Here is a 144,179-nt window from a genome sequence, read left to right on the forward strand (position 1 = left end):
CAATGAAGCTGGTGGCCTTATCTGTTTCGGACTGGACATGAGCTGAATTCATGTGAGTAGATGCAAGTGGCATGGCCACATCAATGGGGCATAGTGGCTGGAATCCCAAACCCACCTGAAAAGGGCTATGGCCAGTGGAGCTGTGAAGAGCTCGGTTGTAGCTGTGCTGAACGTAGGGGAGGCTCTCGTCCCATGTGCGTGGATGCTTTGAGTTATACATGCGCAGAATGTGCACAATCATCCTATTGACAACCTCTGTCTGGCCATCAGTTTGAGGATGGAAGGCTGTGGACTTCGTGAGTTTGGTGTCCAGCATTGACCAGAGACTGGACCAAAAGGTGCTGAGAAACCGACTGTCCCGATCTGAGATGATAGACTGTGGGATCCCAAAGTGCACCCACACTCGTTCAAAGAAGAGTTTAGCAGTGGCTTCTGCTGTGATATTCTTCTTGCAGGCCATCATAATGGCCATCTTTGAGAACCTGTCGACGACCACAAAAACACAGTCATTTCCATGCTTAGTGGAAGGAAGGCCTGACATGTAATCCATGGAGATGGATTCCCAAGGTCGACTAGGGGTAGGCAACGGGGTATAGAGGCCTTGCTTCTTAATGGTCGGTTTGGCAATGGCACAGGCAGTACATGATCGGATGTACTTCCCAACATCCTGTCGAAGATTCGGCCAATAGAAATAGTTTTGCAGTACTGCCACTGTTTTCTCGACCCCGAAATGCCCAGCAGCCCGACTGTAGTGTGCTTCCCAAATCATCTTGGCACGCTCGCTTGAAGGAACACAAGGTGACCGAGGTGGCATAATAGGGCATCCTGGAGGTGAAAATCTGCAACCTGCCGACCCTCCAAGAGTGTCTGGTATGTGTGGCCGAATTCTGGGTCGCTTTTGTAGAGAAGTGGCCAATCAGAAGTCTCGTGCCCGCAAGAGTTGAGCACGGTGGTTAGCGCCATGATCGGTGGTCGACTGAGGCAATCTGCAACATTATTGGTGCTGCCCTTTTTATACTTGATATTCAAGTGAAACTGTTGCAGGTATGTAGACCACTTCTGATGGCGATCATTCTGCAATTTCCCTTGGGTCTGTATGAACTGCAGAGGTCGGTGGTCTGTGTGGATGACCGTTTCCTTCCCCAAAATGTAATGCTTCCATTGTCGGCAGGCCTGTACAATGGAATACATCTCTTTATCATAAGTGGGGTACTTCCGGACTGTGTCTGAAAGTGTTTCACTGTGATATGCCACTGGATGTCCATGTTGAGTAAGGACTGCCCCAATAGCATAGTCAGAGGCATCTGTCTCGACCTCAAATGGTTGTTGTAAATCTGGTAACGCGAGCACTGGTGCCGTGCAGAGGCGATCCTTCAACTCCCTGAATGCCTTTTGTTGAGATTCAGACCAAAAGAATTTTGCTTTCGCCCCGCCCTTGGTGACTTGACTCAAGGGCCAAGAAATATGAGAAAATCCCAACACAAACCTGCGGTAGAAGTTGGCAAGACCTAGAAAGCTGCGGAGCTCTGTTAGAGTGGTTGGAGAGGGCCAATCCCGAATGACTTGGACCTTGGCTGGATCGACATGCACCCCCTGTTCATCAATGATGTATCCCAGATACTGAACCTCGGTCATGCCAAAAGTGCATTTCTCCAAATTGGCACATAGCTTGTGTTGCCGCAGTGTTTGGAGAACCTGTCGGATGTGGTGGAGGTGCTCTTCCCAACTCTGGCTGAAGATCAGAATGTCATCCAAGTATACTACTACAAAGGAGTTGGTGAATGGCCGCAAGATGTCATCCATTAGCCTCATAAAGGTTGCAGGAGCATTCGTCAATCCGAAAGGCATGACCAACCATTCGAAGAGGCCCTCCTTGGATTTGAAGGCAGTCTTCCACACATCTGAGGGTTCAATTGGTACCTGGTGATATCCTGACTTCAGATCGATCTTGCTGAAATATTTCGCCCCCTTTAGTTGGTCTAGGAGGTCATCAATCCGCGGGATCGGGTACCTATTACGGACAGTGATCTTGTTCAGCGCCCGATAGTCAATACAGAGTCTCCACGTCCCATCCTTCTTCTGTACCAACACTATCGGGCTCCCACAGGGCGAAGAACTCGGACGGATGTGACCTTTCTGCAGGAGCTCCTGAATCTGTCTCTTGATTTCATTGTTCTCCAGAACGGAGCGCCGATAAATTGGTCCATTGGGTAGCGGCGCACCTGGGGTCAGATCGATGGAGTGCTTGACTTGACAGTGCAGAGGAACCCCTGCCGGGGAGGTGAAGATGTCTTCGTACTCCTCCACAATCTTGTCCATCTGTAGCTGCCGTGCAGAGGGACCCCGTTTGGAGGCCGCGGCCACTGTCTTCTTCTTCCCTTGAGGGCGTATCATCAGGAAAACAAATTTCCTGGTTTTGGAAATGATCTTACTGCATTGTTTTGCAGTAATCAAAGAGATGGCGGCAGGTGGTGCTACCTCTGGTATCCTGAACAACTTATTTCCCAATGTAATAATAACAGCACGGGGCCTTGATTCATACACAGCATGTCGCTTCCACAAGTATGGTTGTCCTAGTAATACATCACAAACTTCAAGGGGAGCAATGTCACACAATACCTCATCCGTGAAGGGCTTGATGTTGTATGGAAGGCGACACTGCTGGCTCACGCGAAGATCTCGCCCTTGGTGAAGCCACCCAATGGTGTATGGTTGTGGATGTGCTGTGGTCGGTAAGCCCAACCGCTTCACGACCTCTGCCGAAATGAGGTTCTTTTGACTCCCGCTATCAACAATGAACTGTATCGGGGAGCCCTTTACCCACATCTGGGAGTGGAAGAGACGCTCCTCCTCCTCTGGATCTTCGGGTTCATTTTTCTGGATCTTTGCGGTAGCAACAGTGGCGCTGGGATCCGCATCAATGATCTGCTTCCCTTTTTCATACCCCTTATCGGGTTCTGACTCAGAGTCGGAACATGCATCTGATTCTGAAACCTTTAGCTCAGCCACCAGTGACTGCTTGGCCCGACACTCACTTGTGTTGTGAGTGGAGCTCTTATGGAACTCGCACCATTTTCCAGTGTCCTTTCTCGGCTTCGCGGCGTTGCTCTTTGCTTGCAGCTTCGACTGGTTGTCTTGGGCTGTCCCGCCTTGGCTTTGTCCTTTGTTCTGTGGTTTAGGGGCACCTTTCCCCTGCTTTGGATTCGCAGATCCAAAGTCTCGCTTCTTTTGTTTAAACTTCTGCTCGACCTTGACGGCATACCGGTATGCTGCGCCGAGCGAGGGGATGTTTAAGAACTGTATTTCTTCCTGGATGTACTTGTGCAGGCAGCCACGGTATTTGAGTATCAAATGTTGCTCCGAATCCTTGATACCCAACTTTGTGCGAAGGGTATGGAAAAGATTGGTGAACTCCGGCACGTCTTGGTCCCTTCCCTGCCGCAGCGTGGTCCACTTTATGTATTCATCCTCATAGCTTCCGACAGGGTAGTACTGCTCCTTGATGGCATCCCGGAACGAATCCCAGGTGGGTGCGGCTGAAAATAGTGAGCCAGTACTTTCATCCTTCTGCTCGCAGTAGGTTTCCCACCAGTCCTTGACGTGGGGGGCTGCTTTGAGAAGAGCAAAAACAATCTTTTCCCGACTCGAAAATTCATGAACAGAAAAATAACCCTCTAGCAGATTTAACCATTTATCTACGGCATCGACGTCTATCTGACCCTCGAATATGGGGATTTCAAAATTAACTTGTACCTTAAAGGGTGTGGCGTTTCCAGAGGAGCTACTGGAAGCCGATGCGCCGCTTCTGGGTAGCCGCTGAAGGATCTGCGCAAAGCTGTCCATCATCGCGTTCCGTTGTCGCTCGAGCGCTTCTTCGAGCAAGATTTTGATGGGATCTCCTGCCCCCTCGTCTTTCTTCTCGTCCGCCATGGGAGGCCGTCGGGATTTGCGAGGCTGGTCTTGCAAAGGTTCAACCAGTTCAAGCCCTAACTCCTTATATCCCGACCTTGTTGGGGACATGCAAAGAAAAACAGAGAAAAAGCAGACCGCTCTGATACCACTGATCCGGATTTAAACAGGAACGCAACAAATTACAGAGATAACCATATACACAAAGATGCAGCGGAAATAATACTTCATTTCATTAATGGAAAATACTTAAATATGCTTACAAACAGAAATGGCAATAAACTAGCTAGGGCGATGGTAGCTTATCTCTGAGAAGAGATGTGATGGCTACATGCCTCTGAACTGTGTTACAATGAGGCTCGAAGGCCTATTTATTGTTGAGAAACAATGGACAACCGTTAACATTCCAAAACCTAACCCTAGGAGATGAAACGCCAAACTGTGGGCCCCGTTTGGGTAAATTGGTACATCAACTTCCCGGGGTCGTAACTTTGGCATACGATCTCCGTTTGACGCGCACAATAGCTCGTTAGAAAGATCTATCCGAGCACTACCACTTTGGGAAGGGCAGCATAGGTCCATGGACCCATGATGCCCCCAGATTTCCCAAAAACCGTCGTTTAGGGCCTCAAAACGGCTCCGGAAGTTCAGGACCCGAAAAACTGTTAAAAATAGTAAGTTGTGCTACAATTAAGGAAACTGAAAATGCTGAGAAAGACAATGGTGGGGGTCCAGGTGGACTTGGCAGGTGGCCACCAATATCCACCTGGATCAGAAGTATAATTGATTTATTATTCAAACTAAGTATTTAACCATTTATAAGCATAAATTAAGAAAACAATGTTTTCTTAATGAACAAAATATAAACAGACTATCACAGAGATCTAGTGCAATTAACTCTCAAAGAGGAATTTACAGTAATAGATAGTTTTGTAAATTTATCTCTTATTTAAATTACAACTTCACAAAGGATCCAAAATGAAATTGAAATTCAATTAAATTTTAAATTTGATAACTGCAAAAGACATGATTTATATGAAGAATACATAATAAATAAACAAGATGAAGTACAACTCACTGAGAGACAGACCATATGAGGCAAATCCAGAATCTTTTATTATCTCAAAAATGCTCCAGCTTAGTACAAATCTGCTTTAGAACTTGTTCAGGGGTCCAACCCTGAATACTTCAACATAATGAAGTATTTAAACAAAATTTACAAAAATATTACAATTAATGCCTGAGTGACACGACATTCTATTATTAACATAGAACTAACAGAAAAGAAATAATTCGATCAAAAGGAATGCATATGTTGAAGTGATCTAAATGTCTGGCCCTGCTTTTAAGGAGAACAGTTGTTGAGTGGCCACTATTCGGGTGCTACGCTGGTGAAGCTGACCTATATTTTTATTCTTGGAATTCGCACAACTTATCCCACCGCTCTTCTTCTGGAATAGTAATCTTTGTCACCTTGTGGTAGATCTCGTCTACCTTAGTATACCGAGCAAAAGTAGGTTTTACTGCAAAAAAGTGTTTTATCTCGTGTTGGATAAAACTTATATTATTGATAGCTCCGTAAAAAGCTCTCCCTGTCATACAACCTTTGATGTTGGAAGACTTAGCTGTATCCTTGGAAATGTCTTGAAACTTCTTCATGTAGTCTGATGTTGCCTTGTGAAGTAGTGGAGGTAGTGGGAGAGTGTGGTCTTATCACCCACTCATGAGGAAACAAGTGGCTCATTAGTGGTGATAATGTTCTCTTACTTTGAGTCCTTTGCTAAGGCTTGGTTTGGAACTAAGCTTGGCCTTCTTCCTATACATAATCTTGAATCCTTCACTGAAAATTTCAGCCCTTGAAGGGGACTCTTCTTCTCTGGTTCTCTTAGATGTTTTCTCCTACATGGTAGGAGTTTGTACTGTAGAGGATGATACCAGCTACTCTTCTACCTCTTGTAGGGTATTCTCAACCCATTATAGCTGGTTTTTATACTTCTCTGTCTCTGGTGTAGCTGTGTGAAAATAAGGAGTAGATTTGGTTTCTACTCTCAATTTGGAAATGATTTGCATTTCCTTTAGTAGCTTGTTTGCTTCTTCCCCTGCTACTCTTGTGTTGCAAATGAAAGGCCCAATCTGTGTTTTGATTTTGAACTGGAACTTCTTTTTGGCAGCTACAAAGTGGATTTCATCCATATTTAGCATCTTCCTTATGTACTATAGAGAAAAAACCTCATTGGGAGGAATTTAGGAAGCAACACCTTTCTAATTTCCTCATTGATCCTCAGTTCTATCCTGTTGCTGAGGAGACTGATTGCTGGATGCACAAACATCTCTATGAATTGTTTATATGTATATTCCTTCTGTTCCTTCATTACCAGAGTAGTCCAAAAGATGACTGACTGTTGGTTTCCTTTTTCATCTAGCTTTTGTAAAGCAAGGTTGATGTTGTCTCCCTGAAAGTATAAGAACATATAAACTAACATAGAGGAATACTTGAATACCTCCTCAGTTGGGAATTTGATAAGTTGCTGATGAATTGAATCTGCAAGAAATTGGTTGAAGTTAAACATGATGGAGGGCTTAGAAGTAGCAGAGAAAATGGACAGAAATCCTATGATGGCCTCATCTACTCATTGATATGAATAGTAGCCAAGGAGCTAGGAGACAACTGTGATGATTTGTTTGGCTCTGTCATGGAAAATAGAGGAGGGATAGGGAGGATTTTTCTTTGGCAATGGGGCATCTTCTGTCAAGAAAAGTTCCAAGGTTTTGGCCCTTTTGGCAAAGTCCAGTTTCTGGTATAACTCAACAAGTGCTTCATAGGAAAAGGGGGTAGAATTATCTACTGTGGGGGCTTGCATCATCTGGTCTATGGCTTGAGGAGTGATAGCAAACATAATTTCTCGAGTAGGGGTAATGATGGCCTTTTGGCTTGGCAAATAAGATGCATGTCACTTCCTAACAAATTATGGGGTGTTGTGGGTACAAGGAAAAATATAGTGGGGTAAATTGGACTCCCACAGCTAAATGTCATCGGATTTGTCAATGTATTTGTCCTCGAGCCAACGATACATCTCAAAGAGGTCAAATTCGCAAAGAGTTTCATGGATTTTAAGGTCTCTATCAACCAAAGGGATGTGGTGAAAATCAATGGGAGGATAGATCAGAGGATTGACAGGTTCCTTTAGTCCCTTATCCTTTGGAGACATCTTTGGATAAAGCTAAGGACAGGAATGAAAATTGGACTTGAGGTTTCAATACACAGAGAGGAGTCAAGTTTTGGGGGCAAGAACATATGCAATAGGTTGAAAACAAGTAAGCATACAATGTCGCTGGCTGGTGAAAACGTCAGAGTTTAGCCCAACGAACCTGTAACAAAGCAATATAGTGACAGTGAATGAATTCAGTAACTTGTTAACAAGTGAAAGGAAGGTTTATAATAGTATGGTTTTTTCGTTGAAGGTGGTGCGAGTCCATTGGATTAATGACTAAACCATTTACTTCTTAACGACTTAATTGTGGAGGGAGCAGATGTAATTGGTGGAGTTAATGGGTGAATGACGTGGTAGAGGATGAATGGCGGGAGCACAATTGTTAGGAGAGTGTCATCGGGAGTGAGGGAAACAACTTTTCGGGGGGGGGGGAGTGGTTAGCAATTTGGCTCGAGGGGGGTCCGAAAAGCCATAATGTTGACACGTAGGGGTGGGCACAGTTTGGAATACCGCCCATTTCAGAGCCCCCCTCCCCCCCGATGGTAAGGTTCAAATGGTGGGGGGGGGGGGGGGCACGAAATGCTATGGGGGCAGTTAGATCTTGGGAGATGGGCATAGATGAAGTGAGAGGTGGCAGAGAGTTAACATGGCGTGACGGGACACTCATCGGGGCTAGCGAGAATTATTTTACCATAGTTGGGAATATTTGTGATGTATGAGAGGGGTGTTAAAACTTAGGAATAAGTGGGTGGAGGGTAGTATGAGCGGAGGTGTGATTTTGGGATTTAAAACTTAGGAATAGGGATTAATACGAAATTAATTGATATATAAAACCTTAGAGCAAAACCTTTACTCCTTTGCCTTTTCTTTTGCTCATGAAAATAACATTTGATATTTGACTTGTGGCACATTTTGACTAGCAGCTTCTGCATTTATAAAAATATGAAATGAAGCCATTCTTTTCTTTTTGCTTCCCTAACATTTTATTTCTCTTTCACCTTCTTTGTTTAGGGCAGCTAACACCTAACATTTTATTGATATGGATGCCTATAAAACGTTAAATTAGCCGAACATTTTAACTTTTCTTTCTTTTGCATCCATATCCTAACTTAACATTTTTTTTTTGGCTAATATACTATCTTCTCAAAACCAAATAATGTTACAATGCAGTGTAAGTCAATAGGCTCAGTGAAAAGGCCCCTCATCCAACTTATCTCGCTCCATACTTAAAGTGAGTTGGCCATGAACATGTCAGTGAAGCAAGCAAACACGAGTAGAGATAACCGTACGCCCTGTAGTTCTTGGTCTTGCTTCTATTCCAATGATGATTATACAGTAATCCGATCTTATACCATGGATTCGAATCGCTCCTGATGGTTCTGGCCTACCTATAGATATTCGATTGTCGCCTTAGATATAAAGTATAGAGTCAACATAGTCTAATATTTTGCTATGGATCGGTGTGGTTTTGGAATAGGGAACTTCAAGCTACACAAACTTAATGAATCATCGAGCTCGTGTTGCTGCCTTCCTATAGGTAGGTGGCCCAATTCACCAGGGAATAGGTGAACTAGATTGTGGTGAAGGTGGGTGAAGTCCATGAACGAATAGGTCATAGGACTTCCATGGAGCGATGTTCTGTGCAATTGTTGATTTTATTGGGTGGCTCACCTATTGAATCGGGTTGCATTGTATCGTAATAATTCTTTTGCTTTCATTTCCACCCCAATTCCAGCTAGTGGGAGGTGACCTGAGATCTTTAAACTTTCCATTAAACATAGAAACGTAATGATCAAAGATCATTGTGATCGTTGGGTGTCGGAACTGGTGTCTTGTTGGTTGTTTTCAATTTGAATGCTATGCAATAATATTAGGCACAAAAATAAGATTTGAAATGTGTTAGAACATGGAAGTTGGAGCTACATTAATGCCACGATTGATAACATAGATTTTTTTAAATGTGTGGATGTTAAATCGTTTCAAAGCAAGGAAACAAAGCACAAGAACTTCATGAAGCTATGTGGAACTGAAGAATTAAAGTGTGAAGTGTGAAACCTATTGCAACAAAGGATAAGATCGCAAGAACTAATTGATGAATGAAAAATTGAGTTTGATATTTATCTGCTGGCAATCACCTTCCCTTTGCATGCGAGTCAATTTAGAATTGACCCTTGTTGAGGGCTGCACTATAATTTCGGGAGAAGGAAATCTTATGCCACCTATTCGTAGTTTGAATCAACTACGAGGTAATAAGGATAAATTGTTGATCTATGGTTTGCATAAAATTTGGGACATCTACTAACTGAGAATCATCGTTTCCTTCGTTGGAGATGTGGGAGAAGACTTCGCACAGGGAAGGCTCCACTAGTAATATTAATTAGAGATTCATTCGCGTTTAGGCCTCCTCCCCACCCCACCATTGTCTACGTAAAGGACCTGCAACCACGTTAGTTGTGGCATCCTTGAATAGAGCAATAGTATAACAATGCCAGTGTCAGCGCACTTATCGACAAAATGACCGCTCACAAAACTAGCCTTTTTTTGATTTTAAAATTATTTATAGGCACTTACAAAAACCAAAAATAAAACACCCTCCACTAGGAGAATTAGATCCCATTAGAGCTCACTTAGCCAATTGAAAATTAAAAATAAAATTTCCAAAAAAGTAGAAAAATATTATTGAATTTACAGGAAAATAGGAATATTAAACATTTTCTTGAAAATTTGGTTAAAATTGCAAAAAACTCGGCAAAATATTGGGAAATCAACGCACTTTGACGTGAGGCGATTGCTATAGTCCCTCGTGAGGCAGGGACTAATAACTCTCCCGACTACTAATTAATAATGATAAGTTTTAGTAAATTTAAAGTAAAAAAAAAGTTAGGAAAAAACAAATTGACATGAAATTTATGTTATTTTAAATTATTTTTTAAAAAAATATTACGAGTCTTATTGTTCCTATCTTTAAAAGTGGGGATACAAAAATTCCCTCTAACTATAGGGCCATTAGATTATCCACATTTTAGCCAAACTGTATGGATTGATTATGGAAAAGAAGATAAAGGGAAGGTTAGTTTTAGGAGATATCATTCAACTATTGACCATCTCGTTACTCTTTGGATCATTGCCGAGGAATGCTGCAATATTAAAACTAATATATTTTGTTGCTTTGTTGACTTTAGAAAAGCTTTCGACATAGTTCCTTGGGATAAGCTATGACAGAGACTTGAAGAGATAATGGTTCCTCTTGAATTGAGGGTTGCAATGACTAGGCTATGCAAGAATGTTATTGCCAAGCTTAAGACCACCAAGGGTTGGTCTGAAGAAATTAAATGCAATATTAGAGTTAAGTAAGGGTGTTCCCTATCCCCTACCCTTTTTGGCATTTACATTGATAAGGAATAAGAGTGTTTGGAAGTTGTAGGATGTGATGGCCCCAAGCTTGCTGGTATGTTTATTACTCTTCTCCTTTATGTTAACAATATTGTTCTTCTAGCCATAAGTCATGATAATCTTGAAAAACAACTTAGAATCCTCCATGATCACTACTCCAAGATGGGCATGACGTTAATATTGACAAGACTAAAGTCATGATAATTAAATTCAAAACAGTCAACTATGATAATTTCATTTATGATAACAATTCATTGGAGAAAGTTTCTTCATATGTATTAACATTCATCATAAGCTCAACTGGAATTATAACATTGAGAAAGAGGATAATAGGAAGTTGGAAAGCTTATTATGAGCTTGAAAACAATTGTAAGTTGAAAAATATTTGGTTATGGAGTAAAAAAAGTTCCTCTTTGACACTCTCGCCACCCCTGTTATTTTATATGGATATGAGGTTTAGGGTTGCAGTGTATCTAAAGAATCGTAGAGGAAGATCGAGCTAATCCAAAAACAATTTATAACCTACAACCTCAAGATTAAAGGAAATACTCCCTACCCTTTCTTCTTGATTGAAGCTAACCTTTCCCCCCATTGAAAGCATTGCTATGTTTAGGTACCAGATGTATAAGAAGAAGCTTTACAACATGGAAGCCAAGAGGTTCCCCAAATTACTTCTAACTCTAGCCAAAACCCCCACCTTCAGCTCAAGCGAGGTTGGCATAAGAATGCCTAGTCTTGACTTGACCATTCAGGGATAAAGTTGGAGATCATCTTGGAAAATAAGGATAATATTAAAGATACTATTACTTCCAAATTTAATGATAAGTTGTGGGATGATAAGGAGTTGGAGGGAAAGATGAAGCTAAGGTGTTATAAGGAGGTTATCAACCTCAATCTTGCTAACCAAAATTATCTTTCCGTCTTGATCAATGCTGAGAAGAAAATGAGCATTGTGAAGATAAGGACTAATTCTCATGAGCTTCGAAGTGAAACTGGGCGTTGGTCGATTCCCAGAACACCTTGGGATGAAAGAGTATGTCACCTTTGCGATACTAAGAGGGTTGAAGATGAAAAACACTTTCTCTTGGATTAACCAACTATTACCCATATCCGTTCTCATTTCCAAAACCTTTGCCACATTACCAACCTTCTTGACTTGTTAAGTAAAAAAACTATAATGATGTAGGAATGCTTCTCTCCCTTCTTTTTTATGATAGAAATAAAATATTAAAGAATCTCAATTAATTTCTCACATTTTCAAGATCTGATAAATCATATTAATCTTAATGAACCATAATCACCATTAGCATCATTATTAATAAAATAAAATCAAATTTATAATAAACATTTAAAAAAAAAAATGTTAATAATTATATTTCTTAAAAAATTCCTAATTATAAATTTCATAAGAATTTTAAACTCAACCATTTTAACATTTATATAATTAAATTTCCATGATTATAATTTTTTTTAATTGTATTGTAAAATTAAATACCTTTTCCTCTAAGAAATAAAGTTGTGAAGAACTACATGCCCTTTCTTTATTTCACCATGTTAAATCATAATACATATCATTATTTGATATGTATTTTATTTTATTTTATGCCATAGAATATTAAAAGAATGAAAATAAAAAATGATTGTTCATAATATTAATTAGTCACATTATTTTTTTTACTTGAAAGCTATTGTTTTCCCAAATTTATATATTTTAGGAAAACATTTAAGTAATTTCTTTCACTTCGATGATACTCAATTTAAATCTTCTTAAAAGCCACCAAAATAATATATTCGTCAAAAATTAAATATCTTCTATTTAAAAAAAATCAAATTCAATTAAAAAAGACAACCATACATCTTTCACCCATCTATACTAAACCTAATTATAATTTAAATATCAATATATAATAAAATAAAATAAATATAATTCGCCAAATTTATATAATTAATATACATAATTTACATTAAATTAAATTGTTCGAAAAATCTTTATTAAATCCTCCATTTTAACATTTTAAAAATTTATAAAAATTCATAAACCACTAACTTCATAAACGCCCTCATAATTTTCACCTACTATGAAAAACAGTGACCAACGAACACCATCTTTATTAAGAAAAAGACAACATAAATATGTCATTAAATTTCTCATCCGCCACCGTGAATGTCTCCATTCTCATATTAACATGACGATGACCAGATCGAGAGGCCAGTTCATAGGTTTGACCAGGAAAGCACAGTGCTCAACTTTTTTGTTTTTGGCTTAAAAAGTCCATTTTCCCTTCCTTTTAGCTCGAGACTTTTTGATACAAACAAATTTTGTACCAACGGAAATTGTCCACGTGGTAACAGCATGGGACACCCCTTTTTCTCGAATTGGGATCCACTCTATTCAGATGAACATTATTTAATTTGCCCTGTAATAATAATTATTATTATTCCTCCTCCCTATGCCCACTAACTCCATTTTTCAACGACTTCAGAGCGGCCGACTACGGTATCAAAAACAATTGCTCACTGGCCCGAGAAAATCGCAAGCTCAGCCGTCCCGAGTTGAGTCGAGGTCGCAGGTTCGAATTCCGCATTACGAATCCGGGTAAATTGTGTTTTTTTTTTGGTCGTCTGATTATCCGCCGTCTCTGTAATAGAATGAAAGTTGTCGGGACCAAAATTGTGTGCTTACAGTGCCAAGAAATCGAGTTTTATAGGGAAACTGCCAGGCCTTACAATATTTGTAACTCGTGTTCAGTGCGGAAGAAGTGGCAATGATTTTCCCAATACAGAAGTGTAGAATGATAGGTCGCGTTTAAATGCAAAGAACATCAAACCGGGCTTTAAATTTTGAGGTTTTGTCGCTCGACATTTACAGCAGTGGATCGAATTGTGTTTTTTATATGAATTTCTGCAAATTGAGCTGTGGATAGCTGTGGATAAGTTTCGCGTGGTTCTAGTTTGAAAACGAGCATTGACTCGGGCTCTAGAGTTTGAGGTATTGTGGATTAGGGTTCACCGCAGTGGATCGGATTGTCTATTATTTATGATGTTCTGCGTATTGAGCTGTAGATAGCGGTGAACAGGTCTCATGAGCTGTCGTTGTGTAAAGAACAGTGCGTCGAGCTCTAGAATTTGAGGCTTAGTGTATTAGGGTTTGAAGCAGTGGATCAGATTCCGTTTCTTTATGAATTTCTGCAAATTGAGTCGGGGATACCAGTGAAAAATTCATGTGAGCTGCCTTAGTGTAATTACAGGGAATCGGGCTCTAGACTTCGAGGTTTTGTCGATTAGGGTTTGAAATAGTGGATTGCATTCCGTATTCTACACTATGTTGTTCGAATTGAGCTATGGATAGCTGTGAACAGGTCTTGTGAGCTGCGGTGAATGAGGGATGGGGTGTATATTTGCCAAGCAGCCGGCTCCAGCCCCCGTGGAAGATCCTGCAAGCCCTAAGGAAAGGCCTGTTCAGATTACATCTGGAAGAAGGTCAAATGCTTCTGTCCAGAAGCTCGAGAATGTTCAAGTCTCCAATGGAGTTGGAGAGGGGAAAGAGGTAGCCAAGGTGAGGAGTAAACGCAATGCTGATCTTGCCGCAGATGTGGCAGAGCCGGCACGGGAGAGGCGGAGGGAGAAGCCCAATCCCAGGCTGAGCAATCCTCCCAAGCACGTACATGGAGAGCAAGTTGCTGCGGGATGGCCCGCCTGGCTTTCAGCTGTTGCTGGAGAAGCTATCAAAGGGTGGATTCCACGCCGTGCAGACACCTTCGAGAAGCTTGATAAAGTAAGTGATAATAGTAATTATAGATTATATTGTTTGCATAATTGTTTAGGTTTGGACTCTGCAGTTGTCTATGAAAGCTGCTCCATATTTTTGTTTCTTCCATTAGTCTTGCGCAAGAGAACCTTGTGGTAAATGCAGTTTCATATATCTCGCATTTACTCAGGTCGAGTTTATGGGTTCTTTTTATGCCTCATGACACAGAAAGTGTGAATATCCGATTCAATTTATTAAGAACAGGGCATGGTAAACTCATACATGAACACTTAAACAACTTGAGATTTCCATGATAATATATGTGTAACCAGATTTCCTTCCTGCTTTTTAGTCCGCACAATATATTCTCGTTATTTGCTTAAATGCAAATATTGCTATTAAGTTACTATCAGCAATTGTAATGAATTTCTGCTACATCTTCCGAAAAGTCTGGCTTCCAATTACAAAACTAGTTTGAGTTTGCTATTTAAATTTTGTATTAAATTGGATTCCGAAACTTGTTAAACAATATCTGCAAATTCCCTGATTTATTATTCAAATATCCCCATGGTCTTAAGATAAATCAATGAAATGGTCTCACTAGGAGTTATTCTATTGTTAAGCAGCAAAGGCGGAACATGAAGTGTAACTGTCTGTTGAATATCTCGCTGCTTGCAACTATGTTGACATAGGGGAATGAGGGAGAAGTTTCCTGTCACATCCTTTACAGATGTTATGTCAAGAAAAGGGAAATGTATGTTTATAACCATCTTCCCATCATCGCGATGAAGCCCTTGGAAGGATTCCTTCTCACTTATTCCAAGCCCTATCATTCCAAAATCTATCTTTCATCCATCAGCTCTATATATATTTTATTCCCATACTCCTAAAATTGTGAGATCTACCCAGAAAGTTTTTGATTTGCAACTGAATCTGATACCTATCTTACTTACAGAAAATTAGTAATGGTTTAGAATGAAGATGGAGACTGTATCCTCACAAAGGGAGTACTATCTGAGAAAGAAAGTGATCTTAACAAAGGGGATGATACTGACTTGAATGTTTTGTAATCGCGACCATTGACAGACCACTGGTTAAGGTAATTGTAAAAAACACTAGTTATCAATTGGTTCATAAATGGTATTACCGACCTTTTTAAATTTGTTTGGAAGATCCCATGTCTTATATTCTATGATGGAATTACCTTGTCGTTCATATACCATCACACAGTGGAAACTGTTAAATTAATTAATATGTTTCCATAGTATTTAATAGAACTGAAAAGCCTAAATGTGGTAAGAGATAATAGTTATTCATTGCTGGGATTTAATAATTTTTCCTCTAATTGTTATAATCATATTGGTAACTGTGATTTGCTTTTAATCCTTTAATAAACAAATTAATACATTTTTAAACATTTAAGCAATCCTGCCTGAACTGTTTACTGGTGGTATTCTTTTGCAAAGGTGATGTTTTATTTGTATTTGAGGTGGATGCATTTTGATTGTTTTAATATTGTGAATTATATGTCATCTTAATTCTAGCAATGACTTAAGATCTCAAATCTTGTGTTTACTTTACAAACTTCATTTTATGTTTTAAGCATTTTTATTGCCATAGTGGCAATCATATTTTTTGTTGTTGTTTGAAAAATGTAGAATGCAATTTGACAATGATATCATGTTGTTTTAGGCTTGATGGGAAATAATACTGTTCCATGACCCAAAAGAATATAAAGTAATGTTAAGATTGAGCTAACATGTGAAAGTTCCTTGCAACAAAACATTTTCAGCAAGCAATAAAGGATTAAGTAATTTGGCTGTATATGTAGAATGAAATTTTGAACTCAGTTTCATGTGGGTTGGCCATCACACATTGCACTATAAAACTTAATAATGGAGTAACGTTCTTGTTGATTGGTTTATTGCCTGTGTTTGGAACTTTGTAAAATGTTTGTTACCGGTATTTATGTAAATAACCTGTCGTTGTTGTTAGTTTTACCATAACCTTCTTATCTTTTGAATGTTAATTACATGATGATTTTGGTTTGCTTCTGATTGTTGAGGGTGTTATCATTGTGCTGAATATTTTGGCCTGTTAGGTTGTATCCAAGCAATGAACGTAGCAACATCATTGTGCTTGTGTTTGCTAGCTCTGAATAGAATCTAGGAAACGCTTGAAAAATATTGAAGCATTTATATCATGTATTTACTTTTGGCATAAAAGGCAACCTGTTTCATTCATTTTCATATTGATTTTATTGATTAAAGTGAGTGGAAGGTTTCTTTCTTCAGACTAGTTCCACTAATCTTATACAGTTTATTGATTTAAGCAGCAGAATGTGTAATGTTATACATCCTGGAAGTAGACTATGATCACAGGTTGCGATAACAGTGAAATATATGTGGAATTTGTCAGCACCCAAAGTGGTCCCTTCTTTTGAAGGGCCCCAAGTGGACAGCAAGCAATGCTGTCGCTGCCACCAACACCACTCTTCTCTCTTTGGAACTAGTGCGTGATAACTCCAAGGGGGCAGCCCTATTTAAAGCAAAAATCCATTAAAATCATCAATAAGACACTTCAAATGTACATTAGAAACTTGCTGCAATCTGCATTAAAACTTATATCCCTGCACAAACAAGCCTAAATTTCAGATTTGAAAGAAGATACTCGAAATCAGAAATTGAACTTCACAAATCTGTGACGATTTCCTCTTTCATCTGCAAAAAACTTGCAGATTGGCAACGTCTATGCTGTAGAACCACAAATAATTAATTCAAAATAGCAAACACATTATTTTTTTTAAACATATTATTAATTGGTGCTGTAATCAGATGGGCATGGGATATGGAAGAGAGAAGAATACTAGCAAGGCAACAAACAAATCATACTAGTAAAAACATTCAAAATGGGATCTTTAAGCAAAGCGAGCTACCAAAAGATATATTTATGATAACCAAGATGCTCAAAGTAGTTGCCAAAAAAGGATGTACTTTCTTGATTAATCATGTGTGCAATAAGTGCATAAGTTTAAAGAACTATTGATTGACATCACAATTTTTCAAGAATCTAAGGTGGCCTGGAGATCAATATTAAGAATTCTTATCTTGTCACACCACTTGAATATACAGTCCATAGAAGTAATATGCAAGAGACAACCAATACGAGAGCTTGAATGTAATTCAAAGAACTCAATATTAAAGTAGAAGAATAAGAATGGGAGAAGAAAAGTAGAAGGATGGAAGACTTATGACAGCAATGAACAATTCCTTTGCCTTCTCTTCTTGTACTTGAGGTATGGCTTATTTGTGACATGCTTCCTATATAAAACCCTGCTTAAAATCTCATACCATACAAGGCTTACATAAGAGATAAACATGCACATAAATCATCCTGAAATAACCAAAGGAGGTGTCTTATTTGGAAGTTGGGTAGTCTAATCCTCACCCAAGCATGCACAAACTGTCACATGCAGAATTTCTAGTTTGGCCTCATATGGAGTGCCCTACCTTTGTATACTTATATGAATGGATAAGACTCAAAATGAGTCTGTGCATGGATTTGTCATCCAAAGACTGCCCATAATAACCTCAAGCAAGGTACCATCTTCCTGCTGAAAAAAAGGTGAATAAAAAATGGATAATGACGAGACATGAGTGTACTCCTAATGCTGTAAATACACTTTAATCCCAAGCAGAAAGCAACCATACTAATCCATTCTTCATCCAATTGCATTATGTTGATATGCAACGCTATCTCCTTCTAGAATCTTAATGGACAAACTTACAAAGTGACTGTTGTTTAATATAGCCACATCTATAAATAGAACCTGCTAAAATAAAAAGTCCCCAAAATGACCTCATACAAACAATGTTGAGACATTCCTCAAAAAACAGGGTATATGCACAGAGGTCAAACATCTTAAGGCAAACCCCTCACACACACAGATCAAAGATCAGTACACCAGTTTTTAAGTGGTTAAAATCCTCAAAGAGGGAAAAACAGTCCATGGCCCTGGCCTACATGACCACTTGAAGCAATTTATTAATGTGAAAAGAAAATAGATCACAAGAACATCTCTCAACAATTGATCATCAGCAAATGATGCTCTTTAAATAGAGAACATTTGTCATTAAAAAACTTTAACAAATAACATCAACCGTGAAATGAAACAGGGCATCATGAACAAAGAGTTGTAATATGCAATCGACACTTCAGACTTTAACTGTGCTGTAATGTTTATGAAATGGGCCATAGTTAAGACGTAATTCTAAGTTATCAAATATCAATTCTAAACTGAAAAAGACAGATAACTATAGTATCTACTAAGCTTTCTTAAGCCTCTTGCCATGGGCAATTTCTAATTTCTTATCATTTGGTCTAGTAGCAACAAGAATCTCTCTGGGAGCAAGAGGAATTGTTCTGTAAGTGTGCTCCACTCAGAAGTGAGCTTTTGTGAGTGGCAGCGTGAGAGGGGGTGTGGGGGTTAGCAGAAATTTTATTATATAGTAATTATTGCATAATAATTCACATTTTATAGCAAGTACAAAAATTACTATGTCTGTTTAGAGGCCTGAAAATTTTGCATGTCCCTCAAGGATTTTGAAGTATTGCCAAGTTCTTGAAACTCATTATACGTGATTCCTTGAAATAACTTCAGTGTCCTTCAGGAATAAAAGATCCAATGCTAGTATTGTGAGACTTAGCGGGTGATTATTCTAAATTCCTTGTTTTTTTTAACATAACCAAAAGGAAATTTTATTAAATTTAGTATTTACAAATGAATGGACAATGCCTCAGCTATGTACCCATGAGGGTAATTTAGCTTGCTTCTTCTGAGTGAGCTTCACAATTCATGCTTCCAAAACTCCTTTGATTTTTGACTCTAAGCCTACGCTCTTTTACATTTTTTTTTTGGTTTTTAATTTTAATCTTTTGTTTTTGGCCTTTTAAAGAAGTTTTGCTGCTGAAGAGATGCTGTCTTTGGTTTTATTGGAGTGTAGGTTTCCTTGCTCATCTTCAGAAGAGTTCTAGATTATGTTGAATTATGTGCTTGGGCCTTTCTTTTCTTCTATTGTTGAATTTGATGCCTTTCGCTTGGCCTTCAGAAATGGTTGCTCTTCCTTTCCTTCGTTCTGGTCTTGTCCTTGATTTTCTTCACTGTCTTCTTCAATAGTCGATTCCTTGTTAATATATGATAATGGTTAATTCAATTCTTCTGACTTCCTTTAACTAGCATATTTTCATTCTTCTCCTTCTCTCCTTTTGATGTCCTTCCTGTCCTTGACACTGTTTGGAATGCATAAATCATGGCCATGCTTGTGGCAAAGTCTGCAACAGAAGGTTACACGACCGTTTATGGCACAGTCTGCAAAAGTTCATGTTTTTATAGTTGAGGACTCCAGATGATTCCATCTGATTTTATGGTTAGCACTTATGAAAGCTCCTTTCGGATATTCATTTCCACGCAGAAACTGCCTCAAGAAACCACACTATAATCTGAAATAAAGCTACAAGTCTCGAGATGAATTTCTTCAGGTGATTAACTATACTTTGAAGGGGCTTCTTTGCCCGAGAGAAACTGGGAGATACAGAAACCTCACCTGAACTGGAATTCCTTTGCATTCATCAGTTACAGGATTGAACTTCGGGTGTCAGGTTTTTAGGCATGGAATTGTGTGTATCCAGTACCAGGGTCCTTCCTGGAGGATTGCTGACCTGCAGATACAAATGAAACCTATGGTGCAAAACTTGCATTTTACATTGTCTGTAACTAGATTGAAAATGAAGCTTATGGTGCAAAAATTACATTTTACATTTTCTGTAACCAGATTACACCAACTTTCCCCATCCCATTAATGAGAGCAGATGTTAATGTTTCAGATATGTGTGTGGTATGGTAAAACTTGTACTGAGCATTTTGAGGATTTGACTGCGGCCACACAGTGTGACTCGTGAGTCAAAGGACAGTGGAACTGACTTTGTAAGTTGTCAAGTAAATAATTAATAACTAAGAATGAGAGGGCGTAAAGGGGTGTAATGAATAATTGGATGACTGGTAAGAAGTGTCTGACTGATGTCAAGCATAAGTAGAATGAGAGGAACATATGGAGAAGTTCATACTGATAGGCAAGGTATTGTGGAGGTGTAGTGAATGAGAGCAGGCAAGGTATTGTGGAGGTGTAGTGAATGAGAGCAGGCAAGGTATTGTGGAGGTGTAGTGAATGAGAGCAGATGTTATTGCAACAGATATGTTTGTATTCAGGGGTTTCTGCATTGCATTATATTAGATATCATTTTTTGAGATTCAACTGTGTTAAGTAGGTCATTCATCTATGACCATTTCCATGAGAGGTAGTGAGCATCACCTGATGCAATGAGTGCTAAGTGGACTATTCAAAAATCATGAGAGTTTAGTCATTTATGACTACCTCTCATGGAAATGGTCATAGATGAATGACTTACTTAGCACAGTTGAATCCCAAAAAAATGATATCTAATATAATGCACTGTGAAAACCCCTCAATACTTAGATCTGTTTGTAGTATGATAAAATTTGTACTGGGAAGTGTAAGTATTTGACTGCAGACACACACAGTGGGTCAAGGGATAGTGGAACCAACTTTGTAAGCTGTCAAGTAAATATTAGTATTTAAGAACGGAACGCTGTAATAGGATGTAATAAATAATCGTGACATACAGGAGAAAGTTGTCTTGTGGTAAATTCTAGATAAAGGATGTTATAAGTAGCATGGATTAAAGGCTAGTGTTCCACCTGTCAGCATCAAAAGCTAAATAAAGTCTCTTATGTAGTGACATTGTGACAGGTGAAGGCTTTTGCTGGACTGGATGCTGCAACTAATTAATGCAATTAAATATCCTATGCAAAATTTGTACGGTTGCATGCCTATTCTGTTATTTTATGTGTGATACAATTATTATGCTAGTGTGTGCTAATTTATTGACTGGTGTTCTAAACTTGGTTAGCCAGCATGCTAGCCAATCTGCAAACTAATATAAAGACTTGCTGTTAGCTGAATTTTTATATCTTTTCAAAAGAACAAAATATGAAGAAGTTTTGCAAGTCCTGTAAAGTTGGAAGAAATAAGTGTAATGAATATTAAGGTTGACAATCTTCAAAACTACACTCATTTCAAGAGGTTCTGATAAAGGCTAATGAGATCCCATCACGCCTTTTGTTCTTGTTGGAAGTGCTTTCAGAAACACACCTCTAGGGTCTGGAATACATAAACCGGACTTCCTTTGGTGTAGGTGGCCAGGCCTCTGGGGTATTTATTCTGCTAAAGGCACCCAGGACTTGCACCCAGCCCCCTCCATGTTATACTTGCCATTCACGTTTGGCTGACCACAATAAGAATGGAGCCTAAGTGGATGGCTTAACAATCCATTAATTTCACAGTGAATCAAGGTCCAACAATCTGTTAATCTGACCAGTGAACCAACGCTCTTAAGTTTAGGTATGTTCTATGCTTAGAGCAATTTATTTCAATTTTCACAGTTAACTCAATATCTTTTCCAGATTAGCAATCACATCAGCATTAAAGTAAACTGCAGATAGAACATAAACATAAATCACAGAAAACAAGCCAAGACAAGAGGACACAAGATGTGGCGCTAGCCAGGGACAAACCCCAATGTGGGGAAACCCTTGATCAATTCTTCTTTTATGTTCTTCAATAGTTCAACAGAGAGAGAGATCGTACATTTACAACAGAAGTCAACACTTCGACTTATCTAGATAAGAGCATAGATCATCTTTAAGAAGATGATATATGAGATCAGTTGAAGACATGTTACTTCAACTGATTCTCCAAGGTGATTCCTTCACCTATCATTTTGCTGCATCCCATCATCATGCTGCACCTCACTGTGCTGCACCCATCATCACAATGCTGGACCTCATGACCATGCTGTGCGCATCATACTGCTGCACCTTATGCTGCACTATTGTCCCATGTGTCATAAACATGTTGTCATACAACATGTCTCATGTGCTTGCAGCATCATGTTTGCCATTGCTATCCATGCTGTCCATGCTTGCTGCTGATCCATGTACCTTTGCTGCCATGTCACAGTTGTCCCATGTATCTATACGGCACTATGTACTTTGCTGTCCCATGCATCTATACAACACTATGTACCTTGCTGTCCTATTTACTTTGTTGCACTAGTTAGCAGCTGTCCCACTTGTGCCACTGCTGCACAATTGTCATAGCTGTCCTATGTCATTGGGCTGTCCCATCAAAGTTGCCGTCCCAACATGCTGCTGTCCCATTGTCCTATTTGATAGTGACATTGCAGCTCCTATGTGGTAGCATCCAATATCTCTGTACTGCTGTTCATGGACAGAATTTGATCACTGGTTAGGGCACCCTCCTGTAACCTACAACAGTCCAATGATCAGCCCATAACTCACCTTGAATTATGTGGCCTCCCTTTCTTTACAAGGTTGGTGACCTCGCTGGTTGAGGAGACACCTACAACTCCATGTAGAGGGCTGTTTTGACCATCAAAACAATACTTACAGGCCTGCGGCTTTCACACAGACCTTGCTGCCTCTTCAAGTGGTCACAAGGGTGACCTTAACGTCCCTTTATGAGCTGCTGCCTTCTAACCTAACTCCTAGGCCCTCCTAACAGCAATTCAGTCCTCCAAAAGACCCATGACTTTGCTGAGGCTAGGACCTATTAGGGCAGCGTATATCCTTATCTTGACTGCGGCTAGGTTACACTTGAGATAGCGTAGTGTTAGGGCTGCCTTCCATTTGCGTCTAGGGCTGCTAGGGCTGCCTTCTATCTGTGTCTATGGAAGCCTCTTTTCTTCCAACGTCTAGGGCTTCCACTCCTGAATTTCTCTTCCACTAAAACCCATGACAAGTGGAGAGAAATCAAGATAGAAGTGTGTGTGAGAAATGACGCTCAAGTTATCTATTTTTATACTAAAACGTTGAGCACATGTGGGGTTTATTTGGTTGCTGGCCGACCTTGACGAATTGTCTTATAACACAAATTAATTCATAACTCCATGAATACTTATTGGAATCGGATGATTTTTAGATCAATCCGACACCTCTCGATGAGAGGGATCCAAGAAAAATATCAGCTACCATAAATGAGATGACCCACATGGAGACTTGGAGTTTGACCCTAGTTGTCAATTTTGACAAAGGCTCAACAATCCTTTAATGTCAATAGTGAACCAAGACCTTATTGGCATTCTCATGCCTATTAGAGTTGAATTCAGTTCTTCATTTCATGTCTTTGATTTCCTTTAGCACAGATATAAATTTTCTTTCAGATATTGAAAGTTTGAAACAAAAGAGCATAAAATATGACCCCATTTACTTTTCAGGGACACTATAGTATCTAGCAGTACAAGAAAACTTGTTTTTACCAGGTCCATGGAAAGCATTTAAAGTGACATTGGAGCATTCTTGTGATAACAGAACATGTGATGTCAAGCCTTTTTCCAAACATTTTGGGTAGTGCATGGAATCCCCCCCTTAGGTGTAGATAATTTAAGAAGATCCATCCTACAAAAGTTGAAATGGCCAGAGCATGGTTACTTTCAGTTGTCGTTTTGGACTTTTTGGAATTTTGGACAGTTTGATAGTGTAAATCTGTTATTTTTTAATTAGAAGTTTATAATCAAAGGCCAGGAGGCTTCCCTTATTATTTATGGATATTGATGCTTTCTGTTCAAGTTATGTGCTTCTATGGTGCATTAAATCTTCTGTATGTTGATATGATTCTTACTATTTTGGTTCAAGCTTTAGCTTTTGTATTAGTTTTGTTAGAGATTATTAATTTATTATCACACACATTTAGCAGCTGATGCAACATTTCTTGAGATTTTAAAGATCATGCTTACTTTCAGATTGGACAAGGGACGTATAGCAATGTGTACAAAGCACGAGATATTGCTACTGGAAAAATTGTTGCCCTAAAGAAGGTTCGCTTTGACAATTTAGAGCCTGAAAGTGTGAAGTTTATGGCAAGGGAAATTTTGGTATTGCGACGTCTTGATCATCCAAATGTAGTGAAGTTGGAAGGGTTGGTAACCTCAAGAATGTCTTGCAGTTTGTACCTTGTATTTGAATACATGGAACATGATCTCGCAGGTCTTGCAGCGTGTCCTGGAATTGATTTCACTGAACCACAGGTATCTGACTGCTCTCTCTTTTTCCCTCTGGTTCTCTTGGATTTTGTTTTTAAGATGCCAGATGAACAAGAAGAACATCACAAAACTTGCCACACTTATGTCTACATAATTGCTAGTGTCATGTGGGGCTTGCCCAACTAGTAGCCAACAAGAATTGCTGTGCTGATAAAATAATGTTTGCTGAATGAATTCTAGAGGACTGGTTAGTACTTTTGTCTAGGACACCAAGTGCTCGGTATATTCTAGTGGGTAGGTGTAATCTCTATTTGTTTCAGTCTGTGTGTGTGCATGTGTAATTTCCACTGATGTGGTCAATGTAAGATGTAACTACTAGAATATTCCTCTACTACAGCAACTTAAGTATAAAATACATGTAGGTGTCCTACCTTTATTTAAGGCCACCCTCGTTCAGAAATTGTACAAGTTGGTTTTCTAGTGTTTAAACTTGATAACATCTCTACATGTTTCTCATGGTAGCCATCTTTGGAAAAAAGGAACAATGATGGATCCAATCTTTGTTTTTTTATTTATTGAAAAGAATGTCATATTTTTACAGAAAAATATTTACATCAGCAAATAAAAAAGCAGAGGGGTATGTACAATGGAACTTGCGTCCACTTCCTCAGTGCTACGAAAGCAGAAATAAAATTGGATTAAGCTATTGCATCTAGGGATTTAACATCTTTAATCAGCAAAGAACCTTTGGCCAACAATTGCATATGTACTTCATCCTGCCACATGGTACAAGAAGTGGTGAAAGAACTGACCTTATCATTGAAAACTGATTTACAACAGTTCTTCCAGATGGTATACAGAGTAGAGATTGTGAGGCAATGCTAAACCCCAATGAAAGAGTTATGAACCAAATATCTGCAATTACTGAATAGGGCCACTGGTCAATGGATCCTTCCCTAAAGAATCCATTTGGTGTACTCCCAACCATTCTTTGCAAATTGACATTCCCAGAAAATTTGCTTCACTATCTTAAAGCATTGGTAAACAGGATAAAACATTTAGATAGCCCACCCTTTGCCAACCTGACATTGGAGGGGAGCCCATAATAAATAATCAACCCTGTAAAAATCTACAGCTTATGAATAAACCAAACACTATGAAGTGGACTATCCTAGCTGTCCTCCCACTTGATGGAAACCGAACATGCATTGAGGATAGGGGCTTGGGCATGACGTTGATGCAAATTTGAATACCACTTTGGGAATCATATTGTTACGAGTGGCTTCCAAAGCTCCATCCACAAGCTTGCCGAATGGACATGGCATTGCAACATTCATTTTGTATACATTCTCCTGAGGTATGACCCAACAAGTTTTGTAATAATTGGTTGGTTTGAAGGGAGAAAAACATGTTGGTGCACTAGACCATGTGAATCCTTCTTGGAATGAGTCATTGAGTTCTAGAGGTCCTACCAAAAGAAGACACCCTTCATACTCAAGCAATAGGCCTAGAAACATAGAAGCTTTGCAATACAAGAACTTGGCAAGCTCTAGTTCCAAATAGGGTGTCCTGCAGAATCCCAACTCTCTTGTTTTGAATTTTTGAGCCATAGTGAATTGAGTTAGGAATTCTTCTCCTCAACCATTGTCGTCTCAAGGTTGTTAGGTTTTGGTAGCTTGGTCAGGGGTTCTAGTGTCTATTGGTGTCTATAAAGCTAGGGAAGATAGAGGGATAATTATCTCTAAGACCCAGAAAAAGTTTCTAAGGAAAATGCCTTAATCAGATTAATTAGTCAATTGTTAAATATTTTCCCAAGTTCAGCTTAGGAAAAGTGCTTAATTAAATCAGATTAATTCAGACAAATCAATTTTGCTCTAGTGACTTTTAGAAAAATCATGAGAGGGGGTCAAAATTATCCTAGTTGTCGATTGGAGTTAGATTGTGGTCGTTGATTTGTTAATGAGAGATTATAAAGAGCAAGTTGATAGGGCTTTGGAGATCACTTAGAGACAATGAATTGCAGTGATAGCAAGGGCGCAGTGGAGGACACCAACAACGGGGTTTCAACAGAGAGATTGACGAGAGAATTTCTGTCGAAATTCTCCACAAATCCAATATTCCTCCCAAGAGGAGAAGGAAGGCCAAATTATTCTGCAAGAGGGAGGCCGATTCAATTAGTGCGCATTGCAATTTAACCAGTGCAAGTTGCAGAGGCCACAATTCAAATTCCAGCACCGAAGATAGCTAGTGGCTTTAGAGTGTTGCTGGAGGTAGTGTATTTGTCGGAACAAATTTCCGGAGGTTGACTTTTTTTCTAAAGCAGGTTGTTGTTCCTCAAGGAATTAACCCCCTATTAAATAGGGAAATTCCCAACTAGAATTGCGTAATCCATGTAGGCCCCTTCTCTAACTGCATGCACCACCTGTACAACTTGGATAATTATACAACAGATAGTACATTGCCCTTGAACTCCAATCTCAACTCGATAACTCGAATTTCATGCATGCATGAGTTAATTAAGGCTGATTGATCAGATAACTGGTTGAACATTGAAGTTTCACCCCATTGCTATACCTCCTACTAGTTTCTCCAACAGTTGGAACTAGTTTAACTGACCTTAACTTAATTTAACTGAATTAAATTGTTACAACTGAAATTAAGTCAATCTACGCTCCTAACATTTAGGAATCACTTTAAACAACTCAAGTTAAGCCGTAAACTCGAATTAACTAAGCTAATTGACTGATAACAACTCAATTAACTCATTCAAGTTGTTTTGTGATGTGGAATTTCAATTTTTCCCTAATTTAATTCAAGAGAAAATTAAATTAGGAATTTATTGTTGCATTTTCAACACTCCCTCTTAACAAGAAAGGGATTATTTTCTACCCCAATCTTGCCTCTATGGAACTCAAATTTGCATCTTGACAATGCCTTTGTCAACATATCTGCATCCTGTTCCTCTGCAGGAGTGTACTCCAACAACATGATTCTCCTCTGCACACAATCTCATAGATGGTGATACTGAATGTCGATATACTTGGACTGATCATGAAAAACTGGATTCTCAGAGAGTTTGATACAACTTTGGTTGTCACAGTAAATCACTGTAGGATCCATCATCTGACCAAATAACCCAACAAGGATCTTTCTCATCCAGATAACCTCACATGTTGCTTGGCTAGCAACCATGTACTCTGCCTCTGCTGAGTTGAGTGCAATAGATCGCTGCTTCCTATTGTACCAAGAAATTGCCACTGACCCAACACTAAAAATTGCTCATGATGTGCTCCTCCTGTCTGATGGACTATGCTCCCAATTTGCCGTCCAATCTGCATCTGTGAAGCCTGGTAGCTTCACTCCCTTTGTGCGCATGGATCAAAGACCAAACTGAGTGGTGCCTCTGAGGTATCTCAACACATGCTTTGCTGCCTTCCTATACAGTTTGGTTAGCTTAACCATAGCTTGATTAAGCTAGTTAACTACATAACACATGTTCGGTCGTGTGCTCACCAAATACATAAGTGAACCCACAAGCTGCCTATAAATGGTAGCCTCCACTACTTCACCTGAAGTAAAATCTTCCTTCCTCCAATTCCCTACTAGAGGAGTCTCCATGGGTTTGCTGCTCTCCATGTGGAACTTCTTCAATATCTTGTTGGCATACTTGCCTTGAGAGACAAACAGTTCCCCATATCCTTGCCATACTTCCATACCGAGGAAATAATGCATGAGCCCCAGGTCCTTCATCTCAAATTCTCTTGCAAAATCCTCTTTGCAAGACTTGATCAACTTCTCATCACTGGTTAAAATTAAATCATCGACATATAATACTATAATCAATAATTTACCTTCAACAACAATATGGTAAAGGTTTGCATCTGCTTCACTTTTGGTGAAGCTCGACCCAGTGAGATAACTGTCGATTCTGGTGCACTAAGCACGAGGTGCTTGAGTCAATCCATACAATGTTTGCTTGAGTCGGTACACATGCGACTCTCTGTCGAAGGTCTCAAATCCTTCTGGTTGCTCAATGTACACCTCCTCCTCAATCACTCCATTGAGGAATGTTGTCTTCACATCCATCTGATGTATCTTCCATCCCATCTACGTTGCAAGAGCTAGAATTGATTTGATTGAAGAGTACCTTGCAACTAGAGCAAAGGTCTCCTCATAGTCAATTCCCTCCATCCGAGAGAACCCCTTGGCTACAAATATGGCCTTGTGTTTCTCGATGCTTCCATTTGCTGCTTGCTTCACCTTGTAGATCCATCTGGAACCCATTACTGACTTGTCCTCTAGTCTTAGTACCAATTCCCAAACACTTTTTCTGATAATGGAGTCACACTCCTCTACCATGGTATCAACCCATACTGGTTTATGCATTGCTTCCTCGAATGAGGATGGTTCAGTCTTTGCAAGCTCACTCATTAGAGCCATGTAACCAGTGTATCGATCTAGTGACCTCCTCTGTTTGCGATGTGATGTGGATGCTCCCACATTCTCTCTAACATCATGCAATAATCTGTTAGCTTCTCTGGTGCGCTTCCTTCCATCTCTGGATGTCTCTGCTTGAGTGGAAGTCTCCATTCTCTCTACCTCTACTTGTGGCTGCTCTACAACTTGATGAGGTTCCTCCTTTGGAGCCAAAAGCTTCTGCTCTGAATGCAACTGAAGCCCCCTCTCAAGGGAACACCTCATTGCCTTCTTCTCATCAAACTTCACATCTCTTCTAACAACTTTCATCCTGAGGGATGGCAAGTACACATGATAGTTTTGAGGTGTATTAGTGTACCCCACAAATATGCCCAACTCAACTGTAGGCTCTAGTTTTTACTTTGCATCCTTGGAAATATGACAATAAACTAATGATCCAAAGATCCTAAAGTGTGACACATCTAGTTTCTTCCCTTAAAAAGCTTCCTCTGGTGTACTCATGCTAATAATCCTGTGAGGACTCATGTTCTGCAAATAAACAATTGTGTTGCATGCTTCATCCCACAAGTGCAACAATAGGCTCTGATCATGCAACATGGCCTATGCGGCTCTCGCAATACTTTTGTTCTTCTTCTTAACCACCCCATTTTGGTGTGGTTTATGAGGAGTTGTCAACTCCCGTCGAATGCCTTCTTTTGCATAGAAGTTCTTAAATTAATTCGACACATATTCTCCATCGTTGTCGCTCCTAAGAGCCTCCACTTTGCTACCAATCTCTTTCTCAACAATTACTTTAAATTCAACAAATTTGGAGAATGTCTGGTCTTTCTTCTGCATGAAGAAGATCCAAAACTTCCGTGAGAAATCATCTAGAAATATCACATTTGTGGTGTTCTGCCTTATCTCTTCTTGCACCAAGTCGGACCACAGTCACTCCTAATTTGGTAGCTTCTCCCTCCCATTTACTGAATCATGGTAGCTGTGCCAACTCTTGGGAAGGCCTATAAGTGTTAGGCTTACGAGATCATCTTCAACAACTATAATACCAACACTCCCAAGTTCATCTCGACATTGGGTGAACCTGCTTAGGTACTGTGGTATTGTGTTGGCCTTCTCCATCTCGATATTCCGAAGCTTGTCCGTTAGTGTCGACTTCTTGTGGTCATTATTGTTCTGAAACAATTCTATCAAGGCTTGCCACATTACATATGAGGTATCCTTTCGATGGAGATTCAAGACAATATGATCTCGAACTCCTTCTAGTATGGTCCTCCTCGCCTTTGCCACACATTTCTTCCACTTCGCCAGATCTTGAGCATCAGTTGTTGGACGCTTAGGATATCATTGTCTATGAATTCCTTCGGCCTGTTATCTTTCAACACTGCCTCCATCCTATCCTTCCAAGCAATATAATTCGAGCTACCCTCAGGGGCATATTCGAGTTTCAATCCATAGAACGACATCCTGCTGGATCTGAAGAATGATACTACAAATTAGATTCACCTACAAAGACAATCTGAAATTCTTCTCTTCTATTGTGATTCTTGCTTTGATACCATGTATAAATTCCTTGTAGATTCAAACTTCTTATGTAATTTGCTAAAACAAAAGACTTGAATCTAATATACTCATCAACAAAAACAATTAAATGATTGAGAAATCACACCATAAACATGAGACAAGATTCAATCACATATGTTCAAAGATTTATCTAAGGGGAAAGCAACCGCTCAAAACCCCTTCTTATCTGTATTGCATTAGTAAGAAAATAGAGAAGAAATACAATGACTGCGCAAGCCCGAGCAACCTTTGCACTAGTATAATCTATCTCACTGTTTCCTAGACAAGCTCTCGTTAATACTTAACCAAATCCAAGCATGCCCAAGTCCCTATTTCCTTGCCTTGTTTGTCAAGGAATTAGCCCCCTAGTAATTAGGGAAATTCCCAATTAGAATTGCGTAATCCCTGTAGGCCCCTTCTTTGACTGCATGCACCACATGTACAACTTGGATAATTATACAACTGATAGTACACTACCCTTGAACTCCAATATCAACTAGGTAACTCGAATTTCATGCATGCATGAGTTAAGTAAGGTCGATGGATCAATTAATTGGTTGAACACTGAAGTTGCACCCCATTGCTAGACCTCTTATTAGTTTCTCCAACAGTGGGAACTAGTTTAACTAACCTTAACTCAATTTAACTGAATTAAATTGTTACAAATGAAATTAACTCAAGCTAGGCTCTTAAAATTTAGGAATCACTCTACACAACTCAAGTTAAGCCCTCAACTGGAATTAACTAAGCTAATTGAGTGATAAAAACTCAATTTACTCATTTAAGTTGTCTTGTGATGTGGAATTTCGATTTTATCCTAATTTAATTCCAAGGAAAATTAAATCAGGAATTTCTTGTTGCATTTTCAACACTTTTCTCAAGAAAAGTATTAAGGATGTAATGCATATAGAAGTAAATTACTAGTTTAAGCACTATGTAGCTATCCAAAACAAGGTAAAGGAGATGGAAGATAAGGTCAAGCAAAAGAGAGATAGAACCCCTAACATATAGGTAGATAAGGGAATTTAGCATCTCATACATGATACCAACTTCTCTGAGAGTCGTGAATCGGAGTACATCAAAATTGTGGATTTCTATCGGCATATAAAGGAAATTGCTACACGTGGCATCACGAACAAATATAAGGAAGGGTGTCAACATAGTATAGTCATAAAAAGGATTAACCAATACAAATTCAAGTATGATGCCATTTTCAATGACATCTTCACAAAATAGGAGGTTAATGAAGAGGAACTAGGGGATTCTTACCAACTAATTATGCCAAGAATCTAGTGGTAGCAAACCAAACTAAGGAAACATGAGGCACCTTGGGCATTCCCATTGAGGTGGACTGAAACTAGGAGGACTAGCTCCCAATCCTCATGGTGCACTTGCATGTCCTAGTTTTTGTTGAATTGCCTAGGTTATAACCTCCTTCGACATAGATTAAGAATTAATATTGACATTTTCAATTTTTGTTTAGAATAAAACATAGGTCCACTAGATAGGCTTCTGGATAGAGCAACAAGTTTACTCATAGATAGAAAAACACATGATATATATTTTTAGAATTCCTAGTGCCACATTCTCCTATAGACAACCTAATAATTGACAATATGTATCTTTCTTATGAATGGAAATATATACCAAACCAATTTACATAAAGATAGTAAGTCTAAAACAACAAAAATAGAAATAAAAATAAAAATTACCTGATATAAAATGTTTAAATCATAATTCTAAAAAGTTTGAAATTAAAAAAAATAAATAAAAATACTGATTTTGATAAATTCTTTTGGATTAATCACATCATGAGTTTTTGGTCGACGTTTCAACCATCTAATGTGGTTCATCCTCAGGACAAAGGTGAAAAAAATCAATCAGTTAGAATGTTTAAAGGTGAAAAAAATCAATCAGTTAGAATGTTTAAATAGTAAGGATGCATCTGTTCTAGAGTTAGCCATTAAAAAATTAGTTGAATGAATTTATTATTATTTTGTTATGTTTTATACTTCTAATTAAAATAATATTGAATTCAAATTAGTTAGATTAATTTAATAGTAATATAATAAGAATTGAATATTTGTAAATATATAATTAAAAATAAGTTTAATATGGTTACTATTAAAAATGAATAATATTCAACAATTATATTTAAATATTATCATATTAAAATATTGGATAATATTTTAATAGGGAGGTCAAAGAGGATATATATCGCAATATAAAAGTAAAAATAATCAATTATTAATTATTATATTTATTTATAAAAAATAAAAAATAAAAATTTACGAAAAGAGGGCGAGGATCCAACTTCTACTTAACTTCCAACCATTGTCCCTGTTAAGATTAATAGCATGCTTTTCAATTTCAATGGCTTCTCGAAACTTCCTATGATAGATCATGGAAGTGATCAATCATGGCAATGGCCCGAGAATCCTCGATGCAGACATGGTGATTGGATTTCACTGCATGTTCAACTAAAGCTGAGGAATGAGAGCGGTTGTGCTTAATATTTGCTGCATGTTCTTGGATTCTCTGGTTAATGGAGTGACCAGTTTCCTCAATGTAGGGAATCTCACAAGAACATGGGATGGAGTAGACCCCTTTCATGTCTTTAGGGTTTACAAGGTCTTTGACAGATCTAAGAGAATTTCTAATGGTATTAAGGGGTTTGAAGGTAGCAGAAACTTTGTTCTTTTTGAGAATATGAGAAATCTTATCGGTGGTCCCTTGAATAAAAGGAAATTGAACATTGGAGATTGTATCGTCACGAGAAGGTTTAATCCTTGATTCTTTACTAGCCCTTAGAAAAGCTTTGAGGCCTTGTTTCCTGCTATAGCCGTTATTTTCAAAAACTTTTAGAAGATGAGATTTTTCCTCTTCTAAGTGATTCTCATCAGAAATTCTTAGAGCACGGGTCACAGGGGTGTTGATAGCCCTGAGTTTTTGTGTTGGAAAATATGAGAACTGGCATGAAGATACTGTTCCGTGTGCGTTTTTTTGCGAAAAACTCAGTGAGAGACAAAACCATCATTCATTCTATAAAGGAGAATACCAAGAAATGGGAGACATCCATCTACCTCGATTTCCATCATGAATATGATGGAGTCAGATTGGGAATTAAGATTGTTAAGAAACAAATTTAATTTTTCACGACCATGGGGCCACACGACGCAAGTATCGTCGACAAACCTCTTCCATCGCTTGGGGCGGAGTTGAGCAGAGGCTAAAGCTTTGTTCTCAAAATTTTCCATGAATAAGTTGGCAACTATAGGAGAAAGAGGAGAACCCATCGCAACCCCATAAGTCTATTTATCAGTGTTCCACGGGGACGCGTCCCCTAGGGTCGGGTGCGCGCACCCCACGCACCCGGGACGGGGGGACGTCTGGGGAAACGTTTCCCCACGTCCCCCTTTTTGGGAGACGCAGGGAGACGCAAGGGGGGGTGTTTCCCTAGTGTGGGGGATGCAACTCCCCAAAAGGGGGACACCCCCCTCAAAATGGGCTATGCGTCCCCCCTTAAATTTGCTTGTAAACTATGATTTATGACAGGGAAAACGTAGTATTTGGCCATATTTCCCTACTAATGATATGCTATTCATGGTAATGTTAAATTCTTAAAGTAAAAGTGACATTCTCCTTTATCTTTCATTTTCATTCTTTTACTTAAATTTTTAACATTACCATGAAATGACTCAGAATGTTTGAGAGTGGTTCTGACCTCATTGGATTTCATATGGAGAAAGTAGAATTTTAGATCTCACTCAAAATCCAGTAGACTTAACAGTTTTTTAGGAATTCAGGATTCGATGGAGTGCAATGTTTTCATTGCATTTTGTCATGTACAAGGGTATGGAATTGGTATTTAATCAAGAACACCAAGCCCTCTGTGTACTTTAGAGTGACTTTTAGGCTCATCACTCCATTGTTTTTGAGTTTTAATTATATCAATTTACTATTCCATTCTTTAGATCAATTTTTCAGGAATTCAGGATTCGATGGAGTGCAATGTTTCCATTGCATTTTGTCATGTACAAGGGTATGGAATTAGTATTTAATCAAGAGCATCAAGCCCTCTGTGTACTTTAGAGTGACTTTTAGACTCATCACTCCATTGTTTTTGAGTTTTAGTTATATCAATTTACTATTCCAGTCTTTAGATTTCAGTATCTATTATAGTCTATTTTGCTTAGTACTAATTAGATTCTAGAATGATAAATGATGAATTTTAATTTTAAATCAATTTAGAATCTAGAATGATGAATGATGAATTTAATTTTTAAATCAATGTAGATTCAAGAATGGTGAATAATGAATACTGAATATGGATAAGAGTATTTCATTATTGAATCTCATGGTTTATGGATGAATCATGTATGTATGAGTAAGGATGATGAGTATGGATCAATGTATTTCATTATTTAATTCAATTATGTATGTATCATTCTATTTATGCTTTCATTATTGAATATGAATTTGAAATATATATATTAAAAAGGAAAAAAAATTATATACCCTAACGTCCCCTCGTCCCCGCTAAATTTCCCTAAAATTTGAGGGTACAATTGTGCGTCTCCCCGCACCCGGGTCTCCCCGTCCCGGAGACTTGGTGGAACATTGCTATTCATAGAACTCACCCTGGAAGTTGAAAAAGGTGGAGGTAAGGCATAAACCAACCAATTTGGATGTGTCCTCATCAATAATACGATTAATGACATCGATGGCTTCTTGAATAGGGATATTAGTATAAAGGGAAACAACGTCAAAGCTTACTAACAGATCCCTAGGCTCTAGCCTTATATCCTTTAACTCTTTAACAAAGGAAGCAGAGTCTTTAACAAAGGAATTGGTGCAACCAACAAGAGGTTTGAGTTTTTGAGCTAGGAATTTAGCAAGAAGATAAGTGGGCCCACCTATTGTGTTAACAATAGGTCTCAGGGGGATCCCATCCTTATGAATCTTCGGAAGGCCATAAATTCTAGGGGTGAGGGTTGCTTTCGATAAGATTTTTGCTAAAATGATTAAGAGCATTATTAAATTTTATGGCAAAAGCAACTTCTTTAGAAACTTTCTTAATAGGATTCTTATTAAGATTAATATAACTACCATTGTTATAGAGATGGTCATTCATTTTGCTAACATAATCGGTTTTATCTAAAATAACCCGCTCTTAGGATAAAAATGTCAAGGTTATCCGTTAGGGCTTTAAGGGCAAGAAACTCATTTTTGCTAATGTTGCTTTTAGGAGGCTTTGCCTTTCTAAGCACAATCGCACAATCTTGCTTAATAAGCTCCTTAACATTGTTAGGAAGGTCTCTAATTCCATATTCAATGTTACAAATAATGTCTTCAAACAGAATCTTTTTAGGAGCAAGGGCAAAATTGAGCCCTTTATTCAAAAAGCGAAAAACAAATGGATCCAAAATTACACTAGAAAAGTTAATAACATTTTTAAAAATGCTCGGTAAGGAATTATTATTATTAACATTCTTAAAAATGTTTTCTAAGGAATTATTACTATTATTATTAATAAAAAGAATATTATTATAAGAGTTACAAATTTTGCTTCTAGTATTGTTCACATTCAAATTTCTTTTATTAGTAAAATTATTTTTATGAATATTATTTCATTTATGATATCATTTCTTTTAAAATAAAACTTATTATTCTCATTATCAAGAATGTCTTTAATAAATGAATTTTGAATCATTTTAATATTATCACCATAATGAATGTGTTTAATATTAAAATTTTGAATCATTTTAATGTTATCATCAAAACTTTTATTCTTATTTAAGTTTTGAATATCATTAACATCAAAATAGTTTTTTATTTTGCTACTTTAATGATTAGAATTCCTAGCGCCACATTCACCTCTAGACAACCTAACAATCGACAATATGTATGTTTCTTATATGAATGTAAATAGATACTAAACCAATTTACATAAAGAGCGTAAGACTAAAACGAAATCGTAGTTTTTTTATTTTGCTACTTTAATGATTAGAATTCCTAGTGCCACATTCACCTCTAGACAACCTAACATTGATTCCTAGTGCCACATTCACCTCTAGACAACCTAACAATCGACAATGTGTATGTTTCTTATATGAATGTAAATAGATACTAAACCAATTTACATAAAGAGAGTAAGACTAAAACGAATTCGTAGTGCCACATTCACCTCTAAACAACCTAACAATTGACAATATGTATTTTTCTTATATGAATGCAAATAGATACTAAACCAATTTACATAAAGAGAGTAAGACTAAAACAATAAAAATAGAAAGAAAAATCACCTGATATAAAATGTTTAAATATGATTCTAAAAAGTTCTAAAAAAAATGAATAAAAATACTCTTTTATTTTGCTATTTTAATGAATATATTTTTTTTAATATATATAAATGATTTCGTTTAATTTATTGAAAATTATAAACTCAAAGTTCACAACAATAAATATGGAAAAATAACTACGCAAAAGTCCTAATACACAATAAAGTTGTGAGATTCATTCCCAATTAATCACATGTATGATTAATATAAACCTTTCAATTAGTGGTTAATATTTATTTATCATTTTAATAAATTGAAAAATTGAAAAAATATTAAAAACACTTACATACTTACAATTTCCTCACTAAAATGATCTATATACAAATTAAAAAAACTTAACTTTATTAAAAAAACATAATTGAATTAATTAATATAATAAATTAATATAATTAAAATAATATAGGTAAATTATCAAACAACACTTGCATGATTTAAGAAAATGTACTTACATGATTTTTTATTATTATCTATAATAAATAAATATAATTATATTAAACATAATTGAATTAATTAATATAATAAATGAATATAATGAAAATAATATAAGTAAATTATCCAACAACACTTGCATGTTTTAAGAAAACCTACTTACATGATTTTTTATTATTATTTATAATAAATAAATATAATTAAAATAATATAGGTAAATTATCAAACAACACTTACATGATTTAAGGAAATTCACTCACATGATTTTTTATTATCTAGAGTTAATTTATTTAAAAAAATTAAATTAAATTATTTTTTTAATTTACTTATATTTAAAAAAAACACTTAATCTTACCATAATGATTAATCGTGTGTCATATATCTAAATTTAACTATGATGGTAAATATAATGTGATTATAATTTATGACCTACCAAATAATATGCATGAATGGTTGTGCAAGGAGAACGAAATTACTTGCATGAATTTAACACAAACCATTATTTTATTTAAAAAAATAAATATTTTTTATTAGTTTAATGGTTTGAGTTTATTAAATATTATATTAGTGTTGATTTGTGATTTCAGAAATGGGGATTCAGGGTATTTAAGTTGTCAAAATCATTTGTCAAAATCATCTGGAGATCGCACTTGGCCTAGGTCACACCAACCCTTAACATGATTAGATTTTTGCCCACAAAATTTCGAACTAATGACCTTCACATTACGAAATGACTTAACAATACACCCTATGGCCATTTATTTTATGCCCCATAAACTATTTATGTATATTTAAAAAACACGACTAATCTTACTATAATGATTAATCATGTACTCTATATCTAATATAGAAAGAAAGAAAGAAAGAAATTATTTTAACGTCCACGAAGCTAAAGATAGCTTATGGGATAGATTGCTTCTTCATCTGCTTGATGTATTGAACTATTTTTCTGTGAAGCTTCAAAATAAATGCTCCCAACTTCTCCACAAACCCCTCGCTAAATAGATTATTCCAAGAGCTAGCTGCCAACATATCTGCATAACTTTTCCTGTTGTCTTTGAAGGCCTCACATTCTAAAATGAAATGTTTTTCTGTTTCCACTTTTCCGGAAGAACAAAAAATGCATACTCTTTCCTCCCACACATCTTTTGGCCTTTTCCAGCACCCTGTTTCACAACGGAATTGATGAGAATTAGTCCTTAATTGAGCAACAAGAATTTTGGTTCTCCAAGAAATATTGGCCTCTTTGTATGCTTTTGGTTGATGGCTATGAGTGAGATTAAATACTTCAATATAGTACTTTTTTTTTTCTTCCTAACTCATTATCCCAACTACGTTTTTGGAACTTTTCCATATCAAAAACTTTTATCTCTTTGCTGTTTATGGGACACGCATTCAAACAAATACCCCATTTATTAAACCATTTGTTTTTTTGCTGCATCCAATTTTTTTTCTCTTGCACAATCTATTATTAAAAACCACCTTAGACCATCTACCCTCTTAAAATTAACTATAATTGCAAATAAAATCGCTTCGTTAAATTGACTTCCTCTTATATGATTATTTGAATGGTTTTCAATTGGGTTGATTTCAGTAAATGTACGCATTAATTCTTTTATGGGAGGAATTTATTATAATTGAATACGAGTTCAGCATTAATTCTTTTATGGGAGGAATTTATGTTGTATATGAATTTTTTTTGTTGTTTATGGTAAAACTTAGGTTTGAATATTAGGTTCGAGGTTCCCGATGCAGTTGACGTAGGTTATATTGTTGCATTAAGGTTCCAAAATTTGATGTGTGCGGTCAATGCGTCAAAGTTTACGTTAGAGAGGTCTAATTGAGGACTCGTAAACTAATGATCCTTAATTTAATGTGAACAATCGGAGAAATAAAGACCAAATATTTTGTTGTCTTAATGTTGGAATGGTCAAATCTATAAACAACTACAATCACCATTTTGCCATTATCAACACCAACAACGTTTAATAAATAAATGAACATTTACTTAGCTTGAAGGAGGGAAAGTTACCTCTTCTTGGCTATTTGTTTATCGGAGGTGATTGCCATTTAGGACCCTTTGGGTGGAGGTGATGTTGGTTCTCTAAGGTCTTTGTGTCACTTTTGTTTTTTTACACCTTTGTTGATTATCTCTCCCCTTTTGGTACTTTGTAGATGCCCTTGGTAATCTTATGCTTCTCAAGCTAGAATTGAATATGGGGTTTGAGAGAATATCTATAGACAGTATGCCCAAGACATTAGGAGCTTCCCTCATCTCGAAGATGGCATTCTATTGAATTCTTTACGTAATTGAGGGATGGTCTGATTGTCATGCTTGTATATACTTGGATACATTGGGTGTAAAGCCCTAGGATTTCTCTTGGCCAATTTAGGGTTTACTCTCACTAGCTTTGGATTGAGATAGATAGTCACATTTCTTGCAAATGGAGGGTTTCGAGGTTCCATTACATGCCAGAGAGTGAGTTGGAGGAGCTCCTTATTTTCAAATGACCCATTTATTATGATGTCAGAGGGAGGATCCATTGCCTTTATGGGACTTGGGGGTTTTCTTATATACAACTCAAAGATGTCTTGCCAACTTTATGAGGTAGCTGTTAGGACAGAGGCAAACCTGACATGGATCTCCCTTATATTACATTCGTTGGTGGTAGTGAGCGACATGTAGAGACCCAATACACTTATGACACCATATTAGTGAGACTATATACCTCCTCTTAATCTTCAATTGGGTAGGCAAACCTGACATGGATCTCCCTTATATTACATTTGTTGGTGGTAGTGAGCAACATGTAGAGACCCAATACACTTATGACACCATATTAGTGAGACTATATACCTCCTCTCAATCTTCAATTGGGTAAGCTTGCTCCCCTGAGGCTTTTGAGGCGTTCTCATTCTTCACACGTGTGAGTTATTGCAACCTTGTATCACAAAATGAGCTACATCACTAAATGATAAAAGCCTATTGCAACCTTGTATCACAAAATGAGCTACATCATTAAATGATAAAAGCCTAGATTGAGTATATTCACATAAATGAGCTCAAATGAAGATAAAATGATGTTACCAATAAATAACTTGTGCATCTACTAGAATGAGTTTCAACTCCTTATATATTATTGTTCGCTGAGCAAGTAATTCTCACTTATGACTATGGGATAAATTGCTCTACACAAGGTGAACAAAAGCATGAACTATAACGTAAAGTCATGAAGTGACTTTATTACCAATGTAAGCCTGTTGATTGGAGTAGAGAAGCAAGGGTTCTACTTGCCTAGGTGCCAATGCTAGCAGAGGGACCCACTAGACAACAACTTAACATATTATTAATTTAATTAACTATTTCCTTAAAGTGGAATTAAGAAAAAGTAAAAAGCCTAAAGTGAACATATGATTTAATCTTAACCCTTCATCAAGATTTAACCTCAGCGGTTGAATGTGATGATGGGGCTGTCATCGAATTATAATGGGAAATAGGGTCACACAAGTGGCTTTTGATTTGGCATAGACAATTTGTGTTAGCTCAGCAAGAGGAAAACTAAGCTTTCAATAGTCAGTAGAAGATCAACGACCAAGAGCGAGAGAAATAGAGGGCTAAACAACCTCTAACTCAGCCCAACATCAACACTACTGTACAATAGCAAAAATGTGCAGAGAGAAGGGCGTACTGCACATTCGTACAATTGTGCAGAGAAGACGTATAACAAAAGTACGCAGGGGGTGATTCAATTTTCCTTGGAGCTATTCAGTTGGTTTTCTATTGTAAAAGGGAAGTGTTCCCTTGCTATAGTTTTTCTGAAGATAATAAAAGAAGCACACACAATTTGTAGGTTTTCTGTGGAGTTGGGGTTTTTTGGGTATATTTGGTGTCTTATGTGTTTGTCTTCAGCGTTATTTATTTCCACTGTGGTAGAAAATTTAATGTATTTGTAATTTAAGTTTCATAATAACAATTTTAAATCAGTGTTCCAGGGGGACACGTCCCCTAGGGTTGGGTGTGTGCACCCCTCGCACCCCATGCACCCGGGACGGGGGACGTCTGGGGAAACGTTTCCCCACGTGCCCCTTTTGGGGAGACGTGGGGAGACGCAAGGGGGGACGTTTCGCCAGTGGGGGGCACAACTTCCCAAAATGGGGACGCCTGAGTGTCCCCCCCTCAAAATGGGCTATGCGTCCCCCCTTAAATTTGCTTGTAAACAATGATTAATGACAGGGGAAACCTAGTATTTGATCATATTACCTACTAATGCTATGCAATTCATAGTAATGTTAAATTCTTAAAGTAAAAGTGACATTCTTCTTTATCTTTCATTTTCATCCTTTTACTTAAATTTTTAACATTACCATGAAATGACTCAGGATGTTTGAGAGTGGTTCCGACCTCATTGGATTTCATATGGAGAAAGTAGAATTTTAGATCTCACTCAAAATCCAGCAGACTTAACAATTTTTTCAGAAATTCAGGATTCGATGGATTGCAATGCTTCCATTGCATTTTATCATGTACAAGGGTATGTAATTAGTATTTAATTAAGAACACCAAGCCCTCTATGTACTTTAGAGTGACTTTTAGACTCATCACTCCACTGTTTTTGAGTTTAGTTCTATCAATTTACTATTCCAATCTTTAGATTTCAGTATCTATTATAGTCTATTTTGCTTAGTACTAATTAGATTCTAGAATGGATGAATGATCAATTTTAATTTTAAATCAATTTAGAATCTAGAGTGATGAATGATGAATTTAATTTTTAAATCAATGTAGATTCTAGAATGGTGAATAATGAATGATGAATATGTATCAAAGTATTTCATTATCGAATCTCATGGTCTATGGATGAATCATGTATGTACTAGTAAGGATGATGAGTATGGATCAATGTATTTCATTACTTAATTCAATTGTGTATGTATCATTGTATTTATGCTTTCATTATTGAATATGAATTTGAAAATATATATATATATATATATATATATACCTCGACGCCCCCCTCCCCCTTAAATTTCCCTAAAATTTGAGGGTACTCCCACACGTCCTCCTTGTGCGTCTCCCCGTCCCGGAGTCTTGGTGGAATATTGTTTTAAATTATATTTCTGATCACATGCTTAGAGAATTACAAATCAGTTACACAAATCAGTTACTGGGTTTTAAGGGAAACTAACAAAGCTGTATATCCTAACACCTGATCCCCTTCCCTTTCTCCCATCGCCCTCCCAAAACCCTATTTTGTGAGACTAGTTTGTCATCAATATGTTCTTTTTAGAAGCTTGTATTGTTAGGAGAGTCATAGTGGATCGTCAAGATGTTCTTTTTAGAAGCCTGTATTGTTAGGAGAGTCATAGTGGATCGTTCCTCACTCCCTTTTAGTGTTTTATAGTCAAGCCCTCTCATCCTTGGATTTTGTCCAAAGGACGTGGTTAGATACCGTATTGGCCCCTTCTTAATGGTTGATGGTACAAAATAGATGTTATCATTTTTCTCTTTTACTTCCACCTCTATTTCTAGTGCAGTTGGTGGAGCTTCCTCTTCCCCCTTTCACTCCACACCGAATTATGGTGATGAGTAGCCATTTATCATGTTGTATCTAGGGGCATGTTTGTCGCTATTTTTCTAATTCAGTGTTTTGTTTAGTTTATTTATACCCACCTTTTAGCTTTTAGCAATTGCTTTGCCACTTCCACTTCCATAATTTATTGCCATTTGGATGTACTTTGGAGCTTCATTGACCTACGTTTTTTTGGTCATTCATGGACATTAATAATTTTTTTTTGGGTGTATAGTGTTTGATATGCGTCCCAATTATATTCAACACGTTGGAGACACCATACACATAATTAGAAGGTTGTCTTGGTTCATAACATGTTACTACAAATTACCATATCACAAATTTCACAAGAGAAACTAGATCTACAAGAAAATTTTTGGGACCTTGCCATGGCATTATGAACAATCACTATCAAAGCTCAAAAAGGAAAGCATGAGGTATTTTCAGTGTTGCTCAAGTTTTTGGGACTTGGGAATATGCAAGAATGTGAAACACATTTGGGGAACGTGCGGAGGCATCTCCAAATATTAAAAATTGAAACTAAAATATATGTGCATAAATGTAAGCTCAAAAAGAAAAGCATGAGGTATTCTCAGTGTTCCTCAAGTTTTTGGGACTTGGGAATATGCAAGAATGTGAAAACACATTTGGGGAACGTGCGGAGGCATCTCCAAATATTAAAATTTGAAACTAAAATATATGAGCATAAATGTAATTGTTCATTTGGGTGGGTGTAGAGGGCTTTATGTGAAGTGTAATTAGCCTATTATGGTTTTTGAGGGGTTGACACTATGAGTTTTGGGCTGTTTGTTTAGTCTGCTATCATTGTTCTATTTTTTCTCTCTATTTTTTTGGGAAGGGAGAATCTAGAAGTAACCTTATTTTTGGGTACATGTGGGTGTTTCCCTTTTTCATGGGGACGTCTCCATGTGCGTTTCCTTTTGTTCCTCCCCTGCCCCCGAAGGGTACTGGGGAAAATGTTATCCTGGAGTGCTTGTGTCTTGGGAGCACAGGGATTGCACTCCCTACCCTTTGGGAAAACATCCGTGTGGCAATGGGTAATCTTGATGATGGCTGATTATATAACAAACGTCTCTAACATATTGTTATGTTTTCTCTGTAGTTCTTTTTCTTTGTTTACAATTAGGAAATTTATGAAATTGAAAATTGCGGAATGGTTATCTTTGGCAATTTAAGTAGATGCATATTACATAAACTTTCATAAAATTTCAAGCAAGTGCCGATATTTAATGTTTTATCAGAGTTTTCCATATGATGCAATTTATTGTGCATTTATAACGCTTTTCTGGTCCAATGTACTCTTTTTGGGAAAGTAAATGTTATTTTAACAGAGAAATATTTGCAAAGTGGAAAGTGAAGGTGGAAGGGTATATACAAAAGAGAATCACGTCCTCTTCCTCAGCATAACAATTAGGACAGAAATGAATTCTGAATATGCTGCAGCTTCTAACACTTGAGTATCTTTAATAAGTAGATAAACTAAGAGATTGAAAGGAACTGACCTCATCAGAGAACACATATTTGCAGCATAGCCTATTAAATCAAACTAACACCATTGAACTGTAATAGTTCATAAAAGATACATCTTTATGGATTTAGCAGCCAGGATATTGTGTTTCTATTATTGTTGCGCAAGGCAAGCTTCAAACTAGTTATATTGTTCATATCTCTAGTACCTGTACCAGCTCCCAAAATTCTCAAAATGTTACCATTCATGACCACTATCATGTTCGTGTTGAGGAATGCCAGTTGATGAACCCTTCCATTCTTGCAATCTTAAGCCTTTTTGCCTTGGAATGTATCATATAATAAATGCAATTTAAGTGATCAGGTTAAAGTGCTTAGCATGCTATAGAAACTATATATTTTTACCTACTTATGCAGTCCCGTTTGCTTAAAAGTTAAATATAGTTTACGCAAAAGTTGTGATACCCAGTTGTCAGTTTCTTCGTGGGACACTCTAGCTACTTATCATACCTGGCTATTCACTCTTTCCCCTCGGAAATTTCTCTTTATGTTAGGCATTTGTAGACACTGAATGGACATGTCTTTGTTTTGCTTGAGTTTAGTAATTTTTATAGTGCTAACCTTTATCGTATTTAAAGTTTCTTGATTTGAATCTCTTCCAGGTGAAATGCTACTTGAGTCAGTTACTTTCAGGACTTGAACATTGTCACAACCGAGGTGTCTTGCATCGAGATATTAAAGGCTCCAATTTACTTCTTGACAATGGAGGTGTTTTGAAAATTGCTGACTTTGGATTGGCAGCATTTTATGACCCTGATCGTAAGCAAGCTATGACTAGTCGAGTGGTTACCCTTTGGTATCGACCTCCAGAACTTTTGCTTGGTGCTACAGATTATGGTGTAGGTGTTGATCTCTGGAGTGCAGGCTGCATTCTTGCTGAGCTGCTTGCAGGAAAACCAATAATGCCTGGACGTACAGAGGTAAATTTTATTATTTGATTTGTGGCATCGTTTTGTTTATTTGTCCAGGATTCATGAGTTCCCTGCATTATTCTGAGCATTAATTTTTATTTTTATTTTTTATAAATGAGTAATCTCTAAAGTAAATTATTTCATCAGTTTATTGATTTTGATTTGTGCACACTGGTAATCTTTTGTTAAATTAAGAAAACATGTTTTCTTTTTTATTCAGAGAAAGTTTACAAGTCATGATGCTCTATTATCATCTGGTGGTTACAAAATACTTATGGTGCTCCCAACTTAGGAGACCTCGCTTCCAACGTTGCGTAGGAGGAGAATACTAATTGTTATGATTATCAATTGGTTGTGTGCTATTTTTAATCGATTTTATTGGTTTAAAATCTGAATTTATGAATATCTTTATAGGATTTTCCATTTGCAACTGATTGGATGTTGAAGCATTATTTGGTTATCCTTTCAATTGGTTGCTTTCCACCACTAGTTTACGGCCATGCTAGAAGGTTGTCCTTTGAGTACACTTTGCATGGAGTCTTACCTTTCTTAACAGCTGGTAATTGGATCTGAAACAACTTTCGAAATCCAGAAACACCAGTGTGCTAATGTGCTTGATTTCATGCCAATGGTGGAGTTCTTAAACTGGCACCAGTCAGAAGAGGGAAATCAGCAAAAGTAGATATATAGATGGACATGGATGACATTTTTCGGGCCTTTGATGTATTGATCAATGGGAGACAATGAAGGGCAAGACAACCTTAGATCATGGTGCCTACCGATGCGTGAAATGAACATGTATGCATATAGAAGTATATTAGTAGAATGCATGGAAAAGAAGTGCCATGATAATATACACTTGCGTCATTTATATTCCGAATATGTAATTTAGTTGTTGACTAAAGTATCATATTAATATATAGAAAGTGTCAATTTACCTTCAATGGCCATGGCAATCCGTTTAGCATATAGCATTGTGGCTATTACTCATAGGCTCGTGAGTTCTTTGGTTGAGCAACAGATATCCCAATTGACTTGGAAGCCTTTCTTGGCTTCCTGCCTTTGGAAAGCTTGTGAGGACTTGAATAAGCCTGGTCTAGATTTGTCTAGATTTTGTTGAGGTTAACTATTAGGAAGAATAGTATACATGAGCTGCCTACCAAAAAATGGGTTCAAATCTGAAATATATATATATATATATATATAGAGAGAGAGAGAGAGAGAGAGAGAGAGAGAGAGAGAAATTGTTATCGCCTGTATGATATTCATATTACTTAGGAGGGGTTTTTGTAATCAAGCTGACACGCTATTATATTAATTGCAGCCTATGATGCTCACATGGATTTATACGAAAACACAAACCTACACATATGACTTCTCTTATGGGAGAAGTGAGGTTTTTGCTATCAAGCTGGCACACTATTATATTAATTGCATCCTATGATGCTCACATGGATTTATACGAAAACACAAACCTACACATATGGCTCTTCTTCACTACAATTGCACCAAGTTATCGGTAGTCCACACAGATACACACACATATACTATTGAGAATTTAATAGGGCAATGATTATGATTAATTCTCTTTACTTGATAACTGCTTGTGATTCCTTTTTACTTATTAGCTTTGTTCCTTATTATTATATGTGTGAAGCATCAAACAACTACCAAAAACAAGAAGAACAATGACACAATATATACGTTGCAAGCCAGGGCCAAAACCTCTCCTCTTGAGAGGAAAACCCTTAAATCTCTTCTCTTCCTTATAGATTCTTCAATTGACGAATTCCATGACCTTAATACTGAGACCAATACCCTCCAAGACCAAGACCAACCTCTTTGGATGATGTGCCAACTTCGATCTAGTCAAACCCAGTCAAATCTCTTCCAGTAGCACCTTTTCGACCTCCTATTGCAAGATTTTTGGCCTCCTACTATAGATCTGAAATTTCGGCCTCCCAACAACTGTTGCTACCACACGTGGGAACTTCGATCTTCTTCTAGAGCCCTCCTCTGACCTTCGCTTGCCTTTCCCTGACTTCTGGAGCTTGAGAGTGACCCTTGGTGACCTTCGCTTGACCTCTTTGCCTCCTTTTCTCCAAGATCAAACTTGAAGATGGATGCCCTAGGTCTGCTGCAGAAACTCTAGTCCTCTTTAGCACGTGAGAGAGAAAGATAGCCCAAACATAAATCTTCTTCGCCTTTCTTCTTCTTTGCTAGCTCTTCCTTCTTCTTCCTTTGCTAGAATGAGTGGTGAGTGAGTGTGCTTCAAGGACGACGAGTCCTTTTCTATTTATAGGCTTCTTCAAGTGTGGACGTGGCTCTTCCTTTAGGCCGACTTGCTAGCTGCCAGGACGACTTGGTCTTAGAGGGTATTCCGACACTTTTAAAGACGAAAATAATTTTCTTTATAAGATACAGTGTGCCCAGTGGGGTCTTCAACCTATGACAATGACTCTTTTGACGTCTTGGCCTAGGACAAACCCTAGAAACACTCAATGGGTGCTTGACCTATAAAATAAAAGACCTTGAGCATGAAACCCATGCTCCAAGAATAATAATAATAATTTTCTTTCATTTCATAATTTACAAGAATCAAAAATACATTTCACACTTATGAAGACCGGACCTAGTTACACATTTTTCAACATATACCACATGAGCATGTGGTGCGATGGGAAAGCAAGAGGAAATTTCCCCTTTCCCATTGGGGTTCAAACTTCATGGAGTTTGTTTCCTATGGGAAAGTGAGGTGGCTTTTAAGCCCATTCTAAAACACATGCAAGGTGCACCACCTTACATTTATATGGCTTTGGAAAGTATCAACAATCTCATGGTTACTTGAGTGTTTTATGGTGGGATGAGGGGTTCCCAAACATTTTATCTGAAGGGGCTAGCTTGACTGGTTGTTCCCAATGTTGCTAGACATTTGGCTAATTCTATGCCAGCAGGTGCCTAGTTTGAATCCTCTTGGGTGAGGCACACTTGTATATGTTGATAGATTTACTAGAAATGCCATTTATGAATGCGGGAAAGCATCCTTTGGGTTTCCTTACGAGGCTCTCTCTCTCTCTCTCTCTCTCTTTGTATAATATATATAATCCCTATCAACCATGTTTTGGTATAATTAATCGAGAAATACATAAAGCAGAAATAAATACCCAAAAATTTTAAATTGATCTTGCTTATTTTGTGCCCATTGAAAAGGTACAGGTCATAATTTTTTAAGCCCTAGATGTCTGCTGTCCTATGTTTCTCTTAATTTAAATAAATCAGATTTGAACTGATTTAATCACAGAAATGAATATTTCTGAACATGCAACAATCACACATATGGCTGAAAAATTAACAGCAGAAGCAGCAAATGAATAACATACATGCACAGTGATTTCCCCCCTTCAAATGAGCTTATCATTCCAGTGATCAAAGCTTACAAGGTACCTTCACAATCTGCTATAAATTAGCAGCTGTATGGTAAACACAATACTGCATAATAGAGAAGTATAACCTGCTAAAATAGAAGTATGTCTCTGCAGAGCAAAGAAGGCAGCAGCTACTGCTGTATAACTGTACGATGCTGCTGCTGTACAGATTACCTCTTGTTGTTTGCTACAACAGATCTGCACTTTTTGCTCCCCGATGCATTCTCCTCCTCTTGGTCTCAGCCTCTTAAGTGTTCTCATGTGTGTTTCAGCTTCTCCATCTTGTCCTATTTATTTATGCTTTGAGAGAGAGAGAACTAATCTCCTCAATCCTAGCAACTAATTTCCCATACCTTAACAACTATCCTCCTTAATCCTCGCAACCATCTTATCTCAACAATGAGGTGTATGGCTAAGTTTTAAACACATCAAGTTCACTAATATTCTATAATATCTATAATATTTCTTTTAAATTTTTAAGATTAGAGAATATACGGAATTTGAATTTCACTTGTATTTATTTAAGTGAAATTTCAAGATGCTATTAATCAGTGTTGCACTTATTGCAATATTATTGAAATTATCGTGATAATATTGACAAAACCAACCTCAGCAATAAGTTTCCCATTTCAAATTATTGTGCTAATTTCAATTTATTGCTATAATTTAGGTAAATATCATGATAATTTTGGAATTATCGCCTTGCTCTGTCAATTTCTTTTTTTGATCCAGTAAGAGTGGTACCTTCCATTAATCGAGAAAATTACATAATGTACAAAAAGTACGGGGTTATGAACTGCAACACAACCCCTTACCAAACTCAATAAAAACCTACCAAAGGATTAACTCACTTAACTAGCAAGCAAAGCAACATTGAAGAAGCTGCCTTCTTTACCCGAAAGGGAAGAAATAGAGGGTTTTAAAGTCTTTTCGGGACCGCTAATAGACAAAAGTTTTGGGTCACAAAGAATCCGACAACCTTTGAAGTCGAGGGCCCATAAATCCTATGGCCCATAGTGCAACAATAAATGACTTAAAACAAGCCTTAAACTTGGGTTTACAAAGCAGCCCGAAAACTGATCGATCCAGCCCTTGCAGATCTAACGGTTAAGAATTGATTTCGGGTTACCAACTAGCCTGTTCCTTATAATTTCATACGGACCTGATGAGAAGCCTAAACCACCAATCTAAACAATTTTGGGTTCGGATTAGGCTAACCGTCTGTAATCTTGATGACCTGAAAACCGTGCGATCCATCCATTGTAGATATGACGGTCCTGAGCCAATTTGGGGCCAATAACATGCCTTCTCGGTACTTATCCATTCAGACCCGATGAGTGGCATTAACTGTTGTTTTAAAATATTTTGGGTCTGTTTGAAGGTTTATCTTCCGAGCATTTAACCGCCCGAAATCCATTGGATGCCAGAGATCACTGCAATTGATGGGCAGTTGCCAGTCAACTAGCCCGCTATTTACCCCCTGCTTCTTTTCTGCGATGGTTCCAATTCCTTTGTTTCCATAGGCCTGATTATTGCTTTTCTTTCATAGATTGATAATGCTACCTGTCTTCAATCGCTTGTCTGTTACAGTCCTCCCTCAAATTTCCTGAGGGTGTTGATTCCCAAGCATATCTTCTGTTGTTTCCAGTGCAGAGCATGCCTTCATTTGCCAGACGATCCGCTAACCTATTCGCTGTTCTGCGCACATGAACAAATCTGAGTGTTCTCAGGTGGGATTGTATTCGTTGGTAGACTTGCAGTAACCGCCAGTGTTTTGAAACTTTTTCTGGTGCTGTGCCATTGCCAATCTTCTTGACTGAATTGATTATCAATTCAGAGTCTGCTTCTATGATGACATTGTGTAAATTAGAGTCAATCAAGATTTCTAGGCTTTGTTCTAAGGCCATGAGTTTCACCATATTATTAGTGGCCTTCCCCAAATGACTATGAAAGATGATTTTTATGTAACCCTGCTCATTTCTTATGACTCTGCCATAACTAGCTACCCCAGGGTTTCCTTTAGAGGCCCCATCTATATTAAATTTCAAAAAGCCTTGAGGAGGCGGTTGTTATAAGTCCTTTCCCGTTGTTATGTGTCTTACTATCCTACTTATGCCTTGAGGGGCAGGTAACTAGAGGCCCAATTGAAAGAGAATCTGAGCCTCCAGCCTCAAAGGAGGGTTTTCAGGGGGTTTCTTTAGAAGGGTGCTCACAATTTCTTTGAGTTGTCTTAAAATCTGAGCTATGATGCTCTAGGTTGAACCAATTCTGTTCTTGAAAATCCTATTGTTGCGCTCTTTCCAAATATCCCAGATCAAAAAACCTGGTATCAGAGTCCAAGCTTTGTTGATTATTTCATTTTCTGAGAAGTCTTTTCTCCATTTCTTCAAAGTGCCAGTGATACTATGATCGTCCCTATCGGTTTGGCTGAAAATTGAGGCTAGCCAATTCCACAAGGTAGAGGTGAATGGGCAGAGGTTGAGTAGGTGATCCGTCGTTTCTTCTTGCAGACCACATAACTGGCATCTAGATGGACCAGCTAAACCTCTTTTTCTAAGATTTTCCCAAGTCAATTTTTTTTTGTGTTGCACCAGCCATATGAACAGTTTGATTTTCATCCAGTGCGGGTTCTGCCATATGTCCTTCCATGTCTTGTCAGGGTTTGGAAAGTCAAGCCCCATGGCAATTCTTTTGGCTTCTTTGAGGTTGAAATTGCCTTCGTTGTTTCTCCCCCACCTTAGTTGGTCAGACGAAGTTGAAGTCAAAATCTTTCTCTGTTCCAAGATCATTGCAAGAGCTTCTGCCTGGGCCTTCAAAGGGGTCTCTTCCCTGTATATTAGGTCCTTCCATGTTCTCCATTTGCCGTTGTTCCTTGTCTGATCCCAGAAGTCACTTACCCTGAATAAACCTTTATTGTTAGTGTCATTCTGGAGAATGGCTAGTTCTTCTCTACACAGGTTAGGTTCCTGCTGCCAGTTGTCCTCCCAGAACCAAGCTATGTTTCCATCTCTGATCTCCCAGAAACTATGCTTCTGTACTATGGCTCTATTCTCCCAAGCATTGTTCCAAATGTGGGAGCCCTTGATGAGCCCCGTCATCCGAATAAGATCCCTATCTTGCCAATTATTTGCATACTTCTGTTTCCAGAGCTTAGCCCAAGGGGTTCTCGTTTCCTTTAGCCATCTCCACCAAAGTTTAGCCCCCAAAACTTTGCTTAGGGTTTCCGGGTCGTGAAGACCCAAACCTCCATGGGTCTTGGGTTTACAAATCTTGTCCCAAGCTACCAAAGCCCATTTCTTTTTCTCTTCCCCTTTGCCCCAAAGAAAATCTCTCTGGATGTTCCTTATATGTTGTATAACACCTTTAGGAGCAGGAAGAGCTGAAAACATAAAGATGGGAATGGTTTGCAGGATAACCTTTGTAAGCACTAGCCTTCCTACTAAATTCAATGATCTGCTTGTCCATTTCCTGATCTTGTCTTGTAGTTTATTAGTCACTGGCTCCCACACTTCCTTGCTCAGGGGTTTGTCAGTGAGAGGTATTCCCAGATATTTGGAGGGAAGTTGATCTCTTGGAAAGCCGAGGATTTTGGAGAGGTTTCTCTGAATAACAATATCAATTTAAAAAAAGAAAATTTTTGATTTGGTAAGACTTACCTCTGTACTAGCAGCCATAGCAAACTCGTTCAGGATGTGTTTGAAAGCTTTAGCTTCCTTGACTATGGGAGTATCCTGCAACATGGTGTCATCCACAAATTGTTGATGAGTCAAGGTGTTCCCATTCAGGGTGAGTTTGAGACCCTGGATTCTTCCTTCTACATTAGCTGATTTGATCGCTTTGCCTAATCCTTCTGTCATGAGAATAAAGAGGAAGGGGGAGAGCAGATCTTCTTGTCTGAGGCCTCTCGAGGGCCTAAAGACTCTAGATGGGGAGACATTCAGTAGGATAGAAAAACTCGCTGTGGTAACAAGGGCCATTACCCATCTTATCCAGTTATGGTCAAAGCCATATGCTTTTAGTACTTCCCTGATGTACGACCAACGTAGCTTGTCATAAGCTTTGGCTAGGTCAAGCTGTATGATCATACCCACTTGCTTGTTGCTCTTAAGAGAGTGAACCACCTCATGAGCTTGAATGATGTTATTTAGAATTTGTCTTCCTTCCACATATCCAGTTTGCTCCTCCGATACAAGAGTAGGAAGAAGGGGCTTGAGTCTGTTTGCAATTACTTTAGAGATAATTTTGTACACCACATTGCATAAAGCTATGGGTCTGAATCTATCTAGTGTCATTGCTTTTCCCTGCTTTGGAATCAAAGCTATGAAAGAAGCATTGAGTTCCCTCAAAACTGTTTTGGAACCTCTCGAGTCCTCCACAACATCAAGGATGTCTTGTTTGACTATTTCCCAGCATGCTTTGAAGAAGTTTACATTGAACCCATCCGGGCTTGGAGCCTTCCCATTTTGCATCTCTTTGATAACTTCATTGACCTCCTCTTTAGTCACTGGCCTGTTAAGATTGTAATTGTCTTCCTTGGTTACAAGCTTTGGAATATACTTAGTGAAATTATTGATAAACAATGATCTGTCTAAGAGTGGCTCCTCAGCTATGCTTTGGAAATGTTGAACCAAAGCCGATTCCATTTCTTTGTGGGTGCTGAGCTCTTTCCCTTGAGTGTCTAAGTTTTGAAATCCTATTATGCGCCCTGTGGGCAACTCTAGATTTGTGAAAAAACTATGTATTTATTTCCCCTTCTATCCATTGCACTCTTGATTTTTGTCTCCAAAATTTCTCCTCTTGCTGACATCTGTTTTCCCATTCCTGTTGAAGAGAGTCAGCCTGCATTTTCCTTTCCTCAGTAAAGCCATCTGTGATAAGGATTTGATTAATTCCCAGTAGTTTCTGTTCAATATCTCTTTTGGCTTTGAAAATATTGCCAAATTCATTTTTGTTCCATTCTTTAAGCCTACGTTTTATGTGTTTCAGTCTCTGTTGTAGTAGGAACATTTTTGTGCCTTGAACGGGCATGTCTTCCACCCACCATTTTCTCATGTTCTTAATGAAGTCAGGGTGAGTGAGCCAAACATTTTCAAACCTGAAGGGTCTGTTCCTTGGAGTGCCTATAAAAGAAGCTTCAAGCTGGATTGGCCAGTGATCCGAGCCTCCAAAAGGAAGGATTAATGCAGTCAAGTCAAGGCTAGTGAGAATGAGGTCCTTTGAGATTATGAATCTGTCTAGTTTAGAGGCAACTTGAGAAGCCCCTCCCCTCTTATTGTTCGAGGTGAAAGTGCCATTTATTGTCTCCGTATCCACTAGTCTCATGTCGTTTAGGAAGTTCTGGAAGGCAATGGAGTCCTTGCCTAGTATTCTGGTCCCTCCTTTTTTTTTTTTTCTTTCTGTGAGAGATCTTATCATGTTAAAGTCTCATCCTAGAATCCAGGGCATAACAGGATGTCTTTCTCTCAGCTCCTCTAGTGAGGTGAGAAGCTTGAGTTTGTCTTCAAGTTTTTGGGGGCCATAGACATTTGTGATCATATATAGTTCCTTATCACCCAAAGGTTGGATCACCATCGAAAGGTAGTTCCTGGATGCATCAACATCCAGGATTCCAACTTTCTGGGGATTCCAAAGAGCAAGAATCCCTCCTGGTGTGTTGTTTGCTTTAACTTTTAAATACTCATACTTAATGAGCCATTTGCTATGTATCTCTCTGTTTTTTTCTATTGAACATTTAATTTCCTATATAAATACCATATCTGGTTTTTCTTCTTTTATTCTATTGCTGAGATTTCGTTGTTTTCTTTTACTTCCTAGACCCCTAATGTTCCAGGTTGTGATCTTAATTATGAAAGGTTTGTAAATGAGTAATGGTAAGATCCTTCATCTTACCTGAGTTAATCATGAGTTTCCCGCACTCTGTCAATAGCTCATTCTGTCTCTTCCTTCCTCTTTTCCTGCTTGGGTTCTTGGAGGAGTGTCCTGATGTAACCTCCATCGGTTTTACCCCTCTATTTTCCTGGCTGTCATGGTTCCTTTTGACCCTAGATCCCTTTGCTTGAGATCTCCAGAGGAAGAGCTGTTGCACTCTGTCAAACTCCTCTTGTGGTAGAGAGTCAACTCCTTTGGTGGTTCCTTGCTCCAGGAACTTTTCTAGATCAAGATTCTCCCTCTCAAGAATTTCCTATAGTTCGTGGTCCTCCATTCCAACTTCACTTGGGGTCATCTCATGGTCCCTGCCAAGTTCCATAGTGCTTGGCAAAACCTCCCTTGGTATGTTGTTCTCAGGTATATCCTCCATGCTAGCATCTTTTTCCTTCTCTGCAGGATTATCCTCCGAAGCCTGGTTCGTTCCATTGTTCCCTCCTCCTTCTTCTAAAATCTTGAAACTGTTATGACTTGGTTGCTTTTCCTCGTTAGCTTTCTTTTGGTACTTTTTTCCTCCTTTCCCTTTGCCTCCTACCTTGGTGAAGCCTGCAGGGTCTTTGCTTGTGTTGGTTTTGATATTATCCGTTAGTTTGTTTAGTGGGCAGTCTCTGAAGAGGTGTCCGTGTTCATGACACTTACGACATCTGAATGGGACATGTTCATAGTCGACCGCCTGCACCCATTCTTCATCATAGACTTCTAGAATGATTTCATCCGGAAGTGCTCCCGATAGGTCCATTTCTACACATATGTGGGCAAAGGATGTGTATTTTCCTCGCAGAGTCGCATCTGTTATTTAAAAAAAAATGACTTAATTTATAGCCTATGGCTTTTAGTGATTCTGGCAACCAGTAATCTAAAGGTAGGGAGTAGAGTCTTATCCATACCGGTATAGAAGTGAATGTCTCTCGTTCCGGGACAAAATTCATCACCCATGGTCGCATGTAGAGGCCTGCAGCAGCATAGAAATATGGTCCTCCTTCGAAAACTCTGTCTTTATCCTCGAGGTTTGTGAACACCCCTGTGAAGAATCCCTTGGACCCAAGGTGAAGGTTTATGCCCCCCTTTGGTTTCCCTTGGTTTTTAATCCAAGAGTACAAAGCCTTCTCCGTTGGCCATATTCCCATAAATTTGCAAATAACTGCGTATGTCGCCATGTGATCCCTATGCGCTTGTAGCGCTGGATCATTTAGACCAACCCTGGGTTTAATGGTTGACCTGGGTTTGCAGGGTCTTGTCCCTGTCTTGTGCTTAGCTTTCTGACTGCTGTCTCCTGTTCCTTTCTCCCTACTGACTTCCTCTTGATTCTCTTTCTGTTTTTTTTATGCTTATTTCCTCCATTTCTGCCTCCATTGGTCACTTAAATCTATACGAACCCGCTTCCTTGCCTCTGTTCGCAACTACTTGATTGTAGGAGGGAGTAGAGCTCCCCCCTCCTTGCCCCTCCATTGTTACCAACCCTAAAGCCCTGTTACAAACCCTCGATTGGCTCGCTCCCATCCCGTTAGATTATGAGCCTTGCTCTGTCAATTTCAACTTATAATGATTTTTGTTTTTCTTTTGACCCTAATTTTAAAAAAGTGAGTCAGGGGATTGAGCTATGAGGACACTAACTATTTCCATCAAACAAACAAGGGGAATTCTATTGTTTTCATTTCCCATGATTCATCTCATGAGATACATAACTTAGTAGTTAATGATAATATTAAATTCTTAAAGTAAAATTGACATTTTCCTTTATCTTTCATTTTCATCCTTTTACTTAAATTTTTAACATGACCATTAATTGACTCAGGATGTTTGAGAGTGGTTTCTACGTCATTGGATTTCATATGGAGAAAGTAGAATTTTAGATACCACTCAATATCCAGCCGATTTAACAGTTTTTAGGGTTTCAAAATAGGCGGGATTGTAATGTTTTCACTACATTATGTGATGTATGAGGGCATGGAACTAACATTTGATCAAGATCACCAAGCCTTTCATCTACCTCGATGATGGTGGCATTGCTTGTTGAACTCCTTCATGACCATTGTAAAAATGTACACTTCACTCAATTATTCATGATGTTGAAGAAAGTGTAACTAGGTGGTTCGGTCTTCATAATGACATGTATTTATAATGGATATATGTTATGAATAAATATATAGGAAATAATGTTAAATAATGTAAATGATAATAATCATAAAAAATGACTAGTTAATTAGTAATGAGGTTGAAGAGTCATGTCTAAATGAGACATGACTCTCCATGAAGAGACATCTGCTTGGCATATAAGCAAGCTTCTCACTCTCATTGTATCATCATTCTTATTCACACATTTAATATATAATATTTGTATCCTCATGGATATCTTTATATTCCAAGACTCAAGTCTTCTGGAGTAATTAATTTGAAGAAAGAACTTTGTTCGCTTCGTTTGGTATCATAGCCACATCTGATCCCGACTTTTAGCCATCAACCGTACGTCAACATTGTTGTCGTCAAAGAATTCAAGTACGTTTGGAGGTTCTCCATTCTATTGGATTCATCGTCAAGCCTTTGGCCATTGAAGAAAAAAGTCAAAAACAATTTTAAAAGAGCAAAGGAAAAAAGAAAAATTATAAATAAATAAAAAACAGTAAAAAAATCGAAGTACAAAAAAAAGATTACATATAAAAAAGGGAGAAAGAAAGTTTAAAAAAGAAAAAGGATTTAAAAAATATAGTTCAAAATAAAAACGGAAAAAAAAATTACAAAATAAAAAAAAGGTTCGGGCAGTCGCCACACAATCATTGAGCACCGCTTGTCCTGAGCGAAGCCGCAACTGTTGCTGCCACGACCACCATAACAACAGTGGCCACCCACAACCCGACGCCGCTACCTGTATCCTTGTTCGCCCTTGCCTTTACCACAAGTAAGCCGCAACTACGCCGTAGCCAAACTAGCGAGCCCCTCCACTGCATCCACGTAATCCGACCCTCTGTGTTCTCTGTCCACCACACCTGCACACCTCAACCTCGCCATTCCTTGACCACTTACATCGTGGGAGCCCCTGTCCACAACGTAGGTCAACACTGCAGTTCTTCGTGTTCTCTGTCCATCGCACCCACACACACCTTGACCTCGCCATTCCTTGACCACCTGCATCGTGGGATCCACTGTCCACAACGTAGGTCACCACTGCAGTTGCAGTCTAGTCATTGCCATTGTTCACATGTCGTTGTCCACAACATTGTTTGCAACACTGCAAATTCTTCTCTACCGTTACCATTTTATTGCTGCTACTGGTAGCCACCCTCACTGCTGAAGACTGTCAACTGCTCTTCGAATTGTGAAGATTGTGTGTCACCATTTACAAAGTCGACTTACAACTTTGTCAACAGTGGTATCATTTCATAAGATTAATATATATGATTTAATATATAGTTATATATAAATCTAAATATATTAATTTAAACAAATAACTATATAAAAATATATATATTGAAGAAAAAAGAGGGGTTACATTAAAAACCCTAAATCTCATTCCAAGACGAAAAATGGAAACCAATAAGGAAATATTTCCTAAAACTTTTATTAAATGTGTTAGTACACTATTTCAAATCAAAGGATCACTGGCAGGAAGAGAGATTATAATCTCTATCAATCCCACTGATGATAGTAGTTACGTTAGTACTAAATGTGCTAACCAACTAGTAATTCCTGAATTGACTATAATCGAAAAAAAATTGTTGGCACAAGTAACAAACAATACGACATAAACAATCTACAATTAAGTATTGGGGATTATACTTTTACCTCGCAATTCACCGTGAAAACCTTATTTTTTGACGATAGTGACATTGTTTTGGGCTCACCTTGGATGGAAACTCTAGGGTCCTTTATTCTAAATACGAAAAAGAAGTTTTTTACCTTTTCCCACAAAAAGAAAAAAATAACACTACAAGATGTTACTTTGAAGCCAGATTCAGTGATGCCAGAAGACACACAAGAAATCTCAAAAGTAATTCTTCAAGAAAGTAAAAAAACGATACAAAAAATGCAAAAGGAAGTTGACAAAATCACCGCTGACAAAAGTGAAGAAGTCTCTCGGCTGAAAAACCATAGTGAAAAATTATTAACACAAATCAAGAAGCTTAAAAAGGACAAAAAGTCATTAACAGACAAGTTAGAACAACTTGCTCAAGAAGTATCAAAGTCTCCAGTCGTAGCAGTCCAAGTTGAAGATAAGGGAGTAGATACCAATCTAGTGAATGTCACAACTCAAGAAGAAGACAAGCAAGTTGAAGAAAATACACACTTAGATATTGTAGTTCAGATGATGAACATCCCAAGTGAAGGTTTGGTAACGAACTCAACAACATCCTCACAAGAAGAAAATCAAAAAAATTCCTCACACCTAATAAGGGAAAGTCAAACCAAAAAAGTTCCCTATCGACATCCGAATCATGAGAGTAGACAACTCAACCAAGCTACATATTGGGACCATTCAGAACAGAAACAACAAACTGATGTTCCAGAGAATAGTGATGTAACCGCAATCCAATCCTACAATGACAATTCGTTACAAAATTCCAGTGATCAGTTTGTTACTCAGAAGATTAATCTAGGATGGTATGATCCCTTCTCAGTGCAACAATTTTGTTTGTCACTTAGAAGATCATATCAACTTGTATCGACGAAGATCACTGTTCAGAGACGAAAAGACATTCGAAATCGAAAAAGAGATCAAGCCTTTTTCATCGACAAGCTTTGAGGACAAAGCATTTTGAGTAGGAAGGCAATGTTATGAATAAATATATAGGAAATAATGTAAATGATAATAATCATAAATAATGATTAGTTAATTAGTAAATTAGTTAATTAGTTAAGTAGTTAATCATAAATGAGAGGCTTGCTTATATACCAAGCATGTGCCTCTTCATGGAGAGCCATGTCACATTTAGACATGACTTTTCAACCTAATTACTAATTAACTAATCATTATTTATGATTATTATCATTTACATTATTTTACATTATTTCCTATATATTTATTCATAACATTGCCTTCCTCCTCAAAAAGCTGTGTCTTCAAAGCTTGTCGATGAAAAAGGCTTGATCTCTTTTTCGGTTTCGAATGTTTTTTCGTCTCCGAAAAATGATCTTCGTCGATACAAGTGCTTCAATGCAATAAAGAGAACACAATTATTTTTGTATACCTTGCTGCATGGGTTTCATGAGCAAGAGGTTTATTTATTAGTGGCTTCCATTGAGAGCCTTAGGATTTATTGATATGTCAAAGAGTCAAGTCATGTATGAAGCAACTCTTCTTGAGCATGAGAAAAATATATTTGATTCATAAACAATGTCAAGTAGCCCTCCAAATGACAAGCACAATCCTCCTCACCATGTCGGCCAACAAAACGAATTAAATGCAGTCATGTCGGCTCACCTATGGAGACACACCTATTCAACAATACAAGTCGGCTTATTATGGAGACGAAACCACTATATATACCCAGTTAGGGTCTGCGCAAAAGAACAGAAAAAACTCGGATTCTCTCTGTAATTTTTGGATGGTACAATGAGTATAGGATCTCGGATATCAATGAAGATCTCGGTGGACAGTATAACCTTCTCGGTGGTATCAGTCTCGGCATAAATATGACAATGAAGCTCTCGGTGCAAGAAGAACACAGTCACAAGATCTTAGTACAGGAAGAAGACACAGTTATAATCTCGGTGATGAAGATGATCTCAGGATCACACAGTGGTACACACAACCTCGACATAATTATGATGAAATGATTTCATAGTGAGGATATCACTGTCTCGACATATTAAATGGAGTCACAGTCTTGACATACTGATAAGAAGGATCACGGTGATCCCACTGTGATACACTTTGTCTCAACATATTTGTGACAAGAAGAAGCTCGGTGATCACACAATGCACTCTCAGCATACTGAACACAATCATGATCTCGGTCTCAGTAAAGGAGTAGCAATGATATCAGTGAAGGTGCAACTGTAATAACTTCTGTGGTGCAATAATGATTGCCTCAGTGAAGCAACAGTGATGATGAAGAACTCAGCTGTGACAAAGAAGAGGATTGATGTCTTGGCTTGGAGTGGAATCATAGGTCAAGGTTCATGGTCTTGGTATTCGTCAATTAGAATCTCTATAAGAAGAATTTTTGTGCGGGTTTTCCTCTCCAAGAGGGAGAGGTTTTGGCCCTGGCAGAAAGCCAACATATCGTGTTCTTGTCTCTTTGTTTTGGTAGCTATTTGATGAACTAAAGAAGGCACACTCTAATAATAACAAGTGAAAATTGAAATAAGAAGAAAAGGTTAAAGAAACTTCACAAATAGTTGTCATGACTAGAAGAATCTCATTAACTCTAATTGCCCTAGATTCTTCAACACATGACCCTACTAAAAATGTACACTTCACTCAAGCAAAATCATTGATTAGGATGTTAAGCTTTTTCTATCTTATTTTAATGCTTAGAGGGTGATCTTGATGAGGAGGATCCCAATATAGGCAATGATTTTGATGTTATGTAGCTATTTGTTGTAGCATGATTTTCTTTGGATTTTAGAGGCCATTAAAGCCTCTCTATTGATCTTTTTTAATTCAGAGATGGCTTGCACTTGATGATATTTTGGTTATATGCACCCTTGCTATATACATGAGAAATTTTGCATATTTGTGTATAATAATTTGGATTCATATGGATGCACATGAATTATATGTTCTTTTCAAAATTTGAATATTTTATGTATTTTTTGGTTGACCAATCTTTTGGTCCAATTGAGGATGTTGTGACCATTTTCCATCAAGCAAACAAGGGGAAATTTGTTGTTTTCATTGCCATGATTCATCTCATGAGATACATTTATTTTTGTTTTGATATGATTTTGTATCATTCTATTAGATCTTATGACTTAGGACAAATATCATATTTCAATATCGATGTCTGATGTATCACTTGACATCTTATATATTGATTTTATTTTCATATTTATGTATTAAAGTGTTTGTTTGATGTTGATGTTGTTTTATAAGTTAAAACATTGAGAAAAAATGATTATTTTGTATTTTTAAAGTTTCCCCGATAATTTCTGATATTTCCCCGATATTGCCGATAATTTAAATTTTGGATCCCCGACGATAAATTACCAACAACGATAAATGTAACATTGCTATTAATTCCCACTTTTAAGAAGTGGTTGTGAGAAGTTGTCTTGAGCTACTACTTGCACATTCACACATATCTTGTGCAAGAAGCTCTTGCTTGAGCTGTATTTCTCAACAACGTTTTGGTGGAAGCACTTCTTCATCCTTTGATTGATCTCATGTTCTCATGTTGTGTTGAAATTCCTAATGCAACTTCTAGATCTTTTGATGGTATCATCAGCTGATACTGTTATCAAACAAGAATAATCATTAATGTGCCCAAAGGAAAGTTGGTCTTATTTATTCTAGACCCACTCAAAAGGTATCAATTAATTAAGGCATTGATTTACACTTAGGTGGAAGCACTTGTTCATCCGTCGATTGATCTTAGGTCCTCGTGCTCTGTGGAGAATCCCAATCCAACTTGTAGCTCTTTTGATGCTAACATCAAACATGAGTAATCAAGAAGTGCACATTTACTAGTTCTTGTGCAGTAGGAAATGTGCACTTTCTCTAACAGTAGATAACACCAAAGAGAATATTGTTGGATTTTCCTCTGACACCCTCCTAATGATTAATTATTCAATTCATGAACTGAGATAAGAGCATGCAAAGAGCATACACTAAAGGGTATCCTCATTTTACTAATTTGAAAAGTTGAAATTTTTGTAAGCAACAACCGTTATTTGTTATGCAAGCAAAAACAATTGCAATTGAGATATTTTCCATTGTCATGTAGGTTTGGGTCCAAAGTTGCTAACTCATTCAAAATGAACAATTATTCAACCTTGTTGTATATGTTTTTGAATTTGATTTTATGAATAAAAATCATTGGTTTGTGGCTTTGGCCCATATACCTTCTTAGACCACATTGACATTGTCCTAATATATATTTGTTACTTATTAAACTAGTTTGTTTGAGTTGGGCAATTTCGAGCATTATGTACTCTAACTGCAACATTGTTTTTTTTCTTAATTAGAATGTTGTAGGACACATTCAATAGAGTATTGGGTCCCAATCTAGCGATTACCTAAGGATTCCAAGTTTGGAAATAAATATGATATTTCGCTAGGTGATAATTTTCTTCGAGGGATTAATATAAACTGCAAAGAATGCTAAACCCCTGTATCTTAAGTTTCTTTCTAGAGTTAATGAGGGAAATTGTTATTGTAACTTTTACACACACAAGCATGTACATGGGCACACATAAGAATGAGAAAGAATGGATTGATTTATTATTAGGTGATGCATGTTTCATTACATGGTAGAAGAGTACATTACATCACTCCCAAACACCTAACCATTCAATGACGATATTGAATAACTCATTATTACATCACTCTATTGCTAAACTTTATTTGGCCAAAGTCTCGATTATGAAGTCTAAGTTCTAATTATGACCATTATAACTAACAACCTCCCATAATGGTCATATCACATGCTCGTTGAAATGCAAAATACAAAAGCTTTGGACAAGTACGATGTTTGTAGCACACTCCAAATTATATTACCAATTGGTGACTCAAAGTGAACTATAATGTTGACCATTGACTCATGAATAAGACGGTCACCATTGGTGGCTGAATAGTCAACCTTTCCACTATTGACATGGAAGTTGGCTTTATTCACCAAACTCAGCTACTTCACATCTTGGTGGTCAAATATCAAAATTTTGTTGTTGCTTACTTAAGGAAGCACCATATCTTTTTATTACTTATATTCTCCCTCCCCAAGGGTCTTCTTTTGAGTAATTACAAGAAATAATGCATAATAATTACTAATGGGAGTGTGGTCTGGTGGCAAGGAACGAGGTGATTGGGCTTGTATGAATGCATTAACTTGTTAAACCCCTTGAGCTAGTGTGGGTGAGGTCAGATGCAAGTCTTGGGTGACTTTGATGACATAGATATGGCCTTTCTAGTGCGACAACTTAGTCAAAGAGTATAAGTATTTTTGAAAAAAAATCATAATATGCCTATTGCATGCCTTTTATTCTTTGTTGATTTGGAATTTCTTTAGCAACAACATGATATAGTTCATTTGTTGAGTTTTGTCTCATCGGACACTATTGCTACACAAACTAGCAAGCCTAGCAAATAGGCTAAAGCTAGAGGGCACAACAACAATTTGGGGCAAAGGTCCACTGTCACCACAACCTATGCCCCCTTCTCTTCTCAGATTTTCACTGACGGGAGGAGTCCCAGTGTGAAGGAAATCACCTAGGATAATAAAATCAATTATGAGGTCTATAGTGATTTCCAAGGCCCATTCAAAGGAGAGGCTCAATATGAGGCTCACTTGCTTGTATGAAGCTTGATGGCTCTCCAAGAAGGACCTAGAGGAGCGAGGATCAAATATAGGGATTTATGATATTGCAATAAGGTCAAGTGTACTTAGAATGAAGATCCTTGAAGTGGAATAAGAACTCTAAATATGCTCTTTGAAATGAGCAATTGCTTCCAAGAAATGTGTTGCTAGAATTGAGAGACCTAGGTTGGGCCCACATGATACCTAGGGTTTTACGATTTATCATGAAAAGGAAACCTCGAAGGAGAACCATAGGTCAAGCTAGGACAAAGAAAGGGTTAAAATGATCAAGCTTTTACTAGGAGATAACCCTCAAGAAATCCTTTCACTATGATGTTCAAGATTATCTTTCAATATCTGAGCTAGGGCTTGGTTTCCTCACAAATGAATTGTTGAAATTTCATGAAACCTTGAAGATCTCTAGGAAGGACACCAACACAGATGGTTATCCAAGCAGAATCATAATATCATCCCCCTAAAGAAATTCGCTTGATGCCCTAGCAACGCCGTTTAATTGAGAGACTAAAATTTTTGGAGGAGAAAAAGGAAGGGAAAAGAGCGAGGACCATCAATCTTGCTCACACCAATGCCTTATTCTTGGGTTATGGAGTCTATGATGATAGAAGATTTGCCAAAATTTTCCTTCAAGGAGGCTGAAAAGTGATGCCCTGACATACATTCTTCAACAATTACCTACGAAGTTTCTATGGCTTTTCATGGAACAACAACTGGGTCGCATCTACTAGGAACATTTGTCTAATATCATGAAATGAGTAACATATGCAATTTGTAATCAAACAATACTTCACAATGATATTCAATAAATTTGGGCACACAATATCTAGTTAATTGCCATAATTCCACACGTTAGACCTTATGTAAAAGAAATTTTCCACAATATAACACTTACAAGATGATAATAAATATATCCAACCTGTTAGCGCTTGAAATTTCACCTCAGGCTGAGAAAGGTAAACTCCAAGGCAACATCAAACCACTTAGCCTCGTAGCTAGCCCTACGGGGCAGGAGAGGGCTCTCTCCGGTCTATCTCAGTAAAGATCTTCAATGGGCGAGATGACCAATAGGGAAACACTGATTTTAGGCTAGTAAACTGATCAAGAGGTTTAATTTGGGATTTTTTAAGGTTTTGGTGGAAAATTGGGGAATGGCAATTTCGGGTGCGGGGATTGGACACAATTTTCGCAGGGGGTTCTTTGGGGCGAGGTAGGAAACAGTATTGATGCCTTTGATAGAGATGGATGGATGAGAATGACCGGTGAGGAGTTAAGGAGAGCAAGCAATAACCTTGAATTCCCCTTAAACAGTAGAAAACATTGATATTAAGCAAACTTAAAAGCAGAGCATGACAGTCATGAGTTCTACTTTAACACTTCATTTGCCTAATGTGCAGAAGGAAAAGTAAGGAAATGATTCACATAACACACTTACAAGTACAAAGAGAAACACACCATCAACACATGTATCCACAAGAATCCCAAAAAGGACTGCAAAACCCTGGTCTTCCTTTGCCAAAAATTGCAGAGATACAGTGAGTAATACAATAAGAACTTCTCCCTCAAGAGTCCAACCATGAAAATGAGCAAGAGAGTGCATAATATAGATCATCTAACATCTTTCCCTGCCTCTAGGGGTTGAGCTCACTATCCTAGGAGCTGTTTCAACCACTTCTAAACTAAGCACTGAAAACTAGGCAGTCAAAACAACTTGCCTCTATAAACTAGGAAACCAATTCATTCATTTAATTTTCACCTATCTCATGAATGAATCTTCTAGAAGAGATACATAAGTGTAAAAGTGTCATAAATTTACATCATTTACAACAAGAAGGATAAAAATCAACTCCAAAAAGTCAAACACAGTCAAAACTGCGTTTTGCTGAGTTGTAGGCTGAAATCCTGAGCAATTTGCTTGACGGGTCGCGCGCCAAATCCTGACGGGTCGCGCGCCTTTGAGAGCACTTTTGGGGCACTTCCAGGTGTCCAAATGAGGCAAGAGTAGGCTTGTTGGAAAGGTCTGTGAGTCTACTTTCCAACCCAACTGGAATTTCTGAATTTGGTTGTCATTTGCCCCTCCAAAATTGCAATCTCCCAAGACTGCTTTCTGTGTGTCAAAAATGTGGCAGAAAGTCATTTTTTGCTTGTTTTTTGACTTTCAGGAGGCCCAAAACTTCATAAAATCTCTTGGCAATGGGTGAGCATGTGTAACTTTTCATGCCAAATCCAGAAATGCTGAGTTTTTTGAAAATAGAGTTGCCAAGTGAAAGGGTCGCGCGGGGGGTGAGACCCGTCAAGCGGAAAAACCTGTTTTTTGCCTTAAAAACCAAAAATCACCCAAAATGCTCAAAATTTCTTGGAATTTGTGCTGGGGTTGAGCTATTTAGTGCCATGCTCCTTCAAGGAAGCCTCGGCCAAGATGTGGAGGGGATCGGGCCTTTTTCTCCGTTTTTGTGCTTTGGCCAACCGCCTCTGGAGCACCTTCATCTTTGCCTTGCACACGTGCATCTGTGCCCAATAATGATTCTTCATGTTTCTCAGCAATTTCTTATCTTGGTTGGCCTTAGCCAACAGCCTCTCCAAATGAGCATTGAGCCGGATAAGCATAGACTCTCGCTCAACGGGCAATAAATCACCGGGTCTTCTTCGATTCAAGTTGCGGTCACTACGAATCCTCCACAACTCATCAAGAGTTTGCTCATCCTCCAACTGCTTGTTGCGCTGTTCTAGATATGTGATTGTCCATTGTGCCCCTTCTAATCTCTTCTGCAATGCATCATTTTCAGCTCTAAGGTGCTGAATGATCTCCTTTGACTCTAGGCTAGGAGAACTGACATCAAGATCAACAAGCTCTATATCTGGAACACCTGATGGCCCCTCATCAATCCTGGGCTGTTTGCCCCTCTGTGCTGCCTGTGCTGCTGAAGAAAGCGAGGCCCCTTCCACCTGATGTGGAGATAACACTCGCTGAGCTGATGAAGAAGGCGAGACCCCTTCCACCTGGTGTGGAGAAAATACTCGCCGAGCTGCTGCAAATAAGGCCCTTTGGCCTCTCTGATAAGTGACAAGCGGAGGAGAGCTGACATGGCTAGTCCCGGGGATATCATGCTGTTGTGATGGTCCTCCCTCCTCATGAACAATCTCCGGATGTGGTGGTGGTGCTGTAAAGAACTCACGAGAGATGAACTCCTCCCATGTGATGCCCTGCTGAGCCAACTGATGTCTGACCACAAGCTGAATCAAACCGTAATGATAGAGGCTCCTATACTGCTGTGCTGGGCTCTTCCTCTGCATCAAGGGCACCATCCTCTCAATGTTTTGGCACATGAAAACAGGGATGTTCATCATCCGTACCCGTGTGAAATGCATCATCAGGCGAATATGGTACGAATATATCTGTGAAAATCTGCCCTCACAGGTGAAAAGGAGCATGATAAGCCTCATCATGGGAGCATACTCACTCCTCAAAAATCTGAAGGGAAATACACCTGTCAAATGTCTCATGAATGCGGGTCTAATGAAAGGCTCAAACTGAACACTATCCAACATCCCGCGCTTGTTCCACACCTCTTCGACATTCAGTATCCCTGTGGCTTGAGCAATCATCTCGGGTGTCAATGTAAAATCCACCCTAGCAAGGTTCACATGTCCATCATGCAAATGCAAAACAAATAAGCGAGCCAACTCCCTGTGATGCTGAATCCGAGAGATCCTCTCGCAAAACTCATAACAAGACATATAACGGAAACATGATACTGCCATTGGACAAGCCTGCAAATCGGTCAAAGAGGTGGGCTCCTCTCTCCTATGATGACCGCCCTTTCCACCCTTGTGAGGCCTCCTCTGTTCCTCAAACTCTGAAGCTGATGCATGGTCATCACTTTGCTCATAATTGGTTTCGGTTTCTGACATTGTTTTAGGAGCAAAGTGGCTGAAATGTACTGCTGTTTCTGCTTTGTAAACTGTTGATTAAAATGCTGTTTCAAGGGGACAAGGGGCACAAGGGAAATGTTAGGGAAGGGATATTTTAAAGGGTAACTGGGAATATTAATGAAACAGGGAGTTTAGGGAAAGGATTATTGCATATACATTATTTTCCAAATTTATTTACAATAATGATATGGGAGGAAGGGTTAGGGTTTAATTTTTCTTTTGATTTCTTGGGAAGAAGGGTAGGGTTTAGGGCTCTTTAACAAATTTGGAAGGGAAATTTACATAAAATGATAAGGAAAATGTAATGGGAGGTGGAAAAAATGAGAACAATGGGATACCTCAAAACAGCATAATAAACCCTAGCAATTTTTACAACTTCAAGCCAAAGCATAATAGAGACTTCTACTTGCAAATGGAGACCTTTACAAATATAATCATGACCTTCTTGAATTGTAACAAGCAATAATTTTTTATGATGGAGGGCCTACCTTGCACAATTTAGCAATTTGTGGCTCCTTGGCAAATTTGTTGGCGGTTTTGCAGAGAGAGCGCTGATGGGTCGCGCGCCTCACCCAACGGGTCGCGCGCCTCTGACGGGTCGCGCGCGTTGTAAATTAACACTGGCGGAGGGTGCCTGACGGGTCGCGCGCCTGGTTCGACGGGTCGCGCGCCTTCCCAACTCACACAATTCGCTCAAACTCTCTTGGAAACAATGGCTCTATCACTTGAATGCACAATGAGGCTTGATGGAGGGAGATTAGGGCTTTTATAGCCTTGTTTGAATTAATTTCATATCATAACCCACTTTATAATGTTTTTCCATGACACTTTATAAACTTGACTTTTTGGTTTCCTTTTGTCCTGAAACTGATTGATTTGATGTTTTTCTTTGATAATTTTTGCAGGGATAGGCTCTGAGGGATCTTGGCAAGGGAGCCAGGGTTATATGCTGTCCTTTGAATCATTTTGAATTTTTTACAATTTTTACAAATTTTTTGAGAAATGACTTTGGCTTTAAAAACAGGGTTTTTAAATCCAAGGTGAAAATTAACTGTACAAGATAGAATCTTTTGAAAAAACACTTTAAAAATCATCCCTCTGGCTTGCTGGGTACTTATTGACCTTCAGAGACATGAGCTTGAAGACAAACTTGACCAAAAACCCTAGACCTAAAAATTTGATCTCAAGACAATAGACAAGTAACCTTGACAAAGTTTAATAACTGAAACAAGCTGATCCAGCAGTGCCAAGAGGGGGACAAAGACACCAGCTCCTCCATCAGGGTTATGGCATGCCTAACGGAATGCAAAGAATGACATTGATGAGACACCTACCTATGCAAATGCAAAGAGCTTTGATCGCTGATGGAGGGCTACTAGACCGACTCTAACACAACTATAGAAAGACAAGTAGCTCCAAGATAGGACGGACTTTTAGTGTCCAAAGATATCGAAATGCATCAATAGAATCTCCAAGTAGCATCCAAGAAAAAAGTGTGAAATTCTTTCAAGAGAGAAGTTCCAAGTGATGATGGTCCAATTCCAAATGATGCCTCTTTTATTTGTATGAGTCTCCTCAAGTTTGATTTAAGCCCCTAATAATATTTTAATGTGCAATAACATCTCCTTTGGTGATAAGCCCACCAAATAGCTACTAAAGTGAATGATAAGGCATGCCAAGAGCGCTGAAATGGTGCAAAATGGAGTAAGAAGGGTCATTGTCCTCTAAGTGTGATGGTGAAGAGGAGGGCTCCATAAATGATAATCAAGAGGGTGGCCCCTTGAATTCCAAGCAAAACATCACATGGTGCTCCCAAGTGGCTGTGGGGCACAATCAATGATCTCATGGGTCTCCAGTGGCTCAATAACAAGTCGATGCTCCATTAGTGAGGGCTAGAAGATGATACATGCCCTCCCATGTCTCTTCAAATGAGACAAAACCTCATCTGAGCCCTGGATCAACTGCCAAGTGTCATGTGCAAATGTGTGGCCGGCTGGGCAATGTGGTCTAGGTGCACCATCATCTCTGTATGGCTGGGGCACATACAAGTAATGTGTGGTGCTAAAGAAGCCCATGGCGTGGCAATCAATGCTCTGCAATGGTGGAGGTCCATGGCTCTCAACGCTCACCCTACAAGTGCCATTATGACCCTTTGGAGGGCTTGGATCCTGTATAGGGAGGCCAAGTCCAAGATGGAGACCCACCTGCAATCTTGTATAAGATCCAATGCGATCCTCACCTTCCAGTACAACAATTCATTAGTGCAATTGAGGAAATAAGCTTGCTAATTAGGGGCAAAAGTGGACACTTCATAGTGGCATGCCCTTCCAAATGGGCTTTAGAAAGTACAGGTGTTTCCTTGCTTAAAGAGAGGTTAATAAAGGACCCTATTAAGTGGTTTCAACCTCTAAGGGAGAGGCAAGTCCATGGTACATTTGTCAAATGGCAAGTGTCATTTGAAATAATGATGGAACAGAGTTGGGGTGAGAGGGAAGGATCCAAGCCACATGTTGTAGTACAAGGGTAACTATGATGAAAGTGTTGAGAAATCAATGCTAGTAGGATTAGGGTTAGATTTCTCTTTCTTGATAATTACTTGTGAATTATGTTGGCTTCTTTTACTTATTTGTTATATTATCTTTCATGAAGCAATTACCAAATTATATGTGCATGAAGATCACAAAAAACACAAGACACAAGATGTAGGCATTCTGCTAGGGAAAAACCCCTATCTAGGGGAAAACCTAGTAAAAAATGTCTTCCTTCAACAGTTTTCCTTGAGACTCTTTGACAAAGAATTCTACTCCCTTTGACCATGGGCTGCATTCAACTTCTTCCATCCAGCGACATGAATTTTCGTTTCCTTCTATCAATGTTCTTTTAAGAACCATACTGTTCGTAATTCCTTTTCTAGCTTCCCTAATGTCTACCTTATGAATTCAAAGGAGACCTTATTCAACAACTTTACTCATCTATGAGGACTAAGACTATCCTCCTCATTCTATGCAAGGACCTTTTTCATGAGAACTATGACTATCCTCCAATATTTCTATTTCCTTGCAAAACAAAGTCATTAAACCAAAAACATGAAAGATACTTACTTGGCATGTGAAGAGGAGATCTTCACCTTGATGCTTCCTTTGCTTGAGCTGCCCATCATGAACCACTAGTATCCTTTTACCAAAACTTCTTTGGAGACCTTCTAGCATCATGACATTTGTGATCTTGACATCACCGAAACTGCTTTATGATCTTGAGATCATCTTGACTTCTAATTCAACTTCAAGGTGCTTTTGACTCCTACATTTGAAAACATTGTTGACATGCTAGTGATATTGTTGTCCCACAAGTGGACTTTATCACACTCAACATTCCTAGGAGTGCATCAACAAACACCTATATCGAGCATTATCCAAACAATGATAGTGATATAGAAGGACTCATGTGCTGATCCGAGCACTATGCTATTGAGATCATGTTTATAGACAAGATCCAAGATTGTGACAAGTATATTGTTATGACATTGTACCGAGATAGTGATATCTATGAGCACTGTACATACGAGTTGTGTAGAGAGACACTGTGTTGTGAGCCCGAACTTGTCACCGAATTCATGATTGTGTTTTTATTGAGATCATCTTTTGCTGTACCACCAAGATCTTGATTGCTGTTTCATCTCGAGGTCTTCATCAACTAGATCTTCAAGTTGAGATATGTATTGAAGATTTTGATCCATCGAGATCATGACTGTCTCATCATCGACTTTATGTTAAGTTATGGTATGTTCTATGCTTATAACAGTTTACTTCCTTGTCTTATTATATTCCACAGATTAGCAATCACATGTACATAAAGTAAAGTGCAGATAGAAACATTAAACGATTGACAGAAAACAAGCCAAGACAAGAGACACAAGATGTGGCGGCTAGCCAGGGACAAACCCCACAATGTGTGGGGAAACCCTTTGATCAAATATTCTTTTATCTTCAATAATTCAGCAGAGAGAAATAGTGAAATAAATCAGATTCATTTCAGCAGTAGCAAACCCTAGATCAGCAGCATCATCATTAGCGGCTTCATCATCAAACTAGGGTAGACGATATCTCACAAACCGACCGTTGGATCGTCTTGATTCCACCACCAAAAGTTGTGGCTTCCAGAGGAGGTTCAGATGAACCTATGACGTAGTTCATATGAGGAGATCTTCTAGTCCACGTATGTCAATCTTTATTTCTGCAGTTGCACCTTCAGTTTCAGCGGCTGCCGGCTTCAAACTAGGGCAGTCGATATCTTGCAAACCGTCCGTCGGATTGACTTGATTCCACCACCAAAAGTTGCGGCTTTCAAAGGAGGTTCAGATGAACCTACAAAGCAGTTCATATGATGAGATCTTCTAGTCCACATAGGTCAATCTTTACTTCTGCAGTTGCAGCTTCAGTTTCAGCGGCTTCCGGCTTCACATGTGTGAGGGAGAGACCCTTTTCTGCGCAGTAGAGAAGAGACTCTTTTTTGCGCAGTAGAGAGAGAGAAATGTGATGAGATGAGTGAGTCCAAATGAGGAAAAGTCCTCTTGTATTTATACACAACGTTGGTGTTTGAATAGATGTGACTGTTAGGCTTCTGAGCCTACATGAGTTGTAGGTCGGCTTGATAATAATTCCATAATCAAAATAAATTCATATCTACATGAATACTTATCGGAATCAGATGATCTTTATATCAATCCTACACCTCTCGACGAGAGGAATCTAATAAAAATATTATCAGCGATGAATAAGATGACCCACATGAAGTTTTGCCCTAGTTGCCAATTTTAACACTCCCTCTCAACTAGGGAGAACTTCATTTGCAATCTGTCTATCGGTCATTACTATTCATCCATCAAATGCACTGCCCTGTACAGCCTGACCCTTGCCCTGCTCTGCTCTATTCTGCCTGTTCTGCTTTGTCTTGTTCTGCCCTGTACTGATTTGTATTGTTCTGCTCTGCTCTTGCATTGTTCTGTTCTGCTCTGCTTTTGTCCGAATTATGAAGAAGAAGAAATGATCGAGGATGTATCATACTGACTAAAAGTCAGTGTTAGAGTATGTACCACTAGTCCCAGACCAGTCTCAACCAACCCGAAGTCAGCGTCATAGTGAGTACAACTCCACTGGTCCCAGACTAGTATCATCTTCCACTGACTCAAGGTCAGTCTTGGAGTGTGTACCACTGGTCCCAGACCAATCTCAACCGACCCGAAGTCAACTTCATAATAGGTACCACTCCTACCACTGGTCCCAGACCAATATCGCACTCAGAGAGTGTACCACTGGTCCCAGACCAGTCTCAACCGACCTGAAGTCAGTGTCATACTATGTACCACTCTCATTGGTCCCAGACCAGTACTGCACTGACACGAAGTCAGACTCGGAGTATTTACCACTGGTCCCAGACCAGTCTCAACCGACTTGAAGTCAGCGTCATAGTATGGTACAACTCCTACCACTAGTCCCAGACCAGTATCATTGATCCCAGATCAATGGAGGTCATCTTAACGTAGGGAGTACGGTAGTTACAACGATGCGTCCATCGGTACTACTATGGTCCCTAACTTCATTTCCCTGCTCATTGATCAGATGAGAGGTACTTCCCATGAGTCCCAGACTGCATGGGTAGGATGCCTCAATAGGAGAACTAATCAATCCTGTCCTCATAGGAGAACACATCAATCCTGCTACAATCGCCATGGAGAACACATCAATTTAGGCCTCACAGGAGAACACATCAATCCTGCTACAATCGCCATGGAGAACACATCAATCCAGGCCTCACAGGAGAACACATCAATCTTGCTACGATCTCCATGGAGAACACATCAATCCAGGCCTCACAGGAGAACTAATCATCCTGCTACACAGGAGAGCGAATCATCCTGTTCCACAAGAGAGTGAATCATCTTGTCCCACAAGAGAGCGAATCATCTTGTTCCAGTGCGCACCACCAGGGGAGGGTGAGTCACCCTGTGGTCGTATGTTGCTCCAGTAACAACCGCAAGCCCTCAGAGCTCCCAAAGATCAATGTATGCAACATGCAGGACCCTTGTACAAGGGTTTCTTGACGACTCCAAGTCGTTTGGGAAAATCAAAGATTAGATCTTTCCTTGGGGTTTTGACAAGGTGTATCGACCTGTACATCATCTTAATGTGATGGAGCCTCTTGCTCATCGACTTTCCATATCCCAGATGATGTCTATCTGCTGGAGCAATCGACGAATATGGGATTCCTCAATAATTGAATCCCACCTCTTGTTGTTACAAAGAATCATAGTGGGGTCCAATGTAAATCCAAACAACTCACTGAAGAGCTTTCGCGATCGGACTGCCTCACAAGAGGCCATGCTAGCAGCAATATACTCTACTTTGGCGGTGCTCAAAGCCACTGACTTCTGCTCCCTGCTCATCCAGGATATCGAAGCAGATCCCAAGGTCCAGAAGTGCTCTTACGGTCCACCACACTACCTGCCCAATGAACATCAGTATATCCAAGTAGTCTCACATCTCCGGCAATGTATCTCAATCCATCAGAGATTGTGTTCTGAAGACATCTTAGAAGATTCTTGGCACCAATCTACGGAGGCTCAACCAAATATGAGCTCACAATGCTAACTGCAAAACATATGTTCAGACGGAGTTTCATCAAGAACATCAACGCAAATGAGTTTTTGAAACTCAGAGGCATTTCCCAAATCTGGTCCGACATCACTACCATATAACTTCTGAAAGTTAAGATCCTCGAGGTAGTCACAGGCTTGCAGTCCACCATATCAAATCTTTTCAGAATCTTCACCACATATTTTCCTTGAGACAGGAAAATTTCCCTTGGCTTCTGCCACACTTCAAGTCCTAGGAAATAGTGCATCAGTCCTAGGTCCTTCATTTCAAATTCAGAAGCCAACTCCCTCTTTACATTTTTGAATGAGAGGGTGTGCACCTGTTAGAAAGAGGTCATCCACATACAACACCGGTATGAGAGGTTTATCATCTTCAACCTTAAAGTAAAGGTTAGGATCAACTTCACTCCTAGTGAATCCCAACTTCATCAAGTAGCTGTCGATCCTCTCATACCATGCTCGGGGTGCTTGCTTCAGCCCATAGAGAGCCTTCTTCAACCAGCATACATGAGATTTTTGATCATAAATCTCAAATCCTTCGGATTGCTCCACGTAGACCTCTTCTTTGATCGAGCCGTGCAAGAACGCGGTCTTGACATCCATCTGATGTAGGTTACATCCTTGTGAAGCAACAAGGGTTATGATCGAGCGGATGATCGTATATCTGGCAACAGGTGCAAATATCTCATCATAGTCTATACCTTCCTTCTGTGAGAAACCATGAGCAACAAAACGAGCCTTATACTTTTTCGTACTTCCATCTGCTGCATGCTTTATCTTGTAAAGCCATTTAGAAGTAACAACTGTAGTTCCCAGACATCATTCTTCATGATAGACTTATATTCTTAGGTCATAGCATCCTTCCATACTTGATGCTTGACGACATCTGAGAATGATGAAGGCTCATTTTGTATGATTGTGCTCATGATGGTCAGGTATCCCTGATACCTATTAGGTTTCTTACTTTCACGAAAGGTTCCTCGGGGTGCAGCATGTCCTTCAGCATCATCAAGTAGCCTCCTAAGCCATGAAAGCCTCTTCCTAGAAGAGGAAGGCTCATGTGGAGGAGGATCAATTGGATCCATGGGTTCTTCTAAATCAGGCATTGATTCGTCATCTTTTTCTTTCGGTTCCCTGGTGTCAGCTTCTTGAGAGCTCCTCAAAGTCGGAAGATTGTCCACCTTGCTGAGAGCCATATCTTCGTCAAAGGTGACATCACGACTAATCACAACTTCCCTTTGACCGGCGGTGAACTTTTCATCAGGAGTCTTGGAACCCAATGCTTGATGAGGGCATATATGGCGGTGTTTGTAGTTTCAGCCCATAGAAACTTCGGAAGTCTTTGATCATGTAGCATGGCCTGGACAGCTTCCACAATCGTATGGTTCTTCCTTCCCGCCACACCATTCTGCTTCGGAGTATGTGGTGTAGTAGTCTCCCTCTTAATGCCAGCCTTAGATATGCTTGAGTGAACCAACTCTAATATATCGGAGGTCTTGCTTTGGCTTGAGGGGAATGGTCCCTTTTTGAGCTTTCCTTTGGCACATCCTGGACATACACCTTCTTTCTCTACTCGGAATTCGAGCATCCCTGTCACCATTTGTTTTACACCGAGTATAGCTTTATAATGAAGGGGGGCAAACCTCCGATGCCAATGTTCGGACAGAAGAGATGTGTCATAAGACATGACACCTAGCGGACTTCCATCGATCTGATATAATGAATCAACACTAAACCCCAGAGTAAAGGCATCTTTAACATTATTTTTCCATATACGTACCTTGCCATTGCTGAAGGTTACCTTGTAGCCTTTGTCTTCCATTGCCGAGATGGACACTAGGTTCTTTTTGAGGTCAGGTGCATTTAATACATCTTGGACTTTCTAGCCTTCTTGAAAGGTTGTCCTCTTCCTCGATTCCCAACTCTCCTCTTACCTTTGCTATTGAATTTTCCATCCCTTCGATTACCATGAGAGGGATTTTGATCATCGTCCCGGTGTGAGTCCTTTCTATCAGGGCACTCCCTTGCATAGTGACTTGCTTTATCGCAGATGTAACATTGTCCATTTCTTCCACCCTTAGGTCCAGTGTTTCGTTTTGATTTAGTTCCGGAATTATTTCTTTTCTTAGCATGAGAAGAAAAAACAACAAGAGGACCTTTAGGCAAGGGCATTTCTTGCTCTTCTACCCTTGTTTCTTCTTGAATGCATCTAGCCATTAATTCCCCGAAACCAGGAATTACATTATTGTTCAGAAGAGTAGTCCTGAACACGTACCATTCGGATGGTAATCCACCAAGAATCGTGAGTGCCATTTCCCTGTTAGTAATAGCCTCCCGAATAGATAGGAGATCGTTCTTGATTTCGGTGATCCTTAAGATGTATGCTTGCATACTCTCATCTTTACCCTTCTTGATTTCCCTCAGCTTATTTCTAAGAAACAAAACTTGATTTGCATCATTAACTTTAAATAAACTCACCAGTCTATCGTAGATTTCCTTGGAAGGTGACTAGTTCAGAGATGTAGGCCACCAAGCGCTTGTCAATAGAGTCCTGGATGATCTTCTTCGTTTTGACTTCTCTGTTTTTCCATTTGTTCCAGGCAGCAGCGGATGCATTTGATGGAGGCTCAACAATATTGCCTCTTACATGGTCCAACACTCCTTGATCCTCAAGGGTTAGATCGATAGACATCTTCCATCCGTGATAGTCAGCTTTCTCACGAAGCTTGTCTTCGGCAGGAAATAGTGTTGAGGACCCCATAGTTCTTTTAGGATAGCGTTGCCAATCTTCTCTTCGGTGATTGCTCTTGCTCTTGCTCGGGCTTTGTCTTCACCTCAGCTCCGATACCATGTTAAGTTATGGTATGTTCTATGCTTATAACAGTTTACTTCTTTTTCTTATTATATTCCACAGATTAGCAATCACATGTACATAAAGTAAAGTGCAGATAAAACATTAAACAATCGACAGAAAACAAGCCAAGACAAGAGACACAAGATGTGGCGGCTAGCCAGGGACAAACCCCACAATGTGTGGGGAAACCCTTTGATCAAATCTTTTTTTATCTTCAATAATTCAGCAGAGAGAAATAGTACAATAAATCTGATTCATATCAGCAGTAGCAAATCCTAGATCAGCAACATCATCATTAGCGGCTTCATCATCAAACTAGGGTAGACGATATCTCACAAACTGACCATCGGATCGGCTTGATTCCACCACCAAAAGTTGTGGCTTCCAGAGGAGGTTCAGATGAACCTACGACGCAGTTCAGATGAGGAGATCTTCTAGTCCACGCAGGTCAATCTTTACTTCTGCAGTTGCAGCGTCAGATTCAGCAGCTTCCGGCTTCAAACTAGGGCAGTCGATATCTTGCAAACCATTCGTCAGATTGACTTGATTCCACCACCAAAAGTTGCAGCTTTTAAAGGAGGTTCAGATGAACCTACAACGTAGTTCATATGATGAGATCTTCTAGTCCACGCAGGTCAATCTTTACTTCTGCAATTGTAGCGTCAGTTTCAGCAGCTTTCGGCTTCACATATGTGAGGGAGAGACCCTTTTCTGCGCAGTTGAGAAGAGACTCTTTTTTGCGCAGTAGAGAGAGAGAAATGTGATGAGATGAGTGAGTCCAAATGAGGAAAAGTCCTCCTGTATTTATATACAACGTTGGTGTTTGAATAGATGCGACTGTTAGGCTTCTGAGCCTACATGAGTTGTAGGTCGGCTTGATAATAATTCCATAATCAAAATAAATTCATATCCCCATGAATACTTATCGGAATCGGATGATCTTTATATCAATCCTACACCTCTCGACAAGAGGAATCTAATAAAAATATTATCAGCGATGAATAAGATGACCCACATGAAGTTTTGCCCTGGTTGCCAATTTTAACACCGAGATCATAACCTATGTTAGGATGATGATTTTACCTTGACCGAGAATGTAATTGTGATCACCGAAATCTTACTTATCATGGCTGTGCAAAGATATATATATATATATATATATATTACTGTAGTAGTACTGAGTTTCTTATCCGAGACTGTGTGCTTCCTGTAGGATCTTCGAGACCATTATTCTTATGCCAAGAAATTACTGAAACAAAGATACCAGGATGAACACGTTATGTTTGTTAGTGTTTCTTTCCATCATGATCATGCCGAGAATATATTACTTAGTGACTAGGTTGAAGACTTCGATTATGAGATCGAGACAATGATTGCGTTGATGCCAAGACAGTGTTTTCATTGAGACGGAAATCATAAGAGTGCCGAGACAGGGTATTTTTTTTTACCAAGACAGAGTATCCACTTAGTTCATATACCGATAGAGGAGTTCGAATATGTCACTGTTTTGCGTCACCGAGAGCTTGTACCTTCCTGTACCATCCAAAATTTTAGAGTGATCTGAGGTTCATGTTTCATTGGTGATGACTGTAGAGACACAAGATTTTGCTGTTTGTAGATTTCTTGTTTTAGACTTGTTCCTCCAATGTCTCTTTTCTGCCCTTTCTTAGATTGCAACCATAGCTTTGATACCATGTTGAAGAATCTAGGGCATTGATTTCATGAGATTCTTCTTAGCATGATAACTATTAATGTTTAGCTTATTAGCATATTCTTTAACATTAGTGTGTCTTCTTTAGTTCATTAAATAGCTATCATAACAAAGAGACAAGAACACAAGATGTTGGCTTTCTGCCAGGGCCAAAACCTCTCCCTCTTGGAGAGGAAAACCTGCACAAAATTCTTCTTATAGAGATTCCAATTGACGAACACCAAGACCATGACCCTTGACTAACTGAGCCACTCCAAGACCAAGACACCGATCCTCTTCTTCATACTGCTGAGATCATCATCATCACTGTACCACAAAGACATTCATTACTGCTGCAACATCATTGAGAATATTACTGAGCTTCCACTGAGAGACTCATCATAGCTATGAGCTTCACTGCTGTTGCATCATTACAGAGATCACAAAGATCCTCTTCATTTCGAATACACCGAGACTGTGAGACAATGATCATCAAGATAATGACTATGTCTATGATATATGTAAGCCGAGATAAAGTTTGATATAGATCCTTCTTGTCGAGGGTGTAGACACTTGTGACTACATTTATTATAGCACTGAGATTTGTATCATCTCTTTCCACTGAGGAGTAGACTGCATTAGCAATGCACCGAAACATGTACTAAGGAGGAGACTGAGATTTCTTGCGAGGTTTCAGATGTGACGAGATAGTATCCTTACTGTATCCATTCGAGAGTGTATTCCTTCAAAGTATGCAAGGTTGTAGACCCTGTACCCATCTGAGCTTCCTTGGAGATATGCGAGATTCTCTTCTGCACTGTTGCGGTGACCCTAGATACCTATTTATAGGTGTTATGTCTCCATATCAAGCCGACATTACCAAGTGAATTGATGTGTCTCCTTTGCAAGCTGACATGAATTTTATTTAAATTCATTTTGCTGGCCGACGTGACTGTGTTTTTTCATCGTTTTGCTTGCTTGTCTTCAAGAAGATTGTGCTGGTCTTGGAGGGTTGTTCTTAGACATTCGGTTGACCCATATACATTACATGAGCCTTCATGAAGAGCTTCTTATATATTACTTTGACTTTTCTAGACCTATGAAATGAGCAAGAAACTCATTCATTTAATTTACAAAAATATTTTTTTTTTCTTGACAAGTACAGGGATCAAAATTACATTGTAGATACCGAACCTAGATACACTTTTCTTCAACAAGAATAACTAAAGGACTTGGTCACACCACACCATTCATCTGATGCATAGTGTCGATTTCAACAACAATATGACGATTATGGTTTTTCACAAGTTCTCTAAGCCCTCCACTAGAGCCCTCCTTTTGAAGCTCTTAGATGATCTCGAGGGAAGAATCCTTTGAGTTAGAGGAAAAGTTTGGTTTTGACTAACTTTCTAGACCATAGATCACATTCTCACCTTATGAGCCATTGTCAAGGAGGCAAAATCTAGCTTTTTGAAAGTCTATTGCTGTTTTGTAGACTTTTGGAAGCATTTGATTTAGTGTCAAGGGAGGGAATATTCCATAGGCATAAAAGCATTGGGATCTTAGGGACTTTATATGACTCCATTCTTGGTTATTTGTGCACTGCACATTGGATTTGGATTTTATGTAGAGCACTATTAGGGTTTAACAAGGGTGATTCCTTTCTCACACTTTGTTTTTAATATACATTGATGAGTTGGAGTCTTATCTCCATGAGCATATTCAGGATGATGAGTGCCTTCTTCACCATGTGTTGATTTCTATCCTCTTGTTTGCAGATGATATGATTCTCTTGGTCTCCTCTTCAAAGGGTTTGCAGAGACAACTAGATGCCTTCGCATTTTTTTGTGACCTTCATAATTGATGGTCATAACCTTGAGTCAAACCAAGGTTATGAGCTTTAGTGTGTTCAACAAGGCTCATTTGGATCTCTATTTCTTCTTGTGGGGGGGATTTGATTGTGGTCACTATTGCCTAGACATATCTAGGAGTACAATTTTGAGGGCTACAATTCAGTTTGAGACATTCTATCTAGCATAGAGTCAACAAGTGATACTTAGTTCTAGTAGGAAGGTAGTGCTTCTAGCACTAATGCTAGGACATATTGTCCAAGATTCCCCCCATGCGCTTTATCATTTGATCTATAGTGCTTTATATCAAAGGTTTGGTGCCCTTGGTTATTGGTTGAGGCTTATATCCATATCTAGCATATTGCTCTTTAGATTCCATTACTTTAACTAGCTCTCCCTAGTGCACTTTCTACTAGTTCTCTTAGGCTTTTATTCTTCTAGTGTTAGTGAGGATATGGAAAATTAGGCCACCTCCATTCTCATACTTGCTATATGTGCTTAATAGTGTTTTTCTACTAGACATGAGTTAAACAGGATTATTCAATACTACATTTATAGGAAGTATATCTAGGTCATTTTGACAAATCTCTCGTGTGGGTTACATCCAACATACATGTAGAGCATTTCATGGAGGTGAGGGGAGGCCTCATTGTTTGGACCTTTTACATATAACATCATTGGATGCATGCTTTCTGGGTCCCTCTAGGACAATGCATAGTGGGTTCTCATAGACTTTAGTGAGAAAAGGTAACTATGTTCGGTCTTCAATAATGTACTTGAGTCATTATGTAGTGTAGTTGTGAAAAGAATAAAGAAAAGAATTTTCATTATTGTTACAATGACTTATTAAAGCATGGGCTTCATGCTTGGGTCATCATTATATTAGTCAAAGTCCCCATTGTGGAATCCTAGGGGATTAATATTGAGTTTATAGAGTCATTGTATATTCGAAGAGACCCTTCTTGGGCTTTCGAATCATGTAAAAAGGTTTTGTATCAAGTCAAATATGAATTATGTGTCCTCAACATCATGTCGGCCTAAAGACCCCCATTCGACCCACAAGAAGCCTATATATTGAAGGAGGTCAAAGTCATTTGAAGCACTCACTCTCTCAAGCAATTCGACATCTCTAAAAGCGCTGGGAAGTGCGAAGTCTGTTGCCAGAAGGAGAAAAGAAGTGCGAGTTTGGGGGAGTCTCTAGAGAAGAAGAAAATCGAGTTTTTGGTGTGTGTCTCTCTTTGTTTCGTGGTCTGGTTTAGGAGATTGAAGTCTACTAGGGTTTTGCTACTGCATGTTGCTGGGACTGCTGCCTAGTCGAAGTTGCTGGAAGGAGTCGAAGATTTGGACGGCTGACATGGTGTGGCAGGAAAGTCTGGTCTTGGTCTGGGGTGAAGAGTCTCAAAGTATACTATTGAAAGGAAGAATTATCTTGACTGGGTTTTCCCCTTGAGTTGGGTTTTGCCCTGATGTCTGCCTATATCTTGTGTCTCTTGTTTTGTGATCTACATGTATGTATAATTGCTTGATGAAAGATAAGATAATCAAGAAGTAAAAGAAGCCAACACACTCACAAGTAATTATCAAGAAAGGAGAATCAAACCCTAAATATAATATCTTTGATTTTCCAACACTGCCACCTCAATGGCTTCTCTAGCTATTTGTTGTTGGATATTATCCCCACTAGGGGGCGCCCCTACAAAAGATCACCGACAATATATTCAACTAAGGAGGGCTCAATAGTGATGTGTAACAATTGAAGAAAAGGTACTTGCAAAGCCTTCATACTTTGATAGAAGAGTCTCTTGAAGTTCATGTACACTTCCCTAAGACTTGTGTAATTTAAATAATGGCCACTATAATTAGGGTTCTTATGATATGCAAATTTTATGGCAGACAATGGCATATAGCAGCTCTAGAAAATAGCCTATAAGTGATAGGGTCAACGTAGGGGACCAAATTCTATGGAGGTAAGCTAGGGTTAAGTAAATAATGGTTTTAAGTTGCTAGGAATTCATATGACAACAATAAATACAAATATGTTAGCCCTAATTTTAGGGTTAGAATATGCAATAAATTTTAGATTTTTCCTTTTGTTAATGTGATCCCTTCCAATAGGGTAAGAACATATGGACAAAAAGTTGCTACAAAATGCAGATTTAAGCCAACCCCAATGCTAGTGGCCAAAAAGAAAGAAAGAGAGAAATGGTCAACACCTACTAGACTAGTGCCTTTATCAAATTGGGCGATTGAGTCATCAAGGAAAGGTCAACGATAGAGGGCCTTGGGTGTGTTGGAAAATCTGGAGACTTGTAGATTAAAACATATTTTCCTTATCTCGATAATTACTTGTGATGTTAGTAGGTCTTTTATTACTTTAATTCTGTTCATCAAGTAATTGCCAAAACAATGAAGATCACAAGAAGACAAAGTACACAAGATATAGGTTCCAAGCCAGGGAAAACCCCTCCAAGGGGAAAACCTAGAAAAATGATTCTCTTCTTGTTTAGAATCTACTTACAAAGAGACTTCCAAGACCCAAAGAGCAAAGCAAAATGACCCTCTAAGCCCCCCCGACAAGATCTTCTTCTTGGCAGCTTCCAGAACTTCGATATTGCTTCTTTGATGTTACAACTTCGGCCCCTGCAACAAAATTCCAGCCTTGCAATTTTAGCCTCCTGCCACTGCTTCAGATCTTTGATCTCTTGCAACTGGCAGCTTCACAAACCCTAGCGAGACAAGAAAAGAGAATCTTTAGCCAACTTTGACTTTTGCTCCTCTTCTTCGTCCTCCAACTCCTCTCTCTCTTCTTCGTTATTGCAGATCAAACTTTTCTGAGATGAGTGACCAAATGATTTGAGTTCCTCTCCTTTACATAGCCTTTCTTGAGGGTCGAATTCCCTCCCTTTAGGCCTACTTGATCTGCTCCTTAGGCCAACTTGGTCTTGGAAGCATCCATGGCTTTTTCTTGACAAAATAAATATTTTTCTTTATTACCATGTGTCCAAGTGGGACTATCACACATGACCAATATTATTCATTATCCTTGAAGGACTTAGAAGACCTAAAATCACAAATAACACACTTTTGACTCAAACCTGAGTATGAAATGTGAAAATTTCTAAACCCAGAATCCCTACTGCAACAACTGATTAAACTTCTCCTATTTGTTAATTACTGAACAAATCATTTACTGCTTCCTACATCAAATATCGAAGCTAATACTCTGCAATCTTCACTTATTAAATTATATGCGGAAACAAGAGACTGAGCAAGAAAGAAAATACAACACAATACACTGTTATTTTTGGACAAATGTTCCCGGAAAAACCCAATGGGGGAAAACTGATGCATCAACTCTGAGGGTTTTTATTATTAAGCTGAAGTTATATCTGAATACAAGCTCTGGATGCCTTGCTGGCAATCTAGTACAGAGAATATCACTCGGCAGAAGAAATTAGTGAGATTACCTCACTCCACACTGCAAGTCCCGATTGATCTGGTAGCTGAACCAACGAGTCCCTGGCTACTTCTGCACTGCCCCTACACAGTCACTACGTGGGCTTGCGTCACTGCCTCTGGGAACTGCGTCACCTCCTCCACTGAATCGATTTGCTCTCAGAAGCCTCGACTTCAGCCCTCCCGGCTTAGAACATCAGACTCTTAGTAAATTCAGACTTCTGCTCCTAAAGCTCTGCGCTTCTTTATGTAGGCCTTGTGTGAGCCCTTGTTGGCTCTGTGTCACCCTGTTTGGAAATTGCGCTGCCTCTTTTGTGTCTTCCTTTGGCTCTTTGTTGAGTATTCTTGGCTTAGAAGAAGATTCTCCAACCAAAACCCTCTCTGCCCCTCTCTGCATGATCACCACGAAATTACTGCGCTGCCCTGACTTAGTAATTGGATCTGACTGATCAACTCTCGGTGTGCTTTCCAAATGACCCTCAAGCCTCCTTAAATAATCTTCTTGTTGACATTCAACAACCTAGATTAGAAGCTAATTAATGGCGGAGATCATTTTGACTTGATCCTCGTCTTCTTCTAGAAGTTACACCCACAATTTAGTGTTGTGGTTCCTAAGTCTACCAGTTAGAAACCCTCCATGCACTTTACTGATTTATTCCTACCTACTTGTTCCATTACTTAACAAATTATTTACAATGTAAATACTAAAAATAAACACTAGTGCATGTTCAACATTTTATAGATCATCAATTGAAAGTAACAAAAACAAGCACACAAAATGATACCGTTATTTTTGGACCAATGTTCTCGAAAAAACCCAATGCGGGAAAACCGGTGCAACTATCTAAGGGTTTTCTTATTAAGCAATTTCAGAGTAAAATCTGGGTGCCAAATCCGGCTTACCCAACAGAGAATGCCCTTGGTAGTAGTACCTCTCAGTGTGAGACAAATATCTTGGTTGAAACCTCGGATAAACCCTCCGGCAGCTTCTTAGCTCCAATATGTCCCAGAAACCCTAGCGTTAGCCTCTCTCTGGACTGAGTCAGCCTCTCTGTGCCTAGCGTTGGCCCTACGTCACCCTGAATATGGGTCTGCGTTAGCCTTCTAGCCCTCTATGTCAGCAACACTGGCCTCTTTGAAGCATTGTGCAGTGCCCGGCTGCCTCTGCGTGAGCCCTGGCTGCTACTGCGTCACTCTCTTTGGCTCCTGCGCTGTTCTCTCGACACTATCTCTGCTCCTCAGCTGCAACTCCGATCACTGATTCTATCTCTCTTAGCAAACCCCGCTCTAGAGAATAGAATGAGTAATCATCTGGTGTTCACTCCAAGTGACCCTCAAGCCTCATCTTATACTTCTCTCGCTGTCATATCAACAGCCGAGATTAAGTCCCTAATCAATGGTTAACATTAGATCTGGCTTGATCCATGTCTTTTGGACCATTCTAACATAATTTTATATTAATCCACATTAATATTTTAATTTCCGTAAGTTTAGACTTAGGGACTCCGTTAAAAATATTAATTATTTTAATATTTCTCAAACTGTTTAGAATCTGCCCAAACCCTTTCTGGGTATTTGAGATCTTATGTGCCCCAACCTCTCCACCAAATTTCGTGGCTAGAGCACATTTGATGCTACCCCAAATCAACACTCCCTCTTAGCAAGGAGTGTGCTCTAGTAATACTCCTTACTGAGTATCACCCTGATCATTCGGTATAGGCCCCTTTGCTGATGCTAGGCGTGCTGCCCACCATCCTCTGCACTGCTGTACCCTGTATTGCTGCCCATGGTTTTGCCACTGCCACTGCTGCATCTGTACGACAACTCCCTCTGCATCCGTGCTGCTGCTGGTCCTTTCTCCCAACACTCCATCCGTACTGCAACTCCTCTCATCATGCTGCATCGTGCTGCTCACTGCTGCACTACAACTCAGTTACTGAGAATTAAGTAACTGATCTCCCAACTCTGACCTCTCTGTTGGGCTAGAGACACCCACTGATGCTGAAGGTCCCTCTGCCGCTAACAAGTGCTCCCTCTCTGACCTTTGCGCTCTTGCAACAACTCTCTGCATCTCGCACCGTTGCACAGCTCTTTGTGCCATCTTGCACTGGTGTAACACTCCCGTGCCTCTCGCACTGCTGCATCCTGCTAGCCTCGTGCTCTCGAGAATCCTGCACTGTAGCTCTCTCTGCCGCTCCATTCGCATCCATCTCTACCCACATCATCCAGTCCTGCTACTCCTCTTCGGGGCTCCTGTACCTCGAGGATCCTACCCCTCATCGCCAATAGTCCATCTGACTACAACTCTATGTCTCCCCACTTTTGCTTAAGTGGTGTGTGTGCACTCATGGCACAATAATTGTCTGTCTCCACTTCCTTCTCTGCCCTTGCTGGCGCTGCCTTAGTCCCGGAAGACCCTCCCTTACTCTTCTTCCTTGGACACTGGGTCGCATAATGACCCAACTCCCCACAGTGGAAGCACTTGATTTTGGAGAGATCCATCTTCTTCTGCTTTTCTTGCTTTCCCTCTGATGCTAGGGCAACATCTTCCTCCTCTTTCTTTTTGACTCTGATCCCCTTACTGATGCTTCCTGCCTTTGTCTGCCGTCTGATCTCTTCTTGGCGAAGAGCCGCCCACATCTCATCCCAAGGTGGAAGTGTCCCTCTACCCAGTATACTCTGGACCATTGTTTTACAAAACGGGCGGGTTGAAACGGAAACGGGACGGCTGGGCAGCAATTTTAATAAAAAAAATTCATGTTTTTGCTGATATTTGGTAAAGGTAAGTAGGGGTCAAGCAAATTTTCACTTGGATGCATCAGTGGGGTTGCACATCAAAAGAAAATCACACTCAAATAGCCAATGTGATGCAATCTTACACACTCTATGCACTCTTTTGCTACATTGTGCTTCATTTCTTGTTGTTTAAGGTTCCAATCTTTCCTGTTAGTTTGCCATTCACATTTTTTTGCTTGCCCAGTGACCTCTTGCTTACCACTATCTCATGGTATCCTCATTCACCATAGATGCCTATACCACAATCAGTATTTGACGGTATCCTTGCAAACATTTTTGCACAACCTTCAGATATGATCTGTTGGGTAAAATGAAAAACACGCAAACTTATTAATTTCCAGGATGTAAAGCTGGCACTCTTGGTCATACTAGTCTGTGGACTCTATAACAAATTGAAGATTAAAGGAATCAAAGTTAATTGTCTGACACAATCAAAATTAACTGTCTGACACAAGGCAAAGATTAAATGCTAGTCAAATACTCAAGTGCATGGCTCTTTAAACTTTAAAGTCTTTCAGCAAACTAATTCAGGCAGCTTTAGGGAAACCTGATTCAGCATTTGATTTTTGAACCTTCTATCTACTGGATATAACCGTGTGAAATGTTCATTTATGTGACTCACCTCTTAATATGGAATTGAATGGTTGTCTTCCATGTATATTATAATGTTGTGTGTTTGGAAACTTGAATGAAAATCTTTAAAATTATGTTTAAAATATTTAAAATTATGTTTTTTTATAAAAAAAAATAAATATTTAATGTATTTTTTACAACGACCGAGTCATTGAAATCGAGCCGGCCGAGTCATTACCGAGTCCGAGTCCGAGTCGGAGTCGATCCTCGGCCGAGTCCGAGTCCGAGTCCGAGTTGTAAAACACTGCTCTGGACAAATACCTCCCAGTCTTTTGAGACTACATTCAGGGCTATCCTTACCATCAATTCCTGATCCGGCATGGCTCCTATGGAAGTCAACTGATCTTGTATCTCATTTAGTCCTTTGAGGAAGGTGTCAATCGGTTCTCCCTTCTTCATCTGATACAACTTCATCTGATCTTCTAGTAAGATCTTTCTGTGCACAGAAGTATGTTGATACAATTTCTTTAGGGCCTTCCACATTTCATTTTCCGTTTCCTTCTCAGCAATGTGTGGTACTACATGGTCCTTGACCCCATCAAGGATGATGCTCTTGGCCCTCGCCATTGCCTCTTCGTACTTGTCGTTCTCAGCTGGGTCGACTGGGATAGCTATCGTCCTCAAGGCGAAGTGCTTGACATGATTTTTGTCAAGTACGGATAAGATTTTGGCCTTCCAGACTACGAAGTTTGAGGCTCTATACAGTCTGTCCTGGTCTCTTACTCCGTGTAGTGCCATGCTGCTCTTCTACTTCCCTCTTGGAAGTTCTTGATGTGACTCCCTCCTGGAAATCCTTCTGCCGATGTCGAGATGCCCCCTACTCTAATCGTCTGTGCAACCGCACCACTGATCCGGATTTCTTGGCTAGAAACCCTCAGTAGAAACTCCCTCCTCCTTGGCCTTGCCTTGTTAGGTATTGTTCTGACTATAGTACCCCACCAGCTCCACTATGCAACTTTCCCACAACCTCCTAAACCCCAACAACTTGAAGGTGAGAGCCCTAGGCTCTGCGCAATCCCAGCACCAGCAACTCGACTTCCTCAACCAACTGCGTCACAACCCTTTGGCCCTCTGTGTGGCTTTGCATGAGCCTCCCTTTATCTCCCTTGGCCTCTGCGATGTCTCTTCCTGACTCACCCTTGATGACGCAGGCACTGTGTCACCCTTCCCTTGTTGCTGCTCTGCTAGGAACAACGTCTGTCACTTGGGACAACTGTTTTCTGCTGTTATTGCTCCGCTCGGCTGATGTCCTCATTTCTCTTGTGATCTGCAACCACCCTCTGATACCATCTTGAAGTTTCTAAGTCTACTAGTTAGAAACCCTCCACGCACTTTACTGATTTATTCCTACCTACTTGTTCTGTTACTTAACAAGTTATTTACAATGTAAATACTGAAAATAAACACTAGTGCATGCTCAACAAATTATAGATCATCAACTGAAGGTAACAAAAACAAGCACACAAAATGACACGTTATTTTTGGACCAATGTCCTCGGAAAAACCCAATGTGGGAAAATCGGTGCAGCTATTTGAGGGATTTCTTATTAAGCAATTTCAGGGTACAATCTGGGTGCCAAATCCGGATTACCTAACAGAGAATGCCCTTGGCAGTAGTACCTCTCAGTGTGAGACAAATGTCCTGGTTGAAACCCCAGATAAACCCTCTGGCAGCTCCTCAGCTCCAATTTGCCCCAGAAACCCCAATGTGAGCCTCTCTCTGCCTTGTGCTGGCCCTGCGTCACCCTGAATGGGTCTGCGTCAACCTCAGGAGGCCCTGCGTCAGCCTTCTGTCCCTCTGCGTCAACAATGCTGGCCTCTCTGAAGCACTACGCAACTCTTGGCTGCCTCTGTGTGGCCCTGCGTGAGCCCTGGGTTCTACTGCGTCACTCTCTTTGGCTCCTGCGCTGATCTCCCGACATTATCTCTGTCTCTCTGTACTCACTGCCCCTCAGCTGCAACTCTGATCACTGATTCTATCTCTCTTAGCAAACCCTGCTCTAGAGAATAGAATGACTGATCATCTGGTGTGTGCACTCTAAGTGACCCTCAAGCTTCCTCTTATACTTTTCTCGTTGACATATCAACGACCGAGATTAAGTTGCTAATCAATGGCTAAGATTAGATCTGGCTTGATCCATGTCTTTTGGACCATTCTAACACAATTTTATATTAATGCACATTAATGTTTTAATTTCCCTAAGTTTAGACTTAGGGACTCCTTAAAAATATTAATTATTTTAATATTTCTCAAATTGTTTAGAATCTGCCCAAACCCTTTCTGGGTATTGGAGATCTCATGTGCCCCAATCTCTCCACCAAATTTCATGGCTAGAGCACATCCGATGCTACCCCAAATCAACATTTAGATTAATACCCATTAATTATTTTAATTTTCAAAGTTTAAACTTAGGGACCCATTAAAAATAATTAATTATTTTATTAAAATTGTTTCTGGGTGGAATTTCCCAAAATGCTTTCTAGGTTCTTTGGAATACATGTGCCTAAGCCTCCCTACAAAATTTGAGGCTTAGAGCACATTCGAAGCTACTAGAAATCAACACTCCCTCTTAGCGAGGAATGTGCTCTAGCAATGCCTCACACTGAAGCATCACACTGACTTCATAACATCGTCCTATATGTTGTTGATGTCTGACATGCTGTTGACCAACTACTGTGCTGCTGTTTTTGACACTGCCACTGTCAACATTGCATCCGTACTATAGCTCCTTCTCAAGTGCTGCATCTGTGCTGCTGCTAGCATTGCCATTACTAACTTTGCATCTGCACTTCAACTTCAACTACAAAAAAGGCAATTGAAAAACATCCGAAAATCTGAACAAGTGTTCAACATAGATGCATCTCGATGCTGAAGATCTGACCGCTGCTAGTCCCATGCTGTCCCTCTGAAGCCACTGCGCTGCTGCTGCTACTGTACTGTGCCTCCCTGCACTGCTGCAACTTTGCACTATGCAACTCAGAATTGGCGTTCTAACCACTGCATCTGTCACTCCAACACTCCTTTGCATCAACTGATACTCCTCCAGCCTGCTACCTTTGACTTTGGGCTCCCATAGCAAGGTTGTGATCTAAGAGGTGGGCTTCTCCAGGATCCTGCCCAACTGCAGTCCTTTCTAACTACAACTCTAAATCAGCCCACCTCCCTCCTGGAGGTATCTTGACTGTCATGGCAAATTCCTCCTCCTCGATCTTCACGGGTTCAACTTTCAGATTGTGCTTCTCATCTTTGTCCTTCTTTCTGAGAGGACACTGTGTTGCATAGTGACCCATTTCACCACACTTGAAGCACTTTATCTTCTAGACGTCCTTCTTTTGCCTCCACTGCTCCTATTGCTCCTTGGGTGCAAGGGTTGTATTTTCCTCCTCCTCCTTGGGCTTCGACCGATTGCTGTTGCTTCCATCAAGTTTACACTTTGACTAGATCTCTCCTCAACTCTTCCTGCTTGAGAGCTGCCCACATTCCATCTCAGTCTGGGAAAGCTGCCCTGCCCAGGATGCTCTGGACAAAGACTTGCCACTCTTCTGACACTGAAGTTTCGTGAGGAACGAATCAATGTGCTCCCCCTTCTGCATCTGTGCAGATCTCAGGTTTTTGCTCTAAGTACATCTTCCGCTGTTTGGAAGATCATGATATAGTGTCGCCAGAGCATCCCACATTTCCTTGGCAGTATCTCTGCCAACGATGTGACTGACTATCTGATCCTTCACTCCGTCGAGGATCATCTGATTGGTCTTTGCCATCTCTCCCTTGTACTTCTTGAGTGGATCTGGATTCGCAGGCTCAGCCAACACGCTATCAACGTAGACTTTGAGAAAATGTTCATCTAGAAGGCATGCCATCCTCGCCTTCTAGATAACACAGTTGGATGCACCATCCAACCCGTCCTGATTAGTCAGTCCATTGGCTGCCATCTCTACCACGAAAATTTCGAACTGCTCCTCTCTGTTTCTTATTGATGCTGCTCTGCCAATGAGAAAACGAACTTTTTGGCAGGAAGTCTAATGAGGAAAAATTTCCTCGCTGTGCTTCTTCTCTTTCTTCTAACAATTTCTGCCCAACAAACTGCTTGCAGAAAATTGTGTCCCACCAACTCTTTCCTCAATGCTGAGGCTTTGCGCTGCTCTCTCTGGCATGACAAAATTTCGTTCTGGAAGCTCCTCTCTTTCGACTCACTCAGAGAGAGACTTTCCTCGAAAATTTAGCCCTCTTGGCTTGGACTGTGCAATCCCTCTGGGGATTCGAACTGTTGCCTCCTGTAGCTATTCGATCTCCTTCTCTGCTCAGCGCTGGTTTCTCTGGCTCTACTCTTCTTGTTTCACTTGCAGCTCTAATACCATGTGAAAATTCCTAAACCCGGAATCCGTACTGCAACAACTGATTAAACTTCTCCTATTTGTTAATTACTGAGCAAATTATTTACTGCTTCCTACAACAAATATCAAAGCTAATACACTGTTGTCTTCACTTAATTAAATTATATGTGGAAACAAGAAACTAAGAAAGAAAGAAAATTCAACACAATACACCGTTATTTTTGGATAAATGTCCCCATAAAAACCCAATGTGGGAAAACCAATGCAGTAGCTTTGAGGGTTTTTATTATTAAGTAGAAGCTATATTTGAATACAAGCTCTGGATGCCTTGCTGGCAATCCAGTACAAAGAATATCACTTGACATAAGAAATTAGTGAGATTACCTCACTCCACACTGTTGTTGAAGGAAGTGTAACTAGGTTTGGTCTTCATAAATGTACTTCTGATATTTGTATTTATTCAAGAAAAAGAAATATTCTTTTTATAATATATGTCAATGAGTTTCTTGCTCATTGAAATAGGTCTAGCACAAGTTAAAGTGCTATAGGTGAGTCAAATAGTCAAAAGAAAAGGTTGAAGACCTTAAGGGCATGTTACACCTTGTATGTTTATGTATTAGAGTCAAGAGAATACCTCCAAGCAAAGGCAACAAGTCTCCTCCATGCAATGACACCTACAAAGAAGCAATTCGTAATTAGGTATGTAAAGTCGGCGTAAAGGAGGGACAATCCTATATATATAGAGGCTGTTCACTCCTCTAAGTACAACGCAATCTACCTTTGAAATTAGCGAAGAAGAAGAACCGAGAAAGGGTGAAGAAAGTCGAAATACAAGGAGCCTCTAGTGCAGCGAAGGAGCGACACAAACCAAATAGGGCTGTTCTAAGGAGGATACATAGTCACACGTCCGACAAAAGAAGGGCTGCGGATATAACAACAACAAGATCACAATGATATATTCGTTCTTGTTTGGGCTAGTAACTTAGGCCTATAGGGCCTCCTACCTAAGCGAAGAAGGGACTCTCACAAGCAAAGAAGAAAGGAGTCAAAACCTAAGGGGAAACCTCCCACACGTGTGAAAAACTAGGGCTGTTGTGCTGTCACATCAAGTCTGCAACCTCACATCAAGAAGGAGCTCGGTTGGTTAAGAGAAGGCATCATCTTATGTGAAAGAGTTCACTAAAGATCAAGGAGAAATATCTCTTCTAGAACTAAGCATAAGAAGGTCTATTACCAATTGCCGAAGGAAGTAGGAGGACGAAGTGCTGGAAGAAGTAGGACAAAGTGTCGGGAAACAAAGTCTAGGAAGAAGGAAGTATTGGACTTGTGCTTGGAGGATATTCTTGTCAGGGGTCTAGGGTTTGGCATTGATCAAGAAGAAGCTTCAATAAGAGAAACTTACTAAAGGGTTTTCCTCTCAAGAGAAGAGAGGTTTTGGCCCTGGCAGAGAGCCAACATCTTGTGTTCTTGTTTTATGTTTTGATAGCAGTTTGATGAAGCACACACATGCATTAATAAGCAAAGAAGAAGATTAAAGCTAACAAGAAAAGTAAAAAGACATCACAAATTGTTATCTAGCCTTGAAGAATCATTCTATACCTGATTGCCCTAGATTCTTCAACAAGTCTCGATTGATCTGGCAGTTGAACTAATGAGTCCTCGACTACTTCTGCGTTGCCCCTACGTAGTCATTGTGTGGGCTTCTGTCATTGCCTCTGGGAACCGCGTCACCTCCTCCACTGAATTGATTTACTCGCAGAAGCCTCAACTTCAACCCTCTTGGATTAGGAGGCTTAGAACATCAAACTCCCAGTGAATTCGGACTTCTGCTCCTAAAGCTCTGCGCTGCTCTGCGTGAGCTCTTCCTGGCTTAGCATCACCCTCTCTGGCCATTGGGTTGCCTCTTCTGCGTCTTCCTCTGCCTCTCTGCTGAGTATTCTTGGTTCTGGAGAAGATTCTCCAACCAAAACTCTCTCTGCCCTTCTCTGTGTGATCACCATGAAATTACTACACTGCCCTACCTCAGGAATTTGATCTAACTGATTAACTCTCGGTGTGCTTTCCAAATTGAAATAACCCTTAAGCCTCCTTAAATAATCTTCTCGTTGACATTCAACGGCCCAAATTAGAAGCTAATCAATGGCTAGGATCATTTTGACTTGATCCTCGTCTTCTTCTAGAACTTACACCCACAGTGAGGTTAATACCCATTAATTTTTTTAATTTCCTAAGTTTAGACTTAGGGACCCATTAAAAATAATTAATTATTTTAATAAAATTGTTTCTAGGTGGAATTTCTCAAAATGCTTTATGGGTTCTTTGGAATACATGTGCCCAAGCCTTCTTGCAAAATTTGAGGCTTAGAGCACATCTGATGCTACCACAAATCAACAGGAAACCCATACTCCAGAATAAAATATATTTCATTTTTCTTTCTTTATAAAGAATATACAATGTCATGATTTACAACGAGGTCATTATGAAGACCGAAACTAGTTACAATTTTCAACAGGATGAAGAGGGTGGATGATTGATATTCCTCTCGTAGAAATCCTACTAACTTCTCTATGTAGGATATTTTAAGGTCAAAGGTTGCATGAACCAAGTTCATTCGATGGATTCTTGCAAGACAAATTTTACATACCGCAAAGAATAAAGTTTTCAAGAAAATATATTGCACTTTTTTAATATGGCACACATAGAAACCCTAATTTCAGAAATATATCTTGCAAAATGGAAGAAGATGGCAATAAAACTATACAATTCCAACAAGAATCACTTGAATCTATCCCAAATTCTCTCCATGCTAACATCTTTCTCCCAAGACAATTCGGTCAAAAAATTATCACATTACGATGTACGTCCAAGAAGAAAGACAAGAGCTGGTGCACACTCCTTTAGAGAGGAAGTGAGTGAATGGTGATGACTCATAATGAAAGTGACTCCCCTCCATGTAGAAAATTTTGCAAGTCTGCGAGCCTCGACTTAGTTTCAAGTTTTAAGCATATGGTTTAATGCCCTCACCCCAAATAGTTAGCTGATATAACTTTATGCAAGTTTTCTTGAAACATTTAGGAATCCTCTACTATTTTCTTTCCAACTGATATGTAAATATATACAAGTAAGCGCACAATTTTTTTTACACAATGATTTTTGTCTAATGACCCTGGAAAAACCCACAAGGGGAAAACTAGTGAAGGAAGGATTGTATTGCTTTTCATCTACTGAGAAAATTACACAGCAAATAACATTTAAGGTACTTATCTCCCCTTAATTGTTGTTCAAACTTCCTTGAAACTCGTTTCAAGGCTTCAACTACAGTTTTGGAAGTTCAAGCCACAATTTTAACTCTTACATTAGGACCATTGTACAATTCAAGGCTCAAAATTTGACTTAGGTTCAGAGGAATCTTTCTTAGCTAACAACCTTCAATCTAGGGCCAAATAGTCCCTTGAATCTACCTCGAACTGTGTGTTAAAGTCTGATAAACCTCCTAGAAATATGGCCCAATTGACTGTGATATAACCAGAAAAGAGGGCTTCGAACAACCCGTATCCTCCACGAATTTTATGCTGAGAATCTCACTCATATCACCTTCAAAACATTGCAGACCTTCACCTAGAATCTTAGCCAGCTATCTCTGCTCGAAAATCTCTGTCTGCGTGCCTATATTCTTCAGCTAGAAACTTGGGTTTGGACTCCTTGCTGTATGATGTTTCTATCTCAGCTCTACAAACACAACCTCCTCTCAAGCTCTTCTTCTCAAATGCTCATGAGAATAATAATGAGAGAAATCTTTCCTTTTCCCTTTTTGTCTTCTAGAATGAGAACCCTAACCCTTGAAACCTAATGGCTGAGATTAAATCTCATCTCATTAGATCAAAGGTGGAGATCATTCCTTCTCTTGACCCCTTCTCTCATGTGGTCCCCCTCAATTAATGAGTCTCTTAGTTACTTTTAATGTTTTGTACCATGTCCACTTTTTCTCTCATAAATTTACTTTTAAAACATAAAAGTCACTTTAATATTAAAAGGTGTAATTTATACTTTTCTCATAAAGTCACTTTAATATTAAAAGGTATAATTTGTACTTTTCTCATAAAGTCACTTTAATGAAAGTGCATAGTAGATGACCCATAAAAAAATAACTTTGCTCCATGACATTAATAAAACTCATAATGTCAGATGGAGATGTCACGATCAATCCTTTTAGTTATCAGAGGTTGATTTCCTTTTCTATGAGACTATAGTTGCATCTTTCACGATCTCTCCCTACTTTCTTCACATATTGCTCCTTAGGAATTTCCATCCATAGTTCCTTCAATTTTTGTCAACCACCTCATATTTCATATGAGGGCTTATTATGTTGATTTCAATCCTTTTAGTTATCAGATGTTGATTTCCTTTTCTATGCGACACTCTTTGAGGATTAAACAGGTATCTAAGATAAGAGTGGTCGAAGATGACCGATATTCTTTGAGGATTGGGAATCCAAGATAAGAATAGTCCTGTAAGGACAGACCTGATGAACATCTGGATGGGGTATGTGCCTTGAGAGGCGGTTGTGGTGGTGTCCAAATATATGCCTCCCAACATTGTGCTCTAATATTGTGGAGAGTTAGAGTTAGTTAGTCAAGGTCTCGCTATATTGCAAGTTGACAATGCTGGTTATGATGTTGATGCTCGAAAATGGCTTATCAATTCAACTCTTCTTATGAGAATATTTCAATTTGAGAGTATCCATGTACCTCGTTGTGTAATTATGAATACCTCCCCAACTAAGAGAGAGTGTTAGAAAAAGTAACTAGGTTTGGTCCTCATAATTGACATTGTACTTATATATTTTATGTAAAAAACGAAAAGACAAAAAAAGGAAGAAAAATAAAATTTTATTAGTTAAGCAGGTTCTTCATGCTTCTAGGATTTGTTGAGTCAAAGAGTTGAAGTCCTATTTGGACTTCTTGTAAAGAAAAAGGAAGAAGAATTTTTGAAAATGTAACATGGGTAAATTCACCTCAAGAAGCCAAGTTGGCCCTCGTAGATGACAAGTCGGCTCATGTTGGAATTTCTAAGTCTAAATGTTAGAAACCCTTCATGTACTTTACTGATTTATTCCTACCTACTTGTTCTGTTAATTAAAAAGTTATTTACCATGTAAATACTGGAAATAAATACAAGTACATGCTCAACACATTACAGATCATCAACTGAAGGAAACATAAACAAGCACACAAGTGACACCATTGTTTTTGGACTAATGTCCCCGGAAAAAAGCCAATGTGGGAAAACCAGTGCAGCTATTTGAGGGTTTGATTTATTAAGCAGTTTCAGAATACAATCTGGGTGCCAAATCTGGCTCACCCAACAGAGAAAATCTCGGCAGTAGTACCTCTCTACTCGGAAGCAGATATTTTGGCTGAAACGTCGGATAAACACTCCGACAACTCCACAGCTCCAATCTGCCCCACGAAACCCCAACGTCAGCCTCTAGGGACTACGCCAGCTCTTTCTGGCCCAACATTAGCCCAGACTCACTATGGCTTGGCCTGCGTCAGCCTCTGGAGGCACTGTGTCAGTCCTCTGGCCCTCTGCGTCACTCACGCTGGCCCTCTGAGGCACTGCACAGCTCCTCACTGCCTCTGCGTGAGCCCTGGATGGCTTTGCGTGAACCCTTGGTTGGTTCTGCGCCCCTCTCTCTGGCTACCGCACTGATCCTCCCGATGCTATCTCTACCTCTCTGCTTCTGTATTTATTGCCCCCCAATTGCAACTCTGATCACTCTCTCAACTTTCTCAGCAAACCCAACCCTAGAAAGTCGAAATCTTGATCAGCTCTGTGTATTCTCCAAGTGACCCTCAAGCCTCCTCTTACTTTTCTCGTTGACAAATCAACGACCGAGATTAAGTCCCTAATCAACGACTAAGATTAGATCTGGCTTGATCCATGAATTTTGGACCATTCTAACACAATTTTATATTAATTCACATTAATATTTTATTTTCCCTAAGTTCAGACTTAGGTTTAATATCTCCCAAACTGTTTAGAATCGGCCCAAACCCTCTCTGGGTATTGGAGATCTCACGTGCCTTAGCCTCTCCACCAATTTTCGTGGCTAGAGCACATCCGATGCTACCCCAAATCAACAACTCACCCAACAGTTGTGTCTTTTCGCATATGAGAACAACTATATACTGGCATGCGTCCTCCTCCAATTGAACAAGCAATTCGGTGCTTCTCTGTGACAAGTTCTGAGGCAGAAAGAGATACGAATTTCAGAGATTACATCTCTGTGAAGGAGTGCGAGGTCCTGAGATTATACATCTGAAGTGAAGTGTGAGTTTTCTATAAAGGTTGATCTGAAAGGTTGCGAGCTTTCTTGTGATAGATAATGCGAGCCTTCCTGTGACAGATGGTGATAGATGATGTAAGATGAAGGCATGATTCTCGTGACAGATGACTCAAGATAAGAGTGAGTTTACCTGTAGCATATGAGCTGAAGTTGGTTCAAATTACTGTGACTAATATTGATGAATTTGGAGGGCTTGACTTGGTTTCTTGGAGGTTGGATTTGAGTCTTGGATTTCTCATTTTGATCTGATTCTATAAGAAGAGATTTTTCTGGGTTTCCCCCATGGGGGTTTTTGGCCCTGGCATGTAGAGCCTACATCTTGTGTTCTCCGTTCTTGTGATCTTCTTGATTTATATTTTTGGCAATTGCTTGATGAAATAAGAGAACATAATAATAATATTGAAGCCAACAAATTCACAAGTAATTGCTATGACAGAGAAATCAACCCTAATTCATTAGCCCACTGATTTCTCAACACTGCAGATTCTGGGCAGTTTCTGGGAGGCCAAATTTTGGCCTAGTCAGATGATAGATCAGGGAAGACAGTTTGTTGGGAGGAAAATTGACTTGACAAGAGGGCAGTTTGACCATTGTATTGTTGGTCAGTTTGACCAACATATTTGACTAGCAGAATTAGGTGTATCTCTTGTTGAACTGAAGAATTTATTTAAAGAAGAGGCTGCTGGGTTTTTCCCTAAGTGGGTTTTCCCGGGGTAAATCTTGTGTTATTTTTATGCATTGTGATCTCTATTGTCCTTTGTGCATTTATGGTTGAATTTATGAAGTGTAATTGCTTAATGATAAACTGGAAGTGCTAAAAGAATATCTACATCATTAGAAGTAATTATCAGTTTTTCAGAAATTAGTGCTTGTATCTACTGCACTTGAAAAGTCAACACAACTGGGCTCCATCATCATGGCCTTGAGGAGTTGACATATGCTAAAGAACTTGCAATATTATAAGTGCCATCCTGAAAGGTCTGCTAGACAACAGAGTCAAAGTTGAACAAAAGACATTGATATATAGATCTTAGTTGAAGTATAGCGAGTTCACTTTAACATCCAAGTTCAAAATACACCATTTATTAAATGCATCCTTGTTGGGAATTTTGTGGAGGAAAAACAAAACAGCCCCTTGTGTTCAAGATTCTGGCTTTCTTGTCTGTATTCCTTATTTTTGTTGATGTAAAAATTAGGACCCTGTTCTAGGTTAGATAGAGCTCTACTATTCTTAACTAGGACTTCACTGGAAGGCTTGCATATGGTATTAGAGAGCATTTGAGACATACCTGCACCAAGATTGGCTTGTTGCAGACTGATTGGATTGCCTACATATTTTGATGCAGCTGTAGGCAACAATTCACTTAAATAATCCTTCGCTTGTGGCTTCAGATGAACAAATTGAGAATCCTTACCATGGATCTCTGTATTCAGATTGCAATTCACCATGTGGCATGAATCCATCCTGCATGACCTCTTCTATTATTGTCTGAAGTGCATTAGTGTCAGATAGTAGAACATCTAGGCAGTTCAGGGTAGAATCGTTACTGACTAAAGGACATTCTTGTCCACACCTGGGAAAGAGCCAAATCGGGGCAATTGCTGGTGTAGAGTACCTTATGGTGGAGTAACTCTTGATCAGCAGAAAGTGAGCTATCCAACACTAAATACAGACAGGCATTCAGAGCCAAATGAGCTTTTAAGGATCAAATTACACTGTTGTTTGAATCATCTCCATTTAATGATATAAACTTTTTGTTTAGACTATGCGTACTGGATTTGCTCCTTCTAGTGTAGACCTGTCTTTTACATAGAGTGTGTTTAGTGCTGATTGACCCTGATCAAATATCAGATTGCCAGCTTTGGGTGATTGGGGTGAGGGGTCTTGATGGGCATGGTGGTCACTCTTCTCCTTGGTCACTTCTCTTTGTGTCCTCTTTGATCTTCTGCTTTGTGCAACTCTATGCCATTTTTTTGTTTTTATGTCTGCACGTGAAGAGGACAGTGATTCATTTGTAGTTAGGAAGATGATTCTTTATCCTTTTGTCATTTATTGTCTAGTTTTCCTCTTGTAGAGGTTTTTTCTTCTGTTCTTGTTTTCACTTTGCTTTTGTTCATTTCTAGGTTGTGTACAAGTTGAAAAGTTGATGGTGCACTATGTGTAGTTTAGACTTTTGAAGCTCTCTTTACCTTGCTTAGGTAGATAGATGATGATCATGCCAGTCCCCTTCACGACTACTTCGCCTTAGCATTTCCCATTATTGGGAACTGACTTCTTTAGAGTTTGGACAGTCTTAGCACTCTCTGAGAGTTGGGGAATGGAATTCAGGAAAAAAGAACTGATATTGCTAAGAAAACAACACTACTGCTTTGGGTGCACTAGTTACCTTGTTGCAAGGGATGAAGATTGACATTTTAGAAAATCTGCAAACCACTACAAAGGGGCAATTATATCTGACTGAAAAGAGAATTACTGATAAGATCTATGGAGACCAGCTCCCAAGGTCTGGAAGGCATTAGAAAGGGTTGATACAATTCAAGTTTCTGGTTGGTAGTTTTCAACAATTTTAAGTTTTCCTGGCATGGCAATTAGAAATTCCTTTGTAAATGTTGGAGAGTTCTACACAAACCAAAATGTCCACCACAAGAGGCAGATTGCTCCCTCTCGAAGCAACTATTGGCATGCAGTCCTTTTGAATGGTAGTGCAGAAGATTTTGCTGGCTAACCAAGGTAGGTTGTTGCAAAGAGGCAGGGAAAATTTCAAGGATAGAGATTTATCTTAAAGTTTAGAAATCTTGGCTAATATTACTAATGCCTAATATGCTAACTGTAAAATCCTTGGCGATATTTTGTAAAAATATTAAATTTTCTAATTATTTAAAATAGGTTCTATAGAATTTTGGCGATTTTTAAGGTAAAATAATTCTATGCTATAAAATTTGGGCGATTCAGTTTTAGAAAAAAAGGAAATTCACAAATATGTTTTTTTGAAAAAGGATGGAAAATTATCCCACCTGCGAATATTAGCCCCTAAAATTTTCCCTGCAAAGAAGAGACAGTAGATGTGAGGTGTGGCAGACTCAGAATCTTCCCATTTGTCATAAATACAATGTCTGGCGTCGAGAATGCTGACTAAGGCGTGAATTGGGGGTGGCTTTGCTAGTGTTTTCCTTCTTGTACTTAATCTCTAGCTAAACTTGCAAGCCTGATTCATATGGCAACGCTCTTGTATGTTTTTATGTGTGGAGGAACTGTAATAGTTAGTAATTTGTATGCCTAACTCTCTCTTTGCCAAGTAAGAAGTGTCTCCAATAAGTGCTTGAACCAGTGTATAAATTCTTTATTATATTTACCATAATTCAACCTAGTTTGAGAAAAATGTTTCAGAATCTAAGTTGCATGGTGCCATGGATACAGTGACAGTTACAGATATGGATACAGTATTTGAAATGGAAAAGGCACATTTTTAGAAATTTTTGGATTTTTGACATGATGCCTCCGGAATATGGCTGGCATATATGAAAACTTATAATAATCTATATATACAAATGAATTACTACAATTGACAACACAAAATTCAAAATACCATTTATGAACTTGGATATGATACATCTAGATACTGCATATATAAAATTCATCATATCTAAGATTGATGTATATAAACAATTTGCATATACAATGTATGTATAAAATATATATAATATATGTATATTTAATTTATAATTTCCATATATAAATCATATAAATTTATAGACACGCTGAGAGAAGCGAGGTTCTCTACAGCCTGGGTGGGGATACATGTGTCTTGACTCTTCATGCCTGTGTGTAAAAGCACTAAAAAAAGACCGATCTTGTTATCTCTTGCTGCGTTTAAAAGCTAATTATAAAAGCTAGCATAGATCCATTTGAACCCCATATTTATTTATTGCCGAGAGGGATTTGTGCTAATTATTACATATTAGACATGGATACAAATGCACCTCACAGTATACCCAGGAGAAGAAATCAGTCCACAGGGGACAAGATACTCCTTGCAGTTAATAAATTCAGCAAACAATGAAGACCCATAATGATGAAGTCAGTCCACACTGATGCAAAACCACCTTCAAGATGCCCTAGCTGTATTCGAGTAATATGCAAATTGTATGTGGGGGGTATCATGCTTGATATGGATACAGACAGAGATGGAAGAGGAATTGGGTAACTTCGTTCAAAACGATAAGCAACTTGATGTTTCTCTGTGTAAGAACAACTCCCAAAGAAAATTAGGTGGTATCCATCTCTTTCTGAAATGGTTGTGGTAAGTCGAGAAAAACAGGCACTGGAGCAGTGCTCAGAGCATGCTTAAGCTGTCTAAAAGCAAGGTTGGAAGTCCAGAGCCAAATTTAAAGTTGAAACAGTTCAAGAAATCACAAAGGGATGGTTCACGGGATCATTTTTATCGAACTATGCAATGTTTTAATGTTTTATAGGCAATATGTGAGGCTGCATTTATGGGCTAACCTCTTAGAGAAGTACATATGTACATTCAGTTACTAAAGGAATGTTTTTGCGGTGAAAAATAATTATGTTGTTTATTGACTTACATTTAAGACATAAATATTTGACATTTGTCATTTACTGCTACTGTACTGCTAACATAATATCTATTGCATATGATGTTACATGGTATGTTTCATCAATTTAGTTAGAAACTTTTAGTTTAAAATTTAATTGTGGTTTATTTTCCTATATGTCAGGTGGAGCAGTTGCATAAAATTTTCAAGCTTTGTGGTTCTCCATCAGAAGAATATTGGAAAAAATCGAAATTGCCACATGCAACCATTTTCAAGCCACAACAACCATATAAACGATGTATAAAAGAGACTTTCAAAGATTTCCCACCCTCATCCTTATCACTCATTGAAACTCTTCTTGCAATTGATCCAGCTGATCGTGGTACTGCCTCTGCAGCACTGAAGAGTGAAGTAAGTAGTTTCCTGCTCCCTTAGTTCTGCAATAGTTTGAGATTGATTTAGTTTTATTCCTACATTATCAGACAAATTACAGTATTGCTTATTCATATTTTATCATGTTTGTTGTATATCGACTTTCTTTTGTCTTGAGCATTCTTTTAATGTTTTCTGCATGTCAAGTCAAAGGAAAGGTTTTCCATTATATGTGTAACATTATGTTTAGGCTGATTTGTTATTGATTTGCGTCTTTAGGTATTAAGAATATTGTTTAATCAATTTGTAGACTGTTTCCTACTTAAAATTTTCATGTTAGAAAGTTGCGTTTTCACTTTCTCCTGCGTTTACACTGAATGCTTTTCTTTTTAATTCCCTTATGAAAGTGGATATTCTAGATGAAAGCTTGCTGGTTATTTCTAACGTTTTTTCTTGTAAACAGCTTACATGGCTGTAATTACATTCTACCATGATATACGTTTCTTTTCGGTTTTTCACCAATGTTTTTTTTCTTCATTTAATTTTTCTTAATTCCGGGAAATACTGCTTATAGAATTCTTTTGGCTAAGCTGCTGCTATATGAGTGGCATATCTATGATGTCTAAAATGACTCAGGACTTGCACCTGGGCTCATCTGCACCCACTCTGGAGGTTTTGAACCTGGGTTGCTGTGTTAATACAAGTTCGATCACCTCGTTGCTTGATGCTAGACGACACTCCCGTGGGCTAGTTTTTCATCTACTATTGATTGGGCTGGAAAACATTGTAGCAGCAGTGCATGGGTGCATGGTGCAGGGCTATGCATCCCAACCCCATGTCCGTCAACAGGATTTGGGGTGCATAATTTTCACAAGGATATTTGAAGTTCTGTTACAAGGGCATTGCCCTCTGCGACAATTGTTATGGGAGGTGTTGGCCCAATTGTTATGGGAGTCACTGAGCCTCGTAACAGAGAATTTCCTGTTACAGAGGGACATTTTATGGGGGCATATGACCTCTGTAATAGGATTGGTGGCTAAGGACCAGTTCCCAAACAGAATTAAAAGTAAAAAGTCTCTCTTACACAAGAAAGCTATAAGCAACCTTCACGTTTATGGACCCAGCTCGTAAAACTGGGGCATCCACACACTGTTGAGTTTCTTCAAGATGTACAGCAGATACAATTTTCTGCCAGATAATTACTTCCTAATGTTTTTTCACAGTATTTATGCCACTGCTATCATTGAACCATTACACTTCAAAAAAATTCGACAGTAAATGAAGCAGAAACAGTGATGATCATAAAAAGACAGCCATGCACAATAGAAACAATATTTTTACCGTGGGAAACCAACTGTGGGAGAAAACCCAGCAACTTTTCTTTAGGAGAAATTATTCTTCAGCAAGGTTTACAAATCAGTAATTTGTCTAAAAATCTGTGCCAAATATACAAGTCTAAATACCAGCCAAACCTGGTCAAAATAGCAGCAAGTCAATGCTGGTCAAATGAACCAAAATAACCAAAAGTCAATGCTAGTCAAACAGTCAACTTTTTGGCCCTGTGGTCAACAGCCCAAACATGTGGCCCTGCAGTTAGCCTGTGGTCAACTGATGGGTCTATACTGTGGTCAAATGGTCAACACTGAACAGTTTGGTCAAACAAATTCAATCAACACAAGTCAAATTTGGTAAAACATATATCAAATCAACTCAGTCAAGCTTCGTTAACTTCAGTCAAACTCGGCCTCCTCACACATGTGGCTGTCCAAGAGAGATAAGATGATGATGAGAGAGAAGATGAATTGATGAGATGTCATATCATCTATTTATACTTGTCAAATGGACTAAAATTATCCAAGGGACACACCCTTTCACTTGGCTGGGCCGACTTGACTTCCTTGACCAACTTGCACTCCAAAGATATATATATATATTTTTTTATTTTAATTCTTTCTAGGCCAACTTGGAGACCGCTTTTGCTGTGTGGGAATACCTCCTGATGCTACAGAAAATCAACACACACAGCCTGGATACTTAGGCTGGAAGTTTGTTAATTTTCTTAGGGCTTGATTGTTCTTTGCTTTAGATAATTGCATTTCATTCTTTATAACTCATTTACCCCTTAAGCATCTTTAGCATTATTAGCAATTATACAGAAAAAACAATAACTTCAACATTTGCAGCTGAACATAAAGGAACAATAGAAGGAAAGCATGCACAAAGGACACCGTGATTTTGGTCAGAGATCAGGGCAAAACCCCACAAGGGGGGAAACCAATCCAAATTCTTCTTCCTCTATTAGATTTCAATAATTGTTCAGCTGAGATACAAAGTACATCAAGAGAGAGATACAAATAATAAATGACCGCCTAGGCCTGAGAGATTTAACAACATACCATTTCAGGAAGCCATTACTGTTAATCATCAAAGATATACTGGCAAGAGTCCTTCAAGGTTTCTGCCATTGATCATAGCTTATAAACATGTCAGTTAGTAGGGTCTCTCTAATATGTATATGTTTGAACTTTATTAGGGTTTCTCTTCTGGAGTACTGGAGGCAAGGTCTTAGGGATAACATCAGTCCATATATAACTGAATACTGATGAAAAACATAGATGCCACCGCTGCTGCAATATATTTGAGTGATGCCATGAATAAATACCATTACTGCTTTTTACTGTAATTACGCCATACGTGTAACTGAGGAGAACTGTACATATGACCGCAGGGGAACCATCAGAGGAACTGTATGAATGATGCCAATTATATCGCAGAAATGCCAATGTGAATGATGCCAATATGTAACACATAGAGTCGTGCCATAATAGAAAGTAGTCCTGTACGTATGCATGAGATAGACATAACAGAGAGCAGTCCTGTATGTATGTGTGAGATAGTTATATATGCAAAAGACTGTAACCAAGAGCGAGACTATGTGCAATCATATCGAGACCATATCCAATAGAGATGCAAGTGCTATATCTGATCGCAGTGAAACAAAACCATATCTAATAAAGATGCGAGTCATAATGCAAACAAGTTCCGTAGATGAAAAACACGTCACTGATAACTATATTGCGATATCATAATCTGAGCAATTTCCAATCTTCTGATGTAAGTGGGCCAAAGGAATCAAAGTAAACAGCTCATGCAAGAGAGTGTATTCCTGAGAGCATAAACCTGTAGCTTGAGAGTAAACCTGTAGTGTGAGCAAGAGTAATCACATCAGAACTAATTTCCATTCGAATTGCTGCTATCAACGAGCCAGACCTGTGTGCCTTTTATCCGAACACGTTGAGAAATCTAGGGCATAATAGATTAGGGTTTTATAAATTTGATTTCTCTTTATCCTTGACACTTTCTTGTGATATTAGATTAGTGCATCATTATTATTATGTTGTTCTTTTCATCATCAAGACAAATGCCAATAAGAAGATCACAATGCAAAGAAGAAGACACCAGAATAGGCTCCAAGCCAGGGCAAAACCCACAAGGGGAAAACCCAGAAACTCCTTATAGAATCAATTCAATGAAGACTTCCAAGACCTTGACCCAAGACCAACCACCCAAAAGATAAGCCAGCCAAGCCCCAACGAGTTCTCTGCAAAAATACAGATCTGAGGAAACCCTAGTTTCCTTCAACAACAATTCACGTGTGAGCTGATGGAGATGCCGAAACGGAAATTCGTTCCTCCTATTTCGCTGCTTCTTCTAGAGATTTTCGTTCCTTCTTCCTTCGTTCAGATTAGATCAAAAAGCTTGTTACTTGATGTGTGCCCCTAATTAGGTTGAACTCCTTCTTTTATAGCCTTCTTGAGGGCTACATTAGGCCTCTTCTAGGCCGACTTGAAGTGCTGGGCAACTTACCTTTTGGTGGGCTTCTAGACTCATCTTTTACACAATAATATTTTTCTTTCTTTGATTCTAGAGCCACACAAGGGCTATTACATCATGACTGACTCTTTGACATGACTCAAGAAATCCTAAAGCACACAATGGGTGCTTGACCTACAATGAGCAAGAAACCCATCTCATAATAAAATAATTTTCTTTTTACAAATAAATATTTTATTTTCTTTCTTTTTACGAGTACAATGATGACATCATTACAATGATGAAAACCGACACTAGATACATCTTCAACAGAACAGAGCTATGACCATGAGCCATCAGAAAAGTGCCAAGAGCCATCTGAAGTTGTGCAACAAACTATTCGAACTGCCATCCAACCTCAGAACATATCGTACCTTAGAACATCAAATTGTCTTTTTGGAGTTTGACTCAACAAAATATGTATTGTTGATTTCATATACGAAGGGACAAGAACTTTTGGAGCTAGCCAACATAGAAGCACATGGAGCCGACCTCAAATAAGAGGGAAAAATACAAATTTTGAATTTCGCTCTTCAATAAATATTTTTTCTTCTTTGGAGGGAAAGTCAAATTTCCTTTCAATTTATCTTTTGCTCAATTTGACAAATTAAGTATTATTTCCTTTGCTTAATCAAATGAGGAAGGAGTGCTAGGGAATTTCTCCCTAGCTGCCAAATTTAACAAAGTTTTCATGTTGCAGACTGATCATTTGTTGAACCTCATAATGCCTATTCAGTAAACATTTGGAGTAGTCTGTGGTATATATCAGTATGCTAAAATGCTTTGTTTTAACTTGATATATTCTTTTAAGCTAGAGTGTATTGTTGTCTTATTTATGACATTTAGAATATGATGGTTCAACTGTAACTATGGGTGTTCTTTCTAAGGTTGCTTTATTTGGATGTATTATTTCAATTCTTCAAGGGTTTTGCCATATACAATAAGCTATCTTTCTAAATTGGATTAGTTATGACAATAACAATGACTATCAATAACTTGCCCTTTTTACAAGACAAAGATACATAATGCCCTCTAAAGGATTATTGAGAAGTATGTTGTTGATTATGGTCTAGATGCAACCGATGTTGAAGCTCTCTACTCTCTGGACATTTTTGTTTTCTCTTTACCCTTTGCACTACTCAGTATGGATCTTATAGTTGTTGCTGGTCTCAAGAACTTTTTGGGAACATAATTGTGTGTTTTTGTGTTGAACAGTTTTTTACCACTGAGCCTTGTGCATGTGACCCGTCAAGCTTGCCACAGTATCCTCCAAGCAAGGAAATGGATGCAAAAATGCGTGATGAAGAAGCTAGAAGGTATATCAAATTTTTTGGTTGAAATGTTTTTCCCTATTATGAATGGATGAGAAAAAAATCAAGATCAATTTGAGTCTGTGAGTTCCCTGGGTTTAATTCATTTAATTTTTCAATATAATTGGTTAACTAGAGGACATGCAGTGTAAAGCTGGAACTGTACAGCATTTAAATAACATTGGTTGCATCTATTATAAAATGCTGTGTGGTTTATAGTATATATCCCTTCCTAAAAATTGTAATTGGGCATTTTACTACACAATTTATTTTCCTGTTTGTATTTTTGGAAACTTGATAAATTTTCCCAACATTTTGTGTCAAGCAAAAAGTTAAAACATGTTGAATCGGCCTTCCAAAATGTATGTAAGATATCTTAATGAACAGCTGGGAATTTACCCAGTTATAATATATGTCATGTTTGTTCTGTGAAGGCAAAGGGCAGCTGGTGGAAAAGTTCAAGGTAATGATAGAGCGAGGAAGACACGCACCCGTGATCGGGTTGGCAGGGCACTTCCTGCTCCTGAAGCGAATGCAGAACTGCAGATGAATTTGCAAGTATGTACAATTGTCATAACCTAAGACACTGTTAATTACATAATAGCACATACAGAAATGCAGATGTCACATGTCTATGCCTTGGGAAGATATTTTGCATATATTTTTCTTTGAAAATTTTCCCAGACAAAATAAATTTTGGCTATATATGTTTCTTCCAGTACATTTCAAGGTATTTCCATGCTATACATCAGTCTAATCTAGTAGCAGCTAAACACTACTTGATCTGTTGAGGTTCAGCTGCTATGATGGTTTGGTTAGCTGAACACCATCAGACTGGAAATTGATTAATTTATAAAGAAAAATTTGAAGTAATTATAGTGAAGTGGACATCTGGACTCTCGTAATGCAGTATAACATCTTGTCATCATTTCATTTTGATTTACAGCTTTTAATAACTTCCTCGTCATAATTTTTTATTTAAAGACATCACTGATTTCTTTTTGGGTCAATTACAGAGACGTCGCTTGATTACACAAGGCAATGCCAAAAGCAAGAGTGAGAAATTTCCTCCTCCACATCAGGATGGAGCTGTTGGCTTTACGATGGCACCATCTCACCATGAACAACCACCTTTGGAGCCTCAATCTTGCTCTTACATCACAGCTCCAGTGACATCTTGGTCTGGGCCTCTAGGGAATCCTGCTACTGTTGGACCTTCTAGACGAAAGAAACATAATCAAGGAGATATACGTATGGCTCCTCCTCGAGTAGCAGCTCGCCCATCAAGGTCATCATCTACTGTAAATTGTGCTGGACAAGCAAGTAATGGTGTAAATGACAGTAAAAAAGATAAAGGTGGTTCCAAACAAAAAGGAAAAGAAACTGCAGCTAATGGTGTTTGACACCAATTGGTAAATGTTGTTGCATGGTGGTAGGTGGGACAAGTGCCTATGAAAATTGAAATTTGTTTGCTCCAGTGTCTGCAGACGGGGTTTGTACTGCCATGGTTTTGTCACTTCATTGTCTTCAGATTCTTTTGTAGTTCTAGGATCCTATCTACTCGACGTTTTCCATATGTAAATTCTTCCAGTCTTGGCACAGCCTACCTTGGTCTTTCCTTCAACAGCCAGACTGTTGGGAAAATGTGACAACTAACTACAGAGCTCTCCCTTTATATTCGTAGGGGCATTGATAGTTAAATTAATGGAATCCAGATTGTCCATTCCCAGCAGATGCTGCATATAAATTGCTGTAGGCATTCTTGTGATTGTTTCGGTGAACTATGAGTTTGGCAGGGTGATGGGTGGGAACTTGAATGTTTTTCTTTGTTTGTTCCTTCCCATTAGGGACTGGGTGGGAACTTGAATGTTTTTCTTTGTTTGTTCCTTCCCATTAGGGGCTGACCAGTTCAAGGATGAGGTTAAATTAATTCAATGCCACTCTTTTCCGTATGCTTAGATAGTCTCTGTATTAGTTTGAGTAAAAGAGATTCAAGGGAGTTCTTCCAAGGTTGGCAGTTGAAGTTGGGTTTGTGTCACAATATCCAGCCTTTGGGCCGACTCAATTTATTTATTTTTGGTTAAAATTGGCCATTGTTAAAAGTTCTCTTTATTTTTTTCCTGAAGGCGTAATTTCCATAGAAAATGTATAACCCTTCAAGGAACATGAAAGTACATGTGACATTGTGGTACCAAATCATCTACGACCTTTTCGGTAGAAAGTTTGAATTTTTATTTATATTGCTGTGATGAAAACCTGAAGTTATTTTTAAAAATGCTTCCATTTTGTCTTGAAATTTTATTCAGCTTTTGCAAATTTGGTAATAATGAGTCTTGATTGCTGCCGAAGGTGTATCATTCATTCTTGTTTTTCCATTCTTTCTTGCACTCGATGATTTTTGCAGGTGAGATAACGATTTTCAGTTAGCTCATGAACGAGATAAGAAAGCGTAGGAATGATCGACTTAGATTGAAAATTCGGCAGTCATATGAGAATTTCTATAGAATCATTACAGTTGGTAAATTTCTGGGGACATTTAGGATTGCGTTTAGATCCTGTAACTCTTGTTGATCAATTATATTCATTGGTGAATTAATAAATATTACAGTACCAAGGGCTGGGTTGTATACTTTTCCGACCTCTTTGGCAGATGTAAATTACGTCAGCATTGGTTGTTGAAAGACCAAATTTGTTAGGGAATAGGGGAGTGCTGTTTGCACTTCAAAGTTACAAGAAGATCGTAACATTAAATGGGCCATATTGAGATTTAAAGCTCAGTAATATCATTTGGCTTCTTGAGAATGTAAACCATGCCCCATCTGCTGAAGAAAGTGACCTGTTTCTAGAATTAATTAAACACATGAATTGCGTTACTAAAGGCCTTGTGACACTCCAAGTTGGACTCTATATTGTTTGGGGTTTTCTTACGTATTTGGAAATCTGCAATCCATGCTGTTTGTCATTATGACTGGTGTTTCTAAGTGTGAATGATAGATAATAATTTTTTATAATAATTTTTTGTTTGCTAGGTAATGTGAGTTTTGACATCACTGACACACCTAACACATTTAACATCCAACACATTTAACATCCAGGCCTATCTAACTTGTCAGAATCAATTGGGATTACAGCTGGCCTGGGCCACACCTGCGCTTAGCATAACTGGATTTTTGCCCGGAATTTCAAGCCAGTGGATTTTACACCACAGATTGTATTAGCAGAACATCCTATCAACATTTGCTTTACTGCCAGTGAGAATTACTGCCAGCAAGAAAATATTGAAAAACACATAGGCTGTTATTTTGATTAGTAAATGTGAATATTTCCATTTGTTTATATGCTGGTCCAATGTTATTTTGATTAGTAAATGTGAATATTTCCATTTGTTTGTATGCTGGTCCAATTTTTGAGAAAAAGAATTTTTTCATTGAAAATGTTTTGGTAAAAGCAAAATACGGCATTATCCTTTGTAAACTTCATATTATGTACATTTTATTTCATATACCATAAAGAATGGAGGAATAAAATGAATATTTTTTGTTTTTTGTTTTTTTTTTTTCATATATATATAATTTAACCAGTCACAAGGACTGATATTTTGACAGGGACGTGTTTTCAAGTAATCAACTTTTTTACCTTAACTTGGCTGGGAATATCTTTCTTGCAAGCATGCAACTGACTTAAAGGCATGAATAAAATTCCCAGCATGGCTGATTAGCATTTTGTATGTACTTACCAACAGCGACTTCCAAATAAATTATTCCGGCCAGAGCTGGGAAAAGGGGATAATCCCTCATATTGTCGACTTTACTTTCATAATTAGAAAACACTATGTCGACCTTACTTTCATAATTAGAAAACACTATATGGGTTAAGAATATTTTAGAAAATGCCAAAATAATTAAAAAAACCTATATTTAAAAAATATTTAAAAGATTTCTTAATGTTTTTTGTTTTCTTAAATTATAATTTTAAAAATTTATGTAGAGAGAAAATTAATAATTAAAATTAATTTGTTAACGTTGATTGTGTTTTGAAGATTTAATTAAATTATCATAAATTAATTTTTACATGTAAGTATCTATATATATATTATAAAATTTATAGAGAGAAAATTAATAATTAAAATTAAATTGTTAATGTTGATGGTTTGAAGATTTAATTAAATTATATATATATATATTTTGGTATATAAGTACATTAATATTTGTAGTTTTGAGGACCAGGTAGGATAAGTACATTAATTTTTTTTGGAATAAAGAATGGTTTTTTTTTTATATATATATATATATATATATATATTTTTGTAGTTTTGAGGATAAAGTAAATAGGTGGGAAAATTCAGGTAAAGTATATTTGTTTTTATAATATTTTGGAATAAAGAATGGCAATATATTTTGGGATGATGTAATTCAATAAGTAAGTTCAATGATTTTTAAATTTCAGACTTATTTTGAATGGATAGGATGGTAATGATTAGGGAATCAATAATTGAGTTGGTTTAAATATTTTAATCTTAATTTTTGACATTAACTTATTTTAATGATAGTGTAAATATTTTATAATGATAATTAGTTATTAAGTAGGTGTAATATGCTATTTATGTTTGTGAATCTGCTTGATGTGTATCAATGATGGGATGGTAATGCTTAGGGAATCAATAATTGAGTTAGTTTAAATAATTAATTTGAATATTTTAATCTTAATTTTTGACATTCTTTTTTTTAATGATAGTTCAAATATTTTATAATGATAATTATTTATTAAGTAGGTGTAATATGCTATTTATGTTTGTGAATCTGCTTGATGTGTATGGTTTATAGGGCTTATTCCATAAATTTAAATGATTCATGATATTTCTTTATCCCTTATGATTTGTAAAATGACAAGGGTATTTGATTGAGTTAAAAAAATATGTTTTTGTTTTTAATTTGAGAAATTGTGTTATTTGTATCCTTTTATTCGTATTGGTTTTCACTAATTCAATATGAAGATTTGGGCTCGACATTGAATCAAAATATTTGTAATTGACTATAATTTGATTTGATTTAAATGTTTATGATTCTCTAAATTAGAATATTGAAATGCATAGCTAGTTGTTTGTTTTTTGTTTTGTTTATTAATATATTAATATATGACATTAAAATCAATTTTAATCGATTAAGGGATTAAACATTGTTTTCACATCATTTTTCAGTTTTAAGAGTACACCCATTCAAGTTAAATATGGGTTTAGAGTAATAAATGTTTATATTAATGACATTGTTATGTATAAGATTATTGTATAATTTATATAATTTAATTCACAAACTAAGGGGCACAATCAAAGATCATGGCCCTCATGTAATTTTTGGCACCGTATTTAAAGTTAGGCTCTGTCTTCATTGTAATCTTCATTCACTCAATTAATAACTATATATAAATATGCTTTTGTTAAAATAGAGTTTTTATGCTTTATCTGGTATCAAAGCATTCCTTTGAGTATACAAACTTTGTTCATTACATTGGTATAAGAGTGTTGTGCCTTCTACGTATTTTGTTAATCGACTGGTTCGACCTTATATGTCCCTCACAATCTCCACAACTAGTTATTACTCACCACATTCATTTTATTGACCCGACATTCGATAAACCTCTTTGATCAAGTCAAATCGCCGGCTATGCACTCACGTTCGCGCTGTAAATGTGTCATCCGCCACCGCAATGAATCATTTGATGTCTCGTCTGCTGCCTCTTCCTTCCACTACAAAACCATCGACCACCATCCTGCCTTTTATCGTCATATGCCTGTATCCCTGTCGCCGTTCCGCTGCGATCCATTATTTTGTCCCGACAAACCGTTCGCCGTTTTTTTACTCAACCGCCTTTATACTAAACGTTGCATCGTTTCCGCCGACCACTGTTCAACCGTCCGACATATTCTACAAATCACCTACCCAATCATTAATAGAGATGTCGCTTCAATTTGATCTGTGAGTTATATAGTTATATAATTATAGTTAAAGTATATATATATATATATATATATATATATATATATATATATATATATAAACTTCAAAAAGAAAGTTAAAGGAAGAAGGTTAAGCCAAATAAATATATTCCTTCTTTTAATAAAAGAAATTGGTAGAACTTGAGAATAAAGTCACTAGATATGCCGAAGAAATGAAGAAGCTCCAAGACACAAAAAAGAGAATAGAGAATCAACTCGAGCATAATCATAATGAATTTAAAAAGGATTATGCAATCCTTTCAAATAAGGTGGATCAAAATCATAATGAAGCAATAGTAGCTTATATATATATATATATATAAGCTTCAAAAAAAGTTAAAGGAAGAAGGTTAAGCCAGATAAATATATTCCTTCTTTTAATAAAAAAATTGGTAGAACTTGAGACTAAAGTCACTAGATATGCAGAAGAAATGAAGAGAATAGAGAATCAACTCGAGCATAATCATAATGAATTTAAAAAAGATTATGCAATCCTTTCAAATAAGGTGGATCAAAATCATAATGAAACAATAGTAGCTTATAATGAAACAACGATGATGCTGAAGTCTATTTGTGAAAGGTTGAAAATAACACTTGCTGAACTACACCAAAATAATGAAGCTACTCAATTCCAAGGTTCTTTGGATACATCAAAATCATTAGATTCACATTAGACCCCATGAGTCTCTGAAAGTATCTTCCATATCTTATCAATAAAATATTAACATGAATTTTCAAAATATGCAACTTTGGAATCAATACCCATACATGTAGCTCTCGAATCAATACCCCTTCTTCACCCCAAGAGTTGTTACATATCAACGAGGAGAAAAACTTGAGCTTTCCAAATTTGATGGTAATGAGAAACACAGTGTTGCATGGTTCAGTAAAGCAGAAAAATATTTCAAGATTTATGGTATTGACAATAACGATGAAAACATCAGACATGCATCCAGGAAAATAGAAGGCGAAGCATATAATTGGTATATGTGGTGGAAGAAAACTACACATGCTATCAGTTGGAAAAATTTCAAAAATATATTCTTTAAGAGGTTCCAAGGTGTCAAAGAAGAAGAGTTCTTATTGGCACTCACCAAGATGCAACAAAAAGGAAATGTGGATGAATACACTAGAAAATGAGAAACTATAGCTACACGAGTCGCTAGGTTATTAGAAACTCGTCTTATTCAATCATACATTACATGACTTAAATCACACCTCCATGATGAGCTTAAGCTCAAATGACATCACCTTTATAAAAGAAGCAAGACAGAGAGCAAAAACTGTAGAAAAGAAGCTCGAAAGAATACAAATGTCAAAAGTTGAAAGAGTATATTCGAGACGAAGATTTCCTCAAACTCCTAATGTGGATAATACAAAGTATGTTCCGCGACAGCTGTGTGAAGGAGGAAAAACTAATTTGGAAATGCAAAGAATGAAAGAAGGTAAGTGCAAATGCTGTGGCGAAAAATGGGATTTTAAACATAAATGTGATGAGGGAAAAAGTATCAAGAACTTGTATACATGTGAAGAAATCAATGATTCAGATAGTGAAGAATCAAACGCAGAAGTTATATTCTCTACATTTTTCTTTAGAATCATATAGCGAGAATATTTTGCAAGTGTTATTATTGACCATGACAGGAATATCTCAACCCGAGACATTAAAGTTAAAAGAATATATCAAAAAGAGAAATGTAATGGTTCTAATAGACACCAACAACACCCACAACATTTTGGACTCGGATATGGCGAAAAGGCTCAACATTTTCACATGTTCCATGCCCAACATGAAAGTGATGGTAGCTGACGGAAAGAAAATTGAAAAAATAGGGAAATGCCATAAAGTCAAATTGCAGATTCAGGACTATAATATAGAATTTCCGTTCTACACTGTTCCCTTAGGAGGAGTGGATGTGGTCCTTGGTATCCAATGGCTACAAACCCTAAGAATCTACTCTGCCAACCATAAAAAACAGTCAATAAAATTTAAATGGGAGGGGTAGAAATACAAGTTATATGTGTTCCAACCCTATCAGAATCAAATTGTATCGTCATAGCAGATGATGAAGTTGATCCGGAAGGGAGCACCAACATATGTAGTGTAGTGTCATCAGATGGAGATGTTGGCTTCAAGATTGGTTATCGAAGAACCATATGAAGTTCAAGAACTACCACATGAAGTTCAAAAGATGATTCAAAAACACAAAAATGTGTTCCAAGATCTTCCTATGAAGATGCCACTTGAAAGAAAAATCGAGCACATAATCGAAGTCAAATCAGGGTCAAAACCATGTCAACATCAAGCCATATAGGTATCCACACCACCAAAAAACTGAAATTGAGAGATTAGTCCAAGGTCGTTTAAAGTGTGGAATCATCACAAAAAGTAGAAGCCCATACGTTGCTCCAGTGTTTTTCGTTCAAAAGAAGGATGGATCCTTTACACTGTGTAGATTATCGATGATTGAACAAGGTAACGATTAAGAATAATTTTATGATTCCCTTTATAGATGAAATGCTAGATGAACGTCATGGAGCCTATTTTTTTTTCAAAATTGGACTTGAGATCGGGATACTTCCAGATTAGAATAAGGCTAGAGGACATAACAAAGACTGCTTGTTGAACACATGAAGGTCATTATGAATTTAAGGTAATGCCTTTTATATTAATTAAGGCTCCAACAACCTTCTAAGCCACCATGAATGAGCTATTTCATCCATATATAAGGAAGTTTGTGTTAGTGTTCTTTGATGATATTCTAATCTATAGTAAAACATGGAAGGAGCTTCTACAACATCTGGAGCAAGTTTGCACTATATTAGAAGAAAATCACTTTTATGCAAAAATGTAAAAGTGCACCTTTGGAAAAGAAGAGGTAGAGTACCCCAAACACAAAATATCCAAAGGAGGAGTAAAAGTAGATCCTAATAAGATCAAAGCAATAAAAGAATGGCTCAGACCAATTAACATCTCCAAATTAAGAGGATTCTTAGGGTTGAATGGATAATATCGAAGGTTTATTCAAAACTATGCTCATGTATCCACACCCCTATCAAACATGTTGAAAACAAATTCCTTTCAATGGGATGGTAAAGCAAAAAAGTGTTTTAAAGACTTAAAAGAAATTTTGTCCAAGGCACCTGTATTAACCACTGCAGATTTTTCAAATCCTTTTGTAATTGATTGCAATGCTTCAAGTTTTGGCATCAGAGCAGTGTTGATGCAAGATGATCATCCAATAGCATTTGAAAGTAGGAAGCTCAACAAGTGAGAATGTCTCAAGCCTACATACGACAAAGAAATGCTCGCCATTATGCATGCATTAACTAAGTGGATGCAATATCTCTTGGGAAGTAAATTCTTAATACGAATAGACCATAATAGTCTTCAACACCTCCTCCAACAAAAAACACTATTTATAGAACAACAAAAGTGGATCGAAAAAATTTCCACCTTCGACATGGATATATTACATAAGAAAGGGAAAGACAACGTAGTAGCAAATGCTTTGTCCATGAAAGACGAAGAGTCATCATTACTTGCATTTTCGGTTGTAGTTCCATAATGGCTTAATGAAATTCGAAGTGAGTGTGCAAAAGATCCAGAAACAAGTGCTATAATCAATAACCTTCCTCGGAATTCAAAGTTTGAATGGAAAAAATGATACTCTGTGGTACAAAGGAAGAATTTACCTAAGCCCAAATTCCAAATTTAAAATTAAGATTCTCAATGTATGCCATGACTCATTGTCAATAGGACGTGTGTTTCTTTAAAACCTACGATAATGCACACCAATCATTTTTCTGGAAAGGAATGAATAATGCAATTTTAAGATATGTATAAAAGTGTGATCAATTCCAAATAAATAAGAATGAGAACATTATGACACCCGATTTTCTCCTTCCCCTAAATATTCCTAACCAAAAGTGGGAAGAAATATCAATGGATTTTATTGAAGGGTTACCCATGTCTGGTGGCAAGGACAAATTTTTTGTAGTAGTAGACAGACTCATTAAGTATGTGCACTTCATAGGAATGAAGAAATCAAACGCAACAAAACAAATCGCCGTGATATTTTGCAAGAATGTTTACAAACTATATGGGTTTCCCAAAGTCATTGTTAGCGATATAGATGCCAAATTCAAGGGAAATTTCTGGAAGAAAATTTTCAAACATATAGGAACCTATCTTAACATGATTTCAAACATATAGGAACCTATCTTAACATGATTTCAAACATATAGGAACCTATATAGTGACCCTCAATGGTTACATCTCGCAGAATGGTGGTACAATTCCACTTACCACACTTCAATGAAAATAACTCCATTTCATGCTCTATACGATTATGAACCTCCTAAATGGAAAGACCTTGCCATTGTCAAGACAAAACTTATAGCATTGAAAGATTAGTTAGAAGAAACCCAAAAGGTCGTCCAAGCGCTAAAGGAAAATCTAAAGATGGCAAGAAATCGCATGAAGCATCAGGTTGACTAAAACAAAACAGAGAGATAATTTGAAGTTGGAGAATATGTATTTTTTAAACTTCAGCCTTACAAGCAATTATCCTTAAAAAATAAGGGAAAAAAAAAATTGGTTCCAAAATTCTATGGACCATACCAAATTAACAAAATGATTAGCTTTGTGGCATACAACTGAAGCCTTCCCGATAAAGGTCGTGTTCACAACATTTTCAATGTATCTTGCCTTAAAAAGGAACTTGGAAAGCACCAATCAACATAGACAACACTTCCAAATTTAGATGACGAAGGGAGGATCATTTTAGAACCAGAAGGAGTCATCCCTGTTAGGGAAAATAAGTCGTGATCACGAGTAATCAAAGAATACTCGATTAAGTGGAAGGACTTATGAGAAGAAAAAGCTTCTTGGAAGACCAAAGCATTCCTTTAACAACATTCTTCATTACCTATGCTTTGAGGACAAAGCATTTTTTCGAGAGGAAGACAATGTTATGTATAAAATTATTGTATAATTTATTTAATTTAATTCCTAAACTAAGGGGCACAATCAAAGATCATGCCCCCTGGGCTATATTTAAAGCCAGGGTTTATCTTCATTGTAAGCATCATTCAATAAATTAATAAATATATATAAATATGTTTATGTCAAAACTGAGCCTTTACTCTCCACACACATATCACATAACTAGGCTCTAAGTTAATATAAACTTGTATATTGCATGGATAGGTTGTAAGTTGATACAAGTATGTATATTAGATGGCCCAATTATGATTCCCTAAATATGTAAATGTTTATGTTTCTGTAAATTAGAATATTGAAGTGTATTGCTAGCTACTTTGTTTTTGTTCATTAACTTGTTAATATATGAAATTAAAAATGATTTAGTTGATTAATTAAGATATTGAACATTATTTTTTGGTTATTGTTGATTTTTATGAGTACACATTCAAATTAACATGAGTGGAGAGACTGAGTTAGTACAAATATGTATATTGCATGCTTAGGCTGTAAGTTGATGCAAATATATATTTATATTACATGGCTTGGTTACTGGTAAATATAAATATGTATGTCAAATATCTACGCTATAAGTTTAATTTTGGACATGCACATGGGCCGTTATTTTTTAATACATGTTTTGGTCACATATAATGCCTCAATTTTTGGATTTTATGACACTCCACAACTATTTTTATATTAAACCAAGATAACCGCCTATTGATTGAACTCATTTGTACTTTTGAAGCAACAAAACTTGTATGTGTTTGACCATGTAAAACTTGTACTATGAGAGGTGAGATCTCAACTTTGTTGAAGATCATACAACAATATGTTAATGTTATATGGTATAATTTTTATTTCTCACGGAAAAAGTCTAGATATTTCATTGATAAAAAAACATTTCTTTGAAGAGATTCTATAACATAAAGTTGCAAGCCTTCAAGCTTGTTAAGGTCAACAAATCCATAATAAATGGCATTGCTCCAAAATCAAGGCTTGTGTAGCGAAACAAAATAATCAAACAAAGTATTTCCACCTAAAATCCACAACTCTTTAATAATCTCACCACACTAAGAAAGAATGGAAAATCAAGTCTCAACTTAACAAAACCTATCTTTTTCATTCTATTTTTGTAACTTGAGTTGAACTTTGAATATGTCAGCTAGGTAGAGATGAAGTATTTAATATTGTAGGTTTCATTAATAGTTGTAAATAATATCTAGGCCAACTTAATAGTTCACTTGAAGAGGAGCCATGATTTGGGATAACATTGACCACCATAGGCTTGAAATGAGATCCTAGTATTTGAACTCCATCAGAGTAACAAGAAACCGTCCCCTCCTTACAATTTTCTAATGCTAGAAATTGCACCTTAGCCGACATAAAAAAATGGTGCTTTTAAATAATCAGGAGAGTTTTCCATGAAAAGTGTTAACCAATGAATCCACACCTTGATAACAAATTCCCTATTATGGGATTAAGATCCTCGATGGATAAAAATCACACCTACGCATCATGCTTTTCATTGAGAAACCCAAACTTGACACCAAAGATGCATGCTTTAAGCAAGAAAATGATTCTTGAAACTCTACAACCTGTTATGAAACCAGCTCAAGAAAAGATAGAAAAGAAAGATCAACGGCTTAGAATTCAGCCTCTTCGAGGGGGAAACCTCCTTTACATTACATAAATGAACAATTCTTAGATGATACAAATGACAAAACCTCCTTTCTATATATAGGAGTCTAAGGAGCCACAATATAATCCAACCGACCTAACAATAATAATATAAAGCCACAAAAATAACAATAGAGGGATTCTATGGGGCACAGAAATAACAATATGGGGGTAATAGGGGCACAACAATATAAATAAGGGGTATAACTGCAATAGTAATGGGGTAATCACTAGTATTATAGGGACCCAACATGCCCCTCTCCTTCAAAAAAGTGTTGTCCTCAACGCTTGAGTAGTTTTGGATACTTATGCATAAAATTCTCATCCTCCCATGTGGAATCTTCAGCGGATAATTTCTTCCACTTGATAAGATACTCTGAAATTGATCGATTTCGTAGCTGTCGAGTTCTTGTTTCTGTGACTGCTTCCGGTTCCAATATAATTTTTCCTTCCTCGTCAAGTTCTGGCAATATTGTTTGAACTGGGAGCTTGTCGCCTATAACCTTCTTTAAACATGAAACATGGAAAACTGGGTGCAATCGAGAAGCTGCAGGAAGCTCCAATTTGTATGCCATAGTACCAATCTTTTGCAACACCTTGTACGGACCATAATACTTTGGTGATAATTTATTATCCTTCTTAGCTTGCTTTAGGGACATTTGCTTATATGGTTGTAGCCGTAGGAATACCCAATCACCTACATCAAAACTTCTTTCACTGCGATGTTGATCTGCCTGTTGTTTCATTCTATTTTGTGCCAACACGAGGTTATCCTTTAAGAGTTGGAGGACTTGTTGTTGATGTTCGATGTGATGTTCCACTGCCTGAACCTTAGAATTTTCTCTTAAATATGATGTGATGGATGGTGGTTGGTACCCATAAAGTGCCATAAATGGGGTCATTTTTGTTGCTGTATGGAAGGAAGTGTTATACCACCATTCAGCCAGAGGCAACCATTTGACCCATTGTGTCTGTTTATCAGATACAAAGCAACGAAGATATCCTTCCAAACATTTGTTTACTATCTCAGTTTGCCCATCAGATTGAGGATGATAAGATGAGCTATGAGCTAACTGAGTACCAAGACAAGAAAATAATTCTGTCCAAAAATTTCCAGTGAAAATGGGATCTCTGTCACTTACAATAATCTTTGGGTTTCCATGTAGCTTTTGAACTGTTTCCATAAATGCAGTAGAAACTGTACTGGCTTTAAATGGATGTGATAATGCACAAAAGTGTGCATACTTGGTAAGTCTGTCAACTACCACCATGATGACACTCTTTCCCTCAGACTTGGGTAAACCTGTGATAAAATCCATTGAAACCTCCTCCCAACGTTGGCTTGGAATGGATAAAGGTTGTAATAGACCCGATGTCTTAATTGTTTCAACTTTATTTTGTTGGCAAACCAAACATTCCGCCACAAACTTTTGAATATCTGATTTAAGGCCATCCCAAAAAAATTCCTTCTTAACCCTGTGGTAAGTTTTTAAAAATCCTGAGTGCCCTCCTAAGGGAGAAGTGTGCAATTCCATAAGAATATTTTGTTTTAGCTGGGAATTCTTACAGAGGTATAAGCGATCTTTGTACCATAACGAATCATTTTGCCAGCTAAATGTATCAGAAGTACTGGAATCTTGTTGTAGCTTTCGAATAAGTGCCCACACTTCTTCGTCATTCTTCCATTCCTCCTTTGCTTCATTTATCCAATTTGGTTGGATAATAGAAATGGCACACAACAATGCTTCCATATCCTCATCCTTTCTTGAGAGTGCATCTGCCACCACATTTTGCTTCCCTTTTTTGTAGATGATTTCAAAGTCATAACCCAACATCTTTGTGACCCACTTTTGTTGCTCTTCAGAGGATAATCTTTGTTCTAAAAAGTATTTAAGGCTATCATGATCCGTTTTTACCTTGAAGTGTCTTCCCATTAGGTAGGGTCGCCATTTCTTAAGTGCATGGAGTATTGCCAACATTTCCTTCTCATAAATAGCTTTGCTTAAAAACTTTCCCTTGATTGGACGACTTTCAAAAGCAATGGGTCTTTCATCTTGCATTAGAATAGCACCAATTCCATTTCCTGAAGCATCACATTCCACAATAAAGGTTTTTGTGAAGTCCGGTGTAGCTAAGACCGGTGCTTGGCACATTGCCTCTTTAAGATGTTTAAAGGCCTTTGTTGCTTCCGGAGTCCATGAAAATGAATCTTTCTTCAATAATGTTGTTAGAGGTGCTGCTATTCTCTCATAATTCTTAACGAACTTGCGATAATACCCTGTCAACCCAAGAAATCCTCGTAGATGCTTTATGGATGTGGGGATTTTCCATTCCTTAATGGCTTTAATTTTGCTAGGGTCTACCTTAACTCCTTCATGAGATACAATATGACCCAAATATTCCACCTCCTGGACTCCAAAGAAACATTTGGATCTTTTTGCATATAATTGTTTCTCCTCCAATAGTTGTAACACCCTGTCAACATGTTCAACATGATCCTTCCAAGACTTGCTGTAGATTAGTATATCATCAAAAAATACTAACACAAATTTTCTAAGGAATGGTTTGAAAATTGAATTCATCAAACCTTGAAATGTTGAAGGTGCATTGGTAAGGCCAAAAGGCATGACCAAAAATTCATAATGACCCTCATGAGTTCTAAATGCCGTTTTCGGAATGTCTTCAATCTTCATTCTGATTTGATGATATCCCGAACGAAGATCCAACTTGGTGAAGTAAATTGATCCATGCAATTCATCCAGTAATTCATCAATTACAGGAATGGGGAACTTATCTTTAATAGTGAGCTTGTTGAGCTCCCTATAATCTGGACACATGCGCCATGATCCATCCTTCTTGTGCACCAATACTACTGGAGCTGAGAAAAAACTTTGACTCGGTTGAATTATACCAGCCTCTAGAATTTCTGCAACCATACGTTCAATTCACTTTTTTGCACATAGGGATATCTATACGGCCTGATGTTTGGAGGAACACTTCCTGGAATCAGATGAATAGCATGATCATGATCACGCATAGGTGGGAGACCTTTGGGAGTCTCAAATACCTTGGAATGATTGTCCAGGACTTTTTGGAGATCTGGAGAAATAGATGATTCCAATGTGGAAACATCTAGCGAACATAATTGTGCAATTACACCTCTTTTCTCCTTTTTTAGAAGCTTTGTCATGCCATTAGAGCTGATTATCTTTCCTGGTTTCCCTGCAATACCCCTTAATTCAACTTCCTTTCCTTCCACAGAAAATTTCATGAAAAGTTCTTGAAAATTAAAAGCTATTGTACCCAAGGATTGTAGCCATTGGACTCCTAGTACAACATCAACACCTCCCATTGGAATGGAAAGCATTGGGCTAGTCAATACATATTCTCCCATGGATAGCTTGATATTATGGCACTTTCCAGAACAATTTATTGTTCCTCCATTTGCAATCATCACTTGACACTCTGGTGCTGGATATAGGAAGCAATTCAATTCTTTTGCTACCCTACAATGAATAAAATTGTGGGTGCTTCCTGAATCAATCAACACTATTACCTTTTTCTTCTTGATTTTTCCTTCTATCTTGATGGTTTGAGGAGTGGTAATTCCCGCCAATGCATTACAAGATATGGTCGGATTTATTTGTTCTTCATCTAGGCTTTGTTCCTGGAATATATCCTCTTCTTTTGACCTTTCTTGCTCCTTTTCTTCTTCCTCTTCACAATCTATGTAGAATAATTTCTTCTCAGCACACTTATGACCTTTTGTGTATTTGCTATCACAATTGTAACAAAGCCCTTTTGCTCTTTTTTCTTCCAATTGTTGTGGTGTCAACCTTGTAGGTTGTGGAAGACTACGGGCAACAACACTTCCGTCTTTATAGTTGTGAATGGTATGCTTCCTTGTTGCCATAATTTTGCTTTCCATTTTTCTTGCTAACCTGAATGCCTTCTCTAATGAATCAGGTTCCCAAAGGCGCACATCATGTTGGATATTATCCTTTAAAGACCCTATGAACACATCAATCCTATGCTTCTCTGGAATATCTTTTACCCTTATGTTCAATTTTTGGAACTCCTCAATGTGCTCCATTATTGAACCCTTTTGTTTGAGACTTATCAATTGGCTAAAAAAAGTGTTGCTTTTTGTATCCTCATAATGTGCTATCAATTCTTCCGTAAAAATTGCCCAAGTGATAAATTGTTTACGAGAACAAAGCCATTGATACCATACAAACTGATTTGGTTCCAAATATAAAGTTGCCATACGTATCTTTTGTGTGTTTTTCACATTATTGAGATCGAAGAATTGCTCCATCTGTAATATCCATGTGGCGGGATCCTTGCCATCAAACTTCCTCATATCGATTTTTGGAACATGGTGAGTCTTCGATCCAACATTAGAGTCTATGGAATCATGATTAACATTTCTTTTGTTCTCATCATGAGTTTCCTTTAGTACTCTTTCACCCTTAGTGACCATTTCTTGTAGCAAATTATTCATATTTATCTTCAATTCTTCCATCTTATCATCCATGCCATCAATTTTAGCGTCCATGCCATTCACCTTAGCTTCCATGCCATCCATCTTAGCTTCTACGCCCTTCTTTAAACAGTCCATCTTAGCTTCTACACCTTTCTTTAAACCATCCATCTTAGCTTCTACATCTTTCTTTAAACCATCCATCTTAGATTCTGTTCCTTTTTGTGCAAGGGACAGTTGTTGCACTTGGTCTTGTAATTTTGATATATCATGTTGCATTTCTTCCTCTTCTTCATGAGTCATGCTAGAGCTTTCAGGTTCCTTACTAGGTGTTTGCATTTTCTTTCCTCGGGGCATCAGTTACCGATAATAATGCTCTACTATGCCCTTTGAATTCCTTCAAAATAAATTTTCAAACCAAGCTTAAGCAAAAATTTAAAAAAATCTACACACCTTTTTTCACTTTGTAGGAGCTTGATATTGCCTCTGATGTATCTCTATACTTTCCAATCATCTAGTTCTGAAATTGTGACCTGTAGTAGCTATCTGTGTCCTCTTTCCAATGCCACCAGTCTGATCCAAATTGGATTCTCCAAGAAAGAGTTATGCACAATCTCCCAAGATGACCTGATTATAGACCTTTCCAGAAGAGTGAACTTGTATGAAGTGCCACGTGTACAATTTTCAACCTTTGGTTCTGAAAAATATATACAAGAAACTAAAGTCTGTCCTCTTTCTATACCTTCTTACGAAATTTCAATCCGATCCCCAGAGAGAAAGTTATGACGATTTTCCCTAGGTCACCTGTTTTGAATGTAATTCAGGAGTCTGCAAAAAGACCAACTTCCTCAGAGCATATCTCCGCAAATATCGCGCGAAAAGATCTGAAATTCTGACCCAAGGTTCAGCACGATTTCTTCTCAAATGGGTTTTTTTTGCGACTTCTGAAACGTCACAGAAAAAAAGTTATAGCGAAAATTCCACGATGACCTGTTTGGAGCAGCGAAACCCTAGAATCCAAAGCTCTGATACCAAATGTTATGAAACCAGCTCAACAAAAGATAGAAAAGAAAGATCAACGCCTTAGAATTCAGCCTCTTCGAGGGGGAAACCTCCTTTACATTACATAAATGAACAATTCTTGGATGATACAAATGAAAAAACCTCCTTTCTATATATAGGAGTCTAAGGAGCCACAATATAATCCAGCTGACCTAACAATAATAATATAAAGCCACAAAAATAACAATAGAGGGATTCTATGGGGCACAGAAATAACAATATGGGGGTAATAGGGGCAGAAAAATATAAATAAGGGGTATAACTGCAATAGTAATGGGGTAATCACTAGTATTATACGGACCCAACACAATCCCTGTGAATATCAAATCATTGGTTGGATGGAGAAGTGGCGGACCATTGCATATTGGTTTAACCAGATTTGGCAAAGGATAACCCATACCTAAGGAGTACATCCTTGCTAGAGGAGATTTCATGTTCAATTTGGTGGACAAATTTTGCGAATAAATCAAATCTCCAATATCTCCCCCCATCCTGCCCTTGCAACATTTGTAGAACTAGAGAAACATAGCTCATGACCAATAGTTGAAAAAATCATCTCCTTTAGGGAATTAATGTCCCTAATATTTCTTGGATGAGATTGAAGTTGATTGACTATTGAAATTAGTAAACTTGGATCCTCATAATATTGAGCCCACCTAATAAATTTCTCATCCCATCACCAAAGTAACCTTTAGAATTGACCCTTAATCCAAAATATTTTTATTGTGTCACCCCATCTACCATTGACCCATTAGATTTTATCCCCTTTGTCGATTGCTCTAACCTAGGACGAGAATCCATTGCAAAAATATCTTGCCTCATGTTCATTATGTAGACACTTTTAAAGAGTCTATTGAAGGACAAAGATGCCCCCCTTATTAGATACATGACCTTTTATAGGGTTTGAAGCTTTAGATCTCTTACTTGAAACTGTGGGAACATTTTTGAAAGGAAAGACTATTTTAATAGTTAATTCATTTCTAGGATCACAATAGGAAGAAAGTAAAACATTGTAAAAAATGTATATATCTTAAGAAAATAAAAAAATGTTGGTAGCATGGTTGGCATCGATGTGAACAAGTCAAAATTTATGTCAACAAGTCAATCAAGTTATGATGCTTACAAGGGAATTTTAGGAGGATGTAGAGGTATCTGGAAAGATGGAGTCTTATGACGATGTATTAATGGTTGCAAAGGAAGTTGGACACGCTCTAGTGATGCCTAGTAAAGTGTTGGAGTAGTTTGACAGAGTTATGAGTCGAGAATCCTAGTAACACACCCTTTGTTCTCAACAACCCACGCTATAATGTTGGTCACCTACTTTGTAAGTCGAGTTATAACACACCTATTTTGCTTTAGGAACCAAGTTACTTGGCTTGTAACCCTAGGGAAAAACCATCGAATTTTCCATGGAATTCATGCATGAGGTTGAATTGATCTAGTAAGAAAAAAACATCAACAAAACAATAGTTTTTTCCTATGGTGATTTAGTGGCAGAGAGATTATAAGGAAATCAGTTATTTTGTTGCACTTAAGAGTGATCGATTTGAGCATCTGTAGGAAGTTATCTCTAAGGATCAATATGGAGTAACTCAATGTTTCTCTCTTTGGGCACTAAGAACAAATATGATAATTCAAGTGTGCATTTTGGGTGATCTGTTTGGCTCTAGCTCTAGTTGTCTACACAAATTGTTTTTGATTTTTTTTTTGTTTTACTTTGTTTTGGCTCAGGGTTAGAGAAGTATGGAATGATGATTCATTTAGTAGAGATTTGATATATTAGATCTGATGCATTTGATAATGTGTAATGAAGGGAAAACGGTTATGTGATGGAGATCTCTTATGGATGGATGCACATGTTAAATTGGTCAAAACACTTCATGATGGTGCATATGTAGTCTCTGAGACACTTGTGCACATGGAATCTGGAAAGAATGATGTGTGAGAACAATATTTGAAGCTAACAGAGATTGTATTGTGATGCAGGAGCATTCGAGCACCCTTAATTAAAATCAGAATTCAATGTTGTGAAAGGTGAAAACATGGACAATCATTGTAAATCGAGGCAAATTCTGTTTAAACAGAGTTAAATTGATGGAATTGATAATTCTATGGAAGACTTAATTAAATGTAATTATCTGCCATGTATGCGAATAGAGAGATCTGAGCGATTTGTAGGACAAAATCGTGGATCTTAGATGATCCACGCTTTTGTAATTTCTATATAAGAGAGTCTGTGTTTGTGAAATAGGGGGATAGAGAGATAGGATACAATGTAGCCGCAGGGGAATTTGTGATTCGGGCCGTGAGGCCTGACCTGTAATCGAGTTTCGTATATAAATGAAATATGTGTGTTATCTTTATTTTGTGTGTCTGTGTATTGTTTACATATATATACTTTAATACAAGTTGATAATATACATGTGCGAGTGTAAGGGATGAAGTTCTTATGAACTTCACCTTAAACAAGTAAGGCATAGTTAAATGTGTGCATGTAATGCGAATTCCATCAATCAACGACTACACGATAACCGTTGGATTTGAGTAGATCAATGGAGGAGAGGTGTTCAATCGAAACTGGAGTTGATTGAATAAACACAGCAGAACCGTTGGATCGTCTAGATCAACAGATAATATTGGTGGAACGAGAAAACACGACAAAAATCGTGGGAAATCGGAGGAACCATCATAACTGTTCGATGATAGAAGATCCACGGTGATCATGCAGAAACTATCAAGCAAGTTACCTCAACTAATGGACCCGAGAAAATCGTTTAAAAGCGTTTAACCTTGAGGATGATTGGACAGTTCATTTATTGGCGATCAAACGCATATCACATAGGAAAATGTGTAAGATTTAGTTAAAAAACAGACGTGATAGGGTTTTATACAACAAGATTAAACCCTCATTGAGTTCCGACCATTGGGACTGTTCGTTGGTTGACTGATCGGACGGTAATCACGCTTGAATGTGCGCATGGGTTAACGCGCCGAGTGGGCCCGATATATTATGGACTGGGGTTTATTTCCTTTTGGGTTCTGGCCATATGCGTTCAAAGAAGGACCGACAGTGATTGGCAGGTCCATGCGAATTATGTAAAATGACAGCTTAGCTGTCATCATATTGAGTCAAAAGAACCTATGCACATTAGATTTAGATGTGATGTGATTAGACTCAAATTGGTCTCCTACTAGATAATTTTCCTACTATAGTCATTCTATTGAGAATATTTTGTTGATTTGAATTGATAGAATTTAATGGTGCACAATTGTAGATGGAAAAATAATTATGATGAAGTATTGATCAATGAATGTAGTATGGTACCTATAACGTAAGATTGATAGACAATGCATATGGTTCAAAGAGTGCGACTTAGATAGAACAAGTGTGTTTGGAGTGAGCAGATTAAGGGAAAAATGATGGTTTATGCAAAAGACGAAGCTTGCACATGTTGGATCAAGTATCAGTGAAAATACATATGAATATTATAGTGATAAATCACCCGGAGAAGATAAACGACAGAGTTTGTAGAGGCCAATTAATGGCAAAGAGTCTTGGATTAGATCCTGTAACTGAGCATGGAGATTAACAATACTTTGGATGCGTGTTTATGACTAACAATGTTTGTAATTGCAGGGGTATTTTATTTGTGAAATTATTTGGTGCAAGATCCACTCAGACTAGATGAATGTATGACATCATTTCCACTATTTATTGAGTGTCTGAGAGTGTATCTTGATGTTGTATGATTCATTTTGTCATGTCTTGTATGCAATATTATTGAGTTATAAAGGATATTTGCTTGCTAGAGTATAGGCTAAAGATTAATTCTTTATATGAAAAAGTTGTATGCGTACTTGGTATGGTTGAATGCCTATGAGTTTTTTGTGCTTATGAAATTTGGTTAGCTAAGAAGCATTGTGGAATTTTTTTCTTTGAGCAAAGGGTTTGTTATTTAGAGATCAAGGCAAAGTTGTGATGAATGGATAGGGTATGTAAGAATTTGGTTATCGGCTAACTGCAAGAATCAAAGATTATTTGCATTGCTGGTAATTTCATGGTAAATCACTGTTGTATTGAGGGAAGATTTTTGGTAAGCTGAGATAATATGGCTAAGTTGTTTTTTGAATTGTGAAATATGTATTATGCTCCTGTTGGTCTTAGGAGCTGATTGCATGAGGACATATTTGTTGAGTTGCAAAGAGTTTTGTACTGAGTTGTTATGATAATTGTGTTGATGATTGTATTGAGTTAGAGTTTTTGGAAAAGTTATGAGAGGTTTGTGATATGCTAATGTATTATGAGTAGATCTACATAGAAATTTTGTTTTGTATACAAAGATGGTATTTTCCACAGAGGGGATTTTGTATTGTTGAGAGTTGTTTTGCTACTGATTGCCAAATAATGTCTTGTTGAGTATGTTGATGAAGAGTTTTATTGCATTGAGTAGAGACTTTGATTGATTGATGATGTATGTAGCTATGAATTGATTGCAAAAGAGTTTTGTTGACAATTGTGCAAAGGTCAGATGTGTATTCAACTATTGAGATTGAGAAGAATATTATATGTGGGTCCAATTTGAAAATTGGATGAAATGTGGCATGTATGGTTTGTGTTTGAGTCAGGTGAATCTAGTGTGAAATATTCTGAGACAAGGTCCATAGAGGGTCCGAGGGTTGGAGCCTTCAGTGAGGGAGTGGTATCTTCCTTCTGGTGGTTGCCAATAAAATTGATCAGGGAGTCGTGGCTTCCTTCCAGTGGTACCTAGAGAAACAAGGAAGTGGTCGCCTCCAACGGGTAGGAGCCTGCACATTAGTAAGAGTCTGGGTTGGTGTAATATGTAATAGAAGATTTTCTTTATAATAATAAGAAGACCAATACAACAAAAACAATGGTTTTTCCCAGTTGGGTTTTCCACCTAATAGCCAGTGTTTCTATGTGATGATGTGCTTGTTGATCCATTGATGTGCTTTATGTTTATATGCATTCATATACTGCTCATAGTTTACATATGTTATCTGGCAATGCTTAACTCAACTGTTCATTAACATTGAAAATAAAAATGGAAATACTAATTGCATGAAATGTTGATTCACCCCTCCTCCCCTCCGCCCCCCATCTTAGTATTTCTAACAAAAAAAATATAGGAGACAAGTATAAATAAAATTATGCAAACAAATTTTCTTAGATAAACCCAAAGTAAAAATGTACAAAAGAGGGGCTAAGAGTAATGATCAAATCATTTAGAAATCCCTAGCTCCCACAAGAGGCAATGAATGATGTCAAGAAACTAATATAACTAGGTAATGTATGTGCAATATAACCAGCATATAGTGGAATTTAAAATAAAAGAGTTTGATAATTACTAAATACAAAGGGAACATGGTCAACTATGGAGAATTGGAGAAAGCTAGAAAGTATTTTTATAAACCTTGTATCAATGGGAAGGAAATAAAGTAGGGCCTTTCAAATTCAACATGCATTAATATTGGAATGTGCAAGCTTAGTAATGACCTAATAGGAATCTAAAGATTGAAAAATGGTAGAAAGAAGAGTCTAAAATATTCCACAACATAAGATGAAATACCTTTCCTTAACATCCTATTGGTAAATAGATCATTATAATAGACAATAAATATTATTCTCGAGAACATACTTTCCATTTTCATAAACTCTTACATGGAAAACAAAAACAAAAGAGAAAGTAACACTAAATAAAAAATTCACACTTGTACTTACATTCCAAAACATGATTTTTTTGTTTTTTTATCAAAAGAAGAGATATGACACAATTAGCTCATGGATACCAGTTGATCCTATTAATGTCCACTTTATCTCAATATTCTTTGAATAGTCAAGTCTTTTTTTGGTTTGCTTGACTATTGCAAATTGAGTTACCCCCTTTGGCCTTTGAACAATGAAATTAACAATAGGAAAGCAGATGTTTTGAACATATCTAAAAGGATTTCTACAATACTTACATATTGAATTCAAGCATATCATAAACACATAAATTGTGCATGACTCTCAAACTTTATGTTGTAGCAAATTCATAATGCCTTTTAATAGGATAATCCATGCATAAAAAACATCTTTGAAACAAAGGATTTTTTTTTAATAAATAGTGTAACATGCTTGGTTGTCTCTGTACTGCTGTTGCCATGATGGGGTACTTAAATGAAACATAAAAAATTCTTTGATACCATATTGTAATGTACCATTTCCAAAATTGAGCGATAGTCAACATTATTACATAACATTTATAAGAAAATATCAGTAAACAATAAAAATAATATTTCCTAGTACAAATGAGTCAATTCCAATGAAAACAGTGAATCATTTCAACACTTATTAAAACCATACATTATAATATTACCTTGAATAAGAATAATAGGCACACAAAAACTTAAAGCACTTTATATAACACACTTTCCCATAAAATCTAATTACATTTCCTTACATAATTTGGTATCCTTTGCAATATCCATCATTTACTAAGGTTTTCACATAATAACACCAACTTATTGTTAGAGAATCCCACTAATTCCCTTTAAATAACTCATGGTGATCAAGGTATATCATAGGGTTCCAGTGTCCACACATTCTCCCTGTGTTTTCTAGCTTTCAATAGTCATAATTTTGCCTTACTAGGTGGATCTACCATCCCATTTGCATCATAAACATACAAGTATTGTGATTTATTTATCTATATATCAATTGAATTTGGAGTAGACCAATACCATAAATATTTTCCCAATAATATTAGAAGTTCCATATAATACTTGTCTTTCAATTGTGTAGGAAATAGTCCCTATCTTTGTTATAGCATAATTTCACTACCATATCCAAGAAATTGCTTTATGTGACTTTGTTCCCTTGCTAGAGATTTTATGTAATCAAAAAAAATATGACTACTTATGCGTACTGTTATCCCTTAAGAAACCAATTTCTTGGTTGTGTAGAAATTGTGCTTAAGACATTAATGTTTATTATTCTTGTCACTTATTTGTATGATGTATCCTCAAGTGAAGGCCCTGAGTTTTAACTCTTAATACTTAGCTGATATGAAAGTCTCAGAGTGCCATATGATTGCTGAATATAAATGTTGAGTGAAGAATGCTTTGAGAAGTTAGAGACAATATGCTGTTTTTCACAGAAACTATCATCTGTAACTTAGAAGAAATGTAGAGGTAGGAACTTTAAATACATGAGCGCTCTTTTAAGGTATTTTAACTTCATTCACATAAGTAAACAAAGACCTGCATCTTCATTACCATATTTAAAGAAAGGAAGAAACATGATGACACATAACAAAGAAATTACAAAATCATACCCAACAATGTGTGGAAAACTGCTGATTCTTTCATTAATAATCAATTTATCAAGAATACAATAGCATAGCCTGCAGGCTCTTCAAAATTCAGACCTTTTTCCTATAATTTTGCCTCTTTTTATACATCATGGGGCAGTTGGTAACCACTAAAACTATCAAACTGCTTAACTATCTCCTATCTGTCTAAAGTAAAAGTCATTACAGAATATTACATTGGAGGGTAAAAGACACCTCATTCTTCTCAAGAAAACAGGATAACAAGAAGTAACAAAAATTAGAGTATGATTGGCGATTGCTGCTCACTGTTCGAATTTGTGGTTTGAGTATGTGGTCCCGCTAATGCATCTTTGGTATGCTCTATCATCCATTCCTTTCACTTTATCCATAATGATACATTTGACTTTGGTGCTTCCTCTAACTTGTCAAGTGCTATTCTACAAGTTGTAATCCTGTAGATGTTCTGATGACAATTAAACTGCTTTAACGTAGCAAAGCTACATCTTTAAAAAATTTCTGTGCGTGGACCTGTGGGTTATGGGCCCACGTATATATCGGAAGCATTCTAATTGGTGGAATCACAAAGAAACCCTTATGGGCCCATGTATATATCAGAAACGTTCTAATTGGAGGAATCACAAAGAAACCCGACCAATCACTATCGGTCCTTCCTTAAATGCTTATGGCAGGATCCCAAAAGGAAGTAAACCCCAGTTCATAACACATCAGGTCCGCTAGAAATGTTATTCCCCATGCACATTCAAGCTGGATTACCATTCAATCATTCAATCAACGAACGATCTCGATGGTCGGAACTCAACGAGGTTTTAAGCCCATTGTATAAAACCTTATCGTGTCCGTTTTTTGAATTAACGTCCACGCTTGTTAGCATGCGATACACGTCCAATCACCCATTCAACGGACGGTCCGATCCTTCGGAAGCTTAAACTCCTTTAAATGATTTTCTTGGGTTCGCTAGCCGAGGTAACTTGCTTGCAAGTTTTCACGCGATCATCATGGATCTTCTTCCATCGGACGACTATGATGTTTCCTCCGCCATTCTTCTTCCATTGTTATTATCCGTCGATATGGCTGATCCGACAGTTTCCGTTCTTTGCTGTTTTAACTCCTTCTATGCCGTAAATCCTTAACATATGGTTCAGGGCCCCACCTTATATCAGATTCGAAAGCCATCAATAATATAAAACAAATCACTACTTTTGGACTTCCACATTCTCTTTTAATTCTATTAGAATATGATATTTTATTTTTATTTTTATTTTTTGCGATGAAATTGAAAACGAAATTTAAATGACAATGGATGCTACAACATCTGGCTCCACATGGGGATAATGCTTTTTCCACAGAAGCAATAAGAACCGCAGACCATTACCTTCACCTCAGGCATGGAGTCACATATTGCTTAGCCAATTTAAATTCTATGGAATTTGTACAATGAATTCACTCCAGTATCTACAATGACAGGATGCTTGTGCTTCAGAATTGGAAATAATGTTTGAGGTACTACCCATTGATAGGCAGCTGTAAAATTTCACCATTAGTATTCTCCAGGAAGAATGTATTATTTGCCCTTGCTTCTAGATCCTGAATGGGCCATACCAGAGAGGATCAAACTTCCCATGTTTACCCTTATCTTCTCTTCTAGTATCCCACCTTAATACCAGGTCTCCAACTTTAAAATCAATTTCTTTGGCCTTTCTGTCAAAAATACCCTTAATCTTTGATTGATACATAATCAAATTATCTCTTACCTTTTCCCTGCTTTCAATCAACTCCACTACCTTATGCATCCTTCTTATCAGGGAATTTGGCTCTTCTTTTGCCTCCTGAATCATTGCAATCACATGCTTCACAAGCTGACTAGGGAAAAAAGCTTGAGTTCCATATACTAACTCAAAAGGTGATTTGCTTGTAGACCTTTTTGTAGTCACTCAGACAACCCATAGAGAAAACTTTAATTTCGAATCCTAGTCTTTTTGATTCTCTGAAATAATTTTCTTAAGAATTTTCATCAATGTTTTGTTAGTGGGTTCAGCCAATCCATTTCCCTGTGGATGATAAGTTGTTGAATGAGATAAAATAACATTATACTTATGACAAAAAGAAACAAACTTATTTGAAGTGAACACTTGAGCATTGTCTGTTATGATTTTGACAGGGCATCCAAATCTGCTAAAAATGTTTTCCTCTAAAAAGTTCATCACCACCTGGTCATTTTCCCTTTTGGTAGGTATAGCTTCTACCCACTTGGTGAAATACTCAGTAGATGTGAGAACCCACTTGTGCTGTCCACTTGAAGGTGGGTTAATTTCTCTAACAAAGTCTAGTCCCCATTGTCTGAATGGTTCTTCTATGAAAATTGGGATCAATGGCAAGGGAGCCAACCTCTTCTTCTCAACAAAAATATGACATTTCTGATAGCTTTTGACAAACTTATATATATCACCAAATAGGGTGGACCAATAAAACCTTGCTTGGAGGATTTTATGTGCAGTAGATTTCCAACTATAATGTCCACCACATAACTTCTCATGATAATCTTTAATTGTTTCTGTAGATTCATCTTCTGTTAAACATAACAATAAAATTCCCATAGGATCCTTCCAATACAATCTACCCTCTACAATCACATATGGTTGTGCTTTGATTTTTAATGTTCTATATCTTGTTCTATCCAAAGATTGAGGACAAGAGAGAAAACATAAATAATGGACTATGTGCTTGTACCATTCTGAACATAAAAATTAATATCGGATTTTCATACCTGGGTTTGATTTTTCTTCACCTTCTTCATTTATTTCCTCATTTACAAGTGTTAGCAAGTTGATTCCCAATGCCTGAAAATTTGACTCTGCCAACATCTTTGCAAATCCCTGCCCTTTCACCAACTTTGTGGGCTTTATGTCCAGGTCATACTCTTGAATCTTAACTACCCATTTTCCTCTTTTGCCTTCCACATCACTGTGGACTAAGACATCCTTTACTGTAGCATTTGGCACATAAGCAATGATCTGTGACTGCAGCACATAAGTCCTGAAGGCCTTCAGCGATTTTACCAAAGCATATACCTGTTTTTCAAAAATATTATACTTTAGTTTAGCATCTCTGAGAATCTTGCAAAATAAAGCCATTGGCTACTCTTTTTCTTCATCATTTTTCTGTAACAAAACAACAACTATTGAATTAAATGCTGCAAATGAAAAAAATTGAAAAGGCTTTTGATAATCAGGGCTAATTAAAACTAGAGCTACTTGTAATGCTTCTTTAATCCTGGAGAATGACTCTTTGGCTTCCTTGGTCCAATGCACTTCATTTTCCTTCTTCAACATATTGGTAATTTCTTTTACAATTTCAGCATAATTGGACACAAACCTCCTTAAAAAATTTATTTTTCCCAGAAATTTTTGAATGTCTTTCTTACTCCTGGGCAGGGGTATTTTCTGCACAGCTTGCACCCTTGCTGGATCTATCTTCACTCCATCTCTAGAAACAATGTGCCCCAGTAGTTTGCCTTCTTCTAGAGCAAAAATAGACTTCTTAGGATTCAAAGAAAGCCCAAATTTTCTACATTTCTCAAAAGTCTTTTTAAGATGGTCCAGATGCTCCTCATCTGACTTAGAGAAAACAATGATGTCATCCAAGTATATCACTACAAACTTATCACCCACAAATGCAATGTCCATAGCCCTCTGAAATGTTGCACCTGCATTCATCAACCCAAAAGGCATTCGAGCATACATGAAGGTTCCCCAAGGACTTGTGAATGGAGTCTTTTTTTGATATTCTTTATCAACAACCACCTAGTTATACCCAGAGAATCCATCCAGCATTGACATTCTGAATGATCCAATTACCTTCTGTAACACATGATCCATTTTAGGTAACGGATAGTTATCTTTTAAGGAAGCCCTATTTAGATTTCTAAAATCCACACATAATCTTATTTCTCCATTTTTTTCCTCATAGGTACTAGATTGGACACCCAGTCATAGTACCAGAGTGGAACTATTATCTTGGCATCAAGCAACTTTTTGATTTCTTTCTCAATCAATGGTAAAAGAAAAGGGTTTATCTGCCTGAGTTTATGCTTAAATGGTTTAATCCCTTCTTTCAAGGGAATCTTGTGCTGAATAATATTTACATCATATGTCTTGAGATACTCATAGGACCAAGAAAAAACATCAGTATAGTCGCTGAAAATCTCAATATATCTCTCCTTATAATTAAGTGGAACTCTATTAAATAATTTGACTAACTTGGGCTCCTTCTGGGTTCCAATATTGTGATCTTGAATCCGCTCATCCTGTGGAATTTTCTCTGAACTAACAACTACATCATTGGAGTTAAAAAGTCTTTCAAGAGGGACATGCCCCCTTGGAAGATTATTATCTTTCAATTGAGTAATTTTTTGATTAACTATGGAATTTTCAAACTACTTACTTCTGCACCTTCTGTTGCTTCATCTCCATCTTGATCAATCTTGATGCCCTGAAAATCTTCAATCATAGTCAAGAATTCCTTAATCTGCTGGTCATCTTCAAAAATCTGCCAGTGCTTTATATTATCCGGAACAGAAGGCCTGTGCCTCTTTTCGACCTCATATCTTAGCTTTGGATTTATATGAGGCCTAAAAGTACTGGCATCCACAACCAAAGAGTCTGCTAATTTGTTCCCATCTCTTGGAATGAACTGTTTGTTGAAAGCCTGAAAGAAGTTCTCAACTAGATCCCACACTTTATTTCTGTATGCCCTAAGCATAGGGTGTTTTGTTTGACAATGGTTCTTAATTTTCTTTATAATCAACTATGAATCTCCAAAAATGAAAATTGACCGGACTCCCATTTGTTTTGCTGTTTGCAGGGCAATGATCAAGGATTCATATTCTGCCACATTATTAGTTGCTTCGAACTCCAATTTAAAAGAAAATGGGATCATATTACCTCCAGGTGTAATTAAAAGGAAACCTACACCTGTTCCTTCTTTAGAATAGGTGTTGAGCATTGGAAAAGGTATGTAATTACCACTTATTTCTTTATCTTTTCCTTTAAATCATAACTTCTTTACATTCTAAGATAGTCATATGATAAATGATTATGATAGAATTAAGGGGATTTGTGATTAATGTAAAATGATTAATTATTGTCTTTTTCTATGTAGAAAGTGAAGAAAATGGAAAATCACCATTTCGGAGTAAAAGACAAAGTAGAACCAATTGCTGTCCCTTTGACAAGAAATCACATCCAGATGAGGAAATCAAGATCGGAGCGCATGGACCAGGAAAAGGAAGAAAAAATGCGATATCAGCACAAGAGGACGAAACGATAACCGAAGATTAAAGATATGGCGAGTCCCTCAGGATCCTTTGATCCTGAGGGATTGCTACCTCAAGGCTATCTGTATTTTTGGTATTTCCACCTGGCCATTATAAAAAGGGGCATCCCTGCTAGCCCAAAGGGCAGATTTTATTGCTGATTTGTAGAATTCACTGTTGTAATCTGAACTTTGATCATCGACTCTCTTTAAAGAGTGATAGTTGTAACTCTGCTTTTATGATTAATACATAACTTTGTTGCTGTTTCGTTATTTGATCCTGGAGTAACTGTAGCAGTGCATCCCTTGTGGCTAAGGGCCCGGGCTTAGTGGATCACTGGCTTTCTGTATCATTATTTTCCAATTACAGTCGTGTGTGGTTTGATTTCCTCTGCATTCCTTTAAATTTACTTTATTCAGTAAAATTCTGTTCCTTAACATTTCATTGACTTACTCTATTATATTGAATTCGTAATTGAATAGTAAGATTATTATTTGCAACTGAAAATTTTATGCTGTTCATTCTGAAACAATATCGCATTGTCTAATTCGGATATTGCTGTTCATTTACAGATTGATATTGCTGCTCATTTACAGAGTGATATTGCTGTTCATTTAGCTACGGTTTACTTACAATTGTGATTGCTGTTCATTCGATTACTGTTACATTACAACTGCAATTTCCGTTCCTTTATAACCATGGTTAATACTCATTATGTTAGAATAAGATTACTGATTCCATAGTCGCTGTGTGTTTACATTTGATTAAGTTTGCTGTTCAATATTTCATTAGATAGCTGTTCAATCCCTTTATTAGTCAAATATTGCTGTTCAATTCCTTTCGGTTAAGATTGCTGCTTAATTCATTCCTGTAGATTAAGATTTGCTGTTCAATCTCTTCAATAGATTAGTTGCTGTTCCTTTATGTTAACTGAATTGTCATTTCAAGTATTTTCTTTGGTGTGATCTACAACTGTAGTGAACATTGACTACTGCTGTCTAGTTCCCAGATTGGAGATCTTGCCTTTGATTGATTTTCATTTACATCAGTTTACAGGGGAAATAGTTATCATTACTGCATCCTTGACTGATGATTGTTGTAGTTTCTTAAGTGAATGATTTGGTTACAAAGAATTTAAGTTTCTTGTCATTACATTTAGAGTTTGTTTCTAGCATTTATTTACTTTTGTAAAGAACTATAATGTTAGCATTACTCTTGAACAAGTGACTGCCTCAGACTGAGTACACTCTTGAGATAAAAAATCGTACCTGGATTGATAATTAATGTAGGGTAAATAGAGGTTAAAAAGATCCTTTCTGCTGCTCAACATTTTGGTGCCTTTGTCGGGGAGAGTGTAGCCATTTGTTTCTTTTGAAGAGAGAGTAGTGTAAGTACTTGCTAGGAGAGAGTTGGGTTTTAAAAACGGAAGGTAAGAACCTGCGTATGGAGCATATAACAACCCTGTTCCCCCACCCGCTTTTCTGCAGATTTGTTGTTATTTTGGGTAGAAATAAGTATTTGATTTGTGTGCATGACTAAGCAAAAAAAGATTGAAAAGAATCTTAAACCACTACCCAAGCCTGATAAAGCTAAGGGGCCAGTGACCCTTGGCCGATCGACCTTTATAGACGAAATACTTAAAAAAGCAGAATCTCAGCCTTCAATAGGACCTAGAAAAGCTGCTTCTAGATAACCTACTAGTTCCCTTCGGGCCACAGAATCACCATCTGTAGCCTTTGCTGAGGTGCATAGCCAAACAGAGGAGCAAGATTTCAAGAAATTGATAATTCTAGCCCAAAATCATTACAAGAAGGGAACCTTAGTAATCTTTACGAAGGAAGAGGAGAAACAGGGGAAACTGAAGAACCAAGATCTCCTCTTGGAATAGTTCAGCCATTAAGTAGCCCAGATAAGGGAAGTGCTGTAAAAATCACCCAGAACGAAGCTGAAGAACCTAAAGAGCTAAAATCCCCCCAGACATTAGTTCAACAAGGAACTCTCATCATCCCAGACAAAGGAAGTGCTATTAAGGCCATTCCTGCTCCTTCTAGCCAACCTAGGAATACCCTCCTAGAAATCCCAAAAGGTTATTGGCACATATTTGACCAAATGGCCTAGAACCAGCAAATCCCCCAAACCTCCACACTGCAATATCCCATTTAGATACTACAGTTAATGCACCTATGAAGGCCATTCCGCCCCAGCATATCCCTACATTCCATGGCCTAACATCGGAAGATCCAGACGCATTTTTGTTTGAATTTGATGTGCTGTGTAGGGGGTACGACTATACCACTGATCACCAAGAGCTGAAATTATTTCTCTCTACATTAAAAGGGACTGCTTTACGATGGTTTATGGGGTTAGGTGGAGGTGTTATAAACGACTAGGATCAGATGAAAGATGCTTTCCTGAAAAATTATCAGGATTATTGTAGGTCTAGAGAGTTAAAGGATGAAATATTTTAGATGGTAGCTAGACCTAATGAGACACTAGAAGAAACTGTTGAACGTTTTCAGTATAATCTTCAAAGATCTCCTTATGCATCATTACCCTTACCTGACAATGTATTAAAAACAACATTAATTAAAGGCATTAAGGAACAATGGGTTGAAACACTAAATATTATGGTAAAAGGAGATATTTATCAAGAAAATTTTGCTGACATTATTGACTTATGTATCAGGAGTTTGCGAGGCAACACAAGGCTAAAACCAGTGGAACATGACAGGTTCACAAGAGACAACAAGATCTCTGGAGAAGGAGTAACCCACACAGAAATCGGAAATTTACTGGAGAATTTCAAAACTGATATATTAGGGACTCTGACAACGCAAATCGATATTATGCAAGCGAAACAGAAACAATCATAAGCACAGCAAAACCTGGCAATATTCTACCCCAGATGCAGAAAGAAACATAGCCACAAAGAGTGCCCACTAGATGCAGTTCAAATTTGTGCTATCTGTACAAAAGATCACCCCACAAAGAACTGTCCCTCACTTCCTGGTTTGAAAGCAGTATACAAAGAAGCAGAAGAAGAATCAGAATTGGTGTACCTACTTAATCAACACCGTCAATGGCAGCTGCAACAATCAGGTATGTCCTCCGATCCATCTTCTTCTTTCCAGCCTCCGCAATATCATGCTCAGCAATATAATACAATGTGGCAAAATCAACCTCCCTTCTCAAATTGGTCACAACAACCATTTCCTTTATCATCTCCATGGCCGAATCAAACAAGCCAATCTAATTGGCCAAATTTTCCCTACTCTCCACCATATTGGAAAAACAATGCATATCCAACACAATGGTCCCCTCCCACTTCGCAGAGTCAAGCCTGGTAGAAAAACTGGCAAAGACCAATGAATCAGCCAGAAGGAACCATTCTACTCCCTCAACCTACACTGCAACAAAATCCCTAGCCCAACTTAAGACCGCAACTCCCAGCCCAACCCAACCCGAACCCAAATAACAAACCAGTTCAATCCGTTCAAATAATCGAAACACCAGAACTAGAAACTGATCTAAGGGAGTGCAACGACCTTCAATTAAGGTCTGAGCACATTATAGAAACCGAGGAAGATAAAAATGTTCAAGTTGAAAATCAGTTACCTGCAGAACAACCATTACAAGAAGATGTGGTCAGACAACAGACTCATGACCAAGCAACCACATCTTCTCCCCCATTCCCAAAACGATTAATCATACCGCGCCCTATAGAATCTTGAATTTGATATTCTGGGAGAACTAAAGAATTTGTATATAAAGATCCCACTCCTCCAAGCTATCTAAGATATCCCAATATATGAAAAAACCATCAAAGAGCTATGTATAAAAAAACCAAGGAGGAGAATAACAAATAACCCAACAGTCCAAGTAGTTGGCACCCTATCTGATCTATTATCAGGAAGATAAACACCTGTCAAATATGAAGACCCAAGAAATCCAATAGTGAGTGCAAATCAATGGACAAACCTTCTCAAATGCCTTGGTTGATTTAGGCGCTGCAATTAATATTTTAACAACCACCACTTGTCAAAAATTGGGCATTACATCAGTGGAACCAACCTCCACCTTATTAGAACTGACTGACCGATCAGTAGTTAGGCCAGAAGGTACACTACACGATGTCATGGTATTCGTTGATTCCTGAGAATATCCTGCCGACTTCTTGATAATCAACCCCAAAAACCGACTCGATGGACACCCGTTAATTTAGGTAGACCTTGGCTTGCGACTTCTGATGCTTACATTGGCTGTCGACAAGGCAATATGACCATAACTAGAAGGAGTAACATCAAGAATCTAGCTCTATACCCTTCAACCCAGTCAAGTGTAACAATAATAAAAAATAACAAACATCCTGTATCATACCTCACAGAAAACATCAGGTCCCCATTAACCATAGAAGATGCCCTCAATTTTAAAGATCAAATAGAGGATGATGTTATTAACAACTTCATTAACCAAGCTGAATCCAGATCCCATGTATAATGTCACATGATAGAGGCAGCATTTGACAATGAACTAGAAGAAGATCCCCTCAAAGACACCCATGATCAAACGATACCCACTACCTCTGTTTCAAACAAAAAAACTATAGAGATTGAGCCAGGAAAAACCTTGAACATCAATAATAA

The 144,179-nt window shown here is 38.0% G+C and overlaps 1 protein-coding gene across 2 annotated transcripts; it reads left to right on the top strand.

Moving 5' to 3' along the window:
- Positions 1-12,949: 12,949 nt before the first annotated feature.
- LOC149200940 (putative serine/threonine-protein kinase At1g54610) lies at positions 12,950-111,523 on the top strand. Of its 2 annotated transcripts, XM_089402828.1 has the most exons (8): positions 12,950-14,289; positions 24,160-24,444; positions 44,887-45,204; positions 103,301-103,528; positions 108,578-108,678; positions 109,107-109,230; positions 109,689-109,960; positions 111,077-111,523. In XM_089402828.1, exons 1-8 carry the CDS (start codon positions 13,900-13,902, stop codon positions 111,078-111,080), a joined length of 1,722 nt encoding a protein of 573 aa, XP_089258954.1. In that variant the 5' UTR covers positions 12,950-13,899; the 3' UTR covers positions 111,081-111,523. The 2 variants fall into 2 exon arrangements, with proteins under 2 accessions (XP_089258954.1, XP_089258953.1); XM_089402827.1 differs by lacking the exon at positions 111,077-111,523 and having other exon boundaries at positions 109,689-110,910.
- Positions 111,524-144,179: the final 32,656 nt, after the last annotated feature.

This window comes from Pinus tabuliformis, chromosome 2_1 (assembly GCF_031772625.1).
Source record: "Pinus tabuliformis cultivar Carrire ecotype Pingquan chromosome 2_1, CPIR1, whole genome shotgun sequence".
NCBI classification, from domain to species: domain Eukaryota; kingdom Viridiplantae; phylum Streptophyta; class Pinopsida; order Pinales; family Pinaceae; genus Pinus; species Pinus tabuliformis.

What these genes read in the sequence shown, in the direction of transcription:
- LOC149200940 (XM_089402827.1), top strand. Translation starts at nt 13,900, where the DNA reads ATGGGGTGTATATTTGCCAAGCAGCCGGCTCCAGCCCCCGTGGAAGAT. An exon ending in TTGATTTCACTGAACCACAG is followed by an intron (nt 24,445 to 44,886) that starts GTATCTGACTGC and finishes AATCTCTTCCAG; the next exon opens with GTGAAATGCTACTTGAGTCA. An exon ending in CTGCAGCACTGAAGAGTGAA is followed by an intron (nt 103,529 to 108,577) that starts GTAAGTAGTTTC and finishes TGTGTTGAACAG; the next exon opens with TTTTTTACCACTGAGCCTTG.